General features: G+C 53.2%; 10 protein-coding genes across 22 annotated transcripts; 4 read left to right on the forward strand and 6 right to left on the reverse strand.

Annotated features, from left to right (window-relative positions):
• Positions 1-3,607: 3,607 nt before the first annotated feature.
• Positions 3,608-6,669, reverse strand: NODAL (nodal growth differentiation factor). The gene is made up of 3 exons (XM_063358658.1): positions 6,354-6,669; positions 4,760-5,550; positions 3,608-4,671 (listed from the first exon to the last, which is right to left on the reverse strand). The coding sequence occupies exons 1-3, from the start codon at positions 6,544-6,546 to the stop codon at positions 4,519-4,521; spliced, it is 1,137 nt and encodes a 378-aa protein (XP_063214728.1). The 5' UTR covers positions 6,547-6,669; the 3' UTR covers positions 3,608-4,518.
• Positions 6,670-7,711: 1,042 nt separating this feature from the next.
• ASH2L (ASH2 like, histone lysine methyltransferase complex subunit) lies at positions 7,712-17,925 on the forward strand. 2 transcript variants are annotated; one of them, XM_063358472.1, is made up of 17 exons: positions 7,712-7,878; positions 8,543-8,612; positions 9,514-9,659; positions 10,441-10,529; positions 10,874-10,968; positions 11,100-11,195; positions 11,390-11,485; positions 11,716-11,791; positions 12,467-12,484; positions 13,857-13,950; positions 14,320-14,537; positions 14,734-14,901; positions 15,260-15,453; positions 15,878-15,970; positions 16,319-16,417; positions 16,730-16,789; positions 17,245-17,925. In XM_063358472.1, the coding sequence occupies exons 1-17, from the start codon at positions 7,742-7,744 to the stop codon at positions 17,350-17,352; spliced, it is 1,857 nt and encodes a 618-aa protein (XP_063214542.1). In that variant the 5' UTR covers positions 7,712-7,741; the 3' UTR covers positions 17,353-17,925. The 2 variants fall into 2 exon arrangements, with proteins under 2 accessions (XP_063214542.1, XP_063214543.1); XM_063358473.1 differs by lacking the exon at positions 12,467-12,484.
• Positions 17,894-23,748, reverse strand: STAR (steroidogenic acute regulatory protein). 4 transcript variants are annotated; one of them, XR_010073993.1, is made up of 12 exons: positions 23,281-23,616; positions 22,452-22,713; positions 22,001-22,073; positions 21,588-21,655; positions 21,152-21,320; positions 20,578-20,691; positions 20,170-20,297; positions 19,930-20,088; positions 19,172-19,356; positions 18,871-18,964; positions 18,618-18,782; positions 17,894-18,124 (listed from the first exon to the last, which is right to left on the reverse strand). XR_010073993.1 is itself a non-coding variant. In XM_063358478.1 (11 exons), the coding sequence occupies exons 5-11, from the start codon at positions 21,213-21,215 to the stop codon at positions 18,675-18,677; spliced, it is 852 nt and encodes a 283-aa protein (XP_063214548.1). In that variant the 5' UTR covers positions 21,216-21,320; positions 22,001-22,073; positions 22,452-22,713; positions 23,281-23,374; positions 23,484-23,748; the 3' UTR covers positions 17,894-18,674. The 4 variants fall into 4 exon arrangements, 3 of the variants coding, with proteins under 3 accessions (XP_063214548.1, XP_063214547.1, XP_063214549.1); XM_063358478.1 differs by lacking the exon at positions 21,588-21,655 and having other exon boundaries at positions 17,894-18,782; positions 23,281-23,374; positions 23,484-23,748; XM_063358477.1 differs by having other exon boundaries at positions 17,894-18,782.
• A 4-nt stretch (positions 23,749-23,752) lies between these two features.
• LOC134526530 (G protein-coupled receptor kinase 5-like) lies at positions 23,753-33,228 on the reverse strand. Of its 2 annotated transcripts, XM_063358474.1 has the most exons (16): positions 33,084-33,228; positions 28,494-28,589; positions 28,263-28,375; positions 27,419-27,496; positions 27,123-27,223; positions 26,957-27,049; positions 26,809-26,872; positions 26,584-26,724; positions 26,314-26,504; positions 26,201-26,238; positions 25,913-26,002; positions 25,610-25,818; positions 25,389-25,526; positions 25,169-25,306; positions 24,942-25,073; positions 23,753-24,841 (listed from the first exon to the last, which is right to left on the reverse strand). In XM_063358474.1, exons 1-16 carry the CDS (start codon positions 33,133-33,135, stop codon positions 24,734-24,736), a joined length of 1,782 nt encoding a protein of 593 aa, XP_063214544.1. In that variant the 5' UTR covers positions 33,136-33,228; the 3' UTR covers positions 23,753-24,733. The 2 variants fall into 2 exon arrangements, with proteins under 2 accessions (XP_063214544.1, XP_063214546.1); XM_063358476.1 differs by lacking the exons at positions 28,494-28,589; positions 33,084-33,228 and having other exon boundaries at positions 28,151-28,277.
• A 1,349-nt stretch (positions 33,229-34,577) lies between these two features.
• Positions 34,578-37,964, reverse strand: LSM1 (LSM1 homolog, mRNA degradation associated). Its single transcript, XM_063358877.1, has 4 exons — positions 37,826-37,964; positions 37,097-37,165; positions 36,054-36,169; positions 34,578-35,104 (listed from the first exon to the last, which is right to left on the reverse strand). The coding sequence occupies exons 1-4, from the start codon at positions 37,869-37,871 to the stop codon at positions 34,934-34,936; spliced, it is 402 nt and encodes a 133-aa protein (XP_063214947.1). The 5' UTR covers positions 37,872-37,964; the 3' UTR covers positions 34,578-34,933.
• An 86-nt stretch (positions 37,965-38,050) lies between these two features.
• BAG4 (BAG cochaperone 4) lies at positions 38,051-43,431 on the forward strand. Its single transcript, XM_063358874.1, has 4 exons — positions 38,051-38,189; positions 40,205-40,465; positions 40,771-41,007; positions 42,073-43,431. Exons 1-4 carry the CDS (start codon positions 38,112-38,114, stop codon positions 42,574-42,576), a joined length of 1,080 nt encoding a protein of 359 aa, XP_063214944.1. The 5' UTR covers positions 38,051-38,111; the 3' UTR covers positions 42,577-43,431.
• Positions 43,432-43,766: 335 nt separating this feature from the next.
• DDHD2 (DDHD domain containing 2) lies at positions 43,767-60,135 on the forward strand. Of its 2 annotated transcripts, XM_063358873.1 has the most exons (19): positions 43,767-45,711; positions 45,801-45,897; positions 46,097-46,194; positions 50,076-50,266; positions 51,125-51,214; positions 51,580-51,700; positions 52,754-52,843; positions 54,063-54,198; positions 54,683-54,891; positions 55,034-55,104; positions 55,298-55,417; positions 55,632-55,727; positions 56,173-56,301; positions 56,404-56,559; positions 56,640-56,742; positions 56,826-56,990; positions 57,450-57,612; positions 57,899-58,017; positions 58,561-60,135. In XM_063358873.1, exons 5-18 carry the CDS (start codon positions 51,134-51,136, stop codon positions 57,987-57,989), a joined length of 1,731 nt encoding a protein of 576 aa, XP_063214943.1. In that variant the 5' UTR covers positions 43,767-45,711; positions 45,801-45,897; positions 46,097-46,194; positions 50,076-50,266; positions 51,125-51,133; the 3' UTR covers positions 57,990-58,017; positions 58,561-60,135. The 2 variants fall into 2 exon arrangements, with proteins under 2 accessions (XP_063214943.1, XP_063214942.1); XM_063358872.1 differs by lacking the exons at positions 43,767-45,711; positions 45,801-45,897; positions 46,097-46,194 and adding an exon at positions 46,260-48,812.
• A 571-nt stretch (positions 60,136-60,706) lies between these two features.
• PLPP5 (phospholipid phosphatase 5) lies at positions 60,707-65,543 on the reverse strand. Of its 2 annotated transcripts, XM_063358875.1 has the most exons (7): positions 65,117-65,543; positions 64,799-64,907; positions 63,304-63,394; positions 63,022-63,085; positions 62,338-62,462; positions 61,805-61,975; positions 60,707-61,515 (listed from the first exon to the last, which is right to left on the reverse strand). In XM_063358875.1, the coding sequence occupies exons 1-7, from the start codon at positions 65,200-65,202 to the stop codon at positions 61,346-61,348; spliced, it is 816 nt and encodes a 271-aa protein (XP_063214945.1). In that variant the 5' UTR covers positions 65,203-65,543; the 3' UTR covers positions 60,707-61,345. The 2 variants fall into 2 exon arrangements, with proteins under 2 accessions (XP_063214945.1, XP_063214946.1); XM_063358876.1 differs by lacking the exons at positions 64,799-64,907; positions 65,117-65,543 and adding an exon at positions 64,048-64,771.
• Positions 65,544-66,078: 535 nt separating this feature from the next.
• Positions 66,079-112,816, reverse strand: NSD3 (nuclear receptor binding SET domain protein 3). Of its 5 annotated transcripts, none has more exons than XM_063358735.1 (24): positions 112,628-112,816; positions 100,509-101,236; positions 96,873-96,941; positions 96,259-96,418; positions 95,663-95,817; positions 94,344-94,847; positions 93,384-93,510; positions 89,389-89,489; positions 86,916-86,961; positions 86,201-86,331; positions 85,510-85,638; positions 84,713-84,839; positions 84,100-84,297; positions 83,334-83,504; positions 80,074-80,223; positions 77,638-77,794; positions 76,854-77,056; positions 76,279-76,391; positions 75,190-75,459; positions 74,776-74,892; positions 74,269-74,410; positions 73,620-73,726; positions 73,051-73,255; positions 66,079-71,673 (listed from the first exon to the last, which is right to left on the reverse strand). In XM_063358735.1, the coding sequence occupies exons 2-24, from the start codon at positions 101,190-101,192 to the stop codon at positions 71,432-71,434; spliced, it is 4,308 nt and encodes a 1,435-aa protein (XP_063214805.1). In that variant the 5' UTR covers positions 101,193-101,236; positions 112,628-112,816; the 3' UTR covers positions 66,079-71,431. The 5 variants fall into 5 exon arrangements, 4 of the variants coding, with proteins under 4 accessions (XP_063214805.1, XP_063214804.1, XP_063214806.1 ...); XM_063358734.1 differs by lacking the exon at positions 112,628-112,816 and adding an exon at positions 105,305-105,554; XM_063358733.1 differs by lacking the exon at positions 112,628-112,816 and adding an exon at positions 109,757-110,085 and having other exon boundaries at positions 66,081-71,673.
• Positions 112,817-113,308: 492 nt separating this feature from the next.
• LETM2 (leucine zipper and EF-hand containing transmembrane protein 2) lies at positions 113,309-121,617 on the forward strand. Of its 2 annotated transcripts, XM_063358739.1 has the most exons (11): positions 113,309-113,440; positions 113,652-113,856; positions 114,768-115,224; positions 115,382-115,525; positions 115,849-115,983; positions 116,468-116,671; positions 117,846-117,965; positions 118,401-118,511; positions 118,655-118,741; positions 119,482-119,556; positions 120,194-121,617. In XM_063358739.1, exons 2-11 carry the CDS (start codon positions 113,810-113,812, stop codon positions 120,242-120,244), a joined length of 1,431 nt encoding a protein of 476 aa, XP_063214809.1. In that variant the 5' UTR covers positions 113,309-113,440; positions 113,652-113,809; the 3' UTR covers positions 120,245-121,617. The 2 variants fall into 2 exon arrangements, with proteins under 2 accessions (XP_063214809.1, XP_063214807.1); XM_063358737.1 differs by having other exon boundaries at positions 119,482-121,617.
• Positions 121,618-130,501: the final 8,884 nt, after the last annotated feature.

Here is a 130,501-nt window from a genome sequence, read left to right on the forward strand (position 1 = left end):
TGGTGTTAGTTATTGCAAGCGACACTTTTAAATTCCGTCCCCTCCCACCCCCCTGCTAGAGGGTAACAAGTGTTTAAGTGTTAAGTATTTCGTCCGTGCCCGCGACAGCTTTGCATCGGTATCTGCGTGCTTATGTAGATCTGGGGGGAGCATCAAAGCGCCAGGTGCCTCCGAGAGCAATTCATAGCCGATAATTCGGAGAGCGGGCGAGCACCCTGCGAAGCACCCGGCCAGGTGCAAGGAGGGGTCTGGGGGGGCCGGGGCTCCTGCTGGCTTCCCGTTGCTGGGCCCTGGGGCCATGGGCACGTCAGCGAGCCGCTGCCGAAGCTGTGGATGCCTGGAAGCAGTGCCGTGGCATCCGCGTGTGCGTCTCCTCCGGGGTGATTCATCCCAAGCCTGTGCCTTGAACTCCTCCATCCATGGCACGGCACCACGCGGTCTCAGCACCCCCTGCTCCCATCCTTTGCCATTCGCCTCCCTCCCTTACACCTCCGGACGGTGCCGCATCCTTTAGTCAGGCATTTTTGGAGCCGTCTCCTGCGTGGATTCATGCTCCAGGCTTGCCAAAGCCAGGCAAGGGGCAGCTCAGTGTTTCCCGGGCAGAGCCCTGCTGGAGCGGGGTTTGTTCCTTGCCTGGCCCTTGCACTGACGGGCAGAGGAGCCGCTGCTGGGGGGGGCTGATGGCTGAACCCCTGGGCAAGCGCGGGCTGCGTGAGGCTGATGGCTGAGCCCCTGGGCAAGCGCAGGCTGTGGGGTGGCTGCCCTGGCTCGCACAGCGGGAGGGGACGCAGCCTGGGTGGCTGCCTCGCACAGCTGGGATGCTCCAGGGAGGTCCGAGGGACAAGTGTCAGCTTTTGTCATCGCGTTTTTTGTCCCTGCCCCATTTTGTCTGGAGCGGGGCAGAGCAGCGTGCCTGCGTCCTGCTCCGCGTCCCAGTCACGGGGCGAACAACGCTGCCCTGACCCAGTTACTGCCTCCATCCACCCTTTGTACAAATATTACCCCGCACCTTCAATAAGCCCGTCGGTCCCTTTATTCTCGCTCACTCCGTCCTCGTGCGCCCAAAGTAAACCGAGCCTCGATCCCCTCCCCGACCGCGTGCTGCTCCTCCCGAGGGATGGGCACCGGCTGGCACGCGGGTGCCACACAGGTGGTGGCTGCCACTCGGTGCCGTCGCTGGCAACAGATGCTGCTCTCGCTCGTGTTCGGGGGGAGTGCGGGGGCTGCGAGGGTCCGGCCCCGTGTGCGGCGAGGGGAGCTGGGAGGCAGGCAGGGCCGCAGCTCCTCATCCCAGCCGGGCCAAGGCTGCCCTGTGCTCCCTGAGCAGTTGCTGCCTGTATCCGAGTCTTGCAGCTCCCATAAAAACCTGTGCACTTCCCCTGCCAGAAAACTTTCCCTGCGCTGGGAAGGCTCCGTCCTTCCCATGCCAACGCGGAAGGATGCTAAAGCCGAGCCAGCCCTTCCAAGAGCGGGGACCCTGCCAGCTCCCCAGCACCTCTGGGAGGGCAACGAGACGCTGCCCGAGCCCCCGCGGCTGGGTTTCTGAGAAACTGGTGCAAATTCCAGTCCCTTCTGCCCATGCGAGGCTCACGAGAGCATCTCTGCGTGTGAGAGCAGGGTCTGGCCGCGTGTGCCAGCCAGACCATTCCCTGCCCACGCAGCAGGACTGGGGTGAAAGCCCCCGTGTCCTCTTTGCTGTGTCCCTGCCCCAGCAGCCTGTGGCCCGGGGGTGCCGAAGGGTCCCGTCGGTCGCTGGAAAGGTGCCGAGCGCGGGGCCCGGCCATGCCTGCAGGAGCGCAGGACCCCCATTTATTGTCCTGCGTGTCTGGGCTCCCTCTGTCACCAGCTGATGTGTATTGGGGCGGGAGAAGGGCCAGGCACCGAGGTCTCCGCTCAGGGACCAGGTCTCCGCTCACAGCCCGAGCCCCGCAAAGCCGGGCTCGCAAGGTACACATCCTAAGCACAGTGGTGCAGCTTTATTGCCACCCTCCCTGCTTTGATGTTTTCCTTACAGCCTTTATTTTTCCACCCGGCTCTCCCCAGGGCAGGGCTGCCTGCCTCCCCCTGCCCCGCCACAACTTTTGAACCCGCTGCCCGCTTCCAGACAGGCTTTGATGGAGGGGCAGAGGTCGCCGAGATACGGCTTCCAGCGTGGCTGATGGACGCGGGGGGAGGCTGGGGAGAGCGAGGGGGTCCCCGGGGGGGCGAGGAGCTGGGGAGCGAGCGTGGGAGAGTGAAACACACACACGCCCCCCCCCCCCGGCTTCACTGCTGGTGCGACCAGAGGGGTTTTTTGAGGGGGAGTAGCAAACCTGCGGAGGAAGAGGCGAAAAGAAATTCCGTTTATTTCATCAGACCTGGAGATTTCTGTGCGCATCTGCCTCCTGCCGGGGCTGAGCCCGCCCTCCCTCGCCCGCCCAGGGCAGCTCCTGCAAATGACCCTCTAATGACGGGCCGGCCGCGGTGTGAAGCGCCGTCGGGATCCGCCGGGGAGGGTCCGGGCGGGGGGGGACCAGACGCGCTGTGTTTATCCGCCGGCGGGATGTGGATTGGGGATAATGAGGCTGGGCCGGGATGTGGAGTCGGGGCTGCTGGTCCCAGGAGGGGCGGGACGGGGACGGCCCCCTCCCGGCCACCCGCCTGTCCCCTCCGCCACCCGCTTGTCCCCTCGCTGCCCGTAGCCGGGGGCCAGCGGTGGGTCCCCGCGCTTGAGCCGTGTCCCCCCGCCCCGCGGCCGTGGGAGGGGGCAGCTGTGAGCATGGGGGACCGCAGACCCACGGCTGCGATGGGGGGAGCCCGGGCTCTCCCCAAACCTGGGGACAGACCCTCGGAGCGTCAACCCCCCCCCGGGCTCGCACGTAGGGGTACACGGTCACCCCGGGGGCACCGGAGACCCTGAGCATCGCCTGGGGCTCCCAGCCCCCCACCCCTTTGGGTGGGTGCCCCAAAGGAGAGCTGCCTGCCCTGGCCACTGCGCATGGCTTAAAATCACTTAGTGATGTTAATTAATTTAATTTTAATGAATTTAACGGCTGTTGGGGAATGTGGCCCTTCCCCTTATCTCCGAGGGGCAAACAAAGGTGGAAAATCCCTTCAGCCCTTCTCCTCGCAGGCTGCAGGTGCTTCCCCGCTCGCTCTCGAGCAGCCCCCCATGGGGGTGGGAGCAGCTTCTTCGTTATGTCACCCCGACTTCCCTCTTCGCGGAGCTGTTGGGCACCTTTCGCTCCGTCCCAGGGGACCCCCTTGCTCTGGCAAGTCCCGGTAGCAGCCCACCCGCTCTGGGTGTTACTGCCTGGCTGTGCTGGTTTTGCTGGCGAGCCATACGGCAAAACCGGCAGCGCCGGGCGGTAACGGAGCTACAGCCAGATCCCGCCGGGGCAGGGAGAGCCTCTGGGTGCAGCAGATGGGGGGAGAGATGGGGGGAATCGCACCCTGAGAGACCATTCCACTGCAAAAACAGGCTGTGGGAATCAGCACAATCTACCAGGCGTTTTTAATGTATATAATTTATTGATGAATTACACAACCATGAGCCCCGTCCAGCGAGCAGTCAAAAAGCTTTGAGCGCAGCCGTGGGTTTACGGAGGAAAGCAGTGTGCGAGCCAAGATGTTCAGGGCAGGCAGGAGGGCTGGGGGGTGCTCAGACCCACCGAGACCGACCGTGGGGCTGCCCTATTGCCAGGGGCACCTCGCTTGCCCGTGCAAACCCTCTCTGGCTCTTGGTGAACAGATGATGCTTTGGAGAGGGACGCAGGAGCCCCAGGTCCATCTTTTGCATCACTCCTGCGTGGTCCTGGGTGAGGAGCGTGTATGATGGAGGTCGTTGCCCCCCTGCCTGCTGCCAGCCAGCTCCTCCCGGCTCTGTCCCTCCCGGCGCCGTGCTCAGCCTGGGTGTTTCAGGGCAGGAGCAGGCTGAGATGAACCCCTGCCTTGCTGCCGCTGGACACTGGGCAACCACATTAACTCACCTCAACTGTAATAGAAATCTGATAGAGTTTTAATAGAAATATAACAGAAGTCTTAAGAGAATCCCGGGGGAGACCGACAATCCTGACAGTGCAGATGCTCAGCGTGAGCAGACGCCGGTGCTGCAGTGTCCGGCTGAGAGCCTGTAGCTACCAGCGATACCTATCGCAGGCAAACGGAGCATCGCTGCCAGCAGCATGTCATGGTAGGGAGCGGTGCTGCTGCCACTCCAGCCCCTGCGCCCCGGCTCCTGCCTCTGCGGAGCAGCACCAGCCCTCGTCTGGCCCGGCACCCACCACCTCGGTGCTGCTGTGAGGTGTCTGATGGCTTCCCCGCGCGTAGCCTGCATCCGTCCGTGCACACGCAGTGCTGCAGAGCCGCTAACACCCGGGCACCGCACTCCTCCTCCCCTGGCACAGCCAGGGCTTCACCGACCCACGGGCGTGTGGGAGGTGATGGGGGCTCAGCGATGCTCTGGTCTGCGCGTTGGGCAGCCCACGGGGACACTTTCTGGGCAGAGATGTGCCCCTTCCCACAGGGGATGAGCTGGGCTCAGTTGCAGCCGCACTCCTCGATGATCATGTCCTCGTGGTGGCGGACGACGATCTCGCCCTTCTCGTAGTAGAGCATGGAGAGGGGACTCATCCTGACCGGGGAGCAGGCGGGACAGGGCACCTGGTTGGGCTTGTAGAGCTGCAGCAAACTCTGTGGGGAGACACGGGAAGGGCAAAGCATCACCCCCCTGCCACGGGCCGGTGGGGCCGGGGGTGCGGAGGCAGCGCCCCCCTCTTACCTGTATGTAAGCGTGGTTGGTGGGCTTGAAGGTCTCGTCCACGGGTGACGGACACTGCCCTTCGCACCGGTAGGCGTTGTACTTTTTGGGGTAGACGATCCAGCTGCCCCAGCCGGTCTGCTCGAAATCCACCATCATGTCCACCCTCCTGCACAGGGACCTGCCCTCCTCCCTGGGGACGGCGGCGGCAGCTTCGCTGACTTTGATCCTTTGCTTCTCCTTCCTGTTCCTGCGGTGCCGGCGAGTCCCCACGCCCTGGGAGCCGCTGTCACGCATGACGTGCTTGGAGGTCTCCGCCGTCCTGATGAGGCTGTGGTCTCCTGGAGACTTGTCCCTGGAGAAGACGAGCAGCAGGACTCCGTCTGTCACATCCTGGGGCAGGGCTGGCTCCTCGTGGTCAGCATCACTGGAGGTGGGCAAGTGCATCGTGGCGGTGGCCGGGGTGGCAGACCCACTCGCCTCCCACTGCTCCTTTCCCATGGGACCGTGGTGTCCGGGGGCCACGGCTTGGTGGAGCCAGGACCGGAGCAGGCTGGTGACCTCAAACACTTTCCAGGAGGCCTGGGTGGAAGAGGGGCTGCCAGCCACGGTGCCCAGAAAGAGCTGGTGGGCGCAGGTCCTGCCATCCCGGCACCTCTGCCGCCGGCTGTGGTAGATGTCCAGGGGGATGTTGTGGGATGGAGAGAGGCCGGGCAGGCGGACGCGGAGCTCGGCCAGACTCACCTCCTGGCTGCTAGAGAGGGAGGACATGTCGAAGGAGAGCGCCCAGCGGGAGCCGTTCTGCAGGGAGCCTGAAAGCCAAGGGGCACGGTGAGGGGACCCCCAGCTTTGCCCTCACCTGCTGCCGGGGCATGGGCCCTGCCGTGGGAGCCCAGGGGTGGGGGGAATGCAACCACATCCACCCCGAGCCCCCAAAGCCAGCGAGAGCACCGGGCAGCGCTGGTGACAGGGACAGGGATGCTCGGGGACAGCGTGTGTCCTGGGGACCGTGCTGGTCTCGAGGAAGGGGATGCTTGCGGATGGTGACAGTCCTGGGGACAGGGATGGCTGGGGATAGCGCGGGTCGTGGCGACAGTGCGGGTCCCAGGACAGGGATGCTCGGGGACAGTGTCGGTCCGAGGGACAGGGATGCTCGGGGATGGTGCTGGTCCTGGGGACAGTGCGGGTCCCAGGACAGGGATGCTCGGGGACAGTGTCGGTCTGAGGGACAGGGATGCTCGGGGATGGTGCTGGTCCTGGGGACAGCGTGGGTCCCAGGACAGGGATGCCCGAGGACACTGCTGGTCCCTGGGACAGTGATGGTCCCAGGACAGTGCGGGTCCCAAGACAGGGATGCTCGGGAACGGCGTGGGTCCCAGGACAGGGATGCCCGGGGACAGTGCTGGTCCCTGGGACAGTGATGGTCCCAGGACGGTGCGGGTCCCAGGACAGGGATGCCCGAAGACAGTGATGGTCCCAGGACAGTGCAGGTCCCAAGACAGGGATGCTCGGGAACAGCGTGGGTCCCAGGACAGGGACACCCGGGGACAGTGCCGGTCTTGGGGACAGGGCGGGTCCCAGGACAGGGCTGTCGCGGGGCCGCGGTCCCACTCACCGTGCGGGGAGAGGCTGAAGGCGGCGGCGGCGGCGGCGCGGAGCGGGGCGGGCGGGGAGCGGAGCAGCTGCAGCATCAGCGCGGGGCAGCGCGGCGGGGCGCGGGTGGGTGCCCGGGTGTGTGCGCAGCCCGGGCGGAGCAGGGCGAGGGCGCAGAGCAGCAGCGCGGGCGCGGAGCGTTGCGGGACCCCCATGGCTGCAGGGGCCGCCCGCAGCCGCACTATTTGTACAGCGGCCCCGAGCGCCGCCCCGGGCGGCCCCGGCAGCCCCCTCCCCGCGGCCCCGGCCCCCTCCCGCCCGCCCTCCCTCCCCTCTTCTCGCCGTCACTCTTCCCATCCCTCCGTCCCCGGCTCCATCCCTCCCTCCCTCCGTCCCTATCTCCATTCTCCCTCCCCTCCACCCCCATCTGATCCCCCGCCATCCCTCCCCGTTTCCATCTCCCCCGTTCCTGCCTTTCTCCCTCCCTCCTTCTCCCCGTCCTTCCCTCCCTGCCTCATCCCTCCGTCTCCCCATCCCTCCTCTTCCCCATCCCTTTCTCCAGCCATCCCTCCTGCGCTCGCCCCCATCACCAGCTCTCTCCGGCTCGGCCCTGACGGGGGGGTGACGGCCACCCCCTCGCTGTGCGGGGACACCGTTGTCCCCAGCGCCCTGCACTGCCCAGAACCTGGTACCCCTGGGACAACACCCGCACCCCCCCGCTGCGCTCCTGTCCTGCTCCTTGGAGAAGGGACCGGGACCCAGGGTACCCGCGGACATCGTCCTGGTCGCCCCCCCAGGCCCGTCCAGGCAGGGGCCGCTGGGTGCGGGGGGGATGCCAGCCCCGGGCGCGGGGGTGCCAGCCCCGGTGGGGGGGCGATGGGGCTGGGGCAGGGGATCTGCTGGGCCGGGCGGAGGGACGCGACGGCCCCGTGAGCTTTTAGCGCCGCAGAGCCAGCGAGGGCGGCCGCGGGGACACATGGCTGGGCCCGGCCCCGGGAGGGGTGCGGAGCCGAGCAGGGGGGTCTCTGGGGCGGCGACACTGCTCCTTCCCGGGGGAAAACGTGCTGAGTCTTCCCGCGGGACCCCCCGGCGCGGGGCCGGGGCCGGAGAGGAGCCCGCGGGCGCTGCCGGTGGCACCCCCCCCGCCCCGCTGGGCACCTCCGGTTTGTCCCCTCGGAGCCAGCCCTCGCCTAGCTCGGGGCTGGGTGACGTCACGGCCGAGCAGGGTGACGCCACGGCGGGGCGGGTGACGCCACGGCCCCCCCGTGTCCTTCCCGGCGGCCGCCGGCAGGTGGCGCCGCAGCCCCGCCCCGCGGTGGTCCCCACCGCCGGCCGTTGCCCTTTGAAGCGGGGACTCTCGCGAGAGCGGCGCGCGGCGGCCTCTCGCGAGAGCGGGGCGGCGGCGGGAAGATGGCGGCGGCGCCAGCGGCGGCGGCCGCGGCGGGGATCGCGGCTCCTGCGGCCGAGGGTGCGGAGCCCGCCCCCGAGCCGCCCGCCCCCGAGCCTCCCGCCCCGCCCGAGCCGGGCGCTACCGACGCCGACACCGGGTATGGCCCCCCCTGCCCGCTCGCCGACGCGGGCCCAGCTCCCTCCCACACACACGCACCCCCCGGCCCTGGAAACCGTGAGGGGACCGGGGGGTGCCCTCACCTTTCCCCGGGGAGCAGTGGGGTTGCGGGTGGTCCTTTGGCCCCAGCGACACCGGGGGTGCCCAGGGTTCCCGGCCCCTGCTGCCAGGGAGGCTCCAGCCCACGCTAGGCCCTGGGGCCAGGCTGCCCCAGTCTGCTCCAGTCCGCGCCAGGCTCTGGGCCCAGGCTGCCCCAGTCCAGGCTTGTCTGCTGCAGGCCGTGCCAGGCCCCAGGACCAGGTAGCCCCAGGCAGCCGCAGTCAATGCCAGGCCCCAGGGCCAGGTAGCCTCAGTCTGCTCCTGGCCCTGGTCCCAGACTGCCCCTGTCCACCCCAGCCCCTGAGCCCAGGCTGCCCCAGTTTGCTCCAGTTCGTACCAGCCCCTGGGCCCAGGCTACCCCAGTCCAGGCCCATCTGCTCCAGTCCATGCCAGGCCCCAGGGCCAGGCAGCTCCACTCTGCTCCAGTCCATGCCAGGCCCCAGGGCCAGGCTGCCCCAGTCCACCCCAGGCTGCCCCAGGCCACATGATTCCGCCAGGACTGAGGTGGGGACCCCTCTCAGGAACTCGTTTCTGCTCTCACGCAGGGGGGATGCCGCCCTGGTCGATGTTGCTACAGCTCTGGAGACAGAGTCTGCCAACGGAAAGGACCCCCTGGTAGGTGGCTGCGGGCGGCCGGGGCTCGCTGGGAGAGGCACAGTCCTCGGGGGTGAGTTCTGCAGAGCTGGGGCGGGGGATTATGTGAGAGCGGCCAAAGCTGAACGTGCAGCCTGGCGGTGAGGATGCGGCATGGACGGCCTTGCTGGGACATTTTGCTTGTCCCTGCAGAAGAGCTGCCCTTGTAGTGGAGCCTGTGCAGGCCTGTGAGAGCTGGGGATCCTGGATGTGGAAATCGGCCTTTCTTCTTGTGGGTCGTTGCAGGCCGAGGCTTATCCTTGGGATACCCGTTCACCAAACCGCTAGCCCCCTCCCATTTAAGTTTCCTTTTGTCCTCCTCACTAGCACATTTTCCCAAAGGATTCTTATTTGGTAGTGATGTAGTGTCTTTGTGTGGATGTCAAGGGAGGTGCAAAGACGTGAAATAGCCATGGGTTGTATGTGGCATAGAAAAAGAACGTAGCATTTTTTTTCAACGGGTAAGGTTTTTCTGTTTAACAAAAATGGTGTTTGGCAATGCCTGACATGTTGCTAATCTTGGAAAACGAAGGATGCTTATTAGTCCTAAGTCAGGGGTAAGACAAAGATATACAAGGTGAGAAGGTAGTTATTGAAAAAACAAAATCTGAACATGTTCCTGTGGTTCAGACAAGGACTTTCCATCCTGCTAACTCCAGTTTTAGTTCTTTAAAGAATTATTTTGGAAATTAAATGCTTACCTACCTGACTAGTTCTGAATCTGCAAAATAGTTCCAGCTCGCTCACAGCCTGGCTGTGTATTAGGGGGAAAAAAATATTCCCTCTAAATTTTCCTGTCTTGACAGGTTACTGCACAAAACTTCTTTCCTGTCTGATTCAATCTTTAAGCCAGTCCAAGTTTGCTGATCTGCTCTGGTTGTAGGAAGCTGCCGGGGATAACTCCGAAGCCTTGGATGCTCAGGCAGGCTCAGTGGATGAAGAGAACGGACGGCAGCTTGGAGAGATAGAGCTGCAGTGTGGAATTTGTACAAAGTGGTTCACGGCAGACACGTTTGGCATTGATACCACGTACGTAAGCTCTGCTAAGCGCTGGGCATGAAACTTTGGTCAGCAAAAATCGAAGTATGTTGAGTGGAAATTCCCAAGGACTGGGACCCTGTCCAGGTCCTTGGACACTTGAAAACCAGTGTGTTATGTAAATAACAGAAGCTTTACCTAACACAGCAGGAAGTGTTTATGTTCATACATTTCAGCTTAAAAGTATCTTTGTCCAGACCTCAGGACTGTCAGAGCCACCCCTGGACTTAGTGCCTTAGAGGCCTGTAAACGTTCTTTGAAAAGCAGAAGGGGCTTCAACAGAGGTTTGCAATTGGCGTGAACAAAAAATAAAATCTTCCTGTAAGTGAAAAGTAAATTTAGCTTGCTTTCTAGAACCTATGTGGGACTGACCTTAGACTTACTAAAACTTAACTTTTTTGGTTGTATTTTGTCCCTAAAAAGTACTGTAGACTTCCAGTTCAAATTAATTGACTCAGATGGAGCTCCTTGTCCAGAGCTTCTGGGTTGTTGTCTCTTATTTTGCTGAATGAATTTCAAGATTTCTCTAAACCAAGAAGCTTAGCTTGCTTACATTTTTCTCAAGAGCTTTGTCGCTCTTCTTGACACCTGTGGTAATCCTAATTTGATGAAAATATCATTGAACCTGTAAGGTGTTTCTAGTTTTGGAGAGAGAGAGAGAAAAATTGATTTGTTAACTTGGAATTTCTTAACCCGATGTAGTAAAGAATACTTAATTTTTTAACCTGATGTAGCAATGTGTACACTCACAAATCAGCACGCTCTTTTCCAGCTCGTGTCTGCCCTTCATGACCAACTACAGTTTCCATTGCAACGTTTGCCATCACAGTGGGAACACGTATTTCTTAAGAAAACAAGCAAGTAAGTGTAAAAGCATATTCATTGAAATGTTGTGCAAGCTAATCCCAGAGGCTTCATTTTATCTAAAGTCGGTGGGAGGGTTCTGCTGAAACTTCTCAAAAATAACCCAAAAATTCCATAATAGCAACAAGCATGTGCAGCTTTTTCTAAAAATATATTGCTATTTTGATACTAACTTATTAAGATCTGTTCAGTGAGGGCTGGTGAGTTAGGACAGAACTTGAGAGGGTTTTAGTGTTGCTCAAGATAGCAAGGGTGCTGTGTGGTTAATAATCGCGGTGTGCACGAGTGTGTGTGATCTTCATGAAGTGTAATCCCAGCTCTGGTATATTTTCGTTTTTAAGATCTCAAGGAAATGTGCCTTAGTGCTCTGGCCAACTTAACGTGGCAGTCGAGGACACAAGATGAGCACCCAAAAACGATGTTCTCAAAAGATAAGGTATGGCTGTTAGAAAAATCACAGATTTATGTAAGCTGTCATTTCAGTGAAGAGCAAGTTCAAACGAATACTGGCAGCAAGACTTTCAGACCCACACTGTTAAGACTCGGTTATATTTATTTTTTTTACAGGATATTATCCCATTTATTGATAAATACTGGGAGTGTATGACAACACGACAGAGACCTGGGAAAATGACGTGGCCTAATAATATTGTCAAAACTATGGTAGGTATTTGGAGTTAAACTCGTGGAGGATTTTCTGCGACTGGTACGGTTGTCTGCTGTCGTGACTGGTGAAGATTCTAATGCTTCCTATGTAATTGATATACATATTAATAGTAAATACTCTGGTTTAAACACTTTTTAATGAACTTGATATGATCTTACCCTGTGTAACTTAAACTCCTCCTCTATTTTAGTGTAAAGAAAGAGATGTATTCTTGGTGAAAGAGCATCCAGACCCAGGGAGTAAAGACCCAGAAGAAGATTACCCCAAGTTTGGACTTCTAGACCAAGTATGTAATTAGGGATGGAAGGAAAGTGTGCCGTGGGGAGCTGGGAGGAAGGGGTGGGGGTCCTTTTTGCTGGCGATTTACGCAAATGAGCAAGACTTAGCCAAGCCACGCTGTGAGCCTGGCCTGTGCCAAGCGATGTGTTGGAGTACTCTGGCACCTGGAAGTGCCGTGTTCAGGCTTTGAGCGGCGAGTTTGACTGAGCATACATCAGATTTTTTTATCTCTTTCAGGATCTTGCTAATATTGGTCCTGCATATGATAACCAGAAACAGAACAATGCTGTATCCACGAGCGGAAGCTTAAATGGCAAGTTCTTTAATCAGGCGGGTTTTGAATGTTTGGGATTAAGTTGTATTTTCCCAGTCCTACAGCTGGGTGTCTGTGCAGTTACGTCAGTTGAGATGCTGCAGTTAAACCTGTCAGGTGAACTGAGGTTACGCTTATTGTGTTCAAAATAAGTTCAGCCAATCTCACCATGCTTTTTTATAGAGATAGATTAATTTTACCTTACTGCAGCCAACGAAATCGAGATGCTTGCAAGAAAGCTGAGCTTGTCAGTTTTCTTTCATAATGATTTACAATTTACCTACTTGTATTATCCACATTTCCTGTCTCCCTCACTCTGAGATTTCAAAGTAGTCGGGGGAAAGTATATATCATTCCTTACAATCACTGCTTGCATTTGCCTGTTGTTCCGTTTTGCAGGATGACAGCTGTGCTGACAACTTTGCCTAGCTCGCTGGGATTAGTTATAGTCATCTCACTGTGGTAGTGTTAACTGCTGGTGAGATCTCTTTGTGTGCAAGGCTACACTGCTCTATATTAAACACATTCAAGTAGTACCTAACGGGAGATGTTGGGGGCTTTTTAAAACAGGACTGTAATGTCTAAGGCTGTATTGTCTCCATTTCATGCACTGGTTGTTTTTTCTTTAATTTCTGGAAGATTGACAGATATGTGGTGCCACTTCTGTTCTTACAGGTGGAGCCTCTTTGGGAGGTGAATATTTACCTTTCAGCTTCTAAAACTTAAGTATTGTCGTTTGCAAAGCTTTTTTGCTCAATTATCTTGGAAGCTAAAGTCAATTAAAAATCAAATGCGTGCCCTGATGTGATTGCCATAATACCTTAATACAAAACAATTTCGTGTTTTAATCTTTAGCAGTTAGAAGCTTTTAATTATCATATTCTGCCTCACTTGACTGGTTTAAAGTTTTATTTTCACTTATGCTTGTTTTTACTTTGTATGATTTGGCCTGATATTTTTGTAGTTTTAAATCTTAATGCCTAAATAAGTGGTCTGAATCTGTGAGCTGGTGCGATATTCTGGTTGTTTGGGTAAATAAGTGGTGACAAGCTGGAGAACCCTAAACGTATGTCTGGACTAAAACTAGCAAGTGCAGCTGAGATCATGTCATGTTTGTGCAGAATATGGTATTCCTTCAATGGTTTGGATCCCTTACACTCTAAGGGGAGCGCTGATAATTTAAAAGCTGACTATATTTTTAGTTACGACACAGTATGTGGTTCATGAAGGTGTTTATCTACAGTACAGAAAAATTCTGTAGCTTTCCTTGGAAATCAGTAGTGATCTTTTTGGAAACAGTGTAATGATAAAATGCGCATACAGTTTAATGTATTAAAACGTTATATTGGTTTGATTACATTTAACGCGTAGCTCTTCCTATTCTATGGTTTTATTTGTGAGTAAAAAGTGAGTGCTGTAATGCCAAACGATGTGCTGTTCAATCATAGTGGTGATTTCAGTAATGCTGAAGAGAAACACCTCTATTGCTTTTCATTTTTCCTCAACTTAGGTGTGTTTTGTTTTATAGATGGAAATTTAACGTTAAGCGCTCATTGCTTATCGGCGGCAGAGTGTTCCTCCAGCATAGTGTGTCGCTGGGACAATGACTTTGCTTAAAATCAGATAGTGTGTGCTGTAGGTTGGATTTTCTGCTACTTTTGCAGAAATAAATTTGAACTGTGACTGGAATCTCCATGAAAGGCGATAATAATGATTTTGAAGTGGATCCCAATGCTGCTGTCCGTAGATCTTTTGGTGACAGAAAAGATGCTTAATCCTCACCTTAACATCTTGAGTTGAGCTCATTTTCTTGATAAATCTCACTTAGCTTCCACCCTAAATTTAGACATTTCAAAACTTGACTAGAAGCTACATAAAAGTTCTGGGTTTTGCTGTGCTCATTTTCAGTAAAGTCTGTTTTCAAGTTTAACTGTGGAGGAAGGTACTTGAGCTCTTGAACTGATTTTAATTTGGCTGCTTCTGCCCCTTTCTGCTTGTGGAGATTCCATGCTCACGGGCTCCCTCTGGTCATCAGCTGCTTAATATCCCTGGTTTCCGTGTCTAGGGGGAATTGCTGCTGGAAGCAGTGGGAAGGGACGGGGAGCCAAGCGCAAGCAGCAAGATGGAGGGACCACGGGAACAGCCAAGAAAACCAGAAGGTAAGAGGAAAGACAACGTTGTGGCACAGTGATGAGCATCTATAGCGAGGTGTTGTACGCTGGTCGGCGGGACAGCTTCACGTGTGATGCCTTAACCTGCCTCCCGCCTGTCTCTGCCCTTGGTGGATTTATGGGGAATCGTGCCATAACCCTGTGATCGTATTGATAGGTCACATGCTAGAAATTAGCTGGAATAGATGAGTATACGCTCATTTCGTAGATGAGTATATGCTCATTCCGCACCAACTGTTTCGGAAGCGGAGCGGCGTGCAGGCGGTGAGCGCTGCAGGTACAGCTCTGTCCTGGGCTGACGTGTGACTCAACCATCGCCACCGCGAGATGCCAACCTGTAGCTTTTATGTTTCACAGCGACCCGTTGTTTTCCGCTCAGCGCTTACCACCCCACGGTTATCCTTTGGAACACCCCTTTAATAAAGATGGATATCGTTACATCTTGGCTGAGCCTGACCCCCACGCACCCGACCCGGAGAAACTGGAGCTGGACTGTTGGGCAGGAAAGCCTATTCCTGGGGACCTCTACAGAGCCTGCCTGTATGAACGAGTCCTCCTGGCACTGCACGACCGAGGTACGAAGCTTGCCCACCCTATGCAAGTTGTACAGCCGTCTTCAGTAGCCTCACATCACCAGTTATTGAGGTTTTGGACATAATTGCTCTAAGAGGTGCAAATGTTAAATCCACTTCTGTGTGTCCGCTTGCCTTTTGACGTGACTGCATGTTAGAAATTGCAAATGAGCAGCTCGTATCCTCTCATCCATCGCAGCTCCTCAGTTGAAGATCTCTGATGACAGACTGACTGTTATCGGCGAGAAGGGCTATTCAATGGTACGAGCCTCGCATGGAGTGCGGAAAGGAGCGTGGTACTTTGAAATATCCATGGATGAGATGCCTCCGGACACAGCTGCCAGATTGGGCTGGTCACAGCCACTAGGTAAATAACTTTACCAAATATTTCTTAGCAGCGGATTCCAACTGGTTCCTGTAATTCTTTCCCCAGTAATTTAGACGTAAGGAGGGTAAGTTGAGTTCAGCTTGCCTGCTTCTTCACTGCTTTTCTTAAGGGGAGACTCTTTCTGCAGCTGAGCTAAACCATGCAGAACTGCAGTAGGGGTGGACCCTTTATGCTGGTTTATGCTTGACCTTGCGTGACGCTGTAGTCAACGCGTTTGTACTAATGGCAGTCGTTTTTGGTAACTGAATGTAATTGCTGTTCCAAAACCTGAAGTGGGACGCAGAGAGGCGCTCCTGCTCCGCTGTGTATGTTCATGAAGAAACGTTGGTTTCTGCAGGGAACCTCCAGGCGCCTCTGGGATACGACAAGTTCAGTTACTCCTGGCGCAGCAAAAAGGGAACAAAGTTTCACCAGTCGATAGGGAAACACTATTCATCTGGCTACGGACAGGGTGATATACTGGGCTTTTACATCAGTCTTCCAGAAGATACTGAGACTGCCAAATCGCTGCCTGACACTTACAAAGACAAGGTGAGGTGTGGAGTTCACTGTGGGATTAAGGGTTGGCCAGGTGACAAGTGGAAAACAGGTTGCTCTAGCCTCACTGTTGTCCCCTTTGAGTGCATCCTGTCCGTCCTACCTCTGCGTACCGCTGTGGTTCATAGCAGAGTGGTCCAAAGCGTTGATCTCAAGAAAACAAAATACCCAGAACCACCCAGGGTCTCTGCAAGGGAAGACTGTGCGGGGACTACTCACTGAGAGTGCCCACACCTCGTTTAATCTTCTCTTCCCCTCCTGATTCTCAAATATTTGAGATGCCTGAATCGCTCTTCACGGGGAACAGGCACACCTGGCCCAGAGCGGGGCTCCTCTGCATCTGCCGTTCTTTAATACGTCACTAAAGGGAACGGTTTTTCTGGCTTGTGTCTGAAGTGGTTGTTTTCTAATATTTCAGGCTTTGATCAAATTCAAAAGCTACTTGTACTTTGAAGAGAAGGACTTTGTGGACAAAGCGGAGAAGAGCCTGAAGCAAGCACCTGGAAGCCAGGTAAGTTAAGCGCTGGTGGGTGGAGGATGCAGAACCTGGGGAAGAGTGGAGGGCCTGCTGAGACTGGCTTATTGAAGGTATTAATCACTTGCACTTAATGAGCACAAAGGGAGGCTGATCATTAGTTCTTCATCAAAAAGAATGCTTTTATTAAGGCAACAATAAATGTGAGCTTAGCAAACCAGCTGCGCCCTGTGCTCGTAACGTTATTGCTGTCACTTGAGTAATTGTCTGGCACCAGGCAAAGGGGAGCTGCTTCTGGAGGAATGCTTTGGAGTTCATGAGTAAGGTCAGGAAAGCATCGATGGGGGGGGAAAAAAACCAAACCCTCTTCATTTTTCTTTTCAGATAATATTCTTCAAGAATGGTGCCAGCCAAGGAATTGCCTTTAAAGACATCTTCGAAGGAGTTTATTTTCCTGCCATTTCTTTATACAAAGGCTGCACGGTAAGTGACGTAGCTTCGAAGGAGAATTTCTAAGCCCATCGTAGTTTTAGTATTGCGTAGAGTGTGGGCGCTCTGGGAGCGTGTCAAGCAAGTGGAGAGGAAAGATGGGAATTATTTTAGTGAAGCGACTCTGGAATGCTGCTGCCGTTCGCTGTGTGCTGTGACGGTCTCAAACGAAGGCTCTCCTTTCGTGCCAAGGAGGTCTGTTCCCGTGGGCTTGCACAGGGTGCAGGCAGGCTCGGGAGTGGGAGGGGTGAGGACTGAAGACATTTGCCCCTTTTTTGTAGCTAATGATAAATGTGTCTTCCACAGGTTTCTATAAACTTTGGGCCATATTTCAAGTATCCACCTCGAGATATCACTTACCGTCCGGTAAGTAGTAACTGAAGCATTTCACCCCCCCACTTTGGGATAGCCTCACAGTATTTAAACAAAAGGTGGCTGAGATTTTGTTGTGGCGGTGGGAGTTGATGCATACCAAGGCTGTATCCATCCTCTTCAGCCTTTGTACTTGGTTAGTGTAGCCAAAAGGATTGTATTTAAAAATATTTAAGGACCGATAGCCTAACAAATAACTTAGCTAAGTTTTAACTAAACAGTAGGTGCTCTTTACAGATTATGAAGTCTCTCTTCTTTCCTGTGTTAGTCTCTCTTATCAGTACGAGGGCTGAATTTGTGTTTAAGGAAAGACTTAGAATTTTTTTTTTCCTTCCACTAATGTTTTCAGGAGGGAAAAAGTGCTGGAATGCTGCTGTGCAACAGGGCTAGTCACCTTCTGTCCTGAGCCTGTACGTCGTGACTGGCGCTGTCTTTCCCTCCCTTTGCAGATGAGTGACATGGGCTGGGGTGCTGTTGTGGAGCACACGCTGGCAGACGTACTGTACCACGTGGAGACAGAAGTGGACGGAAGGCGGAGTCCACCCTGGGAGCCATAGACGAAGGAGGCGGCGCAGCGTTAACAGAAACGACGCAGTGGGTATCCAGTCAAGTGGTTTTTATTCTAGAGGAACATGCATCACTCGGGACGATGGGCCAACGCGCAAACACGCTGAAGCCAACGCAGCTCTCTGTGGCAGGCGTTATGTATATTTGTTACCTGCTGAAGATTCACGCGCTACCACTACGCTGGAGTCTAAGTGAATGCAGTTCTAGTATGTCTTGTGCTGTGTGTGGGCATCTCTTGGAGTCCTCGGTAACTTTACAGTGTAGCTAGCTGAAGAAGCGAGTGTTGTGTTGAGGTAACTTCTCCTGTGCTGTACCCGGCTTGTAACAGTCGCGTGTCGGTGGGAGCGGGCTGGAGCTGGGCCCACCTGCTGTACGTACAGACTGGCAGAAGGAGCACCGATGCTTCTGCTGTGGCGCACTGTAACCAGCAGCTTCCAGCCAGAAGGATTGTGTTGTAACAAGACTACTGCATGTATGACTGAAATTTGGGCTTCTGTCCAAACTGTATTTTTTTTTTCCCCACAAACTGGAAACCAGTTTAAAAATAAAGGCTTTAACTCTTACTTTTGGTGGTTTTTTTTTTTTTTCTTGTGACTTGTTATGAATGAGATTTAACCTCAAAGTAGCTACACTTAAACTCAAGGTGGTCACGCTTGAGGGATCTCCTGAGCTGAAGATCTCGCTGCATTGACGAGTTGAGTTATACAACGATCGTCACCGCAGAGCTTTGAATGAATAAATAATTGGACACTGTGTGTGTGTCTGTAGAGGAAAAATAAATTAGAGCTGCTTCAGTGGGGGGAGAAGGGAATAAAATTTTTAGGTAAGTGAGTGAGTGGTGTGTTTGTGTTTTGGGGGAAGGAGGGGAATAAAATTTGAGTGTGTGCTGGCCCTCCTGCCTTCCCCGTCAGCTCTCTGGGACCTCCCTAATAACTAATTAGCCAAGGCCCTTAATAGCAGACACCACTAATTAAAGCCTTATTTATTGATTGAAACTAATCAGTTAGGGAGGTTGCAGGGGCCTGACTGGGCCAGCACATGCTCAGTGGAGCAAAGGCAGGACTTAGCTCAAATTTTTGGTCCTGCATTTGCACGATGAGCATGTGCTGGCCCCTGCGCCCTCCCTAACTAACCAAGTTTCAATAAATAAAGCTTTGTGTTTTTATTTATTGAAACTATGCATTAATTAGTGGTGTCCACTATTAAAGGCCTTGTCTAATTAGCACAGGCTGTAACTAATTTGTGTCTGACTTACCCCATTACAAGATTCCCTACTGCACCCTGAACAAAGCACCCCAACGCGGGGCTGCCGTCAGCAGCCCGCGGCCACCGTCCGGGCCAGGCGCCGCCGGAGGTGGTTGGCAAAGTCCACCTGCGTCTGGGACAGAACCTGGTTGATGATGGTCTTCGGCAGCCAGCCCTGCGGAGGAGCAGAGACAGCCCGTGAGCGCAGCCTGCCTCGATCGCCAGTCCTGCCTCCGCCGTGGAAGGTTCCCGGCCAAACCTACCTTCAGGTCGATGCTGAGAAGCCAGGTGAGCTTGGTCTGCGAGGGGCTGCCGGCCAGCGGGCGCAGGACCATGCAGGTGGGCCCGTTCTCAGCTCTGGGGGAGGAGAGGAGGGCACGCGTCAGAAACCACCGGCTGACCCGGCCTCACCGTTACAGCCCTGCTGAAGCGCGTGTGAACGAGGGTTTCCTTAGCAATTCCTGCGTCTGAGACAAACCCAACCGCTCTGAGCCTGGACTAAAAGCCAGTGTGAGTCTTTTCACTAAACGCCTCTGTAAGTGACTACAAAAGGCGACCGATTACCTTATGAATCCCTCCTGTTCTGGCATAGCTCCGTATTTGGTGGACATGCCGGCCAGGACGCAGGTGGAGCCGCGTCTCTTGGCGCATCGGACGCTCACAAAGTCCCGGGGTCCCACGATGTTACCGGGGGTAGCGGCTGCCTTCTCATGGGTGATCACCGTGTCCTTTCCGATCTTCTGGAGAATCTGGAGAGTTTGGAATTAAAATGTTAATTATTTATTTGAGGTGTTTACTGCAAACATGGCTAAAAGCGAGCTTTGATGACTGTGTTCAAATACGTGCTCTTACAGAAACTCAATGCCCACAGTGAGAAAAACTGCAAATACGCGCTTCATCCCAGAATACAGAGCACTAGTTTTCAATAGCTGAAAAGGGAACGTGTTTCGCTTATTCCACACCAGCTGTGGAAGAGCAAAATGCTTTTCCCTGCTATTTCTCCCCTGGTAACAGTGTAAATTCCACAAGAGAGCTGGGCACCCCCCTTGCGAGCGCCGTCCCTGCAGGGTAAGGACCCCACAGCCCTCCACCTCTCCATCCCCTTCGGCTGCAGCACCGCGATTTCTGCAGAACAAGCTCCGCGTCTGCAGTCGGAAGCGGACAAGATAAAGTCCAGCTTCTCATTTCCCAAAGACCGGCCGGAGAAATCCCGGCGCTCCCACTGTGATGGGCGCAGGGATCCTTTGTCCCTTCTGTCCCCAGCGAGAGCAGGACGCGCGTGCGAAGCCCGGGCTGAGGCGGGTCGGACCCACGCTTCCCACCTTGATTTCTTTGACGTTGGGGTTCCAGTCCCCCATCTGCTCCATGTTGTCCACCAGCTCGCTGTAGACCATGTCCAGGGGCTGGTCCACCACCACCTCCAGCCGGAACACCTTGCCCACGTCCGGCAGCACCTTGCTCAGCACTTTGTCTCCGTTACCCTGGGAGAGGGGGAGGCGGAATGAGCATCACAAGTATTTAGGGGCGGACCCCGTCGTTCTGCTGCAAGGCAGAGCACCTACCACCACCGTCTCTGTCTTCCAGCCGTCCAGGTTCCCGAGGATGCTGAGCGATTTCTGGAGGGCTTCCTCTCCCTGCTTGATGTACGACATTTCCATCTCGCTGAAGGGCGTCTCCTCCAGCCTGGAGCCTGCGTGGGATGGGAGAGCAGCGGCAGTGAGGGTAAGACTCTGCACGTTCACTAACACACCGTAACAACAGATAAGCTTTATCTACATCTCCGTGCCCAACGAAGTAACCTCCGTTCCCACCGCTTGCCCGCCTTCGCTGTTTGTTTAGCAAAAGCGGCGCGACCCACAGCCAGTTTTTCCTCCACCCGCTCCCCTGAGCCCTGGCCTGTAACGACGTCTCCCTGGTGGTGACACCCTGCGGGATGGGCCACCGACCCCCCCCGGGCACCGGTCACTTACTGAGCAAAGAGCTTCTTCTGCGGACCTGGTTAATCCAGGCGCTGGGTCCCGCGCTGCGGTGGGCGAGCTTGCTCAGCTCCTGGCTGATGGCCACGGCCGCTTGTCTTCTCAGACCTGAGAGCAGAGAGCGCGTCACACCATGCTCCGGGGGGGGTTGCTGCATTTTTTCCTCCCACAATTTAAATACACAACATTGAAAAAGCCTCCGCTCGCCGCCTTCGCTGAAGCCCCTGCAGGCAGAGGGAGCAGCTGGATGCCACCACGCTGCTCCGGGACGGAAACTGTCCTGCACGTCCCAGGCTCTGCTCCGGGTCCGAGCCACGCAGCATGCGAGGAGCGGACGAGAGCGGGAAAAGCACCGCAGAGAATGGCCATAGAAAACAAAACCCCCGCAGCCAGCGGGAGCGTTACCTGTAGCTACGCCCTGCATTTGACAAATCCCCCCTCAGACCCCGGAAACAGGTCTGGGAGCAACAAGGGTGGTGGAGACAGTAAAACACGAACCCCAGAAAGCAGCGGGGCATGGGGTGGGGGGAGTATCTCTGGAGCACCCCCCCGGCCCCCGGCCCCTCACCGGTCATGTTGCGCAGGTGCCGGTAGGAGATGGCGGCGCAGAGCTTGGAGGTGGCGGGCAGCATCTCCCCGGGCAGGCGGAGCCGTGGGCTGCGGGCGTCTCTGCGGCGAGCGTTCCTCTGCCCCGGCCTCCCCGCGCGCTCGGCCTTAAATGCGCCGGCTGAAGGATGCTGGCGTGTCAGCAGGGAGATAAGAGCCATCACTTACGGCAGGGCCACGCGGGCCAAGGACGGACCCGGCTCCTCGCGCAGCTGCCGGGGGCCACGGGGCTCCGAGGCAGGCGCAGGGATGGGCTCGGACACCCGGCCAGCCCCCCCGCCAGCCATGGGGGGCACAGGCAGCTCCCAAAACAAGCCGAGGGCAGCAAATCGAGGTACACCGCCCCCCAGCTCGGCTCGTACAGCGCTTTGCGGGCGATCCCTGCGCCGGGGCCAAACCTGGGAGCTACAGCACGGCTCGCGCCCGCGCAGATCATCAGCCACAGATAACAAGGGACGACAACCAACTGCGACAGGTAATAACGGGTAAAGGCGGATAACAACGGATAATAATAGATAATAACAGATAACAACAGATAACGGTGGGCAACGCGGCCTCACAACACAACCATCCCGGAATAACCGGAGCCAGGCTCAGCCGGACCCCAGCTGATGCCACACGCAAGCCCTGGGGCAGCCCCTGTGCGTCCCCCCAGGCCAGACCCCACGGCAGACCCCGGCCACGCTGGCCCCAGCGACCAAACCCCGCGGAGTGGCACCTCCCGGCACCGCTGGCACCCGCACGCATGGGGACCGGTGGGGAGCCGGGACGGCCACGTGCGGCCGGGCAGCACCAAGGATGCTTTACGCACGTCGCACGGACAAGAGTTTTGGAGTCCTCTCCCTGGCGCCGCAGAGCCCCGCGCTAACGCAGCCTCCTTCGCCCTACAGAACACCGAATATTAAGCGCATTAAGGCGCTGAGCCTGGGGCTGGGAGCGAGGGGCAGCCCCCGCTCCCCCCCCAGGGGCCGGTTTATCGGCGTGGGGCTGGGAGCGGTGGGCAGCGGCGGAGCCGCGATAACGCTCAAGGATGAAATGCCATTTGCGGGATGAGTTACGGCCCCGGAGCCCCGCGCGCCCGAGAACCCGTGAATCACCAGCTGCTTCCTTTGACGTCAGCCCCACACCCTCCTGCGGGGAACCTGACCTTCCTCCCCGCTGTCGCAACAACTTGGCCGAGGGGGAGGTCAGCCGCTCGCTGCGCCTCGGCCCCGGGGACCCCCCTGCCTCCCCCAGCCCCCCACAGACGGGCCGGGTCCTACCTGCCATCCGGGAACGGTCCCGCTGCTCCCTGGGATGGCTCCTCTCCATCCCGTGCAAGAGGAGACCCCTCGCGTCCCCCTCGGAGACGGGCAATTAGATGGAGGTGCTGGGGGGGACCGGGAGGAAGCCAGAAGCTGCGGCATCCCCTTCCCAAACGTTTACTGGGAAATCCCGGCTTGGAGCGGTGCTGCAGGCATCCTTCCTGGGGTCCCGCCGCAGCTCTACCCCCGATGGGGCTTTGTCCACCCCGTCCCCACAGACCTGCACGTAGCGGGAAGGAAAAATCATGGGGGGCTGAAATCCCTGAGCCCCGCAGCCCAGAGCTGGGGAGTTCCAGCTCCCAACCCAAAGGCACATCGAGCACCGGGGGAGAGCTGGGGAGACCCCGGCCCCCCGCACCCCTCGCCCTGCCCTGCTGGGGACGCAGCTGGAGCCCCCCGGGGCAGGGGACAGGGGCAGCTAGGAGACCCCCCCGGCTGCGATCCATCTGGGACCGCTGTTATCCCAGAGGGAGCAGCCGCTGCCAGGCACAAGGCCTCGGCACAAGGACACGCTGTTTTTTGTGAAAAGAACCAAAACAGCCCGGGCAGAACCACCCCTGCGGCTCCAGGGTGCGGGGGCTGGAGGGGTATGAGCCGCTCTGTGCCCCTCGGGAGGGGACACAGGGACGGTCACACCGTGCCACGGTGCACAAGGTCAACACCCCGGGTGGCCGGACCCCGGAGCCGCACGCCGAGACCCCCAGCCTGCCGGGAAGCCGTGCCGAAAAGGCAGCCAGGGCCCTCAGGAGGGTCTGGTTAACTGGGGACACCCCCCCGAGACCCTCACCAGCTCCTGATGGCACCTCGGCATCTCCTCCAGCAGTCCCCCGGGGGTCCCGCGCTGTCACCCACTGCTGGGGAGCCCGCTGTGTCCACCGAGCCTGCGAGGAGAAGGGACGGCAGCCCTCCCGCGGCACCGGGATGGCACCGGGGACGGCACCACGGCACCGGGGACGGCACCGGGGACAGGGCTGAGGTCCCAGCACCTACCTCGGGCACCGGGACAGTGCTTCTCCGTCGGGGCAGGAGGGAGCACGGCCGGTCTGGCCGGTGGATCCCGTGTGTGCTCCGGCACCGCTCGGGGCAGGATTTGGCCCCAGGCGCAGCTCGGACCCGCCGGGACCCTCGGCTGGTGATGCTGAGCCAGGTCCTGCCCAGCCGGGGGTGCCGGGGGCAAAGGGGGTGCGCGGCCGCGTCCTGCAGCCCAGCGAGGGGACACCGGGGAGACGGCACGGCCCCGCTCCAGGACGGGCACCCAGCTCCCTCCCACCCGCGTCCCGTGGGGCAGGAGGAGGGAGAAAACACCGGGGGAGGCAAAACAGCCCCGCGGAGCCCCCGTCCCCGACAAAACGCCCCCCTCCCCGTCCCCACGCAAAGTCACCACGCAGCTCCGTTTGCAGCTTTTAGCTTAAAAATGTACATCCAGGCGCTCAAACGTACAAATATTTACAACTCTCTACAAATGTACAAAACCCGGATTCGAATGTAAACCAAAGGCGCCGGAGAAAGAGATTCACCGGGGCCCAAAGGCACGGGGCGGGGGGGGGGTCCCGGGCACCCCCAGCACAGCCCCCCCCACCCACGGATGCTGCCCGTTGCACACCCACGTGCAACGTCCCCCCCTCGCGCAAGGCTGGGGCACCCCACGGCTGCCCTGAGCCGTCCCACGAGGATGAGGAGAGCCCCCCCGCGTTTGAAAAAATTCCCTTTTCTGAGCCCGTTTCACACGGCGGTGGCCGGAGCAGGAGCGGGGAAGGCTGCGTGTGCCCGGGGAGGGGGCTCTGTCAGGGTGACCCTGTCCCTCCTGCGGCAGCAGGGCTGGGGGGAGAGCCGGGGGTGTCCCCCCGCTCCAAGGCTGCCTTTGTTTCTATTTGGAAAGCGCAGATAAACCCGCAGCCCCCCCCACGCCCGCAGAGGTCGCGCGCGGAGCTGGCGATAAGATAAACGGGCTCAAACGCAGCAGAAATAGGCTCCTGCCCTGGCCCCTTCCCAGGGGGGGTGGACGGGGGTGGTCCTGCAGGAGCCCCAGAGAACAGCCTGGGGCAAAGGGGGCGGGGGGGGCTGCCAGGGTTGGGGTCGGTCCCTCCATCGCTCCCTGCCCACGCGGGCAGCCCGTGTCCGTCCCCGCCAGCATCCCGCCTCGGCGAGCATCTCCCGGGGACCCCGGCCCCAGCGCCGGCCCGAGATAACCCTGAGAGGGCACGGGGGGGCTGGGGGCTCCCCTGGGACGGCGAGAGGGGTCAGGAGGGGGCCGGGGCTCGGCAGGCGGCGTTGGCCGCGGGAGGGTGCGAGTTCACGGCGGCCGGGGCCGGGGGGTGGATGGTGGTGCCGATGGTGTAGTCGGCCGGCTGCGAGGGACAGACAGACAGACGGCATGTGGTGAGCCGGGGGGGCGTTGGGAAGACCCCAGGCCACCCCCTCCCCCAAAAATACCTCCCCATCTCTTACGTGTCGTCGGAAGAGCCTCTGCAGAAGGCTGCGCTTGGGGGGCTCGGGCAGCTGCCTCCAGTCCAGGTCGGGGGAGCGCGTCCCGCTGGGTCCGAACATGTTGAGGTCCTTGAAGCACTCGGTCTCGATCATCTGGGGGGGTCGGGTCACCGGGGGTGACGGGCACGGGCAGCGCTGGCGGCACCGCGGCAGGGCAGGACCCCCCCGGAGCCCCGCGCCCCCCGTACCTCGTTCTGCCAGGGGATGGGGACGCTGCCGGTGGCGAACTTGGCGTAGAAATCGTTGTCGGTTTGGTCCAGGTTGACGCCCTTCACCGTCGAGAACTGCTCGATGTCCAGCACGTCCTTGCAATAAACCGCCCGGGGCTGCGGGAGCCCAGCAGCCGTCAGCGGGGGGAGCGGGGCTCGTCCCCCCGCCGGCGGGTGCCCACCCCTGCCCTGCCCTTACGTCCGGCACAAAGGAGGGCGTCATGATGCCAGCCTCCAGGCGCTTGAAGTTGATGGTCCTGAAGAAGGGATGGCGCTTCACCTCAGCCGCCCCGTCGGCCCCGCAGCCCAGCCGTTGCCTGGGGTCCTTGGCCAGGAGCTGGGGAGGGGGACGGGTGGTCACGGCGGGGGGATGGAGCCAGCCCCGGCCCCCCCACGGGGACCAGCCGCTCCCCAGCTCACCATCTTGCAGATGGCCTGGGCATCCTCGCTGAACTTGTCCGAGTAGGGCTCCTGGTCCTCCTGCACCCGCTTCTCCACCTCCTCCCGCTTCACCCGCTCCTTGCGGGCGCGGAAGGGCGACTGCCCCTCGATCATCTCGTACACCAGGCAGCCCAGGCCCCACCAGTCGGGGCTGAAGGCGTAGCGCTCGTTGTTGATCACCTCCGGGGCTGCGAGGCACGGCCCCAAACCCGTCAGCGGCCAGGCACGGCCACGACACGGGGACCCCCCGGCCAGCCCGGCCGGCGCAGCCCCCACGCTCACCCATGTAGCCGACGGTGCCCACGCGGCCGCGGATGGTCTCGCCCTCGGGGATCTTGATAGCCAGCCCCAGGTCGGAGATCCTGATGTGGCCTGGGGCAGGGAGGGGGTTGAGGGCATCATCCCAGGGAAAGTGCCCTGCACGGAGGGCAGCATCCCAAGGAAGGACCACCCCACATTCCCACAGGTTCTCCCCAAAACACAGCCAGAGACCCCCCCAGGAGGCACAGAGAGACCCATCCCCAAAGCCACGAGCACGGGCAGCGCCAGACCCCGCAGCTCCCTCCTCACCATCATCATCCAGCAGGATGTTCTCCGGCTTCAGGTCCCTGCAGGGACAGAGGGATGGAGGGCTCAGCACGAAGCGGTCCCATCCGGCCGCCCCGCGCCCACGCCACGCTCACCGGTAGACGATGCCCTCCTGGTGCAGGTGCTGGAGCCCGCAGCAGATCTCCGCCGCGTAGAAGATCACGCGCTCGTCCTCGAAGCCGGGGTTGCCCATGTTGTAGATGTGGAACTTGAGGTCGCCGCCGTTCATGATGGTCAGCACCAGGCAGAGCGCGTCCTTCGTCTCGTAGGCGTACGCCAGGCTCACCTGCACGCCCAGCCCGGCCATCAGCGCCGGCCCCGGCCCCCCCCCGGCTCCTCGGCCCCCCCGAAAGCACCACACGCACCACGAAGCGGCTGTTGACCTTCTCCAGGATCTGCTTCTCGTTCAGAGCCATCGCCTCCCCTTTCCGCTTCTTGATCCGCTTCTTCTCCAGCTTCTTGCAGGCGTACATCTTCCCCGTGGCCCGCACCTGGCAGGCGCACACCTTGGGGGGGGGACACACAAGGTGATGCAGGCTGAGCCCCCGGCCAGCCCCCCATCACCCCCTGTCCACCTTCCGTGGCCGTACCTCTCCAAAACCGCCCTTGCCCAGGATCCGGTACTGCCGAAACGTGTCCTTGGTGACCGACTGCCTGAAACGCACAGCCCGGGGGACGTCACCCCCCGGACCCCCCCCAAAAGACCCCCTCAGACCCCCCCCAGACCTCCCCGCTCACCTCTCCAGGTACTTCCACTGCAGGAACCGGTCGAAATACATGCTGTCCCGGTAGTCGGCGAAGGGGTCCCCGCTCAGGTACTCGTGCAGGGGGCTGCGGGGGGAGAGGGGACGGTTGGGGCCGCCCTCAGCCCCCCTGGGCGCCCGTGCCCGGGCAGCGCACTCACCGCAGGCAGCTGCTGAAGAGGTCCTTGCAGGGGCTCTTCTGCAGGTCCTGCAGGCACCGGCTGGCGTGGGGCTGGCCCACCTCGGGCAGGAAATCCGGGGACTGCGGGGGGAACAGATGGATGCACCCCCCCGTCATCCCGGCTGGGCAACGGATGTCACCAGGATGCCCAGACAGAGGGGATGCAGCTCCGCGGCCAGCAAGGGACCCCCCCACCGCCACCCCTGCTCCCGTCCCATCCTCACCCCGTCCTGCTCTGGCTGCCTGCGGGGGTAAAAAAGCCCCCCCGGGACTCACCTCCTCCTTGAGGAACCGGCGGATGATCTCCTCCCCCATCTCCTTCCGCTTCTCATCCGGGGAGAGCTCGTAGTCCGCCTGGGATGCCCGGGGGAGAGGAGGGGGCTGCAGACAGTGCACCGGGCACAGCTCTGCCCTGCGCCCCCCGCCCAGGACAGGGACCCGTCTGCACCCCCCCAGGGGCAGGTGCCTGCGCCGGGGGCTCTGGGGGTGCTGGCGGCCCTTGGGGGTCTCCCACACGGCAGGGGAGGGGACGGGGGGTGGGCGGCCAGACCCGCTGCAGCCCCCCCAGCTCTGGTTATTCGGAAGCGGGGGAAAAAACGTCCTGCAAGAGCTCCGAGAGCCGGCACGAACGGGCTGTTTTAAAGGCATGTGCTTCCCATTCGCAGCCCCCCCCCAGCTGCCGGGGCTCTGCACGCCTGGGGGGGCTCTGACTGCTCCCCCCGAGGCCCCCCCAGCCCTGGAAAGCCTCGCAGGGCACGGACCCGACCCAAACCCTTCAGCCATGGGGAACACGGATCATCTGATGGGGCTCTTGCTCCCCATCCGCCAGCATCTCCCGGCTCTGGCAGCAGGCCAGGGCGGGCGCCCCAGCGGCATTCCGAGAGCCCCCTTCCCCGGCACGACCCAGAGGGAAACCAGCAGCGCACCGGGATGGGGGGGTCTCTGCCTCCCCCCGCAGCCCCCCGGGTACCGCTCCGCAGCTGCTGCCCCAGGGCTCACGCCGCCAACCTGCCACGGCCTCGGCCAAACCCCGACCAGCCCCATCCTCCCGGGAAAACGCCTCTGCACGTCAGCGTGGCCCAGCGGAGCCGGCACGGTGGCATCCCGCGGGGTCCCTCACCACGGCGTCCAGGAAGCGGATGCAGCGCAGGAGCTCCGGCCGCGTCTCGCAGAACTGCCGGAAGAGCAGCCGGCCGATGGGCTGCTTCTGGCACAGGCTGCCGTAGTCCCGCTCTGCAAGGGATGGCGGGACGTGCCACGCACCGCGCCGAGTGCGTGCTGCCATCCCGCGCCCACCACGCCGGGACCCGCCAGCCGGTCCGGCCGGTCCCCGGTGCCCTCCCCAGCTCACCCAGGCTCTTCCGCAGCTCATCGCACTGGCTGATGTGTGGGAACCGAAGGATCTCCCTCCACTTCTTGCTCCTGCCTTTCCGCTTGCCGCCACCTCCTGCAGCCGGGGGAGAGGGAGAAGAAGGGGTCAGGCTGGCAGGACAGGCGTCATTTCCCTGTCCTGGGGGGGGTGACGGGGGGAACGGGGCGGCAGAGCCCCTGCCCAGTCCCGCAGAGCCGACCGGTTCGGGGTTCCCCCCCATCCCACCACTGCTGGTCCCCAAAACCCATCACTCACACACGTCCGCACCGGGGCTTTGGGCAACTCTGAAGCCACGTGGGAAAAGGCGCTGCCAGCCCTGCAGAGGGCTCCGACCCCCGAGGGGACCCTCGCCCCCAACAGCCAAGGGGATCCCCACCCCCAGCCCCGCGCCGGGGCAGGAATAGGATCCCCCTCGGCATCAGTTGGCGCCGGGGGAGGCCGAGCCTGGTGGGTGCTGGCTTCCTCCCCAAACGATGCCCAAGCCCCACATCACTCCCTCCCGTAAACATCTGGTTTCCTTGTCTCCCCTCCGAGCCCCTCGTCCTGCCCGCAGGGCTGCAGCAGCCCGGCCTCTGCCTCCTCGGGGACGGGGACGAGGAGGGGGCAGAGGGATGGCCCCGCAGCAGCGGCCGCTCCTCGCGGGCGGATGCTTGGCGCGTGAAGTCATCCCTGCAGGGACCTGACATCAGCGCGGCTCCGAGCTGGTGGCCGGCCAGCACCGCCCGCCGCCGGCCCCGGTGACGCCGAGGCGAGCCCGCGGGACGCCGCGGTGCTGGGCTCCGGCGGGGCCGGCGTTTCGGCCGGGCAGAGCTTCCTGCCGTCATCGCCTCGCTTCCTCCAGCAGGAATAGCCCCGCGCCAGCCAGCGGAGCAGCCTCGGCGGCGGCGCGGCACAGCACGGGTCCCCGGGCACCCCGCTCACCCCGACACCGCGGCACAGCGTCCTGAGCACTCGGCGCCCGAGGAAGAGGAGCAGCCGCTCCCCTCGCCCCGCGGTGCCCAGGCTGGAGCCCCCCGGGTGGCTGGCAGAGGGGAGATTCCCAGGCTCCCGCCCCAGGAGCCATCCCAGGCAGCCCCGGCCTCGCAGGGGTGCTCCGAGGCTGCGGCTTTGTGTCCGGGCTCAGCGAGATGCTGCCCACGCCATTCCCTCCCTGCCTCTTCCACAGACTGCAGGTGCCAGCCCCCAGCATCCCGCGGCACTTGACGCTTTACGGCGCTCCTTCCAAATTCCAACTTGTTTGCTGCGACAATAAAGATAAATTAACGCTCATCACCCGCGCCCCAACGCATCTCCCCCGGGGACACGCTCCCGGCTGGGCTCTGCCGGAGCTCGCTGCGGGCTGGGACGGTGCCGCTGGGGAAGGGCTGGGGAGCAGGGAAGGAGAGGAGCTGAGCGCACAGGGAGGCTCAAGTCAGGCGTGTTTTGCCTCCTTCCCCGGCCCACTCCCCTGCGGCGTGGCAAGTGCGGCACGGCCAGGGCGAGCGGGTCACAGCATCATGTCCCAAGTCCACGTCCCGTCCCCAGCGCATCCCCCGGCGAAACTGCACCAAAACCGACCCGCGGCAGAGCCAGGCAGCTCCCGCCGAGCCCCAGGGCAAAGGGGGAGCAGGGCTCGGAGCGGGACCCGCTCCTCCACCTGCAGCGAGCTCGGGCAAAGCAAAACCCGTCTCGTCCCTCCCCGGCACCCCCAGCCACCACCACCCCAGCCGGTCGCCGCAGCGAGGGAAGCCGAGACGTGGGTCCCAGCAGGACACGGAGCTAGAGCCTGCGCGAGACCCAAAGACCTCCAAGTAAAGCGGGGGGAAAAATACACACCATCCTTGTGCGGAGCTGGCTCGGCCTCCCTGGGCAGGCGAGAGCCCCGGCAAGTGCTCCGTCTGCTCCGGCCACACACGGCTGCTCCCGGGGGTTTCGGCTCCCCCCTCTCATCCCAGAGCATCAGGCTGCACCCCGCGGCCCTGGGCCCGGGAAGTGGGGTCCCCCCCGTGCCACAGCAGCCCAGGCGGCTTTCCACTGCTTTTTCCACGCCGGCCAGAACAGGAGACATCGCTGCCGTCTCCACCGCCGGCACGCGCGCAGGCAGGGCACCCACGGGATGGGCGAGTGCCGGCAGCGAGCCCCAGCCCCAGCGGGCTGCAGGGCAGGACCACCCGGCCCGCGTCCCCCACCGACGCCTGCAGCCCCCTGCGGAAGCGGCTCTGCCCTCGGCTCGGTTTCCCAGGGCGGAGCAGGATCCCAGCGGAGCCGCACAAAGGGCTGGCAGCCCTTCCTGGCCCAGCATGGGGCTGCAGGGGGTCCTGGGCACAGCCACCCCCCTGCCAGCGCAGACCCCTTGGTGCTGGGCAGCAGAGCAGTGACAGGGACACGCCGGTGGCATCCATCCCCTCTCCCGCAGCGTCCTCTGCAGGGTCAGGGCATCGGGAATGGGGACACGCAGGGAGCAGCCGTGGCGGGGCATCTCACCAGGGAAGATAAAATGAGGAATTGGTGCTGGCCTCGGCCCTGCTTCCCCCGGTTGAACCGTGCTGGGAACCCCCGTGAGGCCACCGACGCTGCCGAGCCGACCGCGGCAACCAGAAAAGCTGCGGAAAGCAAAATAAAGCCGTTCCTCGGCGGAAAGGAGCCCACGTACCAAACGGCACGGCGCACGCGGGGCGACGTGTTACACCAACACAAGCTGCCGGCAGCGAGAGCCCCGCGGCAGGTGGGAGCGTGTCCCCCCCGGGTCCCCCACCGCCAGTCGGCGCGTGGTGCGATGGCACTGATGCCTGGCGAGGCGCGGACCCGGCTGCCCCCGTCCCGGTGAGCCATAAAGCCTTACTCACCCCCTCTTATCTCCCCCGTGCCGGGTTTTTATCCCGGGCACTTCCGCGGGCGGAGAAGCCCTTTTGGCTCCCGGAGGTTCGGGAGCCCTCGGGGACACCTGCTCTCCCTCGAAAGCTCCAGCGGCCCCAGCGGGGAGCTGGGCACAAAGCCCAGGGAGTCCAGCCAGCCGAGCCCCCCTCGTGGGGCCGGGCGGGGGGACCAGCCCCCCCAGACCACCTTTTTGGGGGGCAAAGCCCCCGGATGCGCAGCAGGAAGGGCCACGAGCCCACAGCTGGGCAAGCCCCTTTGGAGGGGCGCAGGGGGCGGCAGCAGCCCGGGGAGGAATGATGTGACCCCCCCAGCGCACCCCGAGGACGGAGGAATTTGGCCAAATGCAGTAACAGGCGGCGGCGACGGCTGCTATGGGGTGCAGGGGCCAGACCCCACCAAGCCCCCCAGCAGGAGGCCGACCCGCGACCCCCAAGCGTGGGGACCCCCCAGCCATGGCCGGTGGGGGCTCAGCTTTCCGCCAGGACGGCTCCGGTCCTCCCCATGCCGCCGGGGAGGGAAGCTGGACCCAGCCCTCGTCCCGCTCCGCTTCCCGGCTTCCGGCGCCTCTCGCAGCCGTCGCACACCGACATTAACCCGTTTGGTGCCCGTGGCGGCGGAGCCCCCCTCGCCCTCCAGGCCAAAAGCCCCGGCTCCGGCTCCAAGGAGGCTCGGCTCACATGGGCGGCCGTCGTGCATCCCGTGGCACAGGAGCAGGGGCCAGCCCCCAGCAGGGAGCATCGGTGCCAACAGTTCGGCTGCCCCAAGTCCCCGACGCCGAACCTCTCCCTCCCTGGCGAGGGCACTGGCACCTCTCCGGCCCCATGTATGAGCCGGCCCCATGGCGTCTCCAGTGCTGCTGGAATCCAGCACGACGGGGGTAAGGAAACCTTTGGAAGACAGGGATGTGCAAAAAAAATAATAATATGGGGTGACCTTCAAGCCGCCCCGTCCCCCGCCTCACCCGTGGGGCTGCGCCGGTGGCTCTTGGGGCCGTTTGCTTTTCGGTCACAAAGGTTCAGCGACGAGGGCGCCGGTTTTCCAAAGGAAACCAAAAGCAAACAAAAGGCGCCCGCGCTCCCCCGGGATCCCGTGCCAAGCCCCGGTTCTGGAGGGGCGCGGGCGCCCGCAGCCTCTCGCCCCCCAGGCCTCACCCCAGCAGCTGGCGGGGGGCTCCAAGCGGGGCGGTGGCACCGGCAGCACCCCGTCTCCGCCGCCGCACCGGCAGGGCCATGTTTTTCCTGGCAGCGCCCGTTTCGCCCAGGCCTGCGCCCGGCCGTCCTGGCACCAGCGAAGTTTTGCTCGCGCGAGCCCCGTCCACGCCAGACACGTCCTGCTGGCACGGACGGACGGACGGACGGACGGACGGAGGGGCTCTCGGCCGACCCACGTCCCGAGCCCGGGGCGCCCCGGCACACGCAGGGCTTGGGGACACGGCACCCAAACTGCGTTTTAAATTCCGTGCCCCACGTCCCCGGCTCCGCGGGGCGGGTGGGACGGACGCGTCCCCCGGCGCGGGGTGCAGTGGCGGGGCAGCCGTCCCCTCCCGGGGGGCTCGGTGATGCCAAGCGGGGTGAGCCCACCCGGCCCGGGACGGCGCGGGGCGGGGGGTGCCCGTTGGGAGGGGGATGCGGGGGGGGCGGGGGGAAGGCGGGATGCGGCGTGGGAACGGGGAGCGGGACGGGACACCGGGACGCGGGTGGGGGGACGCGGTACCTTCGCGGGCCTTGAGCAGGACGGTGTTGGCCACGATGTTCTCCAGCTCCATGGCGCGGGGGGGCGGCGGGCGGCGGAGCAGCCCCCCCGCCCGCACACCATGCCCGGCGCGGGGCGGTCCGGCCGCCTCCCGCCGCAACCGGCCGCCTCCGGGGGGGCGGGGGGGGAAGGAGGGGAGGGGGGGGTGCGTCACCGCCGTGACGTCACGGGCCGCCCCCTGGCGTCACGGGCTTATGTAAGGGGCAGCGCCGCGCCCCGCCGCACGGGAGCGCACGCCCCGCTGCGGGGGTGTCCCGCCTGCCTTCCCCCCCCCCGCCAGGTTTGGGGGTCGGGCGGCACCAGCTCCTTGCAGCCCCCCGGGAGGGGGGCACCGACCCCTGGACCCCCGGCAGCTGAACAGCCTTCATCATCCTCCTCCTCCTCCCCCGGGAAACGGGAGCCCGGAGCCCCAGGGACGGCAGCCCCCTCCCGCCGTCCCAATCCCCCCCCCCGCAAAGCCCCAGGGGCGGCAGAACAACGAAACCGAACCATCCGCCTCCTCCCGGCGGAGATTCCCCGGCTGCGGCAGCCACCGGCTCCTGAAGCCTTTGGGGGGTTTTCTCCTCATTAAAGCAAGAAACTGCAGTTCCTTGTTTACGCCTTTTTTTACCACCAAATTCCCAGGGCCCCACTCCGGCCCACGCCAGCAAACGCAACAGGGAAGACGCGTTTTTCTCCGCAAAAGTGAGAAGGGGCGCAGGGAAGCGCTGGGGGGGGGAGGAGGGGGGCAGCCCCCGCTGGTGGCTTCCCAGGAGGGCGGCCGTTCGCACCGAGCGCGGAGCAGGGCTCATCCTTGCGGGGACATGAGCCACTTTGGAAGAGGAAACCCACTCGTGGGGACCCCCCCCGAGTCCCCCCCTTCCCCAAGAGGGAGCGTTTCGCTTTGCGGGGAAAGGAGCCGGGAGGTTTCGCAGGGAGCCCGCGCCGCTCGCCGCCCACGTTCGCCCCCTCCTCGCCCCACACAGGAGCTCCCACAGCCCAGCAGCCGCCCAAAGCCAACCCAACGCCAACCACTACCTCCACCGTCACCTAACGCCCCCCACAGCACGGGGACGAGCTCGACACAAAGGACTCTCCTACCTGCCGCGGCCACGCCGGCTCCTCCAAAGCACGGAGGCAAGGAGCCGCTGCCCCCCAGGCCAGCCCAGCCCAGCTGCAGCACATCTTCATCAGCAGGTAATTAGTGGGCTCAGCTGCGGGGGAGCAGCCGCAGCCCAGCTGGAGAGAGCCACGGCCCTCGTTGGGGTGCGGGGGGTCCCCAGGCCCTGCTCCCCATCCCAGGGAGGGATCTCGCCACATCCTTAAGCTTTTCCATGATGCCAGCCCACCCCGCGGCAGGACCGAGGGTCCCGTTTCCCCCCTGCGCAGCACCCGGCAGGGACAAGAGTTGGCAGGAGCGTGGTCGTCCCAAGAGAGGGGGAAACCCTCAGCTCCCGAACACAGGCAAATCCATCGCTGTTGAGATCAAGGATTTATTTACACGTCAAGGAAAACTCTCACCCAGAGTCACAGGAGGAGGAAAAAGCAAACCAACCCACAGGACGGAGCGATTTGCCTCCTGAACACAAACGCTCGCGCTCCCCAGCGCGCTTGGCCGCCTCTGGGGCGGCCGATCGCCTTCTCTCCTTCTCCGCAAGGAGAAACTAAAGGCATGATTATTATTTTTTTTTTTTTTTTAACAGTTATCTGCGCCACAGAAAACACAATCTGAAAATAAAAAACTGCCTTTCCAAAGAGACCTGCCCAGGCGCGGGCGGCTCACGGAGCACCCCTCGCTCTGCCGCGGAGGAGAGGGCCGAGGGGCGGCACGTCTAGTACTCGTCCAGGGTGTCCGCGCGCGGGACCGAGAGGCCCCGCTCCTTCAGCGCCTGCACTTTCAGCTTCTCCGACTCCTGCTTGGCCTGCTGCTCCAGACGCTGCTCCTCCAGGATCTCCTCGATGGAGACCTGCTGCAGAGGCGTGTCACTCTCCTTCTCCAGGTCCTGCAAGAGAAACAGCCCCCTCAGCGCCGCGAGGTGGCCGCCGGGACCCGCGGCTCTGCTTTTGGGGTGTTCCGGGCTCTGCCCCCCGTGGGCCGACATCGCCTCCGCTGAGCAGCGGCCAGTCTGGAGGGGCTAAAAGCCAGCAGAGATGGGAAAGGCCCGGGGCAGATCTGCACTCCCGTTTCCATTGGGATAGTAACACACATCCCTCGTGTGCTTGGGCTTCCGTCACCTCCGAGCGCTTCCCACAGGCACCCCTGGCCTCACGCTCCCGGGGAGAGCGGCATCGCTGCGCCACGGACGATGTGCTCCATCGCTCTTGCCAATGTCACCGGAGCGGGACAGTTCCCGATGCGGGGACCAGCCATAGCAAGGGCTGCCCCCCCCCCACTCTGGGCTCTCTGCTGGAAGGCAGCGCGGGGGCTTGGTCCTGTGAATGCTCCGGTTCCCCCCGGGTCAGTGCCCATGGGAGGGGGCTCCCGGGGCGCAGCCGGGCTGAGCTCAGCCCGAAGGGCCGAAGTGAAACAGTGCTCGACTCCTCCCGAGCCCATCCCGGATGGTGTCCCCTGCTGCCGAGCCAGCAGGGAGGTGACAGCCCCACAGCCAGCCACTAATGACACCCTCCCGCAATGCCACACACAGGCCGGGGCTTCCCCGTGTCATCCCAGAGGAGCTGCAGCCGCGGGACGGCACCTCTGCCCCCGCCCTCGGATACACGGCGGCATTTCGTGATGGTTCAGCCTGGACCGGCCCCAGGAGGGGGCTCAAACTCCAGCCCCGCAACGAGACAGTGACTGCGTTTCACAGCAGACAGACGGACACCCAGCTCCGGTGTCCACCTCGGCAGCGCTGCTTGGAGTCACGTCACCACAAACACCACCAGCTCAGTCCCGGCGCGGCAGCAGGCAGGGAGCAGGCAGGGAGCAGGCAGAGGGAGCCGCTTACTTACTATTTCCCCCAGCAGCACAACGTTCTCGCCTCTCACAACAAAGATGCCTCGAGGGATGTCCCCATACTTCTTGCCCACGTGGATGCGCTCCACAGTCTGGTGCAACACCAAGTTTGCTGCAGCGATCAAGAGAGAGAGGAAAATAATCCACATTTCGCTGTGTTTTCCAACCATAAAATGCGTCTCATCCCCTCAGCCGGGCAGAAAACCCAGAGCAGCGACGGCACCAGCACTCTCACGCCTCTGAGCCGGATCACTGAAGGCACCGACCGTCTCCCCGGCTGAAATGCGACGGATGCAGCACCTCGGGAGCAGCAGGACCAGCGCCTGCGCTGCGAGGCAGCCTCTGCCCCCCGGCAGCAAGCAGGGCAGCGAGCCCAGACCACCGGGGCCCGAGCCCACCCAAGCACCACGTGCCGATGGCAGCAGAGAAGACAACGTCATTGTTGGTGCTGCGGGTTCCGGGCAAGGACCAAGGCACTTGATCACGAGCACAAACATCACCCGCACGTGTCCTGGGCTATTTGTGCCCAAAAAGAGACAGCCGAGCATCAATCCTGGACGCAGTCAGGAGCGGGGGAAGCACCCAGTTCTGGGAGAAGTCTCCGTGAAGCACCAAGTCTGGCAGGACACGCAGGCGGGTGTTTAATCCACAACACAAACATGCTCTAAAAATACAATCTGCAATCACCTCCCTCTGCGCACAACTAAACTGCTTTCTTTTAAAACTCATGGTTTTAGCCAAGGAAAGGTGCTCAGGACCAGCAGGCAATGGGCTCGTTACGCAGGCTGAGAGGGGACCACGGAACGGGGAGCTCTCGGCAAACCCAAACTCCCTCTTTACTGCTACGCCACTGTTTGGGACGGGAGCTGCTCCCGTAAGCACGGCCATGACGGATGCTGGAGCATCGCCCTGCTCACGCCAATGGGCTCGGTGGGGGTCTCCTCCTCCTCCTCCTCCCCGCCAGCCCCTGCACATGGCTGCCACTGGAGCGCGCCCACAGCCCAGCCGGAGCCCCCAGTAACCCCCCGTGCCGACATACCGAACTGGTCGATGCTGCGCAGGTACCCGATGAGCGTCCGGCCGTCCCGCAGCAGGACCAGGTGCTTCTCTGCGGAAGAGGGAGAGTGAGGGGGTCAGCCATGGTCACGGGTGGGCATCGACACCCCCCACCCCACAACACACACTGGGGGGGTCCAGTGATGTGCGGGTAACTGCCCCAGCAGCGCGAAGGGGAGCGAGGACGCCTCCTGGAGCAGCCCCACGCGGGACCAGTGTCCACGGGAGGGGCAGCACCCACGAGGAAAGGGGGGGTCCGGCTGCCCCATGGGGGGGCAGCACCCACGAAAACTGGAGGTCCGTCACCCCCTCACGGGGGGCAGCATCGATGGAGAACGGGGGGGTCTGACCCTCCACGGCGGGGGCAGCAGCGACGGGGAAAGAGAGGGTCCGACCAACCGTGGGGAGCAGCACCCACGGAGAAGGGGGGGTCCGACCGGCCGCGGGAGGGGGCAGCACCCACGAAAGCTGGCGGTCCGCGCCCCCCACGGGGGGCAGCATCGGCGGAGAGTGGTGGGTCCGACCCCGCAGCGAGGGAGCAGAGCCCATGGGGACGGGGGGGGCCGACTCCCCACGGCGGGGGCAGCACCAACGGGGAAAGAGAGGGTCCAACCACCCCACGGGGAGCAGCACCCACGGAGAACGGGGGTTCCGACCCCCCACGGGCAACGGTGCCCCGGGGAAGGGGGCTCCGCCGCCGCGGCGCACTCACTGTCGATATCCTGGATGAGGCTGGCCGTGCCGGGCATGTAGTTCATGGTGCCGCCGCGCCGCCCCCAGCGGAAGCGCCGCCATGCGCCGGTGCCGCCGCCGCCGCCGCCGCCCCGGAACCGCCCCGCCGCCGGGCGGGGCCCACCGCGGCGCTTGCCCTTTTAAGCCGCGCCGGCTGTGCCCGCGGGGCGGCCGTTGATTGGTCATCGCCGGCGGGGGCCTGGCCGCCGATTGGCCCGCGGGGCGGGCGGCGGCCATTGGCGGCGGGACGGGGCGGGGCGGCGGCCATGGAGCCCCGCGACCGCGCCGCCGAGCCGGGCCCGCCGTGGCCCCCCGGGTCCCCCCGCCCGCCGGCGGCCGCGCAGGTAACGGCGGGGGCTGCGGGGAGGGACGGGCGGGCAGGGCTGCGGCCCCGGGCTCTGCCCCGCCGCGCACGGGCAGCCGAGGCGCCCACCGCACGGCCATCGGGACGGCGCCGGAGGCCGGAGCCCCGGCGGTGCGGGTCAGCCCCGCGCCCCCAGCGCACACCCGGCCCCAACGGCGGGGGAACGACGGCACCGAGCCGCGACGCGCTCTCCGGACCTTTACTCTCGTCTCTTCCCTCCTAAAGTCTCATTTCCTTATTTTTCTCAGCTCGATTTCCAAAAAGATCCGTTTGCATTAAAAATCTACCCGCCCACCCCACCGGGCTTGGGCCGGTGTCTCGAACTGGGTAAAAACCCCACGAAATGGTGAACGCGGTAAAGTTTTACCTTCGTATCCAGTTCAAGGTGACATTTCTAGGGCGCGTGTTTCAATGGAGAGCTCACGGGGGACATGCTGCCATCCTCGGTTGGTTTGATGCCGAGATGACCGCTGGGAGCTGGGCATTGCCGGGCAGGATTGATCCCGGTCCTGGTTAACCGGCCCTGCACAGGGTCCCGGTCCTGGTTAACCGGCCCTGCACAGGGTCCCGGTCTTGGTTAACCGGTCCTGTGGCCAACGCGCCCTGTGCCGGTTACCAGTCCCGGCCAACCGGCCCTGCAACGTGTCCTGGTCCCGGCTAACTGGTCCTGCACCATGTTGCGGCTAACCAGCCCTGCACAAGGTCCTGGTTAACCGGTCCTGCACCATGTCCCGGTCCCGGCTAACTGGCCCTGCACCGGGTCCCGGTCCCAGCTAACCGGCCCTGCACCGACAGACGGAGCTGCCCCTTCCCCGGAGCCAGTGTGCGGCTGGAGGGTCCGGCCACTGCCGCGTCCCCCTCTTCCCAGGTGTGGCACACCAAAACCGGAGCCACATCAGCGCTGACATTTGTGCCACAGACCTCGCCAGCGGAACAACGCCAGCAGCGTGGGGCAAAGGGGGGGAAAAAGCTGGAAAGGGGGGGAAAAAAGCCAGCCCCGCTGCACCCGACGACTTGCTCTTCCCGACTCTATTATTTGTTGTTTTTATTGCAGCAATAGCTTTTTTTAGGGGCCGTTGCGCAAATACTGTGTGAAGGGAAAGGCTTTTCTCTTTCCAAAGAGGCTGTCTGCTGGCCAGACGTAACTGTGGCTCGTTTTAATCCTATGGGATGTGTAGGTTTGATCCAGCTCTTTCATAAATCCCGGCACACAGGTGATACAATCTCTCCTCCGTCAAACAGCTCGCGGGCAAAAAACTGCTTTGCTCAAAGCTACAGGGAGTCATCCTGAAATCCCAATGCTTAATTATCTCCGCTACAGTTAGATGGAGGCTCATGTTCAATACGCATTGATTGCTGGAGTGTGTTCAGATAAATCCTCACTAACGTCCCGGGCGTACAGACCTTTCACACGACGAGTTGTCAAACCCGACCGCTCCCGCGCCCGCCGCACGACCTGCGGCTCGGGGATTGCAACACCCTGCTCCCCCGGCCCCAAAACTGGTAGATCTCGTCTGTTTGCATCATTTCTGTTTGCAGAACGAAAGAGGAAACAAACTTTCCTGGAGTGTTTTTCATCCACCGGTCGGTGACTACACCGACGTGGTTGAAGCTCCAAAGAGGTTCAGGCTTGTGAGGAGTTCTACGTGGGTTTCTGAGCAGGGCTTATGAGCGGAGCATGATTAAGATCGGTGTATCCTCTCTCTTCCCATCACCCAGGCAAATCCATCCCGCTGTAATGCCCCCGACACTGCCCAAGCGTCCTGTGAGGATGGTGGGACCAAAGCGTTTATTGACAGTGGCCAACAGAAAGCCACGTTGGAGCAGGAAAAACCTAAAACTGGGAGAAATCAGCTCGGGGGCGAAGAAACCCCCTAGTGAAATGCTGCAGGAAGGGACAGTCATCTTTCCCCGGGCTGTGCTGGGATGGAGTGGAGCCCTCCTGCCCTGTGTCCATGCCCCATCCGCTTTCCTCTGCTCTTCCCTCCTCTCCAGGCCATGGATTCTCCCTACGCAAATGGAGCCTACAGCCCCCCATACCCTCCGGCTCCCGGTGCCGCCCCGCACTACGCCGGCCTGCCGCAGACACGGGGGTACTACTGCTCCGGGCCCCCGCGGACCCCCTACCCCACCGAGTCCACGGGCATGTACCGGCCCCCGTCGCCCGCTCCCCCCTGGAGCTACGCCCCGCCGGACTGCCCTGCCGAGGGGTCCTCTCTCCGGAGGCAGCAGGTTCCTGGCTACTCCCCACCGCAGGTAAGAGCCGTTCCCAGCCCCGCCGTCGGTGCAGCTGCTGGGCTTGTGCTTCCCAGGATGGAAGAAGTTGTTTTACGGGGCCGCAGCAGAGGGAAAGCCCCCAGTGCCTCCTGCGGTGGGTTCGTGGGTCCTAACGGCAGCTTGCCCTGCCTGCTTTTATTCTTGTAAAAACTGGTAGTCACCCCGTTCTGCAAGCTTGTGGGCTGGGAAAGCAGGACCCGGGCACCACGGCTGAGGCTGTGGCTATTCCCAGGGCCGTCTGGAGTGACTCCGGGGGTAACGTGTTCCCCCCCCTTTTCTTTCAGACCCCGGGAATGCCCATCCCGCAGTATCCGTATGGAGACAATCCCGGGGTCACGCCGCAGGGGCCTCCGCCACAGCCCAGACCCCCGGAGGACACGTGGGCTCCCCCCATCTATGGGGTGCAGCCCCGTTACGGCTGGCCGGCTGCTCCGGCACACGGGAACCCGTTTGTCTCCGAATCCCATCCACACTGGACCGGCAGCGGAGCTCCTTCCCACCCTTCCCCATGGGACTCAAAGGTACGGCTGATGCTTCTGCAGTTCTTCCCGGCTGCCGTCAGACCTCCTAGATTGTACGGCTTTCCTCAAAGCCTGCCTCTGTCTCCTGGGAATGCCCCTTTCTCCAAGCACAGTTACTTTAGGTGGAAACAAAGCAGCAGGTATCCAGAGTACTGCCAGCAAAATCTCCTATTTGCATAGCAAAATCCACGGCTGTAATTCCAGAAAGGTGCTGGAGATACCAGATGTACCAGGGCAGGTCTTGAAATGGGACAGACCTCGTCTTGCTTGTCCAGTTCTTCTCTCTTCAGCAGCAAATGCTGCCAGAAATCCTGCAGCACAGGGTGCGGGACAGACCCGCGGGTCAGTTTGCAGACTCTGGTATTCCTCTGCAAGTGCTTGGTTTGGGCACAGTCATCCTCTACTGAGGAATGATTTAAGCAAAAAATTAAAGGAAGTGATGCATTTGGTGGGGTCTGTTCATCTCAGGTCCCTCTGGATTGAAGCAGGAGTGAAATGATTCTCCAGAGGTTCGGTCCCTGGGCAGCAGCAGCCTGGATGGGGGATGTGGGGATACGGGGATGGGGGCTACTGTTATTTGGGAACAGCTCGAAAGTGCTACCTGCAGAGAAACGTCTTCTCCAAAGGGGACCATGTTGAAATCTATTTAGCATCTTCCCTGTTGATGGGTAACGAGCGCTCCGTGGCTCACGCTGTTTCTTCTAGACGTGTGCCTCTTGCCAGGGATCTGCTCTTTAACAGCCTGGGACAAGAGCGTGGGTCCCGTGTCCCTCTCTGGGACTTTTCACAGAAGCCAGCCCGCTTGGCAGGACACGGGGTGCCAGCCCACGGGGCCGTGATGTGTTATGATGTCATGGTGTGTGACAGTCTAGAAAATGCTGCCCAGATCCCCGGTAACGTCATGCCTAACCCGGTCTGCCCTGTCCTCCCAGGCATTCACACCTCAAAGCAGTCAGTGTCACCTGCCACCCCGTTCCCTCAGCCCTGCCTGCCTTTCTAGTGAGAGATAAAAGACCTGGCTTTAAGGGAAATGCACTTAAAGATTTTTCCTCCTTCTGACTGTAGGACAGTGCTTACGACAAACCTGAGCAAAGCGCAAACCAACACAACTACTATCCCGATGTCCATCACCAGCACTCTGGGACCATGAATGACCACAAGCCAGCCACGCCGCTCAGCGCCAAGCCATCCCCCTCCAACCCCAAGGTGCAGTACAGCGCCCAGCCCCAAATGTACGACAGCGCGTCTCGGAAGCTTTTAGCCGGGAACCGGGAGGCTGGTTTTAAACCCGGCGACCAGCATTCATCAAATTCCGCAGCCATCCAGCCCGAGATTCAGAGAATCCTCCACGTTATGGCGGAGGCTGAACAGCTGGAGCAAGAGGTGGATGAATTTGTAGGAAAAAAGACAGATAAATCCTACCGGCTTCTGGAGGAGATGTTGACGAAGCTGCTGTTGGAACTGGATTCCATCGAGACTGGTGGCCAGGACAGTGTCCGGCAGGCCAGGAAAGAGTCCGTCCACAGAATTCAGGCCATACTGGAAAAACTGGAAAGAAAGGGATTGTGAAAGCACATCAGCCCCAACACACAGTCTGTTGCTGAGGTTCCAAAGAGTTTTAGTTCTGTTAAATCTCATCTCTTTCTGCTACGCACTATTGACAATGGAATAGCAATAAGCCCTGGGTTAAAAACACAAACAAAACCACCAAAAAAACCCCCCAACCCAGCAGCCCGGCCCCAACCAATAACCTGGCAATGGACAAATTAAGAGAGGTCCAAAGCAGCAAACGGAATTGTTTGTTCCAGGCCTTGGAAAGGCAGAACCACCCGAGGTGCTTACGCTGTAGGGGTCTCCATGGGAATCCACATCCTCTGCATCAGCGGGAAGAGAATCACTGTACAAAGTTCCCCAAACCAGCCCCCATCTCTGGGTGCCTCCTGCAGCCGCAGCAGTTCTTTACGCAGCTGAAACTTCTCAGATGTGGTCACAACGGTACGTGCAGCCACAACCAAGACTCTGGGCTTGTCGGTCACTGTGTGTCTTTTCAGCTTCAGCTTCTTCCCATAAAAACTTGTGTGTCGTCGTAGGGTTTTGCTTGGTTTTAGTGCACTCAAGTAGCTACACCGAAGTGCTGCAGAAAGGGACCACGCTGGCAGCCCATCAACGCAAGCAGATGTCACGTCATGCTGTTCCTCCTCTGTCGCGAAGGGCCAGTCCCTGGTTTCCCCCGTGGACATGGGAACACAGCCTGGAAACCTCCGTTCTGCCACTGGAAAGGAGAGGGACAAGCCGAGGAACGATGTCGGAGCAGAGCAACCCAAAACGGCAGGACGCTTGGAAACGCTTTCCAGGTCACTTGGGTGAAAATCCACTTTTTAATTGTAACGTCCTTCCACGTACTGCAAGTTTTGTATTCCACTGCAATGCCACCCTGGTGGCACTGCGCAACACGGAGGGGAACGGCTCAGCCTGCTGTTAACCTGGTTACAACATGGTAAGTGAATCATGACTGTGTGTGACGAGGTAATAAACCCTGACAACTTCTAAATGTTATTTTGTAATTAAGACGTCTCAAAGTCTCTTTTCTTTAAAAAGAAGCCGTGGGCAAGGTTGTGTAACTCTAACCAATGCAGGTTACAGCCAGGCAGTCTCAGCGGCCGATGGTTAGGGATGAAGGCAAGTCACCTCCGAGGATCCTGGTGGGGTACCGTGTCCCCCATCACCTCCCACGCGGTGCAGATGCCTCAGGAGCCTTCAGTCGGGGTCCGGACGGGTCTGGAAGGGGTCTTGGCGTGCCTGAGGCTGGGAGTGCCCTGACTGCGGGCTCTGCGGGCTGACAGCTGCCCCTGTCCTGACGGCACCCGGCAGATCCCACACCATTCCCAGACGGGGCTGCGCGCACGGGACTGACCTTTGCCGCTGGTTGGATGCGTCTGGCATCACGTGCAGTGGTCAGCCTGCAAAAACAGCCCCGGCCGAGGTGAGCCAGGAAAGAGCTGAATGTCCTGGGACGGATAAATGCTGGGTTGCTATTTTATTTCGTCCTCTGGCGAGACAGAGAGCAGCCGGGCCAGGCTGTCCCTCCTTCGGATACAGCATGAAATCCGACTTCTGAGGACGGGTGGCTGTACTGGGAGATAAAGCAGATAAACAGACCGATGCCCTGTCACTATACCCAGCCCCAGTCAATGCCACCTTTCTTTCTCTGACAAAGGCAGCAGTGTCGGCAGCATCTCCAGGAATTAATCCGTGCTTTGCGTTTGTTTCTTTCTGTGAAAATACTCGTGGTAGAGACGATTTCCACACTACCAGCCTTGCTACCAGTGGCTTTTTAAATCCAGAGGAATGAAGAGCAGCACTCTGGTGTCTCTACCCTTTTCGGTTTATCATATGGTTGAAAATCTTGTTAAACGCTGCCTCTAATGTCCTGAAATCTTTCCCGAGAGACTGCTGCAGGTTCACTGAATTAGCCTGATACAGTAATAACTTCATTTAGTTTTTTTGAAAGGGAATATGAGCAACAAAACCTATCAACCACTCTGAAGAAATGCTCGGTGCGGGGGCAGAAAGCCGAGTCCTTGTGCTGCAGGATCGTTAGCAGACTCAACTCCAGATTTACCGCGTCCTGCCCTTCTGATCCGTTAGCATGCCCTGCAAGGCTTGGCTGTACAAGGCTATGAAGGAGATGAAAAAATAAAGAAGGAATGTAAAGAGACCTAACTTGTCGCATTCTGGAGAAGAGGTGCCGAATCCAGCCGTCGGAGCCGCGGTGCGCGCAGCACGCAGGCAGCAGCCTGAGCCACGCTCTGCCCCAGGCAAAGGCTGCGGGGGTGGCTGTGCTCTCGTGGGGCGAAGGGGGGCTCGGGAGGAGAGAACTGGTGATGCCGGGGGGCAGAACAGCCTCTGCTGCACTTCTCCTTGGTGCTCAGGGCACGGCTGCGCTCTGAAACCACCCGTACCTGGCTGGAAGGCTCTCCTTTCTGCTGGAGGCGGATGCACGTTTGATCCCGTAACTCATACTGGGGAGTGGAGCCAGCCCCGATTAAAGCGTGACCACCCTACCCTGACGCTTCGCTCTCCGGCCATTTCAGGTTCAGCACCAAGTCCAGGCCACAGTCTCACCGCATTTGTGCTCTCCAGGGAATTACCAAAGAGCTCATTCCATCCTCTCTTACCACATTTGTTTTTTTATTTGGTTGGCATGGCTGTTGAAATAGAGGTTTGGATTCCCTTTGGGCAGGATCTAGCCAAAGTCTGAAATTTGTTGCTGCAAGAGGTGGTGCAAGTCCTACTTCAGCAGAGAAAGTGGAATCCTTCAGCTTGTCAATCAGCGTGGATTGACTTCTACAGCCCGCGGAGCTGTAAAGGACAAGTCGCGGCGCCGGCAGGTGCCTTCACACCCCTCCCAGCCGCAGGGTCTCCCCGCCTTTGCTGGATCAACCCCTTTATCAAAGCGCCCCAAGAAGGGGCAGAACCGCAGCCGAGCTCTAACCCCCCACACTCCGAGAGCTGCTCCCCGAGCACCGCGGCCACCAGCCCCGGGGCAGGTGTCCCTCCCGCTACCCGTGGGTTTCACAGCTCTTTCTGCCACCGTCACCTGGGTGAGGTGGCAACAGTCAGGGCACTGATGTGTCAGCCCTGCTGCTTTTTTGAGGACGTGGCGTTACCAGCAGAAGTGCTGCAGCAAATCACTGCTTACAGGTACGTGAAAAGAAGCAGCCAGCAGCCAGCTTCAGTCAGGCTGGAGTCTGTGGAGCTGGCTGAAACTGTATTTTCTGTATTTGTTTCAGTAGCAAGAACTGCACCAGGAACAAAACAGTATTGTTTATGGCATCCTGTTTGCTCTAATAGTCATTTCCCTCCCCTGCCAGTTGCCAGGGAAAAGAGGTAAGTAGATTCGAGCTGTGCGAGGAGGAGCGTGGAGCAATCCCGATACCTTGCAAACTCAGTAGCACTGCAATGCAGTCAGCCAGGAGAGGAGAAAAACCCACACGCTCAGCTGCTGTATCACCAGCGCTCTGTGGACTGGGACAAAGGTTTCCCGCTGGGGAGACGTGGTAAGAACGATACGTTTATCTCTTCACAGGAAAAACTGAAAGTACGTGCGTGGCACACAAGCCAAAGTCTGGGAGGAAGGAGGGAGGTGGGTTTCTTCTCTGGTGTTTTGGTGCTGAACCTATCGAGGTAACGTATTCCTTTACAATATTTCCTCTTCCGGAGTTTAATTCCCCGCATGTGGGAAGGACTTGGCAGAGGCTTATGTAAACTCTAGTGAAAAGCACAGGAAAGAACATCACAAAGTGGGCCGAAATGGCAGGTTACCATTTCAGCGGGGCTGGTTATTTGAACAGCTCTGTGAGAAGAGGCGGCTGCGGCCGACGTTTCTGCGTCCCCGGGGCGGATGGTGGGTTCTGTGTGTTTCCCCCAAAGCTGAGCCGAGCCGAGGGCCGGGCTGTACCTTCCGCACCACTGCAGAACGCTCCCGCTGACGTAACCGCATCCGTCCCCGCCGTGTCCCCACCGCCTCCTGTCTCCTTCAAAGCAGGACCAAAGTGGGTCAGGCTTGGACGGCGATCTGAAAGGAGAGAGACGCTGCAGCAGAGGTGCAGGCAGGAGCTGTGACAGCACCGAGCTGGCGCGGGCCCTGCGCAGGCCAAGCTGCACCAACAAGGTTTGCAGCCATTTGCTTTACAGATGCAAAACTGAGGATTTTAGCACTTCTGGCCATTCAGTCTTCCCAGCCAGTAACTGCCGCGGTGGAGGTGAGCACAGGGATGACAATTACTGGCAACTGGTTTATCTTACACCATCCACCCACACCACAAAGCCCCAGATTAGAAAGCATGTCTCTATATTTATCACGAGGCTCGTCTCTGCAGAAACCAAACTCTTATTCCGGGGTTGCCCTGTCACTTCTACGAGCAGCATAAACCATCAGAAAAGGGTTTCTCAATCTCCACTGAGGCGAAACAGGCACATAAGGATTGAAAAACAAACACTAAATCAGCATCTCGTGGTTTCTGCTGTGGAGCACCCTATGCTCAAGTGTTTGTGTTGCACGTGGGAGGCAGCTGGCACGAAGGCACGTGCTTCCCGGCGATGCTGTGCCGACACCGCATGCCCCTGCCTGCCCGCATCCGGCTCAGGGGCATAATGACCATCCTGGACTCAAGACTTAGGCCAGAGAATCCTAATTAGCGCTGGCATCGCCTGCCTGCGATGGCTTTTGGGTGTGGATCCACCCGGGCCGCTGCCAGCCGCAAGGGCTGCGCAACCCTCCCGAGAGCTGCGGCCGCGGGCAGGGGCTGCAGGCAGGAGCTGTAGGCAGGATATGCAGGCAGGGGTTGTGGGCAGGGGACGTAGGCAGGGCTTGCAGGCAGGACAGGATACAGGCAGCGCCATGGGCAGGGATACAGGCAGGACTGCAGGCAGGGAATATAAGCAGGATCACAGGCAGGATTACAAGCAGGGATACAGGCAGAACTGCGGGCAGGATGGCAGTCAGGATGGCAGACAGGATCGCAGACAGGGTTGCAGGCAGGATGGTGGGCAGGATGGCAGGCAGGGGATATAGACAGGGATACAGGCAGGATGGTGGGCAGGCGATGCAGGCAGGATTGCAGGCAGGACTAGAGGTAGGAATAGAGTCAGGATGGCAGGCAGGGATGCAGGCAGGAATAGAGGCAGGGAATGCAGGCAGGGTTGCAGGCAGGATGGCGGGCAGAGAATGCAGGCAGGAATAGAGGCAGGATGGCAGGCAGGGGATACAGGCAGGATTGGAGGCAGGACGGCAGGCTGGGATACAGGCAGGAATAGAGGCAGGACGGCAGGCAGGGATGCAGGCAGGATGGCAGGCAGGGATGCAGGCAGGGACACAGGCAGGACGGCAGGCAGGGATGCAGGCAGGAATAGAGGCAGGACGGCAGGCAGGGATACAGGCAGGATTGGAGGCAGAACAGCAGGCACGGATACAGACAGGAATAGAGGCAGGATTGGAGGCAGGACGGCAGGCAGGGATACAGGCAGGAATAGAGACAGGATTGGAGGCAGGATGGCAGGCAGGGACACAGGCAGGATTGGAGGCAGGACGGCAGGCAGGGATACAGGCAGGATTGGAGGCAGGACGGCAGGCAGGGATGCAGGCAGGGATGCAGGCAGGACGGCAGGCAGGGATGCAGGCAGGATTGGAGGCAGGACGGCAGGCAGGGATGCAGGCAGGGATGCAGGCAGGGATGCAGGCAGGGTTGCAGGCAGGCATGCAGGCCTCTCCGCGCCTGGCCCCGCCCGTGACGCCGCCGTGGGCCGGGCCGGCCGGGGACGCCGCCCCGGGCTGGGCGGTCGCCGGGGCCGGAGCGGGGCCTGCGCTGGCGGCCGGGCCGGGCCCAGAGCAGCCGCCGGAGGAGCCGCCGGGCAGCGGGGCCGCGAACCCACGGACCCGCGTGTGCCGAAGCGGCGGGGAGGGGAGGGGGCACCGCCGCGTCCGTCCCCCCGCGACCGCCGGCGCCGCTGCGGGGAGAGGGGGCATTTTCGGGGAGCGCCTTCCATTTAAGACGGAATAAGGATTTCCGAGCCGCTCGGAATCGGCCACCCGCGTCTCCCGCCGCCCCGGTGCGGGAGCATCATGTCTGCCCCGGAGCAGCAACAGGCGCAGCCGCCCCCGGAGCCCGGGGAGCCGGACCCCGCACACGGGTACGAGCCGGTGGCCCCGCACTGGTTCTACTGCAAGGTGACGGACGGCAGGGAGCGGTGGGTCCCCTTCAGCGCCCAGGACTCCGAGCGGCTGGAAGAGGCGCAGGGCTCAGGTAGGGGGAGAACACCCGTGGGCAGGGGCTGGGGCGTCGGGGACGGCAGATTGGACTCCATCCCCCTCCAGGGCCTGGGGGATTTCACAGCGGTGCCCGCCTTCAGCTCCCATCATTGCTATTTTTAAATTGCCCTTTGATTTTAAATACCCAGTCACTGCTCTTAAAATCGCTGTAAGGAACGGGCCTGTAAGGTCAACGGGGGAGCATCAGGTGCGTGCCCAGGGGAAGCGCTGTCTGGGTATCGGAGGGAAATTCCCTGGGCACATCCAGCTTCTGCCTGGGATGCCAAATTTTCCCTCGGGAATTTTAAATTTGGACTTTTTTTGGCAACGTGCCTACTCCTAGCGCTGTAAAGGCATGAATAACTAAGCTGTTTGGGTGCATTGAATGGTCTGACCTCATTCATTTGACAGATGCTCTAAATTACGTATCACTGTACTGCACAGCACCCTGGTGGGTGTGGATGGGACAGTGTCAGCAGGATGTCAGAAATTCGGCTGGGGAGATTCCTCCCATGTGGATGCGCGGTGCTCTGCCTGCTCTGAGCGGCACCGCTGGCGATGAGACCCCGCCGTGCTGCCGAATACGGCCTGTCAGCACGACCCGCTGCCAGGACCGTGCTCGAAGCACTGCTGCTGCCGACGGCGGCAGGCAGGGCTCCCGTTGCCCAAGGGTCACTCCGTCCTCCCTCTCCTGGGAAGCTCTGGATTCGAGGCCATCCCGCCAGTCCTCCGTGCCAGGACCGCAGCCGAGCCCAGCACAGCCTGGCACCGGGCGCTCCCCCGGCAGCCTGGCCAGCGGGCAGACCCAAACGGCAGCAGAATTAACAGAATTTGAAGCCTGTATTGGGATCTGTGCAGTTTAGAGGGGAATGGCTGAGAGACCCGTAGACCCGCACCTCCACCATAAGCAATGCACTTCCCAGGGACACAAATTCATGTTTTACCATCTAAGTGAGGCAGAAAGAGTCCGTGTAAGCCTGTGCCTGAACTAGAGAGGAAGATGGTTGTAGCTTAATGCCTTCGTCTTACCTTCTGTCTCCAGGGCAAGTTTGACTTGGGGCATCTCTCCTAGGATGCCTGCCAACGTTGTTCTCCGTGCTTGGATACGGAGAACATTGGTGTCTGCTGCTGTTGCTTGTGCGTGCTGCCCACAGGAGATGCTCCAGTCTCAGCCCCGTGATCTGGCGTGGTACACAGCTTTCTGGTAGCGTGCCTTGCTGGTCCTCTCACGATTAATTTCAGGCCTTGGTTCCTGCAGGGAGAGACAAAGAAGATCTGGTTGTCCCAACGTCGGGGGGTAGGTACGATGTGCACCTGAAGAAGAGGCAGCGTGTTGCGGTGTACTGGGAGGAGGAGGTATCTGAAGTGCGTCGCTGCACCTGGTTTTACAAGGGAGACAAAGACAACAAGTATATTCCCTACTCAGAGACCTTCAGCGAAGAACTGGAGGTAAACACGCCTTTCCTGGTAGCTTCCATCTTGCCGAGAAGCATCTTGGCTTCTCATTGTCAAATACTGGCCCCGACGTCCCAAACTCCACAGGAGGCAACTGGCACCACGGTCACGGCTGAGGACACGAACTCAAAAGAGGCTTTGGCACGGGGTTTTTGCAGCTGATTAACAGAACTTTAACACTGCCGCTGCCTCCCTGCCAGCCTGCTGGAACTAGGTGGCCTCCCCTTCCTCCCGCCCTTGCCCAGGCCCGTTGCCATCCTTCTGCTACGCGCTGAAGTGCCCGGGTGCTGTCGGCACGTCACGCAGCTCCGGCCTTGCTCGTAGCCTGGCTCTAGCAGCTTTGCGCTGTTTTGCGCTGTCTGCTGGGACTTCAGCGCGACTCTCCTTGTGAGAACCGGCCTCGCTGCGCTCACAGTTTCACCAAACCCAAGGGAACTGTGAATGTGGGAAAGAGGAACCATCACCAGGGGGACCCACTGAATGTAGACTTCAGTGGTCTGTACTGTTAATAGCTGGAGACTTGCTTTGGAAAGAGATATATATATATATATATTTAAAAATATACATCTTTACAATCATCTGTATTCTAATGTACCAAAAAATACCCTTCTGAATTGACGGGGAAATCTGCTGCTGCTGCTATTAAAACGGGGGCTTTCCTGGAAGCTCTCCAGCAGCTGATACTCGGATGACCCTGTTGTTCTCTCAGCGTGACCTGGCAGATTTCTCTGCCTCTTTCGCAAAATGTGTCGATAACAGATACCATAAAATGGGTGGGGAATATCCCAGGTGGTTGAATATTCATGGGAATACATTCAGCTGACTTACAGAGGGTGGGTTTTTTTTCCTTAGGAAGCTTACATGATTGCTGTGACCCTGGACGAGTGGAAGAAGAAACTGGAGTCCCCTAGCCGGGAAATCATTATCTTGCACAACCCAAAGGTGAGGAGGGCCTGGTGATCTTTGTGTTCCACCAGCAAGGACATCCCTTCAGTTCTCTTGAGGGCCTGGCTTTATGCTGTTTTTTTTAACCATATCTGCTGAGAAATCAATTCCGTCCAAACAGCATTCCCCTCGCCTGCGGGCGCCCGAGTAGAGAGATGCCAGCAGAGAGTCTGCTTCGCACCTTAACGTTTCTTTACAAACACACCTTTCACTCTCTTTGTGCAAAGGGCTCGTACCAGCGCAGTTACACATCGCGCTCTGGTACCACCCCGTACCGCCTACCAGCTCTTGTAGCAGAATTTCTCCCCCGCTTGGCCCCGGTATGCAGCGCAGCTTAATGACAGGCTCTTCTTGTTTACAAGCTGATGGTGCACTACCATCCGGTTGCCACCTCCGATGACTGGGGCTCAACTCCTACGGAACAAGGTCGACCTCGGACTGTGAAGAGAGGAGTAGAAAACATCGCTGCCGAGATCCCCAATGGTGAGCTCGCTTCTCCCTCCCTCCCACCCTGCCAAAGCTACAGACTCTTTTCCAGCCTGTTTTCTCAAAAGGACTGACAGAAGCTTCCATGATCCTTTAAATGAGGGGCGTATCTAAAAGTTTCATGCCAAAAGGAACTGAATGGTTTTCAGAAACCTTCCTAGCACCAGAGAGCCCGCAGCGTAAACGAACGTGCAGAGGCGGCAGACGCATGGGGGAAGGCACGGCGCTTCCAGCCCCTGCGCTGAGACCAGCACTGTGGGAAGCTCTGCAGTGCCTGAAATAAACCCTCAGGTCTTGGCGTGGACATTCGTAAAGGAGAAGTTTGTTTCCGTGGTGGGGATACGGGGGTTTATTACTTGCCTACATGTAGGTGACTTTCTGGCGCACATGCCCTCCCCATCCCTGAAGATGTGTCGGCTCTGTCCCCTCCCAGCTGTCCCCGAGCTCCCGTGACTTGTCCCCGTGGTGACACTCAGGACTTGTCCCCGTGGTGAGGACAGGCAGTTACTCCCATCTAACCCCTTCATTTTCCATGCCTGCACGCCTTCAGGAAGGTGCATATGCAAACTAAAGTGTGTGGGAAGCAGAGAACAAGACGTAACGTCACGTGGCACCTACCTGAGAGCTGCAGGGACGCAGTGGCCGGGTGGCTCAGCAGAGCAGGCTGGACACCGAGTCCTCTGGGCCTGCCCTCTCCTGTGCTGAATGTGCCCCGGGCCAGGTGGGTGTCACTGCGAGGGCCATCCGCCCCCGCCGAAGTGTGGATGGTGACAGAAGGGGGGACGAGCCGCTTTGCCTTCCTCTACTGTCCCCTTGATCCGGATCCATCCCGGCGCGGGCAGCTGAATTTAGCAGGGCAAACAAAGAAATGTGAGAAATCCCACTGCCCTTTAGGCACAAACCCGGGCGCTAACGCAAGGGTTTTTACCTGGCTGAGGTGAGGATGGGAGGCTCCGCTCTCTTGCGGAGTCTGTGGTTTCAGCGGGTCAGTTCCCCGTTAAGTGACGTCCCGCACAGGGCCCGTGCTCTGAACTCTTCTTTCCTCCTTAGGGGAGCCTCTGCAAATCGATCACCTGGTTTTCGTGGTGCACGGGATCGGCCCAGCATGCGACATTCGGTTCCGGAGCATCGTCCAGTGCGGTAGGTTTGGAGCCCGGCCGGGGTCCTCTTCCCACACGCCGCTTTTAGCGGAGCCAGTAAGCCCTCGTCTGCGCAGAGAATGTGAAACGCTGTCAAGAGAGCATTCCCACCACCCCGCCACTCGCGCTGGCAAGCTGCACAGTCGAATTTGCTGACTGCAGTGGGGAGCGCGAGTGCAAGGCTCACTAACCCATTAAATCCTACCATCTGGAAAGGTCTGGGCAACCACTTCCCATCACTGTGTTCTGCTGCTGCTCAAAATAGTGAGTTTCCCAAATTGGATACAGATTTTCCAAGTAACTGTCTAAACCTGCTAAACTAATTAGTAACCTGCTCAGTCTATTGCTAGGGCTTAATCTCACTGGGTGAAGCCTAACTGCCAGCACCCCATCCGGCGGCCTCGGGAGCGATTTTGGACCAAAAGCAGCGATGCTGCTTCTGGCTGAGGAAATCCCCAAGCTGCGAATGCCTGGAGGTTAGGAGAGTGGGCGAGGGGGAATCACTGCTCTTACACACTCCTCTTAGCACCCGCTGCCGATCAGTATCGGTGACGGGATGCTCAACCGAGTGACTCTGGCCTGACCTGTTCGTTATTGCTTGCTCAGAGCGCTTCAGTTCCCGGAGAGGTGATCACTGAAACTGCCTGGCAGCCCGACGTGATTTAACTTGTAGAAATAAAGGGAGCAGGGATTTTTCACAGCAGACTGTCTTTAGTTCCTATAAAATATACCTCTGCGTTACTGCAGTCTGTTCTTCTGTATGTTCATCTGATTAAACTGCTCTCAAGGCTGCCGACCACCTGAAATGAAGGGAATCAGCCTCTCTCCCTCAGAACTGAGTAATTTCAAGTTCATCTCCTCCCTCAGGATTCCCTTTCTAACATGTGCATCTTCGCAACAGATTTTTTTTTTTTTTTTAATTCCCAAAAGCACCTTTCTTATCCCGACTGCTGTGTTAAAGCCCTGCCCATGTGGAAAGGAGGCTTGTTACAGCTGGGACAGCGAAATCCCGTAAACACACGTGTAAGGACATGGAGCCTTCCCCTGATCTTGTAGTTAAAGATTGAAGGTCTTAGGGTAGCAGCAGCAGCAGCAGATTAAAGACCCTGGTGGGATTTCCCCTGGTAATGATCTTTTCTTTTATCTTATTAAGCGTTGTTGATGCAGCAGGCTGCTCTGTGGCCTGGTGCATCTCGGTAGGAGTTCACGCTCTTTTCCAGTGAACGACTTCAGGAGCGTTTCCCTGAGCATGCTGCAAGCGCACTTCAAGAAAGCCCAGGAGCAGCAGCAGATCGGCCGGGTGGAGTTCCTCCCTGTGAACTGGCACAGCTCCCTCCACTCCACCGGGGTGGATGTGTAAGTGTCCCCGACAGCCACCTCCTCCGGTGCCGGTGTCCGTGGGAACGGCACAGTGCACAGCCAGCCTCCTCCGGCGTAAACTCCACTTTTCCTGCCGGGCAAAGGGACAACTGTGAGTGTTCAGGGCTGTGAGCACGCACGGGTGAGCAGGACAGGGGACCGTGGGCATCCACACCTTGCTAAAGGCCTCTGGAAGCTGAGCACCCCGTTTCTGCACTCAGGCGCTGCTCCACAGTGCCCGAGGAAGGGCAGAGGGCAGGCTGGGCTCCTGGGGAAGAAAGGCCAGGCTCCTTATTCCTGCCTGGAGTGTAAAAGCTGTGCTCTGCCTTCGGTCTCGGCATGAGCCGACGGTCTGATTACAATGTTATGTCCTTTGGGACGGTGGCAATCCTTCTCTGAACTTACACTTTGCTTTAGAAACGTGGCGGGGCTCACTGGCACCTCTAACTGCAGCTCCCTGTCTCCTCTTTTCCCCCCATAGTGACCTGGAGCGAATCACTTTGCCGAGCATCAATCGCCTGCGTCACTTCATCAACGACACCATCCTGGACGTTTTCTTCTACAACAGCTCCACCTATTGCCAGACCATCGTGGACACGGTGGCGTCCGAAATGAACCGCCTCTACCAGCTCTTCCTGCAGAGGAACCCCCTCTTCAAAGGGGGGGTCTCCATTGCTGGGCACAGCTTGGGTAAGGGCGTCTCACCCGCGGGTCCCCTCAATGTCACCGTGCCGTGGGAGCAGGGAGGGTACTTTTGTCCCAGAAAGGAGACGGCGTGGGGCTTTTCCCCGATGAGATGCTGATGCTCTGTCTGCCCACCCCTGGTTTCTAGGGTCGCTGATTTTGTTTGATCTCCTGACGAACCAGAAGGCTGCTCCCGAGGAGGACGAGCACAGCGAGGAGGTACGTGTTCTCCGGTGGCATCTGGACCCCCCGGGTGCTCCTGCAGCGCTTGCCCCATGGGGGTGGCTGTGCCAGGGCAGCGCCGCACCAACCTCCTGCTTCTGCCGCTGCCTGGGGAAGGGGCAGAGACTCCAAAACGTACGGGAGAAAATAAGTGAGCAAAAAGCACAATCCCTGATGGCTCTTTTCACAGGGGTCCAGGGCAACCTCAAGCAACAGGGGTATCGAGGAAGTAAAAGAAATCCTGAAGAAGCTGCAGCTGTCCGAATATTGTGATGTTTTTGAGAAGGAGAAAATGGACAGGCAAGCACTGGTAAGGAGCTCTCCTGTTTTGCTGTCTCTTGTTTGTCTCCTCTTTGCTTTTCTTCCCACTCCTCCCACCCTGTGCACATCTTCCTGGTACTGACTCACCTGCACACGAAACGTCTCTGAGGAGTGCGGCAGGAACAGAATTACAGAGAACAGAAATACCTCCCCGCACACACCTCTCTGCTCCTGGACTCACACCTGGGTTGCTTATTTTCCAGTTCTTGTGCACAGAGAAGAACCTTAAAGAAATGGGAATTCCCTTAGGACCAAGAATGAAGATACTACATTACATCAGCTCCAAGATGGAGATGCAGGTTTGTCTTTCGCACAGCTTGTATTCAGCCAGGTCACATCCCGTTGCTCCCAGACAAGGACCACGTATGATCAGTCCCTGAGCGCCCCGACCTCCTCATTCCCGGCCATCCTCGCTCGGGCGGCTCTCACAGGCTCGTGTTTGCTGTGGTGACAGAGCTGCTTGCTGCTCCCGAGTTACGCTGGTGTTACCCTGCTGCAGGATCACTTCATCCTGTGGCCTGTAAGGCAGATCACAGAGCAGGAGGACTAGTTAACAGTGGTAGAGACTGAAGCTAGTGATGGCAGCTAGAGAGGTGGTTGTCAGGAGTAGGACGATGCTGCTGAGACCATGGGATGCCGGGCAGTTCGCTGCCTCGTGTTCTTGCTCACGGGCGGGAGGACGGGCCGTGGTGTGGGCTCGCTGCAGCAGCTGCGATAGTGGTGTTTCCCGTCGTGTTGCTGCAGGACCAGAGCGCAGCAGGTCCCAGGCACAGCCGGGAGCACCGAGCAGAGCCTGGGTCCCCATCGCAGCACAACCCAGACAGCACAGACGATGGTGCGAATTGCCAGTACCGGGATGTTGGCTTAGGACAGGTAACTACCGAGCTCGGCACTGTGCTCTAACTGCAACAATGAGGCGCTCGTAACCAGCACAGAGTTTGTCTCGTGAAACAAATCCGAATCTCCCTCTCCTAGGTCTCAGCAAACTATCCTCAGCTGAACTACAAGCCCACCATCTTCTTTGCTTTCGGGTCTCCCATTGGGATGTTTCTCACGGTGCGAGGAGTGAAGCGGATCAACCCAAACTACAGCCTACCCACCTGCAAAGGCTTCTTCAACATCTTCCACCCTGTAGGTATAAGGCCCAGAGCCTTCCTGTGTGAAACGCGTGGATCACGAGCCCTGGCTCACTGTTCCCTTCCTCTCTACAGTTTGACCCGGTGGCCTACAGGATTGAGCCCATGATCGTCCCAGACCTGGAGTTTGAGCCCATGCTGCTGCCTCACCACAAGGGCAGGAAGAGAATGCACCTCGGTAAGGGAAGGGCAGCCCCTCTCCCCCAGCGCGGGGCAGCGGCTGCGGCCCCCAGCCCCATGCTGACCCTTCCTGCCTTTCAGAGCTGAAAGAAGGCCTGACACGCATGAGCGTGGACCTGAAGAACAACTTGCTGGGGTCCCTGCGGGTAGCCTGGCAGTCCTTCACGCGAGCCCCGCTGCCAGCCGTGGAGGGGGCGAGTACCGAGGCCGAAGGGGAGGCAGAGGCCAGCGCGGAGAAGCAGCCAGGTCGGTGGTGCGTGCGGGGCGATGGGGAGCCGTGATACAGCATCGCAGCCTGCCCACGTTGCAGCGTGCTGGGGCTCCCTGCAGCCACACCGGCGAGGTGCCCACGCTGGCGTCAACCCCAGGGGTTGCCTTTGAGCTGCAGATGCACTTGGCTCTCCAAATGCCTTCCCCTGTCATTGCCTGAGGAGGCGGGGGGGAAGAAGCAAGCTGACCTCCTGGGGGTCTCGGCACACCCACACTGCTTTGTAAGCCTGCCAAGCCTGTCCCCCTTCTCTAGCTGTCTCTTGCTATGCTGTTTTACAAGAGTCGGAAAACCCTGGGGAGGAAGGACCAAGCACTTAAGCTGCCTCTCCTCTGCAAGAGCCCGCAGTGGGGCGAAGGGAGGGCAGGGTGATGCTGTTGCATTTTCATGGCTGCTGGTGCCCCTTGGCTGAACCACAATGCTCTCTATTCCTCCAGAGACAAAGGCAGAAGAGCCCCCCGCAGCAGTGAAGGAAGAGGCCTCCCTCATTAACGTGGGGAGGCTGAACGGAGGGAATCGCATAGACTACGTGCTGCAGGAGAAGCCAATAGAGAGCTTTAACGAGTATTTATTTGCACTACAAGGGCATCTCTGCTATTGGTAAGCTTCTGCACAACTGTTAAAGCTTCAAATTCATGTCTGATGTAAGCAGAGTGCCATCGTTTTTAAAGCCAATGTAATAAGAAAAGCCTTAACTGAGTAAACAAGATATTCTCTTGCCTGTAACGCAGACATAACAAGTGGGTAGGGACAGAGGAAGACCACTGTAGTTCTCCTTGCCTGGTACTGCCTGCATTTGCACCGTGTCTACCCCATAACCATCACGGATGTCCTGACAGCATGGAGGGAAGTATCCCCCTCTAATTCCCTCGTTCTCCTCCTCCAGGGAGTCAGAAGACACCGTTCTGCTGGTTCTGAAGGAGATATACCAGACACAAGGCATTACGCTGGATCAACCTTTGCCAGGAAGCCAGTGACCAACCTATGCTGTTCTGGCCATTTGATGTAAGTCACCCTGCTTACACCCGCCTTCCGAATTTCCTAGGGCACCTCAGAGGACATCTGGTCCATTTGAGGGAATAATATCCCTTATTTACGGCGCTGTGTCTAAGGCAGGAGTTTGTGTCGGGCTTTTTCTTTGGCCTGTCAGCATGTTTGGCTTCTTTCCTCCCATCCTGCACACAAGCACTATCGGCCACGGGAGAGCTAATCAACTGCTGCTGCTGACAATAAGGGCAGCAGCAACTGTGCACGGTTATGATCTGTTCAGTCCACCAAGGGAACAACCAGATGTGCAGCCCATGCTCCAAGCCTCCCGGGCTAAACGTTTCTTATAGACAAGTAGCGAACCAGAGCGTGGACCCTGCGGGTCTTGCAGGGGTGCTCTCACCCTCTGCTGCTCATTGCTGGCCAAGGGGAGACTGGGGTGAGGCGCATCCTTGGGTTTTCTGGCCCTCAAAGCCTTACGCTGGGTACAGGAGGCTGGGCTGGGTGGGTTCTGGTCTCTCCTAGTGCAGCTATTCCTATGTTCTCCTTTTGCTTTCTTAGATCCAATTCAACCAAGCACTCACCAGGAAAGTCCAGATTTCTTCTCTGCCTTCCTCTCTCCTCTGCTGCCGTGTCCCCCGCATGCTGTTTCCCAAGTACTTGCTGCTACCTGGAGATAAGGATGATTTTCCTCCATTTTGGGTAGGGGCTGGGGGGAAATATATCAAAGGAAAAAACTTCTGCTCACACACACACACAGCACTTGCACTATGACTCCCTGTGGCAAGCTGTATTTTTAACCCTCCACCTTGTAAGCAATCACGCTGGCTCCTCTAGCACCGACGCAGAGTAGCTGCCTGGGCGAGGAACCGCCACCGAGGGCCTGACCCTGCTCCTGGCACAGTGAGGAAACTCCCAGCTTGGGACCTTGAAGAATAAAAGCCTTAAACATGCAGCGTGGAGAGACCTATAGCAGCCTTGGCGAGCGAAGGAGATTGCTGACTTCTCCCTGCTGTAACAGAGCACCGGGCGCGAGGACTGCGGTCTTTGGGAGGGGAAGCGCAGGGCACCGGCATCTGCTGTGAAGCGAGCAGGAATGTGTCTACCAGCGACTCTCATCCCCTTGGACTGCTGCTGCATGGTTGGTGTGTGCACCCATGGGCTGTGCCAGGCAGGACTGCCCCGTAAAACAGCTGGTGAGAGCGGCATGTTTGTGCGCGCTTGACCCGGGCGCTCGTGCCTCCCTGCTGCAGTAGGTTGGTAGCGACTTCTCAGCATCCTCACCCAGCCCACGGCGGACATAAACCACGGGCATCCCTGAAGCACTGCCCGCGTCTCGTGTAGGACCAAGCTAGTGCCCAGGTGTGACTAAACAGGAGGAAATTCACCTCCGGGTCAAGCTACAGCTCTGCTGGGGGAAAGCAGCTGCTCCTCAGCAGCATCCAGGCAATCTGGAGTTCTGGAGGGACAGCCCTCCTCTGCTCTGCAGGGGCGCGGAGCAGCACTGCCGTCCTGCTGCAGTGTGGCTTTCAGGGTGGCTGCGGGGATCTCACGCCAGCCAGGCTCCAGTCGTTCTTGGTTTTAAATACACAAATTGCAGCCGGAGCCCAGATCCATAGGGTCGGGACACTGTGTCCCAGTGACCCCACGAGCCCAGCTCCGCAGTCGCCTGGAGCCTGGGGGCAAGGCAGAGGCTTCATGGTGTGTAAGGTCGTTGCTGTGACAGCCTTGGGAAGAGCCAAACCACTTTCCCTCCCGCTGACTTTTGCCCTGCATGGGGTAAGGAGCCTTTTTTTCCACAGCCTGTTTGTTTGTCCTCCGTTGTACTGCATTATTTGCACTATCTGAAAGGTTTTGTTTGCAGCCTACATCCCTCCTCCCATCCCGAAGGAACAGAAGCTGTTCTTTTACCTGACTGCAGGAACAGACACGCTGCTCAGTCGGCGCCTGAACTACTGATTGCTAAAGCGTCTCCTACAAGAGTAGGAAAAGGAACAGTCTTAACACGGGACACTCTAATGATCAGCTTTTTAAGTTATGCACTTTGTTAAAAAAACAAAAAGAAAGAAGTTAAATACATTTTAAATGTTATTTAATGTCTTTTCCAGTAAAAGCCAAAATAAATAAGTAGATGACTGTGGTGTGTGCCTGTTTGGGGGGAGAGGGAGGGAGGGGGTTGAATAATTCCCATGTGCACTATTATAGGGAAAATTAAAGCTATTTCTGTAACTTCTATTGAAGTTGCAGGGTCGTAGAGGGCTTATATGGCGCAAACTGAACATGACGGGGTCGCGTTTTCATTACTGTTGTGTCCTGAGCTTGGCAGAGGCACATGTGCCTCGCTCCGCTACAGCCTCACCTTTGCATGTACATACACTTGATCAAAAATACAAGTATCTATGGAGGAGACGAGTGACAAATAATTACTTACAACAGTCCTGCCACACGGCTGCCCCTTGGATTTCTCAGCAGCGCCCTACCCTTCCATTGTCTAAGAAAACAAACCGCAGTGTAGGGAAACAAGCAGCTGTGAAGGGATGCTTTCAGACACCACTGCGTTTTCTGTCATCTCTTTACAACCACATTAAAGCTGCAAGGAAAGAGACACAAAATAAACACCCACCTGGAAACCCCTGCAGACACACCGAAGGAAACGGCTTGTACAGCATAAACCCAGTCCTTGAAGTAAAGTTTTCAGTAGCACAGCTCATTAAAAAAAATTAAACTTTATTGGGCAAATTAGAAAAAAATCAAGGCTAGCACAATAATACAAATAATGATCATGCTAGTTTCATTTTCCCTCTCTTCCATTTAATCCACGGTTAAAGACTGCAACCTTGCGCTCATTACTCCGAATTAGCTCAGCTGTGATTGAAAAGACAGACTTAAGCCCCGTGCCGGGAGCAGGTCCTGCACTTCATTTCGACACACACTTCCCATGAGAAGGGACAGGACAGCTCGGCTGGAATGAAGGGAGGTGACCGATGGTGCTTTCTGGCCTGGACACAAGAAGACCCCACCGGACGGGGCACACCAGATTGTCACATTTTTCCAGTTCTTGCTTCAGGACCTTTCGTACCCGGGCTGTCCTCCTGCAGGGCTGCACACCAAGTGCCTCCTTTGCTTCACAGCAGGCCCAAAAGGAGGGATGCCTACAAAATTCAGCTAAATGAAGCAACACAGGCCCCTGAGCAGGAAAACTTAGCAGCACTGCAGAGAACGCCTGCTTGGGTTTCGCGTTCATCCTCATTTGAGCCACTTTTCGTAGACCAACCTCCCCAAGGCCTTCCCCTGCCCGAGCCCTCAGGGAGCAGCAGGAAAGGTGCCGGCAGGACAGAGCCCATCACTATATATCCAGGTGAAAGCTGGAAGCTGCAGGCTTCTCTTGGTGCGCTGGCAGTTGTTTGGATTTGTACAGAAACGGTTTGTGGCACATGGAGTCCACCAGAGGAGGGTAATACTGCCTGTAGCAGAGGTACGCAAGCACAAAGCCGATCGCTGAGCCAACCAACACATCTGTGGGCAGAGGAGAGTTAACTTCCCTTTACCTTCCCAAGCTCCGCAATCGAATTCCCCAGCAGGCATTTTTTCACTCTGCTCAGGGCTGAGCTCTTGGCCGTAAAACTAAGCTTGGCATATATTTCAAAACCAAAAACATTACCTTGCAGGCAGCAAGGAGGAGTAATCCAAAAAGCCAAGTTGCCAGCGTGGGCTCTGAGCACCTCTGCAGCAGCACAGACCGCCCCCATCGCTCAGGGCACCTGATTGTGGCCCCGTCCACAGACAGACACCAACCCTGACCCACCTTGCCAGTGGTGTTTGTAGTCGCAGGTGCGGGACACGGCGATGAGGGTGGCGAGGAACAGCGGGAGCAGGAAGGCGCAGAGCCGCAGAGCTCTGCTTCCCCGGCCAGGAGCGAAGCAGCGCAGCTTCCCGGCGATGTAGAAGGCAGAGAAGGCGAGACCAGCAAAGGCAACTGAAAGAGAAGCGTGTCACTTCAGGGCTTCGGGCTCTCACCCTTCACCCTCTCCCCTGCTGCAGTTGAAAGGCTGCAAGAGAACGTCTGTCCTGCCCATGCAAGCCAAGGGAAGCACCAGCTCATGAGTGATGGAGGAGCCGCAGAAGCTGGTACTTGGTGAGCATCCCTCCTCCCAAGAGCTACAGAAGCTTCACATTATGTTTGTCATGCCACTGTTTTGCAGAGGGAAAGCTGAGGCCCCCAAACAGGCCAATACATGTAGCCAAAGCCGCGGGGTGCATGAAAGCAAACACAAGGGCTTCTGCTCCCCATGGTTCGCTGTCCCGGGCTGCAGTGGGTAGGGGACATGGAAAACTTACATGAAGCATGTCCGCTGGGGAAGCTTTTGCGTCCCTCAGTCACTATGCCAGGGTCGCCTGTGCACACCAGCTCCGCGTTCGCTCGTCCATCGGGGAAGCATCGATAGAAGAAGTCTGGCCGTGGCCTAGGGCAAAGAACAAGGCACATAGCCCTCGGGCGTGCAGCGCTCCCAGCACGGTGCTCAGGAGTCATCCGAGCCCCCAGCCCTCCCACAGAGCACCCACACCCGAATGCAGTCGCCAGCCACCTCGCGCAGCTCCCTCCATCCTGCAAAGGGCCGGCAGCGCGACCCAGGCTGCAAGAAACGCAAATCTGAGCATCCTGCGGGCACACCAGGGCAAACATCTCCAGCTGCAGCTTGGCACAGGGAACTTCTTGCCACCCCGACCACGTGGCCGCGGGAGATGAAACCGTCCCATCCGCTCCCTGTACGCGTGCCAAAGCGCTCCTCCCTGGCGCAGGCCTGAGCGAGCCCATTTAAATGATGCCTTGAGACAGCAGGTCCCTGACAGTGTTTGTTCTAACATTTAATTGTCTTTACAGCTAGAAAAAACATGTTCCTTCCAGGCTGAGTATGTACAACTTCAGCTCCTGGCTCTTGCTCCTGCTATTGCAGCTCCACCATGGTGCAGACCTGCCTCCCCTCCCCGCACGGCGCAGCTCGGAGTGAGCCAGTTTCTCACCTGCCCACAATGAGCTTCAGGGCATTGGTGAAAACCCCGTTCAGGGCAAGAGCAAGGCTGGCAGCTAGGAGAGAGCAGAGAGGTCAGGTCAGCACCGTCCCCACCTGAATGTGCAGCCCGGAGGCACATTCAGTGCTCAAACTTCAGCTGGAGCCACACAGCTCAGCTTTGACACCCCCGACACAAGACTTGTGCCCCAGCAAGAGCAAAGGACTCGTGTGCGAGACCCCCGGCCCACAGCCGCGTGGGGGCTGCAGCTCCCCGGGGTAAGCAGGAGCTCACCGAGGCAGGCTTCCCGCGTGTCTTCTCGGTCAGCGTTCATGAACACCCTTGCCAGGACAATGAGCAATAAGGGAGACAGAAATGCGATGAACTGCCACGAAATGAGAAGACAGTTAGGCGTCTTGTTAACAAAGCAGATTTAAGCGCTCTCGCCAGAACACAACAGCAATTGCTCACAGAGATGATACACCATCCTTCCCCAAAGCCAAGCAGCGACCTGTGCTCTCCAAACACTACGCTTTTACTGGAATGCAAAACTGCCCCCAGCTGTGTTTGCAGCAAACCCTGACTAACCCTGCGCTCCCCAGAGCATGGCTATTCCTCCTGTCTGCCATCCAACGGCAGCGCTTCACATACAAAAGCCCACAGACTGCTGGACGCTGCCTGTACCAAAGTGTGAGGAAAAAAAAACAGGCAGCAAAAATAACGCAGTGCACCAAAAAGCCCCTCTCTGCATCCCACTCCTCCCTGTGCTTCACAGGCTGAGCGGCGCAGCGGAGCCTTCCCTCCTCTGAGAGACGCCCAGCACATCCTCAGCTCTCAGATAGCACCTCTGGCACAAGAGCGCGGCTTCGGCTGGCTCCGTGTCCCTCCTGCAGGTTTCCCTCCCCGGCACCAGCCGTGGCACCCTGCTGTCCCCAACCCCGCACGCACAAGGATTAGCAATTTGTCAGTGGCACCCCTGCCGCCTGTCAGCAAAAAACGCAGGAGCCGCTGATGCAGAGAAAACCAGCTATCGCTCACAACATCTCCGTGGCGATTTCAGCTGCAGGATTTCACCCCGGGGGAGCTCCACGGTGGGTCTGACGGGCTCCCGAGGAGGCTGCCATCCCCTGCACGTCTGGCACACGTCCTGCCTTCCACCGCCAAATCCAAACGCTACACCAGGGTTTTGTCCTTTAATGCCTAGTGCCCACCCCTTGCAGAAAATCACCAGGACGATTTGCCAAGAAAGCGGGTGCTTGCCCAAGCCTGGAGCCACAGGTCTCACCCAAAGAGCCCTGCTTCAGAGTCAGGGACCCCCCCTTTAGCCGAATTTCGCCCACGTGAAATCCAGCACTTACAGTTTTACATTAAACCCTTTTAACAGAGCCTAGAGAAAACATCTTCATAATCAAATTATAATAAAGCTTTGCTGAAAATAGCTGCTTTAAGCAAAACATTCCCTGCTAGCGAGACAGGTGCTATAGTCCAAGATTATAGCCATCTTGAAATGGACTTGAAACTGATCACAACAACAGTGAAAGGTCCTCACTAGCTCTAACAAACTTAGCTACAATCCCAAAGGCAACCCCCGATGGTAAAGCTTAAAAAGATGACAAAAACTGACTGTAGATGTTGTCTTGTTTGCAGTAATATACTGCACCTTCAGTAACACGCATGAAGAACTACAGGTATCTGCAACACAAGTCGTTTAGCTAGCGGCTTTGCTTTAAAAGCAGAGTTTATAATTAGAGAAAAATGTAAGTAAAACACAGGGAGCGGCCGAACTTACAAACATGGGCACCGTGGGTACGTGATCCACCTCTACGTACGGGTTTTTATAAAGCCACATCTCCTCGGGCTGCACCACGCGCTGAAACGGAGGCACAAACTCCATGATCCTGGAGGGAGGGGGGGGGATAAAAAAATAAAAAAAATCACATTTTGGGCAGAACACACCCACAACCGGCCATTCGGGGCGCTCGGCCCCTCCCGAGGCACCGGAGGGGCCGCGGGGCCGGGGCGAGGGAGGGCTGGGCCACCCGAGGAGGGTGCTGGCCCACCGACCCCGAGGCCGGGCGAGCTCCGGCGCCGCCCCGCTCGCCCTCACCCGAAGGCGGCCAGCAGCAAGGCCCGCACCGCCGCCTCGCCCGCCAGCTCCCCCGCCCGACGCATGGCCGCCCGCCCCGCCGACATGGCGCCGCCGCCCGCCCCGGGGCGGAGCGGCCTGGCCCGGCCCTTCCCCGCCCCGGGCAGGGTCCCCCGCGAGGGTCTCGGCTCCCCCGGCGGGAAGAGGGAGCCGCGCGGCCGCTACCGTTAAAGCGCGTCCCTCAGCGCCGCGTCTGCGCGGCTCTCGGCCACCCCCGGGGATGGCGGCTCCACCGCGGCCTGGGCAGCGCGTTCCAGTGCTCGAGAGCCTGTTCCGTGGAGAAATTTCTCCTAATATCCATCCTAAACCTCCCCTGGCGTGACGTGACGCCGCTCCTTGGGAGAAGAGATGGACGGCCCCTGGCTACCCCCTCCTTTGAGGGAGCTGAGAGCGAGAAGGTCTCCCCTCAGCCTCCTCCAGGCTGAACACCCCCAGCTCCCTCAGCTGCCTCTCAGAAGTTCTCCATCCCCTTCCCCTTGTGCTCCAGACCCCTCACCAGCTCCGTGTCCCTTCTCTGGACACGCTCCAGCACCTCAAGGTCTTTCTTGTCATGAGGGACCCAAACCCAAGCACATTATTTGAGGTGGAACCTCACCCGTGCTGAGTACAGGGGGACAATTGCTGCCCTGGTCCTGCTGGCCGCACTGTTCCTGATACAGGCCAGGATGCTGGCGGCCTTCTTGGCCACCCGGGCAAGCCCGGTCCTTTTCCACCGAGGCAGCTCTCCGGCCGCGCTTCCCCAAGCCTGTGGTGTCCATGGGGCTGGTGTGACCCAGGTGCAGGACCCCACACTTGGCCATGTTGCACCTTGTACCATTGACCTCAGCCCGTGGCTCCAGCCAGTCCCGATCCCTCTGTAGATCCCTCCGACCCTCCATGAGACCGACTCTCCCGCCCAACGCAGTGTCACACCGCGGGTGACAGCCCGGTGCTCGGCCGGCGAGACGCAGGGAGAAGCCTTTTCGTCGTTGGAACATTCAGAACGATTTATTGAAGTCAACCTCAAGCAAAAGTTCAAATCAGTGGAATGTCATTAAAAACCTTTCCAAATTAATCCTCACGGAAGCAAAAACACATCTGAATTCCAAAGTATTTGTAAAATAAAAAAGGCGACATCTCAGTAAATATAATGTACAAAAATTATATGTTCCTACCATCACAGACATTCAGTAAGAAGCTAAAATATTACAGGCAATTCTAGATACACTATAACTAGTTGACGGTAAGCTATCTATGTACAGGTTAACCAAGCTTTACAGGTTTCACACTATGCAAGAGAACATAGGCCGAACAACAAAACCCCCAAAATATCGTATATCTCAAAGTCTATGCGGCAACATCAAGTCATAATACAGTAATGCCCCAGTGGAACATCGCCAGGGAAAGGTAACACTACTTCGTTAGTGTCAAGAGCTTCTAGTCAACTTCCAAAAACTCTTAAGATATCGACTTCAGTGAATATTGATGCTTTGCTATTAAAGACTCGAGTGATTTCGTTAAAATAACATTTCACAGAATCTACAAAGTTTGTTACAGATAAACAAAGTCTACAGAAATAACGACTCTACAAAGGTCATCCGTACAGATAGAGAGTACATGGGAATGGAAACGGAATCTGCAGGTATCTGTGTTGTGCAACATCGCTCGCGTCTCCCACAGCCCCCCCGGAGCCCCCGCCCCCCTCTCCACCAGCCCAAATGCCACCGGAGCACCTTGTTGTCTGTGGCAACGCCATCGGCTTGATTGAAAAGGAAAAGTGACACCAGAAATGAGATAGAGCCCCACCAGTGAATAGGAAACGCTTTTTTCCTCCGGTCCGTTCCTGCCCCAGACGCGGGTGGGAAGGGGCCGGTGCCCGGCGGTGCGGGGAGGCCCGGGGAGGGCCACCATGGCCACCTCCCGGCGCTGGCAGGGACGGGGCGAGGAGAGGCAGCTCCCTTCTCTCCGTGCACAACCCCCGGGCAGCCAGTGCCACGCGAGGAACAGGGGATGAGTGAATGGCTTTGGCAAATTCATACGCGTTTTCCCTTTTTGATTTCACATTAATTACAGAAGTCTCCCATGCAGAGCACAGAGTTTCAGCTTAACAACTCCCCTCTCTCCAGAGCGGTGAGACAGCCCCTCACAGGGGTAACAACACCTGAGCTCCTCACTCAGGAACAGAATATAATAGGAAACAGCTTTTTTTTTTTTTTTTGCCTTTTTTTTTTTTCTCCTCAGAACAACATTGTGAATACATCCAAAGTGTAGGAGTGTATCGTAAGTGCAAATGTTTTTGCTACACAAAGATAAACAGCAGGGGAAAGCTGATGAGAAACGGAAGGCAAACGGGCAGCGTCCCCCCCGGGCTGCCGTCTCTCACGCAACACCCCCCGTGGGGACGCACACAACCCAGACGGCGCTTGGGAACGCTCGCCGTTTGCCAGAGACTCACTGTACAGCGGGAGCAGAAAGTAACTTCAGGGACGTCAAAGACATTGTCAATGTAGTATACAAAAAAAAAAAAAAGTTATGTATAAATAAAAAAAAAAAAAGCTGTAAAAGGAACCGCAGAGCTTCAAGTACATTAAACCCTGAATTCAATGAGGCAGAGGTTTCAATGTTAAAGTGACTACTTCGTACCAGCGTTGGACATCCCCCCTCCCACCCTCCTCCCCCGCCCCACCCACATAGTTCTGTAAAGTTTCCATATATACAGATTTTATGCTCATTGTTAATTACGTCTAGTAATTGTGTCTTTCCCATACTATCCTGAAATTAAGATACAAGAAGTTTTTTAGAAGAAAGGCCAAAATTAAACATTCCAGCCCTATTACTCCATTTTAACAGATTCTCTAAGACCATGGTGGTGACCAGAGAAGGTAATTTGCCCACAAAATTGCCTTTAACATTATCCTTCCTGAGCTGCAAACGCCTTCAACAGTCTGTCGACAGGCCAAGCCTATAGCGCCGAGCCGAAAGCTACAATAACTAACGCTCGCCCCGCGTCTGCGAGAAGGGCAGTGACCAGCCCCTGCACCGCTGGCCACGGCCTGCAGAGCCTCTGCGCTGTGCTAAGGTGCGACCAGAGAGGAAAAGCTCCGGTAAACAACGAAATCCGGTAACTTTGCAGCGCAGCCCCGACGCGAGAGCACCCGGCCGACAGCGCTGGAGCCAGGCCTTCGCCAGAAGCACGGCGCTATGGCAAAAAATTAAAGCGAAAGTAAGGGGAAAGCACGAGGGTGCGTTCCGGTAAGGAACGACTGACAGTCCTAAACACCAGAATTTCCCAACCAAAATCACCAGCAGCTCTGTGGATTTCTTCCAGGCCTCAGCGTGAAACCACCAAAATACCCAATGTTAATTATCTCATTTTAGAGACCACACAAATTTAATTCAGCGGCTGACTCGCCCTCTGCTGATGCCAAATAATCAAAGCAGCTGTTCAATCTTTTCCTTACAAAGGAATTGCATTATCGTTACTCAGTTTGCAAAGAAATAGTTAAAATGTGTATTTTAACATTTTGTGTTTGGCATAAAGAACAAACCCCCTAGAGTTACCAAGATACTTTGAATTAGGTATTTTCTTATCTAAGAACGTTAAAGTTTTTTTGAAAGATTCACCTTCTCTCCAATAGCGTGAAATCCAGTTCAGACTCTGTTCATAAGTCGGACAAGCTTAAAAACCAATCTGTTTTCCCTTTAAAGTCCAAGCCCAGCTGTTGGCTATTATTAATCTTTTTTTTTTTTTTGGTGGAAAAAAGGAGCACCTGTAAGAAGTTTGAAAACAAAGTTAACCAAGACATCAAGCGGCATGGCACAGGAGTAGCAGCAGGCCTCAATTCACAGCATTTTACAAGTTTTTAAGCCTTCTTTGAACCTCCACGTGTTCTGTGACACTCGGCGCCCCGGCACGTCCCAGCAGCAGGTCCCGTGCGGTGACCGAGGGTGGTGGCCCTCGCCTGCTCCCTGGTGAGGGTCCCGGTGCTGCCACACCGTCCCCTCCCGCCAGCGCGTCCCATGGACACCGCATGGAAAAGCAGGGAGGTGCACTCGCACCGCGGCAGTTCTGCAAAATTCAGACCGCTCGCAGAGAAAATCATTCGAACATCACCAAGCCTAATAAATAATATAAAGTAAACACATTGGGCCTTACAGACACGGTAGCAAGAGCTACGTTTGGAATTTCTGAAAAGGTTCAACACCCCCAGTAAGAGCTTAAAAAGAGACATTTATCACACAAAATGTTAAGAAAAATAAAATCCTTTTTGTAAATTTTTTTTTGTAAAAAATACCAAAATACAGCACTGCTTTCAAGCAAGAGTAGTGTTTCAGACATTCACTGCAGTACGGACCACGAGATGAAGTGCTTTAGAGATCCCAGGAGCCCCCTGTACCACGCAGCGACCCAGGAGACCCGCAGAGCCGTCCCGAGTCTGGAGGAAAGGCGTCTGCAGGCGTTCGCAAGATGAACTGCCAGATCAGTTCCATGGCACAGCGGCTGCTTAAAGAGATTGTAGTGTATTTTGTAATTGTACAATTGCACGCAAAAAAATTCCCCCCGTACATAAATTTGAGGACACCAGCCAGAGGCAAGATGTGTTCTAAAATCCCACGTGTACTTTTTCAGCCTACTATTTTCTTGAACTGAGAAGTCACCACGTTCCCGTAGGTTTATGTGAGCAGTTTTTCAGAGACAAGGTTCTTAATTCTTAATTCAAAGACTTAATTTAGCCAGATGCCAGTGACACTTGATATTAATTATGTTCATTCGTGACTGTTTTCAATAGCCATTAGCAAAAAGCCAGCAGGAAGTCAGCTAATTTCAGCGTACGAGTCAAAAGTACACTAACTGCACCAGGGCAGGGGGAGAGGCAGAGTGTAAGACGCAGGGCCAGGGGAGGCGGCTCAGCACAGCCTAACTTCAGCCTGGGGAAACTGGAACCCCCAGGCTCCTTGCACAGGAATGGAGGAGGACAGGTTTTCGAAAGAAAGTCTGGAGCAGGAGCCTGCCTAAGCCACTTCAAAAGCCTCACTGAAGGAGCCCGTCTCTCTGCTGACGAACAGAAGAAATCCAAGAGAGAACCGTCTCATGAGGCTGAAGCTGGCTGCTGTGAATACGGCCCCATTCCCCAGACACAGAAAATACCCTGTTCATTGCAGAAGTGCTGAGATTTTTCTTAGCTCCATTAACAATGAAGATTAAAGTTAGAAGATCTCTCTCAGCAAAAAAATCTAAGCATTCAATCAAAACAAATATGCACATGGGTCGGATTCCTTCAGCGCTCAAATTTCTTTTGAAGCTAACGGGAGTCTGAGAAGGTGGCAACAAAGAATCCCAGTCATATAATTGCCATAAAACAAGCGCAGACTTGGCAGGTGACAAATACACAGGCACAGAACAATCCTCCACCTGAAGAACTCAATGGCAGAGCTCCCGCTGCCATCTGAGTGAGCTGCAGTACGGGCCCGAGCCGGGCAGCTCTCCTAACTACAAAGGTTTTCCACATGAGGTGGGATAAAGGAATGACCACTGTGCAATTAAGCTCCTTCTGAATTTCCACCTGCCGGCAAACGTGGATTACAGCTCTCGAGCAAGGAACTAGGATTTCTGCCCTCCTTAAACAATACCAGATCTCGTGTTACAAGCACTTCCAAGAAGTCATACACCTGATTTCTCATAGGAAACGCCTTACATTAATATTCATACGTTAACATGATACATAACCTACCTTCTCAAAATGCCTTTAAAAATCAGTACTGGAATGGAGGCATTTCGGGGTCACCTGGTCCGAAACCCACATCTGTCCTTATGGCATCTCAGTGTTACACAGAGTGGGGAGGCTTTATTCTTTTCATAAACTAGACATAAAAGTTATGTTGGCTTTGCTATTCTGTTTTTAAAGACACGTTGACTGATCAGAAACAGATCTTCAACACCCTTTAAAAATTAAATAAATAAATATGTTGCTATGCTTTGCTTTCTACACTCAAAGAACATATTTTAAACAGAATATTCTTTTCACTGTCAAAAGGTCTACATATTTCTTTGAAGGCCAAGACGTTTCTGGTTTCCAACAGTAAGAGCTGCTGTAGCACATTCAAGGGTAAAAGAAAGACCAAACAATAAAAAACAAAACACCACTGCCTGCTTCTGCTTGCTAAGATTAAATGGTCCCGTTCCCAGTTCGCACACGACGGCTCCGATGACAAAGACTGAATGTGTCGTAGCAGTCTCTTCAAGTTCATCGCCCGTTTGCCCCTCTTCGCCCCTCCCTTGTTTGTTTTTAACCAAATTCACTCCTTTGCTTCTTCTACAGGATTCTGTGGTTCCAATTTGCACTTTATCTTGCTCCAGTACTCAGGTGCCACGGGAGATTTGGGGTCATGTGCGGAGCAGCAGAGACGGCCATCCAACGCTGATGCCACCAGGGCTCCCTTCTCGTGATCTTTGCAGAAGGAATGAGGGCAAAACTCACAGAAGGAAACTGCAGGATTGCTACAGACGTCACACTGATGCCACGGACATTCCCACTTTCCTGGGGATGGGAGGGGAAGGGAGGAGAGAGAGACAGGAAGCTGAAATTAGTGCATTTCGGGGACAGCACTGGCCTTTAACCCTTACTCCTTGTTGCAATTGTTCAGATGAGTGCAAAGAAAGTTCAGAAAAATCAGCTCTTACTGTAGTCGCTACTTCTGCTTCTCATTTACGAGAATCTGACTGGAAACAGTTCTTAGTCATTTTGCATTTTTTGGGCCTCACTTGGCTGAAAACATTGCTGCCTGCATAACCGGAGCTTAAAATAGTTAGATCAGCCTCCTTTGGCGTCAAGGCACCAAATGTCCTTGCAAGATGCAGAGTTTGTTTTGTACATTTTTCTGATTTGTGGGCACCTCTCATTGATCTGGACACAGCACTCGCTCAGACGGGTATCTCCAAATTAAGATTTAGTTCAATGGCAGTGTACTTTGATGTAGAAGACTGAATGCGTTAGTTTTGAAAAGTAAGCGAGAAACGGCTCAGAGAAGAACAAGTTGTTTGAATCAAAATGTTTGAGCACACAACGCCCCAGATCCCCCAAACCATTCAGGCACGTACTCGTGTGACCGTGTGCTGAGCCCTCAGGCTGCAAAGGCACACTGAACATCGCCAACAGGGAAAAGCCAATGATTCTCGCTGCTGTGCCCGAGCTGCGCTGAAGTCCCTTTTGGCTGGGTTACTAACCAAGTTAGTTACCTAACCAAAATTGCTGCTGGTGCCAGCAAATAAGCTATTTTGAAGATAACTTCCATGTTTCTAATATGCTGAAAAGACACGTGACAGATCCAACTGCATTCATGGCAGCCTTTTGGTTAATTTAATCATAGACTAAACTGGACTTCCAATTATTTTCACTGAAGTCTTTGGAATCAGGAAGATTAAAGAGATAAGGACTTTTACAAAATCCTGCAATCGGATTAAGATGTCATACTGCTGAATAATTTGAGCCCTAGCTTCAAAAAGCTTAACGTGAAAAAACTCAAATGGAAGATACATGCCATCAGGATTTGGTAGATAATTTAAACATATTTACTGATTAATCGAGCCCTGCACATCGTGCTTCCTATGTCAGTGTTTGAACTGTCATTTGATTTGCGGTTGGTGACCTTGGGACACCAAGATGATGCTTGTATTTCAATCCAAGTAAGAGGAAAGAAAGAGCTGCAACAAGAAGAACACTGGAAAGCATTACCATGTCTCTCTGTCCTTCGGTTCTCATTGAGGAACACTGCCACCTGATGTACTGCTAGAAGTGAGTGGTGTTACAAAAGCAAACGTGCTGCATTTAATGTAAACGAATACACTGCGTTTCAGCTCAAACACTGTCTTGCTGCAGGAAGAAAAGATGAACAGGCAGCCACACGACTGCTCTTACCAAAAGGTGGCTGAGTCAGGTTAAGGCATAGGAGGTGGTACGCTTTGGGACAGTCCTTTTTATCACACATGACTAGTTCTCCCCCATCTCCACACTGGAAACAGTTGTCTTCATGCATCTGCTTCTGTTCTGTTTTTATCTTCCGCTTCTTCTGCTTTAGTTTTGCATTCTTCACCTTCTCTTCATTTGCCGTTGCAAATGCTGTCTAGCAATTACAAAGATCATAGCATACAGTCACTTTATAAACCCCTTGCATTACAATTAATCTCATCAACTTTGGGTTATTATTTGCACGAACTATGCTCAAATTAAATGCACTCAAAAAGCTTTTAAGCTATAAAAGCCAGAAATACCCATTCCCGTGTATCTGAATTAGCACAGTTTGTAATGAACTTCACCCTAGACACAACAGCACTACAGCGCATAACTGTAAAAGCCTTAGAGACTTTCAAGGGTGCAAAGCATTACACAGACTAAAGTAAAGAGTTAAATAAAAGAAACACCCCTCTGCCCCACTCTCACTAGATCTCTGGATTTGGGAAGAGAAGCTTCAATTGTCATCCATGTACCTTTGGACGCACTCCTAGGAAACCACTGCAGTTTTCTGCTCCACAATGACATTCGGTCCTGCCATTGCCCAGGCAATCCAAGTTATAATTAAACGTTAACTCCATTCCTAAAATTTAAAGAAAAACAGTTGACCCACACAGACACAGAGGACAGACAGGGTCGTGACAGTGACACTTCAATAGCATTTCTCTCTTCACGCTCTGAGACCCAGCGGCAGCAGCTTTTAAAAGGGCAAGCCTGGAATGGTGCATTGATTTCCCAGACTTTGAAAGCAGCAGCTGTACTATCACACAGAGCCAGGTAAAACGACGGATCAGGTAAAGCACTTACCAGGGAAAGATAACACACCAAATAAACATTGGTGAAAGCATATGGTAAGCGTTTACACGACACGGAGTTAACACTGCACTTCGCAGCAAACCCCATAGTTCGCTCTAACAGGAGCTTTCAGCTTCAAACTATTTCTGACTATAAAATCCCTGCTGAAACCAGAACCGACATTTGTCTCCACTCCAATGAATGACAAAGTTCCTATAAACGGCACTGGTATTAAGGAACTTCAGGAAAAAAACCCCAAAACGTGGCCAAGTTAGGAACTTAGCCCTTTCAAGACAAAAGTACACACGCAAAACAGTGCCATCTTCCTACCTGCAGGAATATCACAAAGAGCAAATAGTCCGACTCTAATGTCGCCATTCACTGTCCATTTCTGCGTTTCACAGTTTGGATTACAACTATGGTTCATAAAACGAGAATAATTCCCCTTTGGGCCAGCGTCTATTATCCGGTCCTTCAAATAAAAACACAAAGACGTATTTAGTACTTACACACAAAAAATGGTTTTCTGCTGACAAGTGACTACTAATGGTTAAAGCAGCAATAAATATGTTTATTTTAAGTTAGTTAAGTGGTAAGTTTTCCCTGCAGAGTTAATTTTATGAAGAAGTGTCTGAATATTTGTGCTAGCAGAACTGAAACAGGCAGAGAGCGCACAACGCGAGACACAGCCTTTCTCTTTCAGCTCTTCACCATTCCATTAAGAGAAACACAGACCCTTCCCTGAGCGTACACCAAGCCTGGAAGGATGCTTCTGCCGGCATTTTGCCCCCACCTTCAACCATAAACAGTGTATATTGAACAAGACATAATATTTACCTTGGTTACAGTTAACATATAAAAATTGGTTACACTGTTTTCATGTGCACGTTTGATCCGCAGCCTGCACTCCTCTTCGTCAATTAGCTCGCCAACGTACTCGTTCACAAATTCGCCCTGCAAAGTAAAGGCAAACAGAAAGAAAAAATCCGTGCTTACTACTTCTCGTGATGATAAAGGGAAGCAGCACAGAAAAAAAGCATTTCCTATAAAAATATGCTCTAATCATCACAAAAAGCACTACATTTTAACCATCAAGTAGGCAAGACGTGCCTATGTGCACCAGGATTTGACGTCTAAGCAATACGCCCATTCAAAATAAAAAGGCAGGAGAGCCACGCGCTGTTGCTGTATTCACATTTCACATAAAACTATGCCGATGGCTACCACGACCTCTGTCCTTTGTAATTCTACCTTTTTAATGCTCCTTTTTGTCCTGAGACCCCACCCACGTCGATCCGTTTTTATGATCTCAGCGTCGGGGTAGAGTCTTTTGGTGAAGCACTGGTTCTGACAGCGCTCTCCCGCCGGGCACACCTGGGGGTGGCACTCGTACTGCAGCATCCTGTTGAGACACTCCGACTCCAGCCCGCAGGGGTTCTCGTCCGACGGCTTGCAGTTACAGCGAGGGATTTCCGACAGATCAGCCACCTGAATCTGAACCTTCCCTATCACCTTGTTGGACTGCGGAACGAAGGAAAAAAAAAAAAAGAATAAATGAAGATGACAATGCACAAAGGACACAAAGGCAGCAGCTTTATTGGAGGCCAATCATCAACTGACACGAGAAGGCAAGAAAATAACGATTACGTCATTATATTTCTTCTAGACCCTTTTGAAGGCTCACAAAGCCTTCACAAAAGAGACACTTCCTGCAATTCAGAAGCAGACGCATGCACGTGGCATCTGTCACCACTCAGCTGCCAACCTTACTGGGGACACCCTCTTCAGAGAAGCCACTAGTAACCAATTTTAGTGAAGAACAGTAAAACTCATGACTCCGTTCACTACAGCATGGGTCTCTCCCCAGTAAAGTTCAGGAACTCAAAGCACACAAAGTTTATCAAGTTCATCACTAGCATTTCTTCCAATTAAACCAAAAACCATTAGAGGAACACCAGGCCCCTGTGTCCCCAAAACTGCTGGCAAGAGCTCGACTGCGGGAGGATGAGCAGTCGCTACTCCCACTGATACGGAGTTCAGCCTTTAACGAAGTTCAGTAAGTTGTAATGGCCAGCATGGATCTAAGACCCGTGACATGAGCTTGCAGGCAGCAAAATTCTACCTTAGGTAAAACTGTTCTTCAAGCGTTAACCCTCTTTCACAAATACTCTGCTAAAAGAATGTTTTATGGTACTACAAGAGAGAACAAAAGATTCTTGAAGAGAACAGCCAGATGATTGATTTGAATTTCCTTAAACTTGAATTGTTGCAAATATTGGTTTAAATACACAGCTTACTCATGCACAGAATAAGAACAGGAAAATAAAGAAGCCAACTCACTTTAATGTGTTTATAAGGTGGAGGTTTCCTTGAATTCCTTTCAATTTCTAATGCCTCTTTGCTTTCTCTTTGTGCTTTCAGCTCCTGGAAGCGCTTTGCTGCTTCTTCAAGTGCTGTGCAAGGGAGTTCAAAATAAAAACCATTAGCACCAAGGTGCTATTAATCAAATATATACATGTATGTATTTAATTTATCTTTTCAAAGGCTAGGAATAGAACTCTATAGGCAAAAACACAAGCTAAAAATGAGTTATCGCAGTATATCATGAATCTATCGTCAGGTACTTTTCAGTAGGTATGGAGATACTGAACAATGATCCCATGCAGCAGAGCCCACGCTCCATCTCAACGTTTCCCAGTTTGTGGAAGAACTGAACTTGCCCACAACGATACACAATGAGTAGGCACTTAAAGAAACATATTTTTATCTGCAGTCAAGGAATCTATATAATGTTTGCAATTTTACATGAACACAGAACACTAGTCACATAATATTCCCATGCAGGTTAAGTGGTGATGGAGACACAAACACGTGGAATTTTTTCATAAACCACTATAAACTTTGTTTGATTTTACCTTTCTTGAAGGTCTTGTTAATACTAGTTTGCCCCTCAGCAAAGCTTTTATCTCCTTCAACATAAGGGAAAACTCTGCCCTGGTGTACCCAATAGTAGTCATGTGAACCAAAGAAAAATACTGGGAAGTCCCCGATATCATGTTTGAGGCCCTGTATGTTGAGAGGCACAGACCTGGGATTGCAGATCTCTGCTGGCCACCACCTGAAAAGTAGGAAAAAAAAGAAAAAGAAGAACGTAAGTTTCTTGAACTATAGCCTTAGCTTCCGAGTCTGCCTAACCAGATTGAGAAATGAAAGGCAGTGTTCCTTTCTTAGAGAAATGAACTCCTTCCTTATACAACCAAGGCTCCCCTTAGCGATACCTGGGAAGCACCACGCAAAACACAGGAAAAGTTCTTATTCCAGATTTCAGAAAAGCTTTGTAAGAACATACGTGGCACAAGAGTGGACTTGTAAGATCAGCTGTAAAGGCTTGTATTCCTGCAGGTGACTAACAGCAAACACAAGCTAGGACATCTCGGTTCTATAAGACAGCCCCTGGTTTTCCATATCCCTATCACGCTCTAGAGAGCACATGTAAGCGCAATCAAGTTTCCATCATCGCCTGGAAAAAGCAGGAGAATTTAATTTAAAGGGCGACATCGATGTCTGACACAAAGTAGATGTATTATTGTATTCCTAGTTCTTGTTTATGAAGACTGAGCTGCTTGAAATTATTTTCCTGTAATTCTATAGTACATTAAAAACACCCAAAGCATTAAAAAACAAAAATAGCCAACTTGCCTGTAATTTCCAAGCTTGACCCAAACGATCTGCTTGTAACGCAGCTTCTTGCCAGCTTTACAGTCATTGCAATTCCAGCATCCTTCAGGCATTTCTATGTTGAGACACTCGGGGTGAAAGGAAGCTGGGCAGGACTCACAGCATAACAGTTTTCCACCTTTAAACAAAGAAACCCTGCTTGGTTTATAGAAGGACGGACTTGCTTCCCCCTGGGCATCACAACTGACACTCATTTTACTCATCCATTCTACATTCTCATTTGCCTCACAGAAGAGAATGGCAAGAGAGAGGGATCGAGTCAAATTTAACAATGTTGGTTAAAAAAGACCGTGCAGCGCAATCAGCCATCTGATGTGCAAGTTGTGACTCGTAACTGCACCAAAGACACACAAACAAGCAGCTGAGTGATTTTTAAACATGAGGGACGTTGGCAGGAGAAGGAACATTCCCAAAGGAAGCAGTGCCTCTGGAAACAGTGCTGTTAGCGCTTATTTCTTTGGGCACGGCCAAACCCTCGGGTTATTTCTTTGGGCATGCCCAAAACAATGACAAATAACCAAACTTTTAAGAAACACTTTTTCAATCCACATTGTTATGACTGAATCCCTCAGCAATCAGTTAGTGTGCATTAACACCCCCCACAGCCTATAGGTCGATCAATGCTTTTCTGTACCAAGAATGTTGTAAAAGAATCGTAATAAGTCTGTTTATTCCACAAAGAAGTTGTTTACCGGTATGAGCACAAGCCATAATGCAGAATGAGACACCACACAAGTTGTCCCCATCCCATAAGTTCCTTTTGCGCACAAAGGAAATCTTAGCGCAGTGGTTTACGCTTATTTGGACAAAAGTTGTTTTGGCTGGCTTGCGTTCTGGCAGATGGATTGAATGTGGAGAGGCACAGCACATCTCTAAGCCACCCTCAGCGAACAAAGCAGCTCATACAATAAGACTTGATGCACTATACATATTGTAATGTTTTATATATGTAAGTATAGGAAATACAAATACACATTTTTATAGATATATGATTTTTTCTAATAAACAACAAGTTTTTGTGTCCCAGATGGATAATCTGGTAGAGACTCAAGAGTATTTAAAGCAATTTTCAAGCACATAATATCAAAAGAAGTGTGAATAGTAACTTTCAAACATTTATCAGAAAATCTTGTCCACCTATAGACTTTCAAAAATGTCATTGCATTAATTGATTGTTGCATATCACAGTAAGCATTCCTTAAACAAATCGGTTGCATGACCAATACTGTATTTCCTCTGCTAAAAACCGTAAAATCCATCCATATGGATTTTCCAGAGCTCCCCAAACCCATAATAAAATTTTCACTTTTAAAATATTTTTTTGCAAATGTTACTTCAGAGGAAATACAGACCCAGTGTAAATTACTGAAACATTATCCAACATGATAAAATGCCAAGAGATGCAAAAAAAAAAAAAATCAAACAAAATCAAAACACAAAACTTTCAGTGCTAAGCAAGAAAACAAACCAAGACTTCGCTCTCAGGATGCATTAGTAAGATATTGCTCAAGCTAAGCGGAGGGCTCAAAATAATTTTTGTTTTCAGGAATTACAGGAACTACGGAAAGCCATCAATCTAGCAACGTTCAAAATAACCTAACTTTAGAACGGTTAATTGGGCACCGGTTCTGAACACTCTCGGAAAATCAAATTTCTGTGGGGAATAAAATATTACATCTGAGTATTTTATGCAGACAACGGTTACCTCCCCATAAGGTACAGTGAGATGCTGCAGCACCACCCACGCCAGAAGAAAACGCTCTCTCGCTCTGCCCGGAGGTGCGGGTGTTTTTGCGGGGGACGGAGGGCAGCTCCAGCGGCCCCCGCGCGCAGCACATCCCGCAGGGAGCGCGGCTGCCCAGGCTGGCGGGGAGACACAGCCCCGGGGACAAAGGGACACAAACGCGGGCAGAACCTCGCTGCCTTCCCCCTCGGATGGACACAGGACCCACCTGTGGTAACCTGAAACATCCTTTCTTCTCGCTGGCTCTGCGTAAGCTACCTAGAAGGTCTGAAACAGAACACCCCCCTCCGCCTCCATGTATAAAATCAATTTAAGCAGCTGGTGACACTGAACTGCAACAATATCAAGCTCGATTCACCTCCTCTCCACATCCCTGTGCGAACAGCTGCCCTGAAGCTGGACTAGCCTCGGCCAGATACAAAGTGATTTAACCTCTTTCAAGGAGAATTTAGTGACAGTAATTATTTTAAGCCCTTTTGTAATAAAAAAAATTGCCAACAACATGAACACACGCTCACAATAATCAATGAGTGAAGTTCACTGAAAAGCAATAAGTGGTGCTTGACAAGCAGACATTTCTCGTTTGATTTAAAGAGAGAGAAATAATAGAAAAAGCGAAAGTAAATTAAAGAGAAAGAAACTATTTTGGTTACCTTTCTCACATTTCTTTTTGGAAGCTGACGAAGGAGGAGGAATCATAGGTAATTTCATCAACTCAGCACGATTTGATTCATTCAGAAGGTAGTGGGACTTATAGGCATATGAACTGAACAGGGGGTCTGAATGATCCTGCACTACCAGCCCTATACGAAACAAACAGAAAGAGATGAGTTGCAATGAAACTACCCATGATTCCATAAAGGAGAAAATAAAATAAACCAAATGAACACCTCTAATGCATTTATGTGTGAATGAAAAAAAGATAAAATGAAGGAAAAAGAAAAGTCTGACAGGAAGTTTCTTCGCTAAGAAAGAGGTTATGTGTTTGAGGGACTAAATCAAAATGTAACTGGAAAAACCTATGATGAATAAGCTGCTTCTATGTGGAATTTCAGTCGTGCTTTTACCCTTAATTTGTGCATTTAGAGAAAAGCACAGGAAAAGCAACCGATTTTATATCTGTGTGAACCACCCTCCCTCCCAAATGGCAAAGGCAAGCTAATTCGAAGAGCAGGGGGGTGACGGTCACCGCATCAAATCAAAGGTCAGGCTGTTAGTTGGGGCTACAAACTGAAAAAGCAGATGTTGGATACAAGAACTCACCATCCCACTTTACTACAAATCTGTCTCTAAGATCTTATCTATCAAAGTGTTTAGTGTGTTGGAAACAACAACAAGGGGGGTCCGTGATTCTGCAAGGCACCAAAGAAGGATGAAAGCCCTGTCCTACGCCATTTGTTTTTAAGTAAAGCTCCACCAGCCCTGCCCTCCCGCAGCTTCCAAATGCAGCTCTTTGGAGCAGTCACGCACTCCGGTCTCCTATATGCTTTTATTTCAAACGATGCATTTGCATTTCTGGATCCTTCTCCACCAAGAAGAGTTTTCCCCGTTGCTGCAGAGAGGCGGGCAGCCCCAGTGAGTGCCCCGTTGCTACAGATCAGAAGCATTCGGCCAGTGAGTCACGGGACAAATAGAGCAACTGCAACCCAAAGCAGCAGGAGAGATGAGCTGCCGAGACAGCCACCAGCTCCGTCCCGCGTGGGACAGGCAGAGCCGAGTGCTGGGGAGCTGCCGTCGAACGGGGGAGCCTAAAACCCTGCTGTGAGGAGAACGGCGTCGGCCTACCTGGGAAGCACGTCCTCGGGGGGATTCACAACACGAGCGTGACCTACGTGTGCAATTATGTGAACTATAACACGCTTAATGAAGGACATTTCAGGAAGGTGATTAAGAAGTCTTAAAATATACTGTATTTCAAGAACCTCATTATAAGCAAGTTTGTATATTTTATAGATTGTTTCAAAGCTACATTTTCTCACTTCAGTCATGTTTTGCATCTCTACAAAGTTTCTCCTTCCGATACCAACTAAAACTAGTGAAGTAACAGTTCTCACGTACAGATGCCCGAGGATTTCTACAGCATTCAGCTCCCCGGTTCTCTCTGAGCGGGACCCTGCGTGCTCCTGCTGCAGATGCTGCCCTGGCCTCACGTCCCTCCCACTGCCACGTATGACTAGAAGGACTCAATTCGACCCAGCTGGGGCAGTTTGCTAAATGTAAACCTCGCACAAGCTCTCTCTGGTGAAGCACACTGGCTCCTGATTCCAGCTACGCCCAGCAGAAACAAACCCCACAGAAATTTTCTAGAAGAACAAGTACATGGTTGCTGTAGAACACAGAGGATTCAGTCAGCGGTAGCGGTTTGTAACTTTTCAAGTTCTCAAAACTAAGACTCAGTGAACGTACAGGAGAGGAAATCCCACCCGCTGGGCTTCAGAGGTCACTTATTTTGCCAGAAGAAAATACAGACTTCTGTAGTTTCAACTCTGATGAAGCGAGATTCAGGTATAAACAGAATTACTAAAACAATGTTGAATGCAAATAAATGCAGCTCTGCATCTTCAGCAAGCATAAGAGTCCCTTCCTGTAATTCAGTTCTGGAATCCTACTCCTAAATTCTGATTTCTGTGCCATACAGGTAAGATGGATGCCAAAGAGCAGGTATTTCTTTTCATAAAGCTTTTACATATGTTCTACCCAAGACAAGTAGGAGGCCTCTATTTTACACCTCTGCATCATAAAGTAGCCAAAACTTGGAGAGAAAATTCCCAAGGAGATTCACCTTCCTGTGTATGTGTAACAAACTACTGCAGATTTATAATCTAAAGTAGGCTCTTCTACGATATTTGGATCTTAAGTCAGCTTCAAGCATCTGTAGTAGCTGGCCACAGGGTTAATAAAGTACAACTTCAAAGAAATTCATTTAGCTGGTTTGGATCATGCGAGGTATTTTGATATTACAGCTTGATAGTGTTTTGAAACTGTTGGAAAACAAAATGTTGAAGACAAACCCAATGGCAGAAGCCTGCCGGTGCTTTCCATTCACATCTTAGTACAAACACAGCTTTCCTGACTGAGATCAGCGACATGGCCATCAGCGCGGTTCTCTAATGGCTACTAAGATCCTACGACCTACCTCCCGTAGGCGCAGAGCAGGAGGACAAGACATATCCTGCCATACAGAACTCGTCACACTAATGCTCACAGGGGCAGACCAAGGCCACCGTTGGGCCTTGCCCAGAGACATTTCTCATCTGACACTCAAACCAGGGGATATCACAGGAACTCTTCTGTCATAAGCCTGTATCTGGTCCTGGGTCCAGCCTGACTCCGGACAACTGAGTCAAGAAACATAAAACCAAAGTGCTGACAATGCGATGGAACTGCTCTACCTACCACCAAAAAGAACTCTGGCATATGGAAAACTCCAGCAAGAAACTCCCTTATATGGTATTGTAAATGTTTTTGTACCAAAGTTCTCAAATGTGATGGCAGTCATAAATTAAAATGAATTTTTCTAGTTCATGAGTAAATCCTACCTTTTACCCTTAAAAATTTAAACAGTTTTAAGTTTGTGAGTGGGAAAGAATCCCCTTCTGCGTAATAGACTGCATAATACCAGAGCCTCCATTCTCAGCTTGCAGTAGCTGGAACCGGGGGCTCAGCATCCGCTTTTTCCTACCGGCAACACAAGTACCTGTGGCTGCTTCTGAGTATCAAATATTATGGACCAAAATAATTCTCATGAGAACTGTTGACCAAAAAAAAATTAAATAAAATAATCACAGGCAGCATTTAAACCCCAGAGAGCCCTAAGGGAGTTTTTCTTTATGAAATACATAATTTTTATCACTAAACTGCACAAGTGACCACAGAAGAACTATAAAACAGGGGAAAAAACAAGTGTGCTCACCTCTTGCACAAACGAAACAAAAGCCTACATTTACAGCTGATGAGGAGTGATTCCTTTTGGAATGGTTACTACAGATGAGAATGTGGGATGACACAAACAAGCTTCCTGCAGCAATACAGCCATCTCCTGAGTGATAGGCAATGGGGCATCTGAAACATCTCACCATGCGACCTGTTCAATATAAATGCAGAAAAATGCACCATGTCACCCTGCAGTCAGGATATGGTAGAAGACACCACAGACAGATGCAAGGCTGGTCTTTACTCCGATCAGAGTACTAGATTTAAAAGAAACATTTACATCTTAAAAAAAATTTTCACAAAAGTTAACTCTTAACTTTTACTTTAAAACTCTGTTAAGAAAAAACACATGGTTTAAATCATTCTAGAGTCTGCTTGTTTTGTTTGAATAATTCAGTTAATTTCTAAAAGGATTCTTTTTTTTCTTGAAAAATAATTGTTCTAAAGGCCACTACTAACTGTCTTTTAAAAGACCCTTTCCTTGGCCTTGCACTACTAACCTTCGGCTCCCATTAAACCCAGCACAAAAGATGACTCAAGTGTTGCGGATCCAGGCATCCTCAGACAGCAGTCTCGGGCGATAGCTGTTCTCCCACCCACCAGAAATTTAAGTTAATGACCTCGTTAAGAAGGAAACCCTTGTTCCTTGCTGCACACTGCATTACAGAGGGTAGAGTTCTAGCAATTGTTATTCTGATGACGCAGTTGAGCTTCCTCCCGCTGTTCAAAGCCAGCTCTACTCTCACCTTTGCTTGCTTTATGAATATCCTTATCCATGGAGCAGGCGGTACAGCAATGCTGCGGGCAACGGAATCCTCGCGACTCGAAGAGAGCGGTGGCAAACTTGCGAACACAGGCCTCGTGATAAAATTTACCGCACGTGTTGACCGAACAGCGCTTCACATCTTTGCCGGGAAGTTTGCACGAAAAGCATGTATGTTCTCCTTGTAAAAGAAGGAATAAGGAAGCCCAACTGTAACGGCCAATTCTTTGAGATACAGAAGTTGTTAAAAAAAAATTCCGAAGCGAACAGTTACACCGGTTTGAGCAACACAGGCTTCTTCCCTTCTAACAGGTAACTTGGTTACTATAATCCGTAATGATTCTATAATTGCCATTAACATAAAAGCCCCTTATTCTGAGTAAACCCCTAAACAGTTTATTACTTTTCTTTCTTACCTGGTACTTGCTAGGTGGGAAAATGAGAATCTGGCCTCAGAGGTTAAAAAAGTACTAGAATAACCCAAACGCGCTCCCACAACCTGGGAACTCACCATCTCAGTTTGCTCTGACCAGAACACGGCTCCGCAACGGAGTGCGAAATCCCTCCCTGGTTTTCAGACGCAGGAACACACTCACCGTTTTTACACTCGGTGCAGATGAACTTCTCCTCGGGCATCGCCTTCAGGCCGAGACATTCCAGATGAAAGACGCTGCAACACTCGCCCTCGCAGGACACCAGAGACTCGCCAGAGCTCTCGCAGATCTTGAGCAAACAGACAACACGTCAGAAAGGAAAGGGTACCTGACATACTCACATGCAAGTAACTACCAGATGTTAACGAAGACCAGAAACTGACTGAAACCTCATCAGAGCTAAGGTAAGGCAGGAGGAACTGGCCTACAGCCCACGGCAGACCCTGGGCTGACAACAGTCCCAGCACCTTCTGCATCTCTCTCTCCTCACAGCGCGAGCCCGGACAGAGACAGGAGAGGCACTACAGGATCCATCTGGACTCCTCGTTTCCTCATGCACCCGAAGAGCAAGAGCAGCCTGTTCCCTTACTATGGACCAGGAAACTGGCCAGAAGATTCCAGGATTTTTTTCTCAAAAATACAGGAAAATCCTCACTCTGCCCTATTCTGAAAGACCATCTGCAATCTTCGAACGAAGCAGAAAATAGCATCTACTTTTCCTACTTACGCTAGCAGGCAGGGATTAGATACCACTTTCTAGCTTTTGAGCTTTCTAGCATGCAGGAGAGCTTCATTTCAAGAACACAAAAACTCCTAAAAGCCTTGATATTTTATCTGAGATGTTGAATTATGAGACATGGTTAAAACAAAGTAGTGTAATTTGAAAAGTCTGTCAGCTGAAACTAACAGAAACAGACAAAAGGCCTTTAGTATTCACTTCTTTACAGCACCACATTTACCTGACAAACAGTGTCTTTTTTATTCGTTCCAGTTCCTCTCCTGGATAAGCTGGAATCCACCGACTGCACATCCGAGGCATCAGCATCGGCCATAGCTGACGGGCTGTCTGAGCGTTTTCCAAAACTACCCTACAAAGAGGAAAAATCCAAGGCACTCAAACAAGACACTTGCAAAGGACAACCACATTCTGGAAAAAAATAGTCAAGTCACCACTGATTAAAAGGTCATTCAATATGTCAAGAGGGTCCTTGAAAGCTGATGAACTTCATGAGAATGGAACAAGGAACGCTGCCTTCTTGACATACCTTTTACCTGTACGAGCAAAAAACCACAAAGATATCGATTTTACTTTTTCCAGACACCTCTCAATTTTACACCAAAACACGGCGGCATCTCCCAATTCCCACAGAATCTAACAACCTTCCAAAAAACCAAACTGACAGTGATCTAACCCAATGTTTCACCAGACAAAGAAGTAGGAAAACTTGTAAAGAGAGATTGCATCTTTTTTTATATCAATAAAATGGAGGGGATTAGAAAGAAAAAGACTAGGCTTTACTTTTTAGACAATGAAAGACATGAATTTTCTAGAAAATACAGTGTTCGAATATGTAGCAATATGCAACTGCAAGGCCTGTTATACTGACAGAATAAAGACACAAGTCCCTGTGAGAAACAATATGCCTTTACCTGTAAATCGTTAAGTCCTCTCGAATCCGAGTCTGATGTGTCTCTGTAAGCTGAGCTCGTCAGTTCGACATCAGTCGAGGCACGACTCCTTTTCTTTAAAGGTTTACAAGAATCTGAAATCTCGCTGGCACCTTAACACAACACACTAAAATTAGTTTTAATATATGTTCTCAACTTTTTGCTTAAAATTAATAAAGGAAAATGAAAGATGAGAGGCAACCTAGAACTGTACTTTACTTGGTAGCCCTAATTTTAAGTTTGCAGCTTTGATACTAGTTTAATTCTGACCAAAAAGCTAATTAACTGAAAATAACTTCAGGAAGACCTTTGGACAAACTTCTGAACGTGCTGACACAGTGGAGGAAGCTACTAAATTGTCTATAACAGAGGATAAACCCTTAGGAGATTACCTCTTCAGCATTCATCTTTAAAATATGGCTAAGCAAAGACTTTTTTTTTAATTAAGAAATGTCCAGAAGCAGGACTCGTGTTACGTGCTTACAGCACATTAACAATCACTCTCTTTCCGACTAGCAACGCACAAACAACAACAAAAGACAAAACCAGAAAACCCTCACAAGGGAAACGAAGATCAGCATCTATTACGTTCATCACCAGAAAGCGTTAAGGCCTCTGCAGTTTACACAGAACAAAAACCACTGAAGTGTGATGAGCCACGAACTTTAAATAAAGTTTGGTTTCGTCTGTAACTCACCTTTCTGCAATCCTGTCTTCACTGCTGTCAGTGGAACCATTTCAACCTGTTTGAATAGGAAAATCCAAAGTTAAAACCAGAGGAATTTTTCTCCCTAGAATTAAGAAGCAAACATGTAAGTTTAAGCCATTAGCATCTCTGAACTCAGATGGAGTCTGTCCTCCCCTTCTCAGCGTGAGCTTCTGGTCCTGCGGGGTTTAGTCCTAGCTGCCTACGCGGGGTGCCGGGAGAAGGGCAGCCACACGGTCACTAGCAGGGTCCTTCCCAACCTCTCCCTCGGGCACGAAGGCGACAGGACAGCTCTCTCCGTGTCCAGCGGGCAGGAGCGGGGCTCCTTTGGGCAGCCAACCCTGACGCTTTCGTACAACCCCACACCTCTGTAGGCACAAGCTCCCCTCTCGAGAGGGCTGACACTCGGGTTCAGTGACACTAAATGCGTCGCCGCTGAAGGTGCTTCCCCCAGGCAGGCGCTGGAGCCCCGGGAAGAGCCTGGCTCTGGATAGAGCGCTGCGAGGCGCCGCGGGGCGAGGGGACGCGCAGCCTCGCAGGGCTCTATCCAGCTGGAAACTCAATGTCAGGACACACTGGAGCAGACAAGTCTAAGTCTCGCAAAAGTGCTTCAAAGTTCTCGATCCGCTATGGGAAGGACAAGTTTAGAAACTGTTCTGCCAATGTCCATGGAACACGTGAGAATTTGGCGACTGTATAATAATTATAGGAGAAAGTTGTTGCCTAAAATCCTGGTTTTGAGGTTAAGAATTACAAGTTACTTCTTTACAATGTGGTTACATATGCATGTAGAAACACATTTAGCAAATATTTAAGGATTATTCTATAATTTTTTTAAAAAATATTTTATTTTGTTGTACAATAGGTAAAAACATACAATAGAAGGATTTGTATAGGATACATTTCGTAATACAAATATAAAATCTAAACAATCACTTTTATTTCTCCACTGGTCACTGTAACAGTAGCATTAACATTTTGTTTTTCCCATTAATTGTACTCGTTCCAGTTATAATTTTATACCAAGTTGTTGCAGACTAATTTGGGAATCAGTTGCAAGAAAACTTGACTTTGGGTAACAAATATTGTTGCATAATTGTAAGAAGTTAGTAAGATTTTTTTTTAAATATAACTTAATACATTCAAGGTTATGCGCATTACAGTGCATCTGTGTTTAATTTTTAGTCATATACTTTTCCTGAGAAAAGCACTTTAATGTTCATAGTCTTAGTTAGCTAGATAATATAAGCAAGCAAGCTAACTGGGATCCATGAAGTTCATATTGTTGGTTCTTATACCTTTGTTAAATTAAGAAACATTTACAAACATAAAATAACTCAATTGAGAACAGGGAGGCTGCAACACCTCACGACAAGAGGCTCGAGGGACCGCGTCAGGTATCTTGCGCCCAACATTTAAGTTGCTTTAAAGTTTCAGCAAGAAACTTTCCAGAGTTAGAGCATCCTTCTGCTGAACACAGATGTAAATGCTATGGCAGCAAAAGAAAAATATGAAAAAAAAAAAGACAACAAAAGCAACTGGGTCCACTTTCAGTTTCTGAAGTGAATGAAGTGCAAAACAAAGCATAAAGGGCAAAGAATAAATTAAAATAAAGAGATAAAAACAATTTTTCTACTTCCCATATAAATCTTTAGCCTGACTGTCCCTTTTAAAAAATTCTCACTGGTAAAAGCTATACTATGCGATATTTTATATAAAATTCTCAGGTTTCAAGTGGAGAGGCCCTTGAAGAGGGAAAATCAACCATGGAAGGAAAAGAACCAACAACTTTGACAAACTTGTTAAAAAAGTGTATTCAGTTTTTAACGTCCACCCACTGAACTTTCCTACTCATTTCCACGCAAATTTTTTTTATAATTTTTTTAAAGCAACAACATTTGTCTGTCTGACATCCAGATTAAAGGAATGCCCTATACATGTTAGATCTACTTAAGGAAAAAAAAAAAAAAAACGTATATCCCAGAAGATCTGTTTTGCTGATGTCTGCCAACATAAAAGTCTGACTATTCATCTTTAAGTTAAATCATTCTTAAAGTCCATTTTCAAAAGTGGTCGGATTAATCACTCTAACTTCATTTGAAAAACAAAACCTCAATACAAACCAGCAGCTAAATCAAGAGCAAGAGGAAGGAACCTGGTGGCAATTCCATCAAATAGAAATGACTGAAACAAAATCATTTTGCTCATAACAGAAATCTCAAGGTAAACATGGCAGGTTCGTTAGGAGTCTTGCATCATTGAGTTCCCATTTCCATAGCCTGACTGATACTGTGAAGGTGCCAGTAGCAGAGTCACAGCAATGGTATTGACAAGGGGATTTCATGAAGGATAGTCCAAAACGAAACCCGATGGGGAAAAATGGAGAAAAATAAAAAGGCACCAATATAAGCCACAACATTTATGAATACAATATATTTTAACTCTCTACATGGAGGAAGCCAACCTGCTCCTTTTTGATCTTCTTCTTTGGCACAACTTCAGTGGATTTCTCAGACTCTGAGCGGGTTCGAATCGATCTTCTCTGTTGCTTCTTTTCTACAGAACCTGAAGAAGGAGAAAGGTTTCCATTATACAATTCCTTGTATTTCTGAGGTACAGCAAGATGTTCAACACCGAATCAACAGATAAAGTAACGAAACCAAGACTTTTTCCTCTTTTGAATGTTTTATTTTTAAATTCAGTTCCAAGCTATTTGCCAACTGGTGCTGTGGTTGCAGACAACACGTTCTGATTCCATAGACAGAGATCAGCTTCAGAAAAAGACACCAGTAACAGAGCGACACAAAAAGCTGGAATCCAGTTTAGGGCAAACAGATTTTTGTAACACACCCCTCAAGCACAGTTTTCACTTTGGTTCATTTTGAACCAAATGGTCCATCTTTGGTGTTTAGGGAAAAGTATATACAATCAACTTCTTGAACTAAAACAAGCTAGAAATTTAAGACGCAAGGCACAGCTTCCAAGTTTCCACTCCAAACGCCAGTTCTGTCCCCTGCTCTGCGGGGAACAGCCTTCTCTCAGAACTGGCGAACACAAAAACCTAAAGCAAGAACCACGCTGTGACACGTGGCATCGATACGAAATCTCAGCGCTCAACTAAAGATTACGAGAGGTGAAGGAAAACTCAGCACAAACAGAAGCAGTGATCACGATGTGTTATTGTAATTAATGAAAGTGAAAAACAAGTTTTTGAAAGCATTACCATGGAAAACAAACTCAGACCAATGACGGTTATTATGACATTTCAAGAGATGATGTAGGAGCTACTGGTTTTTTGACAATTAAGGTTGGCAGAACCAGAAGAGCTTTCTATGCTGCAGTACCTCCCAAAGCGGCACACCGAGCACACAACGCTGAGCACCATGTGCAGCTTCTGAAACAAAGCACGCACTTGGAGCCGTACTGACAAAAAAAGTGAAATCTGAAGATTTACAGTTATCTGTGGTGAAGCATTATTCCCGTTTGTCAGTTTTGTGTGTTTCACCTAAAGGCAACACCAGTGTAAAATACTTTGTATTCTTCCAAGCAAAAATGCGAACTCTTGTGATCAAGAATTAGCTTACTGTGCCAGATAGTTATACTGTTGGAGTTGTAAGGCTGCATCTTCTTGTTAGGAGATAAAACATCTAGAGAGACAGGCAGGCTTTCATCAGGCACTGAAAAAAAGCCTTTCAAAAGGGCTCCAGGAAAAAAAAGAAAAAAAAAAAGATTCATCTTGATTAATGGGATGAGCATTTTTATCTGGATTGTGTGGCTCAGGAATACCTCCGTTACTAAACTTCCCTATTGTAAAACGACAGCTTTTTCAACAACTGTATTTCTGAGGGGAAAAAAGGCAACGGTTTTTCTTCAAGGGAAAAAAGTTTTACAGCATATTAACTAATTAATAATAGCAATGAGTAACTCAGCTCAACATCCTTCATGTCAGCGCACGGTAACTTTCGGTTCCGGTGAGCCTTGTCCTTTGAGGGACACACCCCTCTAAGGATGTCAGCACTAACGCTAGGGGCCACCTCCGGTCACCTTTGTGTTCAGCCAGAATTCTCTGACGCAGCTTAAAGTGAATTTGAGGAAGCGTGACCAAACATTCGTTTAATCAATAGTGTATTTTCTCCCTGTGCTGCCCACCGTAGTACGGGAAATAAGATGCAAGCCCTGTGCCAGAGAACTCCCGAATCAGTGCATCTAATATTGGTTGACAGCAATATTGATCAATGCAACGGGCACTCCTCCTCTTCCTGCTCTCCAAGGATCCAGTGCATCACCTCCACAATGCTCCTATCCCGTCTTCGTGCACATTTGGATGCAGAGTTTCAAGAAAGGTTTCAGACCAGCAATCTCCCTCACTACTGGCCAGGTTAGGTCAGGTTAATCCTGTTTCAGCTGTACGTGGAGACCAGAGGCACTACGAATTCTCACAGTTGTTCTCTTATTATCAGATTTCAAGGTACAGAATTATTTTCCCAGCATTATGGAATTCTGTATATCTAACTGCAGGTTATTAATAAGGACTCCCAGAGTCATTCTGTAAAATACTTTACCGTAAAGGTACTCTGAAGTTCCGGTGACCTTAAATTTGAAAAAAGGACTTCGCAGTTATGTTCCATGAGAGGGGACCAATAACTGTCTGGACTTTGGAAATGGCTTTGGAAATGACTGTTTGGAGTGTATATTGAAGTAAAGCTCATGCACTCTATAGGGTGTTATCAGGTGGAGTTTTACGTATCCAAAAAACCTACGAAAATGAAAAAAGAGAGGCTCAGAATTCTCACCCCCCTATGTCTGAAGAGCCATTGTGAAGGTGAAGCCTTTAGTTCCCAGGTGAGAGAAACAAAGCAGCGACCACCTCTCCTGCTGCAGGCAATTAACGCAGCAACTCTCTGAAAAAACTGAAGCAGCTACAGCAACTGAACCTGGAAAGAAGAACCACTGTCGAGAACACCAGAGGAAACCCCACTCGCACCAGAATATCCGGACTACTCAGCCTGGATTGTAAAGTCCCAAATACAGGCCATAAAACAACATATATAAAAATAAAGCTACCTAAAATCTACACAAGTACAGAAACTGAAGCGTGTTTGCAGAGGACAGTGATCCCATGTGTGTTGACCCACTGAGGTTTTTGACCTGGAATCTCATTAATTTTACGTTTGGAAAGGGAGAAATAATGAAACAGACGGAGAGTTAAAGCAGAAGTGACACTTGGCAACGTTATGAGATTTTTTTTCTCAAGAAAAAACGAGGGGTTTTAGCATGTGTACTGTACTAAGTCTTCCATCGTTTTTGGCTTCTATACCGTGACTGAGAGAAACAATCAAGGTGTTCTGCTGCAACCCAAAATTTACTTTTAAATACCCAATGTAAAACTAAGTATGTTTGAGACTATACCAAAGATACGGTTACAAGCACAGTAACAAACATGCAACGGATTTTACACGGCCTGTACAAAATCTGTGGCTGAAAAACAGAAGTCACTATAGGGACTAGAGGAACTTGAAAAGCTCTTGGTTTAGGATGACTCAAAACTGCCTCTTTTCAGGAACCTCCACCCTTTCACCAAAGGGTATCTGTCTCCTCTTGAGGATGATGACAGGACGCACTGCAGACAAATTTCTGCTGGTGAAGCAAAGCTCAATCCCTTTAGAAGAATTCCAATTAGCTATTTCTCAAAAATCAAACCAGGAAAAAAATGTTTTTCTGTTCCAAGTCCAGAAAGCACTCATCTAGTTTATTTTTCTTCTTTTCCTCTACCACTGTACTACAAATTAAACTTCAAATAGCTTGTTTCAGGCTTCCCCTTTTCAGTCTCAAGCTCCATTATTTGCTTCAGTGGTTCTTCTCCCTCAGACATAACAATTCAAAACTTGGTGCTTTGTGATGGGGCCCCTAAAATGCCTTCGGAGGGCAAGCATTAGCTCATTTTGCTGATGGAGTTAGTTGAAGCAGTTTGAAAAAAATCACTATCCTTTACAAAGGTCATGCAGGAACTCAACAACAAAGTCTAGGAAAACACCCAGCCTGATTCAGAGCCATTCCTTACTGAACTTCCAGATTCTCTTCCTTTGATCCCTTTTTACATTTGGTGCCAAAAGGCATTACAGTACTCTGCTAACACACATCCACTACGTTGTCTTCTAAAACAACTTGCCATCTGCTCTCCACAAGGCACCCATCCTTCTCGTATGTTGACTTAGATACTGCAAGTTGCAGACGCTAGAAGTTCAGAGGCCAAACAGCGAATCCCATCACAAAGACATCCTGTGTTTCTCAAGCATCTGGGCTCACCATGTGTTATATTAGCCGTGCTTGTTACTATTATTACGTAAACACAAAGATGTTAATAACAGTTTTTAACTAATGAAAAAATGCCAGGTTTGCTATTTTAATTTAAATGCTAGATTGCTGAAGTTCAGACAAGGATTCTGCAATTTCACCTACCTGTTGACCCACAAGTTGTTTCAGGAGAGGACGCGTTTTGCACTGCTGCTTTTTCGTTTCTCTGATTTGATGAAGAATTAAGTCTCTCTTGTCCTTTGACGCTTACTTCTGTTTTGTTACCAACTCCCTTAAAAAGAAAAAAAAAGAAAAAGATTATCTTAACCTATTCATAGAAGTGTTGCTGCCAACGGGCACATTGATCTACTCCTAAATCACAGAACAGAAACATTCAACGCCCTTCAAAGCAACACATGCACGTGATGATCTCTACGACTGAGCTGCTTCCCTGCAGAACTTTCCATCCCTCTCAATCTCCCCTTGCACACAAGGAACAAAAAAATAAAATAAAAAAAAATATTCCAGTGACTTTTCTAAACATTACCTTCTCTATAATGCTTAGGATGAAATAAATACCCTCCAGGTAGAGAGGCAGAAGAAGGAGGCAGAGAAATAGTCCTAAACCTTTTCCTTACACTGACTGTGAGAAGCTGCTGTGCACCTGAAGGAAGCTGGGAGGCAGAACTCATTGTAAAAGTCTGTTATACAGAATGTCATTATTACTTTTTAATACATTAGTAACAGTTTTGTCATCTCATCTATTTCCCACAAATCCACTGATTTTAAGATTTACAAAGAATTTCTGGATTATTTCAACTAGGAAGCTGGAACTAAACAGCTTTACTAATTTGAATGTATTATGAACAAAAAGGTGACCATCTGTAGGGAGCTCCTCTGCCACCGGTCAAAATGGTTACTGCCAGAGACTTTTGGATGCACTGAAATGAAAAGTTCAGCGCACTAAAAGATTCTGTTGTCACATCTGTCTTTCGTCAGGTTTAATCTCTCCAACGAAAGGAATGTGTATCGTGAAAGCTCGGTGGACGCAAGTTTAAGCTCCACATTAAGACAGACTTGGGATAATTTATGAACAAAAGAGGAGTCGCTACGCAAAGTACATACCTTAGTGGAATAAACAAACTGATCGATGAGTTTTCCATCCCCAGCAGCATTCTGAAGGGCAAAAACCTGTTCAATTTTAACAACTGGAGACATGTTACATTTTTGAAGATCCAAGTTGTGCATGGTTATTGAAGCTGGCAAGGATTTTCTAGCTGCAGCTGTTTTCCATGCGATTTTCACAGGAGGTGGCTCCTCCTCTTCCACACTTGACTGCCTCCGTTGGCTTTGTCTTCGCACCTCAGCATTTGAAGGTGATGCTGCTGCCACGTTGGCATGTTCTGGCTGGGTGTTCGAAGCTGGCTTCGGTCGTCGGTTCTTCTTGGTCTCCGATTTAGAAGCAGCAGTCTTTTTGGCTTTTGACAAAACCTCCTCTGGCTCTTTGTCTATATAAATGAAGGTGTATTGTTCTATCCTTTCTTCCCGAGTCATTTTCAGTGCTTTCTCAGCATGGGCAATACCAATATCCCACTGAGCACGCTCTCTTTGCGGCCTTGGTTTGCGGATCTTAAGGAACAAAGACAAGCAGCTAATTACACTGAAGATGTTGCCATGTAAGCACTTAAAATGCAACCCTGATGCTCTTTAAATCTCTCAGACAGCAGATTGAAGCTGTTCCTTTAGAGGGTGTTTTTGAAAGGTGGACAGTGAATCCCCTGCCCAGGTACAAGCAGACACTCAAGCTGTTCATACGACCATCACAATTAAGAGTGTCTGCCCGGAGTTACAACTTCACTACAGACAAGAACAGGCAGTATTCAAGCCCGTAACTCTGTTATGAGACACAGAATTAATCCTAATTTATCTTTTTAAATCCTCCATATTTTTCTATAAACACCTTTCCTTCCACATCAATATTTAGATCAGCATAAATACTGACTGAAGTAGTCCATCCACACAGTAAGTGATTCCTGTAGCTAACATTTCCTTTCCAATAAAACAGTGGAAAAGAACGTATCTGCTAGTATCAGGAGCTGGAAGTGTGTCCTTTAAAAACTGTATTTTCCAAAGAACAGGTTAATAGTGAAAACACAGGCACTGTTTTTATTTAATATTCTAATGCTAATGTAAAATTATCTCCAATACCCAGGATGACTACCATCATGAGGAACTGACAGAGCAGGTTCACTATCAGCCTTTTCACACAAAAGTCATAAGGGTACAGAAATATTTTCAGCATCTTTGTGAAAAACACTTCTGCCAGCAAAACGCTGACTACCCTTTCCAGGGTAAAGTACTACAGTGTTTCAGAACTGCCCCACGAGAGTTTCACTTACACAGGAACTGTAGATAACCCTCTAGACAATTAGCATTCATCATACCTTCTGTTTCTCAGAGTGGTTGCTGGCTTGCTTAGCAGCCTCAGCCAATAATTGCTCATACTGTTTGTGTCCTTTGTACTCTCGAACCCGCTTCTCGTGCACCCACGCCCTCTCTGGCTGGTTGCTAAAAAACTGAACGTGGTATTCACGAGCACCTGAAAATGAAAAATTCTAGTCAGCAGTTTTATCAACATCACTTTGCTGGTTTAGCTTACGCCTTCCTCATCCACATCACTCAATTCCTGCAGGTGGAAGTACCTAGCTAAAGTTTAGAAATAAGATGGACCCAGATTTAGAACCGTTTAAGGGAAGATAAGTACACCTTGCCCACACTGAACACTCTCACACTTATCAGGGTCTTCTCATAAATACATTGACTTGAGAAAAGCAGGAGCATCTGTGCATAAGCCCACTTTGCACAAGCTCATCTGTAGAGGTAATTTAATAAGTACCAGTTTTATACATTTCAAGAATAGTCTTGCTCAGCATACACACAAGCAGAATTCATCCTGCGAAGGGAGTTCAAAGATAACATTTTTAATCAAGGAACAAGTACAGCCACTTGATATATTCTGGCAAAGATCTTCCTCCCTTACCTCTTGTATTAATTTTGGTATGAACATCAAGCTGTGGATCACATGAAACCATGCAAGGCCACCACGGGTATGTTCCCACCTTGGACCAAACCAGATCGCCAACCTGAAACTTGACGTCATGGGCGACTTGTGTTGAAAGAGAAGGCAAGAACTGCTGGACCTACAAAGAGAATGCAAGCTCAAAGCCACAGAAGGCAATTTAGGGCACTTAGAGATGCACATGCTACCCACAGGGACTTGTTATTTTTCTCTCAGGTATCCCTGATGTGTGATAGTGTAACGTGAGATAAACATTTCTTAGGAACATGACAGAAAGGAGTTACACACAGGTACGATTTACACAAGATAGTCACTGACAAACCAAGACACACAACAGCAACCTCCACCACCACCACCATCCCCAAAAAGATTCTGCTTCATAAGTGGATTAAGAATGTCACTTTGGGGATAAAATAAAGCGGTACGAGAGACGTTTTGATGCAGTAGTGATTAATAAGAGTTTCAAATAAATGGGAACTGATTTATCTGACAAATTAAAGAAACCATGTAACAATTAGTCCACAAAGAGTAACATGCTAGAAGTTCAAAAAGTGTTAGTTAGTATATGTACTAACCGGGGTTTCCTCCAACACTGTATCTTCTCTTGGTCTTTCTGATAGCATGCTAAGCCTCTCATTTGGTCTCTAGGAAATGGGTAACAAAGAAGAGAAAAAAGGAAAACAAAAACACAAACAAGGTAAGGGGACAGTAAAACAAAAAAAAAAGCATAATAATGAAACCAGGCAGAAAAAATAATTCACAGAGAGAAAGGCAACCATGAACCTAGAAAATATTAATATGATGACTCTCATGCCCAATTCAAAACATAGTAACATCACAATCAAAAAATACCTTTTTTCCCTACACTATTTACATTACCATCACACCTACGTACAGCAATGTTCTGCTGAAACAGGTGGCAGAAGAACATACACTCAGGGACAGCAAACCCAAATAACTTTCCACTAAATTAATATACAACTTCAAAGAAATAGAGAAGAACATATGAAGGACATCCACAGTAACTGATGAGTCTCACTGTATACCAGTTATTTGCAAAAACTACATTACAAAAATCATATTCAGTATACAATATGAAAATCATAAAATTGATGTTAAATCGCATATAGTTGACAAACGTGTTTGGAGGATCCATAGTCAACAACACGAAGGCTATGGTGCATTTCTAAGGCAGGCCGAGGCACACAGGCAGTCTGTTCAGGCAGAGGTGGCCAGGGAAAGGTTTTGGCAGAGGAGGGATCACCACTGAACAGCAGCCAACACCACGGCGGAGTGGCCACGATAGGGCGCGTGGTGACACAGCAGCTGAGCAGATAAGAGGCAGGCTGTGAGCTATCTCATGAGACAGACACTTGCTTTTACTAGAGCAGAAGAGAAGTCAAAGGACTCAAAGAGCAGCAAAAAGAGTCAGACACATGCAGCGAGAAACTAATAATGCTGTTAATCCAAATTATACCTAGTCCATTTGAAAACGAAGACCCCGTATTAGTCAATACTGCGTGCTTCAGCTCAGAGAAATGAGGAAACACACACGTAAACATCACCTAGAACAACTAAGGTCAGCGTCTCATACAGCTGTCCGTAGAAAAAAACCACTTAAGACAGACCATATTACTATCTGCTGGGCAGAAATCTTTCCTCCCTGGCCCAGCAGAGAGCACGGCAACAACTCCTGCCTTGCTTTTGCTACTGTGCGTTAGTGGAAACTTCAGCCCTGCCAGGAGAGCCAAGCTGATTACACAGATCGCCAGCTTACGGCTCCTCGCAGAATACAACTAACCAGCAGAGTAACTCATTCTTAAAACAAGTATTCAGACCTTAAAGTTCAACAGTGTTTTCATAACATTTTAATTTCAAATCGACCTTTCACATATGAACATCCCCCCCAGTCAGCAGGTTTCCACAGGGATTAGTGCCACAACGAGGAAACAACTGCAGATCACCTTACGTTCAAACAGCCACGCTGAGCGTAAGTGTAAATAACTGAAGTTGTACCAGAAGTTTTGTTTGTTCACATTAAGATGATCCTAAGTTACAAGTCTCACACTGTTAATGCTAAAGATGACAAAAGCATACACGATGAACGTAGATGAAGATGAAATCGTGTAGTGGAAAGTCAAACGGTGGGAGGATGAAACTGAGACTGCACTGGATAACTCATAACGAAAACCACTAGCGCAAAATCCTGTTCGTGTCAGCATGATCTGCTGTCTGAAACAAGGGTGAAGAACGTAAGAGATTTTATTGCAACAACACCTTCTGAAAGGGAAATGGAAGCTAAACGAAGGACAAAAGCAAGACCAAGATTTCTGCTGAATTCTGGATGACACGTACAACTTGGAACTTGGAATTTGAGAGTTAAAGTTCTAGTTCAATCTGGGAAAGACACAAGATTATGTTCTTGTGATAACCAGGTAACACCAGTTAAATAGAGGGACAGGCACCGCTGCAGCTTCAGGAGTAGGACTGGAGTCCCTGGTAAGGAGGAGGACAAAATGGTAATGCAAAACTGACAGGCTGATGGGGGGGGGGGTGACGGCATTCTGGAGAAGAGGCCAGAAAGCCTGGATAAAAGACCATGTCTTTAGCTGAACTCCGAAAAAACCAAACTCACCGAGAGTTAAGAAAAACCTGGGGGATAAATGTATGATTACAGCAGCAAACGAAGGACAGGTGGATGAACAATATACGAGCAGCAGAGCATCCAGCAGAGCTGACCGTGGGAACAGACCCCACTTCCCACCCCCTATACGCAGGTATAATGTGGGCGTGAGGGAGATGTCACCAGAGCATGGCCTTCCCATCACAACTCCTGCCGGGAACAGGCTGCCCACGGCACATCACGGCTGCTAGGGCATTCCCAGATCAAGAAAATCACCTACAAATGCAGTCACAGATGACTCGTATTTTAATTGGATAGCCTATTTCAAGTTTGGATTACGATGCTGATTAAGATCTTACTGAGCTTCATTAGAGTCAACTATAGTAATCAAATGTAGCAGAAGCTCAAAATCTTGATACATCACCAACCCGACCTCTGGGAGAGGTCCACTTACCAGAAGGGAGACAGAACAGTTATAAAACTTGAAAATACTCCTGGTGAGGGGCTGTGTGTGTGAAATCAGCCTGAAATCATTAAAAATAACACCACCACTACCTCAAGCGTATGAACCTGCTATGCCAGATCACAGTCCAATCCCTCCAGGGCAGGATCTTCTCCCAAAGCTACCAAAAGCAGCGAGTATCAAGTGGTTCCAGAGGAACTTAAAAGAAACTCAGCTACGTACTGTAACAGCCCAGCCTGGGCTGGGCCATTTCTGTCCTGGCCTGACACGGCAACTTCCCCATTCCTGACACTTGCCACCGCATTGCTACCCATTCCCCTCAAACTGGGAAGTACAGAAACCAGTAGCACAGAGCTGGCAGGAATAAACAAGAGAAAAGGAAACAGAAGTAATTAAGTGGCTTATAAAACTGAAGAAAAAAGAATGGCTGAAAGTACCAAAGACCAGTAATTTGTGTCTGTTTCCTGAAATCTACGTTAAAACCCCACACATATATATACACACGCCCTGTGGATACATACAACCATATTACGAATCTTGACAGAAACGGTAACAGACACCAATATTGAATTTTCCCAAAGTTTGCTGAGTCAACTGGTACTTCTAATTTACTTACTGGTTTAGAATATTAATTTCTACTGGCTTCTGCATATGCTACATAGCTCTTGGGTTTTGTACATCATCACGGTATTTAGAATATCTTTCAGAAGTTAATTAAAAGCTGCAGTGCTGAACACTCCAAGTAACCCGATGTTCCACTGAATAACCCAGCGTTATTTTGAGAGGCAATTTTAGGAACGTGTACGCTTTTGACCAAAAGCTCCATCTTCAACTCTGTCCAAAGTGTAGCAAACTCTGAACATGCTAAAACACTAAATAATATTAAAAAGGTATTTTTAATATCTTTTCTAACAATTTTTTTTTTATATGCAGTCTTTTTACCAAAACTATATTGTCCGAGAAATACAGTTTCTCGCAACCTAACACAGAGTATCTGACCAGTAAATAAAACTTCACGACTTTAAGTATGTATACAACTAAAAGAAAGGAAGAGAAACTGCCGAAGACACACATTCCATCAACAATATCAGGTATACAGATGGCTGAAACTAGCATTCCACTTACATTTTGTTCCTCTGGTTCTAATTTTGGAATTTTGTGCGACTTGCGCTCTTCCGATCGGGAAGAGTCATGCTTGCTACTTTTTTTCCTTTTCTCTTTTCTCCCTTCATGTTTCGCCTTAGCATACTCACTCGCTTGTACTTCATTTAAAAGGTCCCCACACAGAGAGGACTCAAACAATTCCCTGCCGTTCTGGATAGTTTTGGTTATTTTTAATTTGATCTCTGGTGAGCCAGTCTTCTTTGGAATCACCGTCTGTGAAACTGAAGGTGGTGGTGGAGGCGGCAGCTGTGGAGGGGAAGGTTTTTCCAGAACTTCGTGCGGCCTTGTGTTAGAGTTTTCCATTTGGTAATACTCTGGGGGGCTAAAGTTTCTGACTGTACCAAAACCATTGGCTGAACCATTGGGATATTGACTGTACGTCTGGTATTTGGCTTGAGGTTCATAGATATTGATTGTTGGTGGGTAGCCGTTCGTGATGGGCGGAAGGTCCTCCGTCGTGGGCGTGGGGTACTGAAAGCCTTGCTGCAGGGCAGCTTCGTATGGCGTTTGTCCACCATCTTCAGCAATGTCACTGCTGGCATCAAAGGCATCCTCTTGGCGGATGTTGGCTGAGTCAATGAGTTGAGGTGGTTGCTGAATTGTGTTTCCCATGATCCCTTGCATGAAAGAGAAAGAGAAATCCATTGTTCTGCTCCAGCATCCTTAGCTTTCCCTTTTTCTCATAGGGCCTAAAGGCGGGGAAAGGGAAATAAGAAGTCAGTGTAAATCAAAATATAATAATTAAGAAAATTAAATTTTTGAGAAAAAGAGCTCTAAATACCAATTTCCCCCTCCCCATTCAATAGCCACTCTCTCGTGGATTTAGAAAGGACTGGTATTACTTAATCTTTAAAAGACGCTCTTTGCACATTTCTGCAGAACAGCTTTTTTTCACGACCGCTTTCTCCTTTTCCAAGACATTTAAAGAACTGTTATAAGCACCTACAAGCGCTTAAAAACTATGAGCCTGAGTGTTGCAAAGTCAGAACAACGGGGCTAAAATTCCAACCACTCTCTATAGCCCTCTTAGTTTGGTGCTCGGAAGCATTACTCTAACACAAAGCAGTAAGAGAGCAGACTCTGACCCTCAAGCATACAGAAGGTATCAAGTTCTCTTGACACCGCAGTCACTGCAACCTGAACAAGGCAGCAAAACCCCAGAAAGACCACTCAAACAAGAGAGAAACCTCTCCTCTTCCTCCCTGCCTCCGTGCTAGAATTAAAGACAGATGAGCAGCCCCCAAGGCCAGCAGCAGACCTAAGCCACCGGCTTTTCACACTTGAAGGAATAGGTCATTCCACCTCAGCTGCTGGGAAAACCAGTTCCGATGGTACGACAGCCTCAGACGGGTTTCCCAACCTCTTCTCTCACCGAAAAGCAGAGTAGTTTCCATGGGTTGGCTCTCAGTAGCTAAGTGAGGAGGGTTATTCTCCTCACTCCCTGCCACCTCCCCCCACCTTATTTTAATATTAAGCACTTCGGGTGTTTAATTAAACACTTAACCACTACATGGTTCTGAGGGAGAGAAAAATAGCCTCAGCATCAAAAGATCTCCAAAACCTGAGGTTATTCGCAGAATTAGATTACAGCTGAGAAAGCTGTCATACACACTTTCGATTTTCCACTGCATATTAAAAACACTGAAATCGGACTAAACCAGAGTTGTATTTCCAAAACTCGGCTACTGCCTCAGAGAAGGCTTTCGCATTCACCTAAATAATCTCCGTGTTCAACAAGAAGAAACATACAGTGAGCTAAACTTCAGGTAAGAAACACAAATTTGCTTCCAAGCAAGGTCAATTTAGCCCTTCCAAAGTAAACATGGCTGGGTATTATTTATTCTCTCTCTGTGTAGGCATAAAGGAGGGTTACTGTGCCATTTTGGTCAGGGTTTAAACGACATTTAACACATCCCACAGACACTTCTCATAATAAGAATCTACATGTAACCCTGCCCACATTAAATTCTCGCCCTCCCAATGCAACGCATCTCAATACCTCATCTAATAGCGTTCAAAACACTAGAACAGGTCCCCCCTCTGAGACTGCAAAAAGAAATTGAAGGTGTAACAGTAGCAAGTAAGAACTTGACCAGAATCTGCTCTGTGTTTTGTGGACTTCATACTCAGATTACATTGATGTTTGTATTCACTTTTACTGCCCCTGCAATCAACTAGGGGCACATTTGTCACTGTAATTAAGCGACTTAGGAGAAACAACTTAATAGCACAATGCTATGCAGCAAAATTCACTAATTGCAGTAACTTTTCAATCTCATGGCTGTAAAACCATCTCTTCTCTCCAGCGGCTCTCTGCACATCAGCCACAAAACCACCACAAAAATGTGACCATCGAGGGGACAGCGTATGAGGGACGGCACCCGGAGCCAGCAGAACTGCCCGTCAAGGTCAAAACCACCAAACCACCACCCATTCTAGGAAGAAGTGGAACTGTTTGTACTATTTACCAATTAATTGTTACTTTACATCTGCCAAACTGAAGAGCAAACAGATTTCTCACACTAGTAAGAAACTGCACCCTAGGCTGCTTTTGTTTCTTACTAAAACCAGGTACACTTTGGGGTTTTTTTCTGAATACTTAAAAACCCACAAACTTATCTTGAGCAGCTGCAACAGCACTTCAGGTATCCTGGCACATCCATTGCTGGACAGACAGAGTCAAAGCAGAAACAGTTTAAGAAACTTTAGAATTACTCTCAACTTCCCAATTTTATAACGTTGCTGTTTTCTTTCAATAGTAATTAAATCACTTTCTTTTACCCAAATACTATGAAAGATGACCATCCATTTAGCTTAGCAGGACTAAGCACCAGCATGTTAAATAAGGGATCTGTTAAAGGATATCATGCCAGGACCCAACACTTCTGGTGTGGCCACACCAAAGTTAAAAGGCAAAAAATAAATTGCAGAAAGCAAAACTCTATAAAACAAAAAAACTATACAGCATCTGTACTTCATTAAGAATATGACTTTGCTAATGTCACACGTCATTTGAATAGTTATACCTTAAGTTTTACTGCTTATAAGTCTAAAAGTGGAAACTTTGTAAGTTTTGGGTCCTGCTGGAAGATGCTAATCTGATGTGATAAAATAATTTTAGTGCTTTTAATTTCTTTCTTGAGAGGGAAAAGATAACAATTTGTTTAAAAGACACAGGTGCGGGTTCCATGACCTTACTTACAACATCAAGTATCTAGGCAGACTTCTCATTTCACTAGTCAGTACAGCTCCTCTAACGAGCAAGTATCTCATGGTCTAAGAGGAAAAAACCTCACTGCCACTACCAGAACAGCTAATCCTCATCCAGCCAACACCACCACATTTAGGGCCTCCATCAACGCCCATTTTCAAATCAGCAACAGATATTCACATTCACAAGACTGCCTTGAAACTGTGCATCTGCATAACCACCCTCTGGTCATACAACTCACCAAGTACAGACTGAAAACTTGTTCCTCAACTGTTGCATCAGGGAGGAAAAAAAACAAAACATGAACCCTTCTCTCCTACTACTGTGACCTGTGGGTTACATGATTCGGTCACCCAGTTCATTCCTCTGGCAGCACTTTAATGGCATGTCACTGTGGACAACGCTACAGAAATTCTGATCTGCTGCCAGGCTGCTGTTGAATTCACTTAAATCTTCCTTAAAGACTTCTCTAAAATTGAGCCACAACATCAGGTGAGGCTGCATACAGGACACTAGAAAGCTGTCCATACAACCCACAGCCAAACATTTTGGTTTGAAAAGCACTGAAATTGTACAACAGCCTAAGCAAAAGGATTCTGCCCTAAAAAGCATAACCCTATGCCATCTCTTTGAAATAAGAACAGATCCTTTTCTATTACACTGGCAACTTTCAGTCTTTCCTTTAAAGAGCTTCCACGCTTAAAGTTGGGATAAAAACCAAACTATTTTGTGCAGGGTTTCACTAGGACACCAAAGTTTATTTATTCTCTGGGATGTTACATGCATGTATCTGGCTGATTACAAGGCACTGTATTAGGCTATTCATATTCACTCATTCTAATTCCATCTGTAAGCATCGTTCAGAAGTTGATCTACAGGCTGCTGAGTGATTTAGCAAAGGCTGTTTATGAGCCTCAGCCCTGTTCCTGATAGGAACAACTCCCTGTCACAAGGCTGGAGCACTAAGCCATGACAACACTACAGGGTTCTCGTCATGGTCACGTCTGTCTGGGTCTACAGCGAGACGCAATACTCGATCAACGCAGCCAGCAAAAGTCCTTACCCACACACAAAGAATGCTCTTATTAGGAGAGCTTATTTTTCTCAGAAGGGCTGAAATAAGGTATAGCAGCAAAAGGCAGTTTTGCAAGTGCTGAGAAGCAGAAGTTCTCTGCTGATGCCCCGGTACAACTGTCCTACCAAAGTAGTATTAATGAGATCCAGACATGGTATTAACAGAATTCAAAAGCTGCACAACAGTATCTGGTCCCTCTTATCTCCTCCACATACAGCCCTCCAGGTCAAAGTCTGCCTTCGCTGTGTCACTCTTCACAGCAGACAGTCCCCAGCTGTGACACTTCCTAAAGCTGTCGATGCACTTGCTTCCACAGGCACTAACTGAAGAGTCATCAGTGCACTTCGTTTTGTTACGTGACAGAAGTTGTGGATTAGTGAACTTCAAAGCACTCTACTTACATTGGATTTAGGAGTTACCAGTAAAAGAAAATAGTTTTGATTTATTAAGTAATTGTTTTCTGAAGCTCACCTGTGCAAAACAGACCTCGATGCTAGCTTATGCTTCAGAGTCGGGACAATCTGTACACCGGCCTCATTATTTTCCTATACAGGCTGCAGAAGCAAGGATTATTGCTTCACTGAATTGCTACTCTCAACAGGCTGAAAACACAAGAAGTTGTTCTCCTCCCACAGAGCTGACATCATCGAGAGCTTCTTCCTTCCGAGTCTTTTGCTGTCACTGCGGTTAATACACCCAGATTTTCCCATCCTTCTTCCTTTCCAAACCTCTGCATCAGTTTGTTCATTCCCCAGGTGCCAGCCAGTGAAGCGGCATCAGGGCTGCGTTACAGTGAAAGGACAGCCCCAGGAGCTACTGAAATAATAAAACAGAACGATGAATCCTGAACATACAGGAATCTCAATGTTCAAACCTAAGGCAGAATTACTTAATAAAAGTCATTCCCAAGCTGTAATGCAAAGAATACCCCATTGTCGTTGAAATACCAACGGGCTCAGGAGTCATACCGATCCTTCCTCAGCAGAGGAACACTACCTAAAACAAGTGAATGTGATTTTCACTGATACACGCAGAAAACTATTTCAGAATAAATTCTTCTCACTACAACAGTGATTATTCTATTAAATTACAGTATCAGCCTCCTGCAAGCTGTAGAATTTAGCTTCCAAGTATGACCCATAACAGATAATGCACTGATATGACATTGGAACTCAACCAACAGATAAAGACACAATTTATTATTTCAAGATTTATAGGAAATGGATAATTTATAGCAGTTGGGAAACAACTTGCAATCAACGATACCTTTAAAAATGATACCGAATTTCCTAATGAGTGAAAAAGCATTTGATCTCTAGAACTGGGTAGCCAGCATTCTGTACCTACCCTTTCCCACGGCTGAGGGATCTCCCGAGCGAGCAGGAACACGCGACTGTTTACAGACACTGAGACTCATACATGGACGCTGTTTGAGCAAGTATTTTTGTGTTGTTCATGGGAGAGTGACAGAAGTAAATAAAATAAAAAATATAAGCAGTCAAAGATAAGCTAGGCCAACCTAGTAGAGCTCTTACACTGCTCTTTCTTACATTAACACCGAGTTTGTTTCACTTCCCGTCCTGAGCTTCTCAGCTTGACTGAGCTCAACTCAAGAAAATCAGTTACACTTTCAACAGTGAATGCTCAGTCATGGGACAGTTTCAAAGAGAAATCCTCTGGGTTCACATTTTTCACCAACAACTGCATTTATCTAAAGCCATTTCTAGCATGAGTATTTTGCAACTTCACTCTCCGAAAACAAGATACCTACAAAGTTATCAAATACCGCTTTCATGCTGCAGCAGACTAAATAATAACTGACCTCACAGATTATCAAACAATTCTAAACAATGCTGATCCCATTTATTATTGATGAAAGCTTTTTTCCTCCCAAAGAGAGAGTTTTGTAGGTTTGCACAAAATACAGCAACAGGGTAGGACTCACCTATTAAATACACAAACAGGTTTCTATTCACTGTATTATTGCTCAATCAGGAAGAGCTCAAAAAAAGTGAGAACAGATACGGTAACTATGCAATGCGCAAGAGAAGTTTCCTAAATGTCAGAAGCACCCACCACTGCTCATCACCGAACAGGAGCCCGAGGTAAAAACTCCCCAGCACAAGGAGGGAGGGCTCTCTCCAAAGCCTGCTGGATGCAGAACTCTGAGAAAGCGGCTGTACCTACCCAGAGGCAGCCAGAAGCCAGTGCAAAACGACAGCGCTTTCCCTGAACTACTGAAACCCACAGGGTTCTGCGCACCTTCTGCCCACTGCTACCAGCCAGCAAACCTGCTCAGACCAGCACAGACACCTGTTCATCTGAGGCTGGCGGCCACCACAGCGATGAGCTGACACAATGTCTACTGATAAAGAGTGTAGCATGCACATATTTTAAACCGAGTTTCCACAAAACCTTTTTGAATTATTTTTACCCTTTGCTGTTTACAACCACCACGTGGGTGGCCCTGCCTAAGGCATTTGGGTTAGCGCTTGGTAGAGGGAAGGCATTTTACACAGATGGAAAGTATCTGCTGTGAGAACTGAAGCTGTCCTACCAGCCCACTGACCGAGTTGAAAAAGCAATAATTCCCGTCAGTCTTACGTGTTCAGTGAACGGTGTCACTGCCTCGTCACCCTGAGCTGGACTTTCTATCAACAGCCTTGAAAGCAGAAGTTCTAGGCCATCTTTATGCATGAACGACAAACCAGCTCCTGTCCACATAGACCTAAATCAGAGATTTTCAAAGACCTGTTCATATCCTACCACTCCTTCATTACCTGAGTCACCACACATACGTTTACTGCCCTTTCCTGTGCTTTTTCATTCCAGTGTATGCCTGTATCTAACCTATGCTGGTACTGGTCATCTCAAGGGTCTAATCCAGCAGCAGCGATTCTCAACAGATGTTCACTGCTACAGGTGTTTTACAAACAGCTGGAACAGGCTAGGTTGGCTGGGACTTTTAAGCGATGCAATCAACTTCTGTCATGTTTCCATTCCTCCTCTCAAGACCTAAAGACTGCCCAGCTGGAACCACAAGAAACGTAGAACTTGGCTTTCGCTGAAGTTCGGCATACACACCTGCCACCGAACTCCTTACTAGAACTGAACATACCCATGCTTTTTCTACAGTCAGGTCAAAAATCACCTGGAGGGCTGCCTTTATCAACAGTAACAGCAACCCGTGGTGTTCAAATTATACGAACTGTAGACAGAAATAAAACAATTATTGATTCCCGCATTCAGTATTTGCAGTCTGCTTTGTCCCATTTTGTTCTGGACGTCCTTAAGAAACCATGCACAGAAAGTTTTATTTACATATGTTAAGACAATGCCAAGGTTTTCAACAGCACGTAGATTTATTAGTAGAAAAACTGTAGCCTGTGGATTTCTACTGACTTCAGCTGGACTGAGCAGTCTCTTCTGGCAGACACTGATGGTGAATCAGAGGCCTCCTCACAAACTTTAAAGCATGTGGTAAGGCTGACTACTTCCCTGTACACCTTTTTAAAGGTGGTTTGGGTTTTTTTAAATGCCAGAAGAAATAGTCATGTCTCTAATATGGTTTTGATAAGGCCAGTTTTAACAAGTTTCCCATAGTGATACAGAAAGAAACAACTTAGGCAGAATCAAAGAAAATGCTATGCATTCAAAAGGAAAAAAAAAAGAGAAAAGGGGTTTGTGTTGAAAATGAGCTTAGAGTACTCATTTGGTTTTAGAGCCTCAGGATTCAAATAGGAAACATGGAAGAAAAACTTTTGTTCTTCAGGGAGAGTCATGGATTGATATTCACGTAAAACCAGAAGTTAGACCTTTGGCAATAGCAAATATCCGAAGAGTCATGACATGCTTTCACATACCAAAATCAGTGTAATAACTGCAACGTATCTCACGTGAGTCACTTCAAACTCAAGCAAACTTACCAAACTGAAAAATGCAAAACACGGTTGTACTAAAACAAAACATACAGTCTTTGATCATCACCTTCTACTCTTAACTCTGTAACTTCATAAAGCACATCCTCACTTTTTCGAGCAAAATCTTTTCAAACAGTTCAACAAAAAAAACTTTTCAAAAAAAATCTGACAAAACATTCCCTATGCATCTCTACAACAAGCCACTGGAAGACATAAACAGTCATCAAAACAGGCTACAATTTTTTCTTCAACTATGATTACAGGCTACTTTACATTGTCTTTTGTGCTGGCTGATATATATACAGAACTACTTTATCATTAAGATTTTTTTTAACGACAAATTAAAAATCTTAAACCTGTATTAGAATTGCCGAGTGTATTGACAGTCAAAAGAAAGCAGAGTAAGACACAGAACAAAGTAGAGTACAATACAACAGTACTGCAAAAAAAAAATCAAAAATCCAAGAAACAAGAAATCCTTCACTTATATGCAGTTCTTAAAAGCAGGCACTGAAACCTTTTCCACCCGAAAAGCAGTTGACAACTGCGTGGCTGGGTCACGGCTCTGCACCAAGAGCTCTGCAGGCTCCGACCCCAAGTTCCCCCCACCAGATTTGGGGCTCGCCGAGACCCGCTCCCCCCGAACCTCCGGCCGCTCGCCCCCAGTTACCTGCGGGAGCGAGGAATAAGGGGGTGTTGGGGGCCGCCACTTGCCCGAGCCCCAGCCGGGTGGGGAGACGGGCAAACGGGTCCCGGAGCCCTGCCCGCCCCGGCCCTCTGCGGCCCGGCTCCGCGCCTCACGGGGACGGCGGGCCGCCCTGCCCGCGGTGTCGGCTCGGCTCGGGACGGCCCAGGGCCCACCACCTCCCGTCCTCCCTTCCATTCCTCCCTCGCTCCGCGGGGGCTGCGCCGCCGCCGCAGCGCCGGTAGCAAACATGGCGTCCGCGGGCCCTTTAAGCTCAGGCGGGCCGCCCCCGCCAGCACAGCCGCCCGCCGTCCTCACCTTCAGTCTGTTCCATTCTAACAGCCCCCGCCGCGTCCACCCAGCCCAGCGGAGACAAAAGGCCGGCGGCGGGGGCGGCGGTAACGGCAGGCCTCCCCGCCTTCTCCCACAGCAGCTAGGCCGCGATGGAGCCCCGGCCTCGATTTCCGCGCCCCGGCAGGCCCGCCCGCCCGCCCACCCCACCGCCGGTGCGGCTAAGGTGGGGAGGGCGTTCGGCGGCGGTGCGGGCGGGCGCGGGCGACCGCTGGCGGCGGCGGAGGGAAGGCGGCGCTCGGTGCCGCTCTGCCCGGTTGCCGGCCCCGCTCCCGCGCCCTCCGCCTCCGCCGCCGCCGCGCAATGCGCAGGCGCGGGAACCGCCCACCTCGGGGCCTGATTGGCCGCTGGGGGCGGTGCCCGCCGCAAGGCACGACGGGAGATGTAGTCCCCCGGGTCCCGCGAGACTACGTCTCCCGTCGTGCCTTGCGGCGGGCGCCGGCTGAGGTCCTGGGGGGGGGCGGGACAAAACCCCTAATTTATTTAAAAAGCGATGATTCTCCACCGCCTTCGATACAATAAGGCACCAAACATAGAGGTGACCTAGCAAAAGGCTTTCTCTCTCTCTCCTGCAATTTCTAAATGCTTAATGTTAAGGTTAATATGGTCCTGATGCTCCTACAGCAGTCAAGGGATGAGACTATATTTCCAGTTCCTTTTTGACAAGTTCTGACAGGAATTATTGGTTTTCCTCCATTTTTCTCTTGCTTAGTTTGCTGTCGCGTTACTTTTCCCCCCACTCCTGATGGTTTTTACTGGAAAAAAAAGTCTGTTGGTTGGGAAACTAAAGGCAGAGCTAAAGCTGAGGGAAGTGCCGTGACAGCAACGTCACCTTTCTCAGCCCCTGAGGAAGGCTGGATGATCCATGCCATGGCCAGCACAGAACATGGAGTAAGGGAAAGATAACCCACCATTTTTCTTGTCCTGTGCAGGGACTACAAGACATACCCAGCCACCAGAAGAACACACAATCGCGGTAATTAGCGATCCTCACCAGGATTGCCACTCAGCCTGCACGGATGAACCTGTGGGACCCCAGCCCTCGGACGAGCACGGCTGTTGCTCTGCTGGCACTCGGGACCTCACCACCAGACTCCACATTTCCAGCTCCAGGAGATCCTCGCACACAGTTCGAGCCAGCAAGCAACCACAGCTCCATCACTAACAGAGCCCAGCATTCCTTATAAGCCACACGCTCAAACGCTTTACAATAAACCTCCAAGACACATGCAAGAGAAAACAATATTCTTGGGCAATCAAAGAGGTGCTGTGTTCTCCCTGAAGAATTACATGCAGCATGCTAATCGATTCCAGAAGCTGTGCCCCAAATCGTGCTGCCTGTGTGTCTCAGAACAGTTCAGAACTGATGCCTGTTCCCGGACAAACTGCCTGTGCCCGATGCCGTTCCCCAAAAGCTGGGGTGGCATCGCTAAGGGCTCGCAGAAGCTGCAGCTCTCCATCAGGGCAGTGCCGAGGAGGGGCTCTCACCCCTCACCACTTCAGTGACTTTCCTAAAGGCCCAGCGCTTAACACAGCGCAGGAGCATCCCTGTATCAGTCTCCTTTGAAACAGGAGTGTCTAGCCCTCGTTCACGCTGGAAAAACTCTTGAAGGCAGAATCTAAGCATGTTTAAATCACAGCTTTGAAAACAAGAAGGTAAACAATCACATCCAACAGACTCGGCTCTTAGAAGCCATCTCACAAATTCACGTGGAAATGCATCTCTCAGGTGACAAAATCTGCATTTCCAAGTTCCTGAAAGCTGGAGTGCCAGTACAGTACCGCAGCTCTCCCACTCCAGCGTGATGAACAAAGGACACCTCCTTAGCGGTGTTCAGAGGACAGCAGTTTGTGTTTGCCTACTCCTCTAGTTTTAATTTCCTATTCTGTCGCTTCCTCAAGCAAGAGCCTCTCCCAAGGGAAAACAAAACCAAAACCTCCTCTGCGATCCCGGGGGATGCGGTTTAGCAGAACCAACTCTGGCAGAATAAAGCACACAGGAACTAAACTGTACTATTACATGGTCTGAATTAACGATGCAGAAATGTTTTTTACAGTAAAAAAGTATTTGGATTAATGGTGGGGTGGGGTGGCTTTTTTTCAGAATTTAAAAGACTTGGAGACCAGCCCTTAATGGGAAACGTGCTTTCCAACCAATGGAAAACACAGCAATGCACTGAGGCACTGCCACTCTGGTGGCAGACCTCGGGAGCTTTCTGTCCCGCTTCTTACCCATCTTTACCAATTTTATTTCCCACTTTTTAAAATATCATTCATCTGTTTAGGAACCCATTAGTGAAGTTGCGAAAGGGTTACAAACCCTTTTCTTCATGGGCAATAAAATGTTTTTTCCCTCCGAGTCCCTCAAACATAGAAGATGATTCAAGAGACCAAGTCTCTGAACCAAGAACGTTTCTCCAGCTGCCTGTGTTTCATCAGATCCGCAGAGCCACAGTATTTGTCTCAAACACGTCAGGGCTTGAAACTTCCTGCTGACACCCAATACTATGCAAAGCTGTTCTCAGGCGCTAACACACAAAAGGAGGCTCTACACTTACACACCCCACCATACACGCAGCTGCTCAGAATATGTTCTGTTCTATATATAGATACAAACTGCAAACGCTTAAATGGGAACCTTTCACATAAAAGCAAAGTTTTGTTGCATACAACAAAATAAAGGGATACTATCAATGTTTTGCTGGATAGCGTGGGCTGCTGAAATAGTGATGGTGTTTTTCCCTTTTGAAAACTGTATAAATGCACCAGGAAACACAGACGTGGCCGCTGATGAAACGACATCACTGTGCGAGTCGCCTGCCTCACAAGTTCTCCTACCTTTCGCCAGGACCAAGGCTTCACGGGACGCAGCAGTCACACAGGGCAGAGCCAGCGAGCGCCCTCCAGCCGGCAGCCTGTCCCCGTGCATGGCTCCCAGCTTCTCCCCCGTGCTCCAGGCGCTACACAAACGGTGGAAATGCATGGGTGAAGAGCCGCCACCAGCGGAGCTCCTCTGAGGGTGCGCCGGGGCAGCCTGCGGCAAAACTAATGACAAGTAATATAAAGGGTAGGAGAAAGGAGGGGTCCCCTGTCCCCCGCTGGCCCCGTGGCCTGTGCCTGCCCCAGGCACCGTGAGGAGGCCCAGCCTCAGGCCTCCCCACAGGCCTCGGGCCTTCCCACGGGCCCCCGCACAGGCCCGGCCTCCAGCCTCCCCACAGGCCTCGGGCCCCGCGGCCGCCCCGAGGGTTCCTCACGGGGCTCCCGCCTCGTCCGCCCGCGCGCGCCCCCTCCTCACCCTCCCTGACGTCACACGCAGCCGCGCCGCGTAACGATGGCGTCACGCACCGGCCCGTGACATCACCCTTCAAGGCCCGCCCCCTCGCCGCCGCCGCGCTCTCGCAGCCCATTGGCGGCCCTCCCCGCGGGCACCTCGGGTCAGGCCCCGCCCCTCCCTGCTCCCATTGGGCGGCCTCCGGGCAGGGCCGCAGTCGTGCCTCCTGATTGGCTGCCGCCGAAAGGGCCGTGACGGAACGCGATGGCGTGATGGAGAGGGAACCATAGAGCGCGGCTCGCCGGGCTAGAGCGCCGCGGGCCAGGGCGCGATGGGACGGCGAGGGAGGACTGGGGCCGCGGCGGGGAGCGGTGCCGGGGGTGAGCGGGCCCGGGATCGGGCCGGGGCGGGGGACAGCGGTGCCGGGGGTGAGCGCGGGGACCGGGAGCGGCCCGGGGGATGGCAGCGGTGCCGGGGCGGCCCAGCCGTCGGGCGGGGAGGGAGCGGCGGGGCCCGGCCCGGGGAGCTGTGGGGATCCCCCGGTGCCGCCCCGCCAGCCCCCGCTTACCTCTCCCCTCGCACCCCCGGCAGCGGGCCGGTGATGTGCCAGAGCCCCGGCGGGTCCTGCAGGGCCCGGCCCCGCGGCAGGGAGGGCCCCAGTGCACCGCGAGGCTCCCCGGCCGCCGTTGACGGAGATGAGGGTCCCGCTGCCGCCCGCGTCCAGGCAGAGCCGATGACTCCGTGGCATCATGGCCCTCTCCGGCTGTAACGTGCTCCTTGCCATAGCCAGGACCAGGTGAGATGCAGAATGATGTTTATCGGTGCTCTGTGCCACAGTTTTCCCGTTATGCTCGGTTGGAATTGAAAGGGGCTGAGGGTAATCGCACCAAAGGGAGCAAGGAGGGTCCCTGGCATGATAACACTTTTCTTTAGCCATTTATTTATTGTAACGGGTGCTGTTCCAATGTTGGTAGTGTGCACGTTCAGCATAATACCAATGCTTTAAAGCAGAGTACTTCTACAAAAGGTTACCTGGCTGAACATAGAATCACAGAATGGTTTGGGTGGGAAGGGACCTTAAAGATCACCCAGTGCCACCCCCTGCCCTGAGCAGGGACACCTCCCACCAGCCCAGGTTGCTCCAAGCCCCATCCAACCTGGCCTTAAACACCTCCAGGGATGGGGCAGCCACAGCTTCTCGGGGCAACCCTAGAAGTACAAAGTTTGATCTGTCTAAGGGATTTTAGCAGTTGTGATAATGCATAGCAGTCTGCAAGCTCTTAGTTCTGTTATGAAAAGAGATTGCGCTATCTAACGACTTGCCTCTCTTCAGTGTGCAGCCTGTCTTTAATGGCTGACACTGCTGCGGGAGGAAGGGGCAGGAAACACAGAGAACTCTGTTCTAAAGGCTTGGTGAGAAGGGGCTTTGGTTTTTCTTTGTTTGCAACTGGTAAGTTTTAGCCGATGCAATTGGTAGAAGGACTTCCTAGAGGCAGTCTGGAGTCAGGAGTTATTCTCCCCCTAGGGAAAAGTTGTTAGTATAGGACAAATTCTCAACATTTTACCTGTTGCTGAAGGATGAGAATCTCAGATACTGAGGCAGCCACAAGATCAATTTCACAATTTGGCACTAAGAACATTAATTTGTGTGTAATGCCTAGGTACGTTAGCCACAATGCACTGTTACTTGCTTAAATACCTCTCCAGTTTCAGAGGCTCCCATCTTCTTGCGCACTCCAGTCCTCCATACTCTCCAGCAGTTGCTTTTGTCCAACTAGTGAATTCTCATTTAACCTGGACTTGCGTAAGAGACTCTGAAAACCAGCCATCGCTGCGCTGCGCACGGTTGGGCGCTGGCCTACCTCACTCACCGCCTAAAGTTGTGCGAACGTTTCACACGTCCGCCTGCTTGCGTCAGGAGCTCCGAGATGAACCTCCGCCCCACCGAAGTTCTGTAAACCAGGGCACTAAACCTGCCAAAACTCCAGCAAAACAAGTCATAGAGACGCCCGTGGGAAAAAAGTCTTTACGCCAAAAAATTGTGGATGAACTGAAACATTATTACAATGGATTCCACTTGCTTTGGATTGACACTAAGGTGGCTGCCAGGATGGTGTGGAGGCTGTTACATGGTCAGGTCCTCACTAGGAGGGAGAGACGAAGGGTAAGTGCCAGACATACGAACACCTGGCTAAAATGATGCATTACGAGGCTTGCTGTAGCAAAAGAAGTCTAACCGCTCAGCTTCCACACTTCTTTGAAACACGTTGGGTTTTGTGTCTGGTTGAATAATAATTTCTGCTGTGCTCTTCTCTGTACAGCTGCTGAGAACTTGCGCAGATCTCTTCCGGCTGGTTCCCTTCCTGGTGTTTGTCATTGTCCCCTTCATGGAATTTCTGTTACCTGTCTTCTTGAAACTGTTCCCTGAAATGCTGCCCTCGACGTTTGAGACAGAGTCAAAAAAGGTTTGTGTGCTTTCTGAAGGCGTAGACTGTGTACTCCCGCTCGTTAGAACATCTGGGCAACTGCATAAAGAGCTGCTGTAAATGAGTATTGGCCTCACACACATGTCTAGGTCAGACATTCCTAGCTCATTCCTAGGCAGGACAGCAGAATGTGGAGATAGTACAGCAATCAGTAGGAAAGTACACAGCAATTTCATTTTCGACTGTAACCAAAGCCTATTTGCTTTCAGTACTGAAATCTTATTTCATGTCTTTTCCAGAATCCCCTCCCTTCTGATTTTCAAGTGGAATTTCTAATAATTTTTTTTCTTTCCTAAATAAAGGAAGAAAAACAGAAAAAGAAATTAAATGCAAAGCTGGAGTTAGCGAAGTTCCTGCAGGAGACCATTGCAGAGATGGCCAAAAGGAACAAAGCAGATACAGGACAAGGAAAACAATTCTCTTCTTACGTGCACCAGGTAGAATGGGCTGTGCTGGGGGTGGCAGCAATAGGCTTACACCAGCTTTAGTGCTGTTGTTTTGGGCAGAGAATATGGGATTTCTGTGAAGATTGCAGAGAGTTTTGACAACACAGAGCTGTCCCGTCAGGTGTTATTGTTAACTGGACGCCCTCCTGCAGCTAATGCCCTGCTGACACTAGTTTTTGACCCCATCTGTCAGAGCTCTCTCTACAGACAAGCATTTCCATTCCAGAACAAGAGTGAAAGTTTTACCCTGTGAAATCCTTGAAGTGGCCACTCAAAAACACTGTTTCAATTTGGCCTTTTAACTATATCCTTCTCTTCCCACCAGAGGCAGGAATATGTGAGGCCATACACCAGAGGCACACACCAGAGGCAGTGTGAGACAGGAAGGGCTTCTTCCTTAGAGGAGGAAGAGGATTCACAAACTGTGGTTCTGTTTAGGTCTGGCTTTTGGCCCTGATGCCTCTGCTTTGTTTAGATTCGTCACACCGGCCATCGGCCCAGTACCCAGGAGATCGTACGCTTCTCCAAGCTCTTTGAGGACGAGCTGACCCTGGAACACTTGGAACGGCCGCAGTTGGTAGCTCTTTGCAAATTGCTTGAGCTGCAGCCCATTGGCACCAACAATCTGCTCCGCTTTCAACTTCTGCTGAGACTCAGAACTATCAAGGCAGATGATGAAGTAAGTTTAAAAATCGCACAGGTGTAGCTGCTTTGGTGGAATGCACGCCTTTCGCAATCTGAAGTTCTGCCCTCTGATGTGTCGCTGCCTACACTCCATCTTCAGACCTGAAGTTTAATACTGATGGCAGTCAGGTTCTCCCCAGGAGAGATTCCAGAAAAAACGGAATGAGAATTCGTCTTCCTGCACCTTTGCTGCCTTCAGTGAGCCCTAACGAGTGTGGCACTGCAGATAGTGTCACTGTTTGGAACGCCCTTATATTTTTATTCTGGAGTCGTACTAACTTTTAAAAAAAGGGGGGGGTTCCAATTCTGGAATAAATAGTGTATGGAAACAGCAGACTTTAACCAACTGAATTCAGTATGAATTTCTATTAGTTTATAAAGTGGATGGATTTATTTAGCCTGGAGAAGGCCAAGGGACAATCTGCTTGCTGTTTTCCACTGCCTAATGGGGTTATTTAGAAAATGGAACCAGACTTACAGGGGCATAGTGAAAGGGCAACAGGTAATGGTCGTTAAGTTGCAGCAAGGGAAATTCCAACTTGATAAGAAAAAAAATGTAAAATCAGTGAGTTGGTACACAGAGGTTGTGAAATCCCCATCCCTAGAGGGGCTCAAAGCGTAAATGGAAAAGGCTGAGCAGTGCAAAGAAACTTTTAAGTTAACCCTCTTTTGAACAGGAGGTTGGACTGGGGACCTCCAGAAGTCCCAGCCTACGTTTTACGATTTTGTAGGAACTACAATTTGAAATGGTGTTAAGAATCTTATTTTGACCAGAAAACTTCTTGCTACTAAGAGGTGACCAGTTCTGAAAGGCACGTGCAGCTAACCACAGGTTCTGCTTTAAAGCCTGCAACCTCGACAGTTCCCAGGGTCACCTGCCTTTGAGTGAACTCTTCAGACCTGTAGGATCACATGTAAAAGTGAAATTGCCAATACTCGGGGGTGGGAAAAATAATCAGGATCAAAGTTTTTCACCCTCTGTAGCGGACGACTGTCAGCTTTCAAGGACAGAATGAATTATCTACAAAGTCAGTTCTGTCTCAGCTCTGTGTTGGTCTGACTTTACGCAGATTTACCTAAACAGACATTTCTTTGGGCACCAGCTCATCAAGTACATCAGGGTTTTGGCTTCCTCTGTGCCTAGGTAGGAACATTCCTTCTCATTTCAGATGATTGCCAAGGAAGGAGTCAATGGCCTAAGTGTGTCTGAGCTGCAGAGCGCCTGCAGAGCCAGAGGAATGCGATCACTGGGGCTCTCGGAGGAGCAGCTGAAGGAACAGCTCAGACAGGCAAGTACGCTCTGCTCTGGCCTTGTTTAACAGGGTTTCTCCTAGGACAGAGGCACGTTCAGTTACGGCAGGCACAGTTTCACTACGAATTTATGTACGTTTCTAGATGGATCCTCACCTGCATAGCTGAGCTTTAAGGCATGAAGTATCCAGATTATGTCTTAGACTAAAGAGAAAACCAAGTAGCAGCAGGGCAAGCTAACAAGCAAGATGAAGCAGGGAGGTGGAATATGTTTTAAACTCATAAAATAGCGAAGACTTGTAGTAGAGCCAACACTAGTCCTCAAAAGTATTTCTCCTCATTGTGGTAACTTAAAACTGTATTAGTCAAACTCAAGATAGCTTTAAGATCTTTAAGGACAAAGAGTGCTGTATAAATACGTGCGGACATAGAGCCAATATGAAACAACTTTTCCTTCTGTTTTCTTCGTACAGTGGCTGGATCTGCATTTAAAAGAGAATGTTCCACCTTCTCTGCTCCTGCTTTCCCGTGCCTTGTACTTAATAGATGTAAAGCCACAACCTGTTCCGGTTCCACAAAATAAGGTGAGTTGTTTGAATAAAACTTTCAGGTTAATAGTTTAACCATTACACATTATAAAAATGAAGCACTGTGACATGAATCTTGTTCCTTGGTCCTCCGAGTGGACTGAAGTTACAACTGTACTGAACTATATGTTCTTCCGTAGATAGGTGAAACTGCTCAAATGGTGACATCTGTTCCTGAAGGTCAAGAGACCCTAGTGGATCCTGCCCCCATCGCACAAGGAAGGAAGGTTAGAAAATAAGCAGTCTACAAGTAGGAAAATGAGCGTATAGTGCTGTAATCTTTGGGAAGAGCGTGTGAGCAATCCTTTCCAAAGCTAGACGAACCCGATGTTTGACACCCTTGCACAGAAGCGATGTATATTCTTGCATTGTGTACATGTTTTTGCCCAAGAGCCTCACAGTTGCGTGCTCTGACTTAAGAGACAATGAAAGGGTACAGAGATCTGCTGTGGCACACCTTGTTCCTGGAAACAGCTGGTTGTTCAACCCCGTGTTAGCGGCTCCCAGCAGAGGAGCACTCACAAGCTTCTAAGTTGCTGCATTCGCATAAATACAGGGACTTCAGTCCATTTAGCTCAGAGGAGCCAGTTAAAGGTGACTTGTTTTCAGCTCTCCTGGTGAACTTGGGCTGAGTTGTCCAGGACAAAAAGAGCCAAAATAGCTTGAGTAAGAAAGCCAGAGTATATGGTTCTCAGCATAAGGCTAAAGTGAATTCCTTAGATTAGTCCAAGCTGGTAAAACCAGCAACAGAAATTAAAGGAGAATATTGTGTCAACTGCTAGAAATATTTCCAAATAGCTCTGTCGGGTTGCAGAGGGGAAGTGCTGGAAATGCCGACACACAGCTTTCACAAACATGCATTGCAGGGAACAGCCTCGTTCAGAGAGGAAAAGGGGCTGCACGGGCTTTAGCTGGAGCTTTGCCTTCTGACAGGGGTCTGTGACTTACAGCTGCTTTTTCCTTAAAGAATGAAGAATTTGTATCTCAACCAACAGAGAAATTGCCAGTCTCAGAAGTGTCAGTTAAGCCTCCCCCACGAGAGGTAAGCTTTTCAGAATTCTTAGACTTTCCAAAGGAGATTGTTCGTCACACAATTTATAGTCAAACCGTGGAAATGTGTGCTACGAGATGTTGTGAACGCTAAGTTCAAGGAGCGACAGGAGAAATTGTGGAGAGAACTGCATTGAGGGCTGTTAAATACAAAACTACCACTTGTGACAGACTGGATTCCCACTGCGGAAGGTGGCAGAACATGGTGGGGAATTACCAGGATGTCCTTTCCTTCTGCTCTTCCTTAATCATCTGCTTTGGAGCACTAGGATCGACCAGCCTTCCGTCAGAACCACCATAGTATTAAGTGCCATTTTGTATCTGTAAAAGTATTTCCATAGAGACTTGCCTTTTGCTCATTTTCTTTCTGTGAATATTTGTTTTCAGTTTAGCTGCTTAGGTATACATCCAGGATGCCCACTTCAGGCAAGTTTGGGAGTCCAGACTGACTTTTACCGGCGGGAGAATGCTCCTTTGCCCTGAAGAACTTTGTTCCTAAAGTCAGCTGTTAGTCTCCAGAGCAGCTTCCCATAGTAAATGGGAATAGATCTTCTTCAAAAAAAGGTCTTGAATTTCAAGACGCGTTTGTATTGGCACTGCCTAAAATCTGCGACTTTCTCTATCCCTAGACGAAGATGGAAGCGTCTCCGAGCAGCAAGGCGGGCGCCAACGGGGTCTAGCCTGAGCCAGCCAGGAGTGTCCAGCGCCGGGAGAGAAGAGCTTTCATCTCTGCGCCCCCTGGAAAGGGAAGAGCAACTTTCTAGGAGGCTGCTTTACACAAAAAGGTGTCAGTAGCCCTCAGGGGCCTCTCCGTCTATTCCAAGCTTATCAGCAACTAGGCTGTGCTCAGGCTACTTGGATGGTACCAGCTTCTCATTTGTACTGGCCCCCTACCCCCACCATTTTAACTTATGTTGTAAATATGTTAATAATGACACTGTCTGCGCTGTTACTGGGCGGGTGTTTGTGCTTTTAAACCTTAGGAAAGGCAGCTTTTCATTGTCGTAAAGGCCAGGGCACAGAATGAGTAGGCTAGAAATCCAGCAAAGCCCAGTTTGAAACCCTCTGCAGGGACGTACCCACACGGCCAGGGCTTGCAGCTTGCCCTGCTGATGCTGCCGCCGCAGCTTTACAAGCTCAGGCTCTTGGTCCTAATTAGCGTGGTTTAACCAGTAACTAGTGCACAGAATGACCCGTGTAGCCATTGTATCTCACGGTCGCATTTGCACCAAGGAGAACAAGCACAGCCAAGGAGGACCAGCGCTCTCCTCGGTGGTGGGCTTGAACTTAACGGCTCAGAAAGACCTAAGAACTTCAGCGCGGTGAAGACAGCTTCCACAGAGCCGGGAAGAGCTTCCTCTGCGGGAGCTTCTGCATTCAGAGCGCTGCAGCGGGTGCCAGGCATGGTTAGAGAAGGCAGAGGTTTGTGTTTTTAGGATCGCACTGGGCCGTGTGAGGTACCAACCTGGGGACCCGCACACATTTCCCAAGTCCGATGTAAGACTTGGTTAAACCTTATCAGGCTCAGAACTGCGCATCAGCAAGTGCTCTCAGTCGTACTGTACTTTACAAAATGATTCTTCGCACACTCCAGTGTTGACTGTTTTTTGGTAGACTCTACAGGGGGATACTGAAAAGCTGTTTTTAGCATTTGTTTTTTGTTTTGTTTGGTTTTTTTTTTTTTAAACTTTGTCCTATGTAAATATTCAGAAGTTACTCACATAATGGATTTTAAATATATTTATACTTACTGTAAAATTAAAGTTAGACTTGGTGCTAAGTAGAATGAAATGTCTTTTCTAGAGGTCAGACAGCCTTTAGAACAATCCGACTCAAAAAAAGCCAGTCATCTCAAGGTCAGGCGTTATCAGCACTTTAAACATGTGACTCCGGGCTCTTACTGGCAGCGCAGACCCAGCTACTGCCCCACGGTGTTCCTCCCCGTCCCCGCACCCTGCCTTCTGAGTACAGCCAGCGCGCAACACCGGGTATTTGTATTTAATTGGTGGTTAGTAAGTGAGAACAAATGGTATTTCAATAAAATAACCCCGTTGCTCAAGTGTCGTTCCCGCCTCTGTGTAGCACGGATGAGACGCGGCTGGTAGCCGTTACTTTGCTGACCGAGAGGGAGTAGCCTTTGGCTACTTGTCTGTTTCTTGGCTCCTTGATAGCGCCGACAGTTGCAGTTATTTGAACAGAACCGTGACCGAACATTTACAGAACCCGCTTTCGTCTCGAAAAGCATTTCTCTGCCTAAAGAGCTGAGTAATAAATATTCAGTGCAAGACCTGACCGGCGTTGAGCACTGAGATGAGTGTGCAGAAGTAAAAGAATGCGAGTAATTTCTGTGTTGTGGCTCAAGCACGTAAACAGTGAGATGGAATTCCTGAACTGAAGGTAAGTGGGAAGAGCTGCGCGAGGGAAGAGTCTCCCTGTTTTAAGGCGCACAAGCTGGGCTTGCAGAGCCAGCCTTGTTCAAACCGTATCACGGCAGGAACGTCACAGATGGGAGGAAAGTCAGTCTGTGATAAGGTAGAGCTCAGTGTAACCGCGGATGGGGTTTCCTGAAGTGCAGAAGAAAGAAGTGGGAGTGAAATAAGCTGGAATAAGTTGTTGCTGTGGGGGCTGAGACAACCCCAGCCCAGCCGTGCATTCAGGACTAAGGTATCTTCCCGTCGCTGAAGCTGCCGTCTCCGTTCAGGAGCCGCAGCGAGTTGTGTGTGCTCTTGTGGACCTACACGTGCAGCTTCAAGAGGAGCAGAAGGGCAGGAGCCGCCAACCAAGGGGTCCCTGCCACAGCACCAGGGTTGGGGACCCCCGATTTGTTTGCAAATGGTGCTGGACAATGGAGCTCCAGAGCCACGGGGATATGGGATGGATGGCTCAGCTGATACTAATGCAATCTCCGGGAATTGATCCCTGTCCCGCACCGCACGTACACACAACAATTCCATTACTATCGACGGTTTCTCCCCAAAGCCCCGCTCTTCGCCAGCAGTCAATAGTTTACATTACCGTTACCCAGGGACATGTTTTTCTGGTACAACGTAATTAGTGCGCGCACAAATAAACCTCACCCGGTGCTTTCCCCGAGCTGGAGGCCGCGGCCGGTGGCTCAGCAGAGGCCGGGCTGGGCCAGCAGCACATCGGGAGCCCCAGTGCCACCGCGGGCCACCCCGGCCCGGCCACCGCGGGCCAGCCCTGAACCCGCCCGGCCAGGGCGGGCGCTGCCGCTGCCACCGGCAGAGAGCAGCACCGGGCAGCTCTTGGGCCGAAAAGCCCCGAAATGGGCTGCCGGGAGCGGCACCCCCCGCCCTGCGCGCCCGGCTCCATCCCGCGTCCGTCCCTCCGTCCGTTCGTCCGTCCCGGCTCCCAGCGGGCAGGGCCGGGCACAGCCGGCGTGGGACAAACCCGCAAAACCCTTTAAAAACGGACACAAACCCTTTAAAAACGGACACAAACCCTTGCGCGTCCCGGGTGCGCGCGGGCTGGGAGCCCTTCGGGTTTCGGCCAGGATCCTGCCTCCAGCTGCAGGTGACATCCAGCACCCGGCACTAAAGTCACTCAGACCAGCCACGCTGGTGGCCGCACTGGGATGTCGCCTGCCGTTCCCGCTGCCCCCCAGTACCTGGGGCCACCCGGTCCGGCTCGGAGCGGGACAGCCGTGCGTGTACCCTGCCCCAGCTCAGCCCCAGCCAACAGCCCCGCGGGGTTCAAGCTCCAGCTCCCCCAGCAGCACATAAAAGCCACATGTACGAGGCGCGTTGGGAGCCCCCTCTCCGTTTAAAGAGCTGGCGGCAGCCCTGTAACAACAGAGCAGCACATGGAGAGCCTGCTCCTCGCACGCAACCCTACAGTAACAAGCCAACGTCTGTGTCAGGGAAGGCAAAGTCGGGTTGAGAAATTGTTTTTATTTCCAGGGGCAATTAAGAGCCACAGGAGGGAGCGTTACCCAGAAATGCCCTCTCCGCAGAGCCCGTCTGCAGGCACCCATCACGGCTGAGGAATTTCAAATTCCCAGAATCCGCCATTCATTAGCGCAGCGTAATGAAGTGTTTTCAGCACCGACCAGACTTCAAAGGTCCCCGTTCTCTCCGCGCCTGCAGCAGCAGCTGAGCTTCAAAGCTCAGATCCCGGCCTTGCGTCCAGACCCGCTCCAGCCGTCAGAGGCAACACAAACCCGCTCGGACGCGCTGGCCCCACACAGGCAGGCCAGGCAGGGGGGCATACTGCCTGCAACCCGATCTTCCCCCGAATCCTGCCTCTTCCATGGCCCCCAAGGGCAGCACGTCGACGTGGGGATCCCCGAGGCTCCCGCACACACGTGGGCATCACCACCTGGTCGCTGCTCCTGCAGCTGGAGCCATGTCCTGCCCCAGATCCCCCAAGCGAGTCCCTGTTCGTAATAGAATAATAAGAAAAAGCGAGCCAGAGCAGCCTTGCCCCTTTGATCCCTCAGCTTTTATTCTGAGCGTGGTGCAGATGGGACGGAATACCCTGTTGGGCAGTTTTGGGTCACCTGTCCTGGCTGCTCCTCCCTGCAGGTAGGGCCCCCCTACGCTTCTCCGCTTCCGACCCTCTAACGGGGCAAGCAGCGCAGTTAGCTGGCCTTGGTTGTTATAGCAATAAGTGTAAGCAAGAGCCTCTGTGCGCGCCGTTCCTTGGTACAATCAGGTCTTATCACTCTGACAGCGAACATTTCTCAACAATATGCTGTTAAGTTCAGGCTTTAGTCAGTTAGAAGGGGCCCAGCTAAAAAGTAAAATTACAAATCAGAAAATTGGTTCTGTTTTACCTCAAACCAGGACACCCCCCGCCAAGCATCACCAGCACACAGACACACGTCCTCCACTCCTAACAGCTGGCCAAGCCCCTCACCGCTGTGCCTGCAGCCCCTGTGCAGCCAGCGAGCCCGGGGGGCACCTGCCGCACCGCAGCAACCGGCTCGTCTTCCCTCCCCACACCTTGACACTGCACCCCACAGGGACCGGCTTCCAGCAGCACCATCAGCTGGGCAGGATCAGGCCGTCAGCTCCTCGGGGTAAACAACCCAACAGGGACAGGCTTGGCAAAGCTGGTTTTGAACCAGTCCAAACGCTCTGCTGCAAACCTCGGGAGCTCTGAGCCCCCCTGGTCACGGGTAGCAGGGAGGAACATTTACCGCTCTGTGTGCCCGGGCACTGCCAGCCCCCCCGCCCCGATGAGGCTGTTCGGGAGGGACAGGGGCATGGAGGAGGAAGACGAGGAGGGGTTTTTTCTGTCCTTGCTTCTGGAGCTGTAGAATCAACACCGCCCTGTTTTCTAACCTGCCTTTGGGGAGGAGAGCCCCTGGAGCAGGGTTATCCGGGGTGTCTGAACACCTGACTCTGGGTTTGAGGAACAGCACCCTCCCGCAGCCCCCCGGAGGGGTGAGGGCCCCGCACCGAGCTTCTCTCCAGCCAGGAATGGGAGTTAACGGCAGCAGCCCGCCAGCAGCCGCCCCAGAGAAACCCAAGCGGAGCTACCTGGGCAGAGGCAGAAGCACCTGCGGGGAGAAAACCCCTCTCAGCCCATTTCACAGCCTCAGTTATGCCAAAAATAAACCATCCCCTAGAGAGCAGCAGCAATAACAAGAGCAGAGCACTTACCGGCCGTGCTGGGATGCTGTGGGGGCTGCGAGGGGGCAGCTATGGGGCAGGAGCCCTCCTCCTGCTCCGGCTTTAAAGGGACCCACTCGCCCCCGCCCAGCACAGGGCTCCCTGGGGCTGGGGGTGGCCCTGCCTCCCCAGGGGCTTCTGGCAGAGCCCCCATTGTCCCCAGACCACTCTGCAGCCCCATCCCCACCGCGGTGCTCTCTGCGCCGCACGGCGCGATGGCGGGGCTAGCCGGGGGACAAGCACCGCGTTATTCTGCCAGCCTGGAAAGTTTTCAGGGTGTTTGGAGAATTTGGAGTTGAATTTCAAATTGTCAGGGGCTTTTCTGGGCTCGGTGCAAGAAGCAGGCTGAAAATGACTGAGATAATACCCTTAATTTCCTGCAAATGGGTAATGTTCCCTTGAAAGACTGCCACTCTGATAGTTCTTAAATACGTCTGAGGAGAACATCTTATACCACATAATACAGGATAATGAGGGAAGTCATCTCCTCCCGCCTGGTGTTCCAGGTCTGCTTCTGCTCCAACTTCTGAACCCGGCTGATCTCTCCCTGGTGGTCTTCAGCTGCCGCCTGGGCAGGTTTGGGGTGAAAAGATCAGATAATAGCTCCTCTGGCCATTGTTTTGCCAGCCTGGAGAGGAGCAGCAGGTTTGTCCAAGGGGTCCGGCAGCCCCCGAGCATCCCTCGTGGCTCGGGAGATGCCTTTGGGCCAGGGTCGGGCATCCCCCGAGCCCCGCAGCCGTCTGGAACTCACCCACCGCCGCCATCCTTACGCGAGCGGCTTAAGCACAACGTATTTCCTCCGAGTAACCCACGATCCAGGCGAGACGCTCAGCTCCGCGGCCTCGCAGCTTCGCCCGGGTGTCAGGAGCTGCGAGTTACCCGGACGAGGCACAAGGAGCATGAGGAGTCCTGTTCTCTGCTGGTTTTATGGTCATTAGCAGTAATTAACATGGGGGGTAGTGGCTGGTGCCCAGGGCCGTGGTGGGAACCCAGTCTTGGGGCTCGGCTCAGCCCCCATCAAGCTCGCCACAAGCTCGCAGCAAGCTGTGCCCGTCGCCCACCCGCTCCCCCTGCGCACCGGCCCTGTGCCGGCTCCCAGCGGCTCCCTCGGGATGCTCCCGTCGGCAGCCCGGGCTCAGGCGAAGGAGAGGAGGAGGCTGGCGGGGTGTCCTGGGCGGGACGAAGGCAGAGCCGGCCCGCGCAGGGAGCGGCACATTCTTCTGCTGAGGGGTTTCGCAGATGGGGAGCGCAGAGGGGCTGGCGGGGAGCCTGCGGCATCGCCTGGGCGCCGCGCTTCAGCCGCCCGGCCGTGGGCGAGCTCAGGGCGAGCTAAAGGCAGGCTGATGTGCTCCCCGCGGCCCCGTGCTCCTGGCTGCGCTCTGCCGTGACCGCGCCACGCTGGCGTGCGCGCGAGGGGCCGCTTGGTGTCTGTTTTCCTCCTGTGTTTTTCATTTAGAAAGATCTGGAAGCTGGGGCTTGCTCTTCCCCGGTTTTCCCGCGGTGACCCCCAGCCCCGGCAGAGGCACCGGCTTTGGTGTTTAGCCTGAAAACGAGCACAAATCGTGAGCAAACCCGCCCTTCTGCCGGGGGGAGCAGGGCACGGGAGCCAGGCGGGGGTGGATGAACCCAGAGCAGCCTCGGGCCACTTACACATCCCTGGATAAATCCATTTTCAGACCAAAAATGCACACCCACACACCCACACACCCACACACCCCCCCCAGCTGCTTCCCCCCAGCCCTCGCAGTTCGTTGGCTTGACCCCCGCCCCGTCAGGCTGGGCAGGGGCAAGCCCTTCCCGGGTGGGTTTGTGCCACAAAACCGGTCCCCGAGCCCCTCGGCAGGCGGCTGCGGGTGCTGCAGGGCTGGTGGCACGAGCGCGAGTCTCGGCCGTGCCCGCCGGGAGCCCCGGTGCCTTCCTGGGCCCCCCCTCACCCCCCAGGCACAAAAAAGGGGGGAGTCAGCGGTTTTGCTCCATGCCCCCCCCACCCCCGCCGCGAGAGCGAAGGAAACGGACCCAGCAGAGCCCCATAAATTACTGGATTCTGTTCTGCAACATCGGGCAAATTAAACGTTGCAGAGATCCAAGGCCGTGTGTGCTTTGGCGTGGGGAGAGCTTTTCCAGCCACGCCGGTGCCAAACACCTTTCAGCCCTCCCCTCGGCTCCCGCTCCTCCGCCGCTTTATCCTTCCCCCCGCGCATCCCCACGCTATCGCTGCTCCCGCCTCGGACGGGGTGTTACGGCACCCGCGGCTGCCGCCATCCCGCCAGCGGACGCCGTGCCGGTGTGGCGGCGGCGGCTTGCCCAGGAGACGGGGGATTTCTGCTGGATGCTGGTTGGAAACGTCTCCCGTGTCACAGCCAGCCCCGGTCCTTGCGTCAGCCGCTTCCCCAGAAAGCTGCTGGGGAAAGATGCACGGGTCAGCACTTTTATGGTAGATTAATATTCAGAGGGAAAAGCACTGATTTAGTGAGGCCCAAGCACAACAAAGGCTGAGATTTATAGCCTCCTGTATTCGGGCGTTGCATTCCTAGCAGGCTCGCTGTCTGTTATGAATTTGTAACAAAGGAGACGGAGGCTTACACCCACGGCAAGTAACGGAGGACAAGGGCCCGACAGCAAAACCTTGTGCGGAGCGGGACGGGGCGCAGGTGGCAATGTCCCCAAATTGCCTGCCAGGGATGGACCCATCCTCTCCCTGCCCGTCCTCCCACCTCCGTGTGTCCCAGCTGCACGAGATGGAGCCCTGGCCATGGCACGGGGACACTGGGGGGATGCTGGGGGAATGCTGGGATGATGCTGGGGGATGCTGGGGGAATACTGGGATGATGCTGGAGGGATGCTGGGGGATGCTGGGGGAATACTGGGATGATGCTGGAGGGACGCCAGGGGATGCTGGGGGGATGCTGGGGGGATACTGGAGGGATGCTGGGGGATGCTGGGGGGATGCCGAGGGGATGCTGGGGGGATGCCAGGGGGATGCCCGTCCCCTGCCCGTGCTGCAGGGCTCCCCCCCCATAGCTGGAGCTGAGCCGCGGTGCCGCCACCGTCCTGGCCCAGGCTGCGCTCAGGATTTGGGATCATCCCATCCCGGAGTGGTGCCGTGAGGCCAGTCGTGGAGCGAAGCAGCACCCAGGGGTGCGGAGGGTGCCGGATCCTTTCTGAGCCCGCCGTACACTGGCGGCGCTCGGAGAGGAGCGGGAGCTGCCTGCCGCCGCCCCGGTTCGTAACCGACATTTCGTTTGGATGAGACGGAGCCGCTGCGCGGCGTGAGAGGGGCTGGTGCGGGGGCTGCCAGGGCGGTGATGTGCGGCTGGGGGGCCTCGCCGAGAGCCCTGCCAACATCCCGCCTCGGGAGCGGCCGGGGCCGGGACACGTGCCAGGGCACCGACGGCCACCGCAGGGATGGCCACCGCAGAGCTCGGCATGGGCACAGCCCCCCGTGGGCAAGTGGCCCCCCCCGCCCCCCCTGCCAGGATCCCCCCCACGGCCCCAGGGATGGGGCTGGCAGAGGGGGGGCGAAGGGACCTCCTCTCCCGGGCATCCCCAGGGTTTTGGGGATCACCGCCCCGAGCCCTGGGCAGATGTCGGCTGCGGCCATGGCCCCCTCCCCAGGGCTGCGGCCATGGCCCTGCTCCCGCTGAGCTCCCTACGGTGTCCGCTTGGCAGCCCCCCGCCCCTCTGGGAGGGGGGCAGGATTATTTCCTTGCAAAAAAAGCAATTTACGGCTGGAAAGCTGCCCCAGCTTCGCCTCTGCCAACCCCCTCCTGTTCCGCTCGCCATCGGCCGTGGGACCGTGCGGTGCCGGGGGCTGCCGGCACCCCTCTGCCCACCGTTCTGGGGGGGCTGCTCGTCCTATCCCCCGCCGCATGGTGCAGAGCGGGCTCTGCCCGGCCGCTGCAGCTCTGAGGGTTTTGGGGGGAGCCCCGTGCCCCCTCACAGGTTGCCTCTGCCGCAGCTGCGCACATCTGGCTCCATCTTCGCTCAGCTGTGGGTGGCCGGGGGGGGCTGGAGCCGGACCCCTGGGTCCTGCTGACCCCACAGCTGGGTGGGACGCGTGGGGCAGAGGGGTGTCATGGCCCCGGGTGGGGGGATGCTCCCAGGGTGCCCGCTGAGCCCTGCTCCGGGATCCGGGCCGTGGGATCCCCCGTCAAGGTGGAATCACAAAGCAGGTTTCCTGCCATGGCTGGCAGCCGGACAAAACCCAGCTCAGCCCCGAGCGGAGCAGCCAGGTCCTGGGCCGCGGCCAAGAGATTGTCTCGGTCCTGCACAGCCGGAGGGCTTTAAAAGGAGAGAAAGAGGAAGACGAGGAGTGGAAGAGACAAAGGATGCTGTGAGAGCCAAACACGCCGTTGTGGGCCCAGCGCTCGGCGGCCACCAGTGCCCAAAGCCCCCAGCCACCTGCTCGGGGGACTCTTGGCAGGCAGCGACTCCATATCCCCTGTTGTTTTGGGGGTCTTTTTCTGAGGGACCCCGTCCCACCCACCTCCTAACTTCAATTGCTGGGGAGGGTCCAGTGCCGGGCAGCGCTGGGGGGTCCGCGGGCCCCCCCTGGGCAGGGACTCAGCAGCGCTGGGTGGTGGGGATGGCGTTGGTCCCGCCGGTCCCCGCGCAGCCCCGAGCCCTGCCAGGGTGTCCCGCACAGGGGCTGCAGGACGAGCTCCTGCCGCCGTGCCCTGGGCTTGCTGCCACCCTCGGGGCCGATGGCTCGGGGTCCTGCTCCACGCGGGGGCCACCTGGGCGCTGGCTCTGCCAGTGACGGGGGCTGACACCGGCGCTGGGGGGTCTCCATCTCCTGCAGCTGCCCACGTGAAGAGGATGCCGTAGCGGGAAGAGCAGACGAGGATCCACATCTCCCTGCTGCGGGGCCAGCGTCCGGGCAGCACCGTCCCTGCGGACCCCCGGGGCTTCGGCTCGACGAAGGGCAGCGCAGCGTCCCCAGGGCTCTGCGGGAGGGACCCCCCGTGCCCCGGGGGGATGCAGAGGGCACCCGGCTGTGCCTGCCCACCCCTTCCCCAGCCCCGCGCTAGCCGCGCTGCTGGAGCTGCTCTGCTTATTATCATATTTAATTGCCCTCCCGGTAACCCCAGGAAATGAGCAGAAGATTGTGATAGCAGCAGTTTCTGATGATGTAAACACGAGCTCCAGCTCTCCCCGCCGCCTTGCCAAGTCGGTCCCGGGGAGAGCGGTGATTTATGGAGACCCCCAGCCCCGCTCCCCCCGCTGCCGGCTGCCTGGGCTGCGAGTTTAATCTCGGCCTGTGAATTCAACATAAATCACTTGATTAAAAGCTCTACTTAA

Source organism: Chroicocephalus ridibundus, chromosome 23 (assembly GCF_963924245.1).
Source record: "Chroicocephalus ridibundus chromosome 23, bChrRid1.1, whole genome shotgun sequence".
In the NCBI taxonomy this organism is placed as follows: domain Eukaryota; kingdom Metazoa; phylum Chordata; class Aves; order Charadriiformes; family Laridae; genus Chroicocephalus; species Chroicocephalus ridibundus.

Excerpts from the sequence above, each read along its gene's own strand:
- NODAL (XM_063358658.1), bottom strand. The coding sequence starts at position 6,546 with ATGGGGGTCCCGCAACGCTCCGCGCCCGCGCTGCTGCTCTGCGCCCTC. Across the intron at positions 5,551-6,353 it reads CTTCAGCCTCTCCCCGCACG|GCTCCCTGCAGAACGGCTCC; the intron begins GTGAGTGGGACC and ends CTTGGCTTTCAG. Across the intron at positions 4,672-4,759 it reads CCAACCACGCTTACATACAG|AGTTTGCTGCAGCTCTACAA; the intron begins GTAAGAGGGGGG and ends GTCTCCCCACAG.
- ASH2L (XM_063358472.1), top strand. The coding sequence starts at position 7,742 with ATGGCGGCGGCGCCAGCGGCGGCGGCCGCGGCGGGGATCGCGGCTCCT. Across the intron at positions 14,538-14,733 it reads CCTGGCACTGCACGACCGAG|CTCCTCAGTTGAAGATCTCT; the intron begins GTACGAAGCTTG and ends CATCCATCGCAG. Across the intron at positions 16,418-16,729 it reads CTTTATACAAAGGCTGCACG|GTTTCTATAAACTTTGGGCC; the intron begins GTAAGTGACGTA and ends TGTCTTCCACAG.
- STAR (XM_063358477.1), bottom strand. The coding sequence starts at position 22,595 with ATGCCGCAGCTTCTGGCTTCCTCCCGGTCCCCCCCAGCACCTCCATCT. Across the intron at positions 20,298-20,577 it reads CAGAAGAAGCTCTTTGCTCA|GCTCCAGGCTGGAGGAGACG; the intron begins GTAAGTGACCGG and ends CATCCCACGCAG. Across the intron at positions 18,783-18,870 it reads TTCTCAGCATCGACCTGAAG|GGCTGGCTGCCGAAGACCAT; the intron begins GTAGGTTTGGCC and ends GCTCCTCCGCAG.
- LOC134526530 (XM_063358474.1), bottom strand. The coding sequence starts at position 33,135 with ATGGAGCTGGAGAACATCGTGGCCAACACCGTCCTGCTCAAGGCCCGC. Across the intron at positions 27,050-27,122 it reads CTCTTCAGCAGCTGCCTGCG|CCCCCTGCACGAGTACCTGA; the intron begins GTGAGTGCGCTG and ends CTCCCCCCGCAG. Across the intron at positions 25,307-25,388 it reads CGCCCTCCTTTGTGCCGGAC|CCCCGGGCGGTTTATTGCAA; the intron begins GTAAGGGCAGGG and ends GGGCTCCCGCAG.
- LSM1 (XM_063358877.1), bottom strand. The coding sequence starts at position 37,871 with ATGAACTACATGCCCGGCACGGCCAGCCTCATCCAGGATATCGACA. Across the intron at positions 37,166-37,825 it reads CCTCATCCAGGATATCGACA|AGAAGCACCTGGTCCTGCTG; the intron begins GTGAGTGCGCCG and ends CCTCTTCCGCAG. Across the intron at positions 36,170-37,096 it reads GCGCAGCATCGACCAGTTCG|CAAACTTGGTGTTGCACCAG; the intron begins GTATGTCGGCAC and ends TGATCGCTGCAG.
- BAG4 (XM_063358874.1), top strand. The coding sequence starts at position 38,112 with ATGGAGCCCCGCGACCGCGCCGCCGAGCCGGGCCCGCCGTGGCCCCCC. Across the intron at positions 38,190-40,204 it reads GCCCGCCGGCGGCCGCGCAG|GCCATGGATTCTCCCTACGC; the intron begins GTAACGGCGGGG and ends CCTCCTCTCCAG. Across the intron at positions 41,008-42,072 it reads CTTCCCCATGGGACTCAAAG|GACAGTGCTTACGACAAACC; the intron begins GTACGGCTGATG and ends TTCTGACTGTAG.
- DDHD2 (XM_063358872.1), top strand. The coding sequence starts at position 48,632 with ATGTCTGCCCCGGAGCAGCAACAGGCGCAGCCGCCCCCGGAGCCCGGG. Across the intron at positions 48,813-50,075 it reads GGAAGAGGCGCAGGGCTCAG|GGAGAGACAAAGAAGATCTG; the intron begins GTAGGGGGAGAA and ends TGGTTCCTGCAG. Across the intron at positions 55,728-56,172 it reads GCTCCAAGATGGAGATGCAG|GACCAGAGCGCAGCAGGTCC; the intron begins GTTTGTCTTTCG and ends GTGTTGCTGCAG.
- PLPP5 (XM_063358875.1), bottom strand. The coding sequence starts at position 65,202 with ATGTCGGCGGGGCGGGCGGCCATGCGTCGGGCGGGGGAGCTGGCGGGC. Across the intron at positions 63,395-64,798 it reads TACCCACGGTGCCCATGTTT|TTCATCGCATTTCTGTCTCC; the intron begins GTAAGTTCGGCC and ends ATTTCGTGGCAG. Across the intron at positions 63,086-63,303 it reads CACGCGGGAAGCCTGCCTCG|CTGCCAGCCTTGCTCTTGCC; the intron begins GTGAGCTCCTGC and ends GCTCTCTCCTAG.
- NSD3 (XM_063358735.1), bottom strand. The coding sequence starts at position 101,192 with ATGGATTTCTCTTTCTCTTTCATGCAAGGGATCATGGGAAACACAATT. Across the intron at positions 84,298-84,712 it reads CTGCACCGAGTGTAAAAACG|GAGAACATACATGCTTTTCG; the intron begins GTGAGTGTGTTC and ends TTCTTTTACAAG. Across the intron at positions 73,256-73,619 it reads TCCTAGGAGTGCGTCCAAAG|ACAGCATTTGCAACGGCAAA; the intron begins GTACATGGATGA and ends TGTAATTGCTAG.
- LETM2 (XM_063358737.1), top strand. The coding sequence starts at position 113,810 with ATGGCCCTCTCCGGCTGTAACGTGCTCCTTGCCATAGCCAGGACCAG. Across the intron at positions 115,984-116,467 it reads TCTCTTCTTACGTGCACCAG|ATTCGTCACACCGGCCATCG; the intron begins GTAGAATGGGCT and ends TGCTTTGTTTAG. Across the intron at positions 117,966-118,400 it reads TGAAGGAACAGCTCAGACAG|TGGCTGGATCTGCATTTAAA; the intron begins GCAAGTACGCTC and ends TTCTTCGTACAG.